Source organism: Leiobunum rupestre, chromosome 2 (genome assembly GCF_980474605.1).
Source record: "Leiobunum rupestre chromosome 2, qqLeiRupe1.1.hap1, whole genome shotgun sequence".
Lineage (NCBI taxonomy): Eukaryota > Metazoa > Arthropoda > Arachnida > Opiliones > Sclerosomatidae > Leiobunum > Leiobunum rupestre.
The window spans coordinates 49,005,855-49,150,033 of record NC_143385.1 but is presented as its reverse complement, the minus strand read 5'-3'; the positions used below and the strand labels follow the sequence as shown (position 1 = coordinate 49,150,033).

Below are 144,179 nucleotides of genomic sequence, written 5' to 3'. Positions count from 1 at the left end.
TAAAAAAGAACGTAGGTAATAATAGAGCCGACACTTGCTTTAACTTTTTGTCGGAAATAGGACTTTTTACTTAAAGTCAGGTTGGGGGTTGCTCAATGGACGTAAGGTCGACGTGCACGGCTTGTCACCCCTTTCAATAATAAATACATTGGTTTGAAACGGTTTCAATCGATTTGAGTAAAAACCGTTTCCAAAACGATTGAAATGTGATTTGTTCACACAAAAGGTTTGCAAATATATAGAGTAGTAATGATGCGAGGAGATAATTATTAATGGTTACATTTTCAATCTGACTGCGTCCAGATGGCGTTAGATGTGCGGAAGATTAATGAAGCTTCTGGAGTAGGGAAAATGTTTTAAGTAAAAAGCAATTGCGATGAAATAAATATTACCTTTAAGTATAATTCTAATGAATTAACTGAGTTTAGTGCTCTTGATTGAAAAATATTCTTGCCAATTGTAACAGGACATGGGAGGTTTTTCAAAGTTCGAAAATTATGCAAGAGACCGCAGGATAAAATTATATTCCAATACTCCATCGACACGTCAGCCCTCACAGTAAATAAAAAAGCATTACAGTAAATATAATTCATATTGACGTATTTTTAAACCCCAGCCCTTGTGGGTTAGGACACTAAGCCAACGTGCAAAGATATCACCCAAATATACATAGCAATGTGTACTATTGATGTCGCCAAAGTTCATTCGGTAGTACGCATGCATCTGCAAATAAAAATATTTGTATTTCCAAATTAATAAGGTTATCATAATTAACAAAGAGTGTTGTTCCAATGTCTTTTCAATTTTCTGATTTTGTCCCGGAAAGCCGCGTGTGTTGATGAGCGTTACTGAACGTAGCCCAGTTTCGTGGTTACTAGACAAAACATGTTGAGAAGAGCCTTAGCTTAAAAAAATAACGCCAATTAAAACCTTATGTTTCACGATTGTAACGTACATATTGCATACCGGTTTCTCCAAAGATTCTCAATTCCATGCTACCTTGGATAAAAATGTATACTTCTTTCGCTAAGCCTATCGCTTCAATTCCCAAGACAGCAGTAATAACTACCATTGCAGCTCGGCAATTTTTTTTTTTAGTCGATTGTGACGTGTGGGACAATTCAGTCCTCTCGTCCATTTGACTAATCAGGGCGAGATATGTGTAACGGCCACGCCAACTGGGGGTACGTGGGGACAGGGGTGGGGACACCCGTGGCGGAAGTATTCCGACCACCCGTTGGGGGATTGGTGGTCTTCCTCAAACGGCCATCCATAAACTCTGCCTCCCAGACGCTTGGGATTACACTACATGAAATCAATTAAATACACTATACACACTATGAATTGACAGCTCTCAGTAAATTGCTTTAAAGAAATCATCGCTCATTGTTTCGCTAATTTCTGTAGGCAAATACAATAATTATTGATATGCTTTTATTCGAATTATTGGAGAATTTTCTAAAGTATCTACCATTTTAACTTAAATCAGAACCCTGTTTAAACTTAAACGAAATTGATAATTTTTATAGATACAGCTACGCAAAGGACTTAATCGGCTTAGAAATCTAAAATGTCCTTCTTTATATATACATGTATATTTTAAAAATTGACGTAGTTGTTTAAAATAACATTTATTCGATATTTTCGTTTTCTTACACACAATCAAAATGGGAATTCCCTTATATTAGTTTCCCATTCGGCTCTGCTTTAGGCTAGTCTTCCACCATTAGGGTAAAAACGATAAGATTAATTTTCAGTTTATAGGAATATATCGGCTACCTTAAATGTTTTAACATTATCACTCATAAGTACGCCATTGTTAGGGTTAACTAAACATGAAACAAACTGTACATTATAGTTTATGTATCAGCCGTTAGAGTACGCTATCTTTCGGGCAGTTCGGCACTTTAATTTATCACTAGACTTAATTTAAAGATATGCTAATAATATTAACAGTTTATTATTTCATACTTCATAATTAAAATTATTTAAAAAAAATGTCATTTAAGCTTGATTTCATATTTTTAAATTTTCCACTTCGTATTCCTAAGCAGAATAGTAGGGTGTGCTTATTAATTTCGTTAAAATTAACTAAAAAAGCACTGACAATATATAATTTCATAAAAAAACAATTTTGTTTTATAAAATACCACATGGTTTGGTTTTCGTTTTGTGAGGTTAAAATTAGCATTGGTTATCACAAGAGTTGATATCACTGAAAGTAACAGAACTTAGATAAAGGTAAATTCCATGCGTTTTTAAGAAATCTCCAGAAGTGGCAAACTCCGGGAGATTTTGCCAAAATATTGTTTTGTTTTCTGGTATTTTCTCTCTTTTTAATGGCAATTCCTCTTGGTTGAGATTTCCTATTTGGTAATCTAGTCAGATAACAATTTTGGGGTAAGAAGTTTATTGCAACGGCTTCGTTATCAAACGACGTTGTTATAAATACATAAGTATTTCCTCGTATAAAAGAAGCTTGTACGACGTCAAGTAACTTGATGTTTATTTTTCTTGAAGTTTTTTTGTTCTTCCATTCACGAAAGTTTTCTATTTTTTGTTCTTCCATTCACGAAAGTTTTCTATTTTTTGTTCTTCCATTCACGAAAGTTTTCTATTTTTTGTTCTTCCATTCACGAAAGTTTTCTATTTTTTGTTCTTCCATTCACGAAAGTTTTCTATTTTTTGTTCTTCCATTCACGAAAGTTTTCTATTTTTTGTTCTTCCATTCACGAAAGTTTTCTATTTTTTGTTCTTCCATTCACGAAAGTTTTCTTTTTTTTGTTCTTCCATTCACGAAAGTTTTCTATTTTTTGTTCTTCCATTCACGAAAGTTTTCTATTTTTTGTTCTTCCATTCACGAAAGTTTTCTTTTTTTTGTTCTTCCATTCACGAAAGTTTTCTATTTTTTGTTCTTCCATTCACGAAAGTTTTCTATTTTTTGTTCTTCCATTCACGAAAGTTTTCTATTTTTTGTTCTTCCATTCACGAAAGTTTTCTATTTTTTGTTCTTCCATTCACGAAAGTTTTCTATTTTTTGTTCTTCCATTCACGAAAGTTTTCTTTTTTTTGTTCTTCCATTCACGAAAGTTTTCTATTTTTTGTTCTTTGGCAATAATGTTTTGGCGAGAAGAGCGAATTATGTCCAATAACTGTTCGTAGTCATAAACATTTTTGGTTTTTTTAATGGCCGTCTCAATGTTTCCATATACGCCATCGGCTGACATGTGTGTATGTCCCTTTGTGAGGAAACAAAGTGTGTCTTCTTTAAGGTAAAGCAGCTCTCCGCCATTTACCATCTGAACTAGTGATGTAAATAAGCAAAAATTCTAATTTTGGGCAGAACAGTTGTCGCAATAGAATTTAAACCTCGCTTTTTCTGGTTGCGACTCTACTATCCGAGCTATAGCAGATGTAATGGCATCAGCTTTTCGATCTTCAATGGCTTCGTGCCACATTATGCAATAAGGTGTTTTATTGCCACTTTTTACCTCTCCGAGGGGTTATACAATCATCGTGTCTGTGTGTGTGTGTGTGTGTGTGTGTGTATGTGTGTGTGTGTGTGTGTGTCTGTCTGTCTGTCTGTCTGTTGGCTGCGAACGCGTTACCGGGGCAAAGTTCAAAACGCGTTACCGGGGCAAAGTCCAATACGCGTTGCCGGTGAAATCGTGTTTAAAGGTTGGCAAAACCACCGTCTGACGGTGAGCGTTAACGCGTAAAGTTGCGATTGCGTAGGGTGCGGTTCGGTTGTTTTTTCGTTAACGCTCACCGTCGCGACGGTTTCAGCTCAGTTGTAATGGGAATTTTGTTGCAATGTTTATGTGTAGTGTAGGAATGGTAAGTTTGTTTGTTACGGTGGTTGTGTGTGTTGAATTTGTATTATGGCGGTTGTGAGTGTTGAATTTGCATACGCGTCTTTTCTCTCCATCTTCTTCTTATTGACTTTTGGGACGGACCGCCTTTTCAAAAAGCCTTATTTTGGTTAAAATTGTACCTTTGAGTGCTTATTACAGAGCTTCTGTTCAACCAAATTTATTGAAATTTTAAATTTACGTTCAACTTAAGTCTACACATTCAATGAAAAAAAGTAATTTACCGAAAGAGGGGAAAGTTCGACCCTCTGGTGGCAGTTACAAGAATATAAGTTATATATTCGTATATAGAGCTAATGAATCTGATCAAAAATATATACACATTTAATATCTTTTATTCATATTTAACTGTCCCAAAAAAGTCGATTTCGAAACACTTTGCACTAATTGCAAACCGCAATATGTGGGGCGCGTAATTTTTGGTAGCGGGGTCTTGCGTACGCGCTCGACCCTATAATGACAATTAACTAAAATTAATATTGTACAAATCGTCAAATAACCCTCTAGTACGGGTAAAAGAGGCCCCAAAAGGGCCCTCCAGCTGCAAAATTTGTTTCAGTTTGCAATGTGGCCTAAGAATTATATTTTGGAGTCTACTATGAGGATCCGATGAGTCCACAGTGATGAGGGGTGGACAACACAGTTTTTGGGCCGTGTTTAGTGTTGTTCCCTAAGGTACATTTCACCCTGAGTCAAATGCGACCAACCACATGCCCGTAGGATGAACCGCTTACGAGTTATGGCCGAATTTGTACTGAATCATGTGCCTTTTTTCTCTAATATGAAAACAAAATCCCCAAATGTAAAATTTAGCAATCCGGTCAAAACATTCAACCCAATCCGGGGTTTCTTAAAAAGAGTCACGTGATCTTCTACGTATAAGACGACAGCGCTGTCTCATTTCTAGAAAGTTCGAAGCAGCCATTAGGCCGAGAACAGAGATTCCATTTTCTCGTGCGTGAATTTTGACCCCCGCAAAATTGAGTGACAGTGTCGACTGTTTTTGAATAGAATATATACAATCATAGAGAAAGAAGGAAGGGGAGAGATGGTGAAGGCGAATTCAATGTATTTCCCCTTTTCAAGAAGCGGCTCTTCGCGTCATATGGCTACCATGGTTACTGACGGAATCTTGTACAATAACGCGCATCGTTGTGCGCAACTACGACATAGTAATGAGAGAGCTTTCTCGGTTCGTTTGCGTTTTTTGGCAAAGGCTTACCAAAGTTCGGTAGAATCGGTAAAAATTTAATATAGAACTAAAAGTAAGTTATAATTTTATATGGCATAATTTACATTTCTTGACTAGTAGATATCTAGTGTTGCTATTGCAATTTTTATAGCAGCACTTTTGGTGGTAAACCATTTTCATTAAAAACTCACTACCTATAAGCACGTGGCAGAACCACAGCTGTCACTTTCACCTTGGATTAACAATAGTAGTGCCTACCTGGATATATGACTTGGAAAAATCCTGACAAGTAAATGACTTTTGCGACAGCAGCGCCGCTTTGGCGAAGTTAACGGATAATTTCCGAAATTCCCGTAACACGAAGCCTTTTACAAGGCAGAACCCGTAACAAACACTTAGGAAAGCTATTTTGGATTTTTCGGTTTTGAATTTTTGAGTTCACTAAATTATTGGTTTAAAATTACTATAAATTAAATTAAATATTATTTTTTTATTTGTAATAAAAGATCTGCTCCTTCGTGTTTTACATATATTTAAAACCTCGAGATTTTAATGAAGTGTTTGCAAAGCATGAAAAATATAGCAGATCCTTTGATTTTAATTGTATTTAGTAGTTACTAAAGAATAAAAGTCACTAGCTGACTTGGACCTGGGGTAGTTAAACTTTAAAAATGTGTATTTTAAATTTTGTTTGTAAACGCTTTCTTTGAAAAAGTTTAGTATTATAGTTTAAATTTATTAAAATAAAAATTATACCTTTGGTTTAGTATTTTCCTATTCTAAAATGAACAGTGATTTCAATTACTATTTTTGACAAATATGCAAACTATTTGGTTATTTCAAAACCAAAAACGTCGAATTATTTGGTATTCGAAATACTATTTGGTATTTGATCAGTTAACTGGCTTAAAATTTTGCTCTAAAAATATTCGACCAAATTATTTGACGTTATAAATATTCGATTTGGTATTTGACGTGCCTTGAAAAAAATATTTGATATTCGATTCGATCCCCAAAAAATGGTATTTGCACACCGCTGGTTGTTGAACGAACTAACCGAAGTCTAGGTCAAATTTGAGCGATAAGTTTCTACAACTAAAATTTAAAAATTGTTAAAGCACTAACAATTTTCTAAAATGAAGTCAATTTATTTAATTAACATCTGTTTTGGTAGATGGCGATAGCGTTCCCACCACGGGAATATTGTACGTTAACGGTCGTTAGCTCTCCGCGGCGCCAGTAATATTGGCATCTTACATTTTCTTCTAACTATTATCAGAAGTATATAATATTTCTCTTATAATAGAAGTACCCATCTACCTATAATATTGCTATTGTTATTCTCATGAATCATGTACCTTCGTAGGCTCCCGACGATTTTTCATTAGGAAAATGATTCCTATAGGCTTCGAAGTTAGGAAATATAACGCCATCTGCCTTAATATCCGTCAACTAAATATATTAAGAAATAGCAGACGACTTTTGGATTTCAATGTTCTTGAATCTTTCGGTGGTTGTACAGAGATAATTTTGAACGAGCAATAAAAATAATAATAATAATAATCAGCTAGGCTAATACCCAAGGCACCACCTTAGGCCTAATTAAGTCATGAAGCGACTTTTGAAGCCTTTAATTCAGGCGGCCGGGTTACAATGCGTAGGAGGGGGGTAGCAAAGCCTTCCTGCCACGCGAGCCAACTGCTTCCTACACTAACTATTACCGTTAACCTCAACAAATTTTTAGGGAAGGGGAAACCGAAGAGCTCAGGGGAAACCGAAGAGCTCGGGGGAAACCCCTCTAACCAGTGGGGAGAGAGCTTGTAAACTCAACGCAGAAAGAGTGGTTCCGAGTTTTCACCAGATGCCAAAAGGTGGAATCGAACTCAGCTCCTCTTGCTTCGAGGCGAAAGTGCTAACCACTCAGCCACCCCACCTTCAGACAGCTTTAACATTAAATTTAAAACTCTGTCGGTAGGCGGCGATACTTATGACCAAAATTTAAACTACGCACGAAGTCTTTATATTAACTACGGTTTTTATAAAAAATGTTCGTTGTTCTAAGTCGTCATATTAGTTCCTGGGTTTAATGATATAAAAAGTATATAAACTAACTCTTAAACAGAAGTATCTTCCGTTATTGCTTATGTTAATACGTCATTGCACTGATTTTCTAAATATATTACAACATAAGCCTATCATAAGATTCTCATAAGTAAAGGTCTAGCAAAGATGTTTATGGCATTCTCCAAGCGTGAAGAAAATCAACGTACGACGATAGGGCAGTAGCGACATCTTCCTTTTCAAAATATCTACACTTAAAATATTCTCTTAATTGGTAGAGCAGCCACGCTCTGGTTGATAAAAGCCAAAAAAAAACGCGTCTAAATCTTAAATTTCAAAAATAAATACCTTCATAAACACACAACTCTTATTTCTAATAGCCAGTTGTAGGTTCTGATGAATCATTTTAAGTGTTAATTTTAAGTTTTAAAGCGATAAGGGCTCGCGGCGGCGATTTCTCCCACGTGGTTTTAAGTTTAAAAACGTTCGCGCACGGCTTGTGCTCATTCATTATGCATTTCGCGAAATTTATTTCTAAGGCTTGAGTGTAGTTCAGTTACTATATGCGTTCATATTAAGTGAAGAATAAAAGAACGTCTCCGACGATGAAGGGCTAAGCCCGACGAAACCGGTCAGACGGTATTTAATTGCTTTTATTATTAAATAAAAAAAGTTTTATATATGCAAATATAACGACGTTCTTTTATTCTTCACTTAAAATTTATTTATATAAAGCATACTACATTATTATCTTCTGATACTACGTTATGAACTTCTAATACTAAATTATTATCTTCTGATACTACATTATGAACTCCTGCTACGGCATTATTAACATCTTGTACTACATTATGAACTTTTGATCCTACACAATGAACATTATGATCATTAGAAGTAACTTACGGCACTTGTACATCAACTAATGAAGATTAAAAATTGCAAAAACCACTTCTTGTACAATAAAAAGTTTATTAAATCTTAAAAATTTTTATTGTACAAGAAGTGGTTTTTGCCATTTTTAATCTTCATTACATTATGATCTTCTGATATTATAAAATGGTATTTTTAAATTAAAGGGCCACAGAATAGTTTGAAAATTCGTGCCGAATTTCTAGTAGCTCCACCCCTTCCATCACGTGACTCAGACGTACCTTCCCTCTTTCCAAAACACGCGATTCTGTAGCCCCACCCTCAATATTTTATCGATTCTGTGGCCCTTTAACAATGGTAATCCTAGATACAATTTTTAGAAAATAATAGGTAATAGCTCTTTGGTTTCTATAAAGTTACGTCAGTTATAGCTAAATTTCTAGTTAGACCAGTATTATGCTAGGCCTATACCTTAACAAATATTCCATTTCGTAACGGCCAGTTTCTTTTAGATGGCGCCAGGTGTTCCGTGCGGGACTAAGAATTAAACTTTTAACACGTGGTTATTGTTTTTCCAGCAACGGACAAAAAGATCATCTATAATAATTAAAATTATAATCTAATAATTGAAATAAAGTAAAAAGAAGGTAAAGGCTTCCCAGAAAATTTAGTACTGAAGCTCAGTTTAATGTAAAAACGGTGGAGGATTCCTTTTTCGAATTTCTTACAAACGTCACGTATCTCGTTTTGCTGGACTTTGGCTTTCAGTTAGCGTTCTATAAAATCGGCCCAAGACCGGCCAAACTTTTCATACAGACTATAGAGCTAGTGCAGCAGGACTAACAACTTTTGTTATTCTTTGGTTTATGAGAATTCGGCTTTATCCTGCCTTAACAAAAGTGACATAATTACTAAAATATTCATATTATTATGTCACTTTTGGTCTTTATATGAATATTTTAGAGACGTACCTTTTAGGAGTTGTAGGAGGGACCCTAGGTGTTGAAGTATGTTTGGGGTTAAGAATATTTTCTTGATCTAAGTTTCTTTTTAAACCCGTGGATTTGGGACTAGCATTTTGCTTATTTGCCATCAAACATTTATTACAAAAATCATTTAAAATAAGAAAAACGGCGCGGAAAGCCGGAAGTTAGTGAAGCCTAGGCTAGCAACTACGCTACTCCTAAAAATCGACTGTTCTCAATTTCTTACGGGTTTGCCAGATAAATATTTTTCTCTCACACGAAAAACCCGCCAAACCTTCACCTCCTCCGAACTCAAAAGGGGGAAAGCACACCACACCGTTTTTAGTAGAACGCTGTATTTATTTTACCGTCACATAAAAAAAAGTTGAGCAGGCGTAGCCACTTCGTAATATTCATTAGCGGTAAACAAAATAGCATTGTATGTAATATTATTTGAACACAATCTTGAGAATAGTTTAAGTAGTACAAATCGGCCTTTTTGCCCTCTGGTAGTTGAAAGTATTTTATCATTTAAAATATTTAAAAATTCGCATACGAAACTAGAGTTAAGTGTTGGTCAGCTATAAATCGTGCAACTTCCTAACATAAATTACTTACTTGGCGCAACTACAGTCTCGATCTAATAGGAGACGGGTTGGGAGAAGGTCTTACCATTGCAGTTGGGTTGGATTGACTCTTACCACTAATTGCAAATAGCAACATGTGGGGCGCGAAATTTTTGGTAGCGGGGTCTTGCGTACGCGCTCGACCCTTTAATAACGATTAACCAAAATTCATATTTTACAAATCGTCAAATAACACTCTAGTACGGGTGAAAGAGGCCCAAAAAGAGCCCTCCAGTTGCAAAATTATAATGAGAAAATTAAACTCGGATGCCCTACGCGACCTTTGTTTTTCCCGATATTTTAGGTATTAAAGTGTTATTTCGAAATATCAGATGACTTAACTCTACAGTGTAGTACATATTAAAGGACCCCTTGATAAAATATACAATAACGTTTTTACTCCGCTTTGGCTTAGTCGAATTTTGACAATTTTTAAATCAACGTTTTAAGATAAATACTTGAAATAAATGGTATATTTCATTATATAGGTCGTAACGTAAAATCTGTTCACAGCACATTTCCAATTTAATTATTTCATAAAAAACTATAAAAAAAGTATTTTAAGTCAACTTTGGCCTTTGCACTTGATACTTACGGCGCCGAATGTATGATATTTTTAGATTATTTATTACATTATAATATGATGTTTCAAAGCTTGCAGGTTTACTCATTTAATACCGCGCAATGCTGAGAGAGTCCTTACCCCATCTGGTGGCAGAAAAAGTTAGACATTGAAATAGTTCCGAAGGATTCTTATAGTTCTGAAATAGTAGCGAAGGAATCTACTAGTTCTGAAATGGTTCTGAAGGAATCTTCTAGTTCTGAAATGGTTCTGAAGGAATCTTCTAGTTCTGAAATAGTACCAAAGGATTCTTCTAGTCCTGAAACGGTTCTGAAGGATTCTTCCAGTTCTGAAAACTACGCAACTTGAAAACAAATTATCAAGTGCCTTTAAAGGGGTGTCGCAAAGGTCTTCCGCTTTCACACGATATCAATTAATTATAATAAATTAGTGTGCTACATTTATTGACTTAAGTGATAACTTTTCAAAACCTAAATTATTCGAAATTTAGTCTTTGCTGAATTGGGCAAAATTTCCATAATTTCATTTCATAAACAACCTTTTTTCTAACTGGTAAATTCGAATTTACATCCTAATCTAACTATACCACGAATACAACTATTCATTGCAGTTATTGTGGTATTCCAGATCAGAGCGCACTGCCCTCGGTAATACCCGCTTTTACTTCTACTTAAGCCGATTAGGCTAGTAGGATGCGCCATCTATGGCCAGTCCGTCTAAATACATTATTATCCGCCTTATCTCGCGATTCTCAATGGCACGCTTCGGTACATCACAGAGCGCTGACCTGCGTAGAGGTATACGCCCCTTTTTCTCGGACTTCGCTAATGGACGCCGCCATTAGGAATTACGTCTACTTTGCCAGCGCATTTTCACCCGGAATGGCTGCCCCCATTGACACCCAAAATGATGGCTATGAAAATAGTGTTCTATCCGAAAGGAAGAATACTTCGGATCAAAGTCACCCGCTCGCTTTTCCACGAGATAGGTGCAGCCTCAGCGGGATATGATGGTCAATTCCATTTTTTCGGGCGGCAACGCTGGGGCTAAATCCCCTCGAAAGCCAAGGTCGCCCAGAAAGATAAAAGAACTTTTCGCTATCGCTTGCTAAAATATCGTATCTCAAAGATTTCGGAAAATTCTACTTATATTTTGCATATAATATGTTTAAAATACTCCCGCGTTTGAAAGGGTTGTGTTGTTTCTCAAGAGGGTCGGAAATTTCTGTATTTCAAATGTTTGAGTTGTAAGTCAAAGAGTCCGAAATTTCTACGTTTTAAAGGTTTGAGTTGTATGTAAGTTGCTCAAAGTGTTTGGACCGATCTGTACTTTAAATGATTGAGTTTCAACTCAAAGGGTTTCGAACAGATCTGTACTTCAAAGGTTTGAGTTGCAACTCAAAGGGTTTCGAACAGATCTGTACTTCAAAGGTTTGAGTTGCAACTCAAAGGGTTTCGAACAGATCTGTACTTCAAAGGTTTGAGTTGCAACTCAAAGGGTTTCGAACAGATCTGTACTTCAAAGGTTTGAGTCGCAACTCAAAGGGTTTCGAACAGAAAATAATATTAAGAACAGTAGATTCATTTAAACCAAGGAATACCTCGGCGTGTGGTTCCATACCAGAGTGACTGAGAAAAATCATATCACCTCGACCTTTGGGTTACCGTCCCAACGCCACTACCATTGAACTACCCGGCCCTACCGAGGCCACGAATAATCAGGCCTCGGACACCCAATAGAGTAATATCGCTCTGTAGCTTTGGGCTATGGCCGCCATTTTGAGGGCAGTTTTTTTATCTATAGCAGGGTCGGATTAACCAATAGGCCGACTAGGCCTGAGCCTAGGGCACCAAGCCTACAAGGGGTACCAAGAAGTTTCGAAAAATTAAATTTAAATTTACTTTTCAGAAAATAAAATTATTCTGGAGAAATTTTTGTATATCCGTCCACATTTTTCAATACCATGTAAAGCAATATAATTTATTAAAGTCTACATTGAAATTGTATTTTCCATCCATTTGCCAATTACAAATTGCGGGAGCGCCTCGCTCGCTCGCCACGGAAAGGGGCAACAAAATTAGCTTGGGCCTAGGGCCCCACAAGGTCTTAATCCGGCCCTGATCTATAGGAAAAAGCATGGGTGACGTCGAAATCGTCACGTCGATATTACTCTATTCTGGTTCACATTATTGAAGGGATACATTTCACCCGTTGTTGACTGTGCCGTAGCATTTTACGACAACTAATTTATAATTATAATTATTAAATATTATATTATAATTATAAGATGTTGTAATATGCTTTTTCCCTAGAATTTCAATTTCCAAACCGGTTTTCGATATTTTTAGCACTGATTTCTAGATATAAGATATTCTAGATATAAGTGGCGTCGCTAGAGGGGGCGGTCCTCCCCGGGTGCCACCCATTTGGGTGTGATTTGGGGGTGACACCCGACCGTGAAAAAAATCAAAACTTATACAAACTAGAGAGTCGCACAACATTATATCCGCACCGGGTGTCACCAATGCTAGCTACGCCACTGATAAGATCTAATTTTGCAATTTAAAAGTGGATATTTTAGCGTATACTTAGGATTTACAACGAAATTTAAGCTAAAAATTGAGCCTTTCTATAATGTCTAGCTCATTGTAGTTCTAAATTCCGATATCTTTTGCTAATAGCATTTTACTTCTAGTCCCTCTTGAAAATCTGGAATTAATGCTCATTTAATTTAATAAAACAATTTTTGAAATCGTTGATTTTATATTTGACTCACAAGGAGACTACCCGAGGTGTTACACACCGATTTTGTTCAAACTCGGGGAATTGGTAACTTGAAAAATCCTAAAGGGATTTTATTCAATGGGCAACGGTTTTGCCATGGTAGCGAAAAATGTTTTTGACAACATAAAATGGAAATTTTCCCATTGAAAATAACATGGGATTTTGACCGATTCCAAGGGTCCCCCCTGTGAAACATTTTACAAAATTGAAAAAAAAAATGAAAATACCAAAATTATTAAAAAAAATGATAAAAATTGACGAAAAAAACCAAATTGGTCACATTTTGATCAATTTTTTTAATTTTTTTGACAGGGAAATCGGTCAAAATCCCATGTAATTTTATGTTGTCAAAAACATTTTTCGTTGCGATAGCAAAACCGTTGCCCATTGAATAAAATCCTTTTAGGATTTTTCAAGGTACATGAAGGTCTACCTACTCTACCAATCACCCGAGTTTGAACAAAATCGGTGTGTAACACCTCGGGTCGTCTCCTTGTTAGTTTGGCACCACGATTTTCTGAAACCCATAAAATTACCTTTACCTTTAAATTCCTCAAAACTGTCATTTTTGGAGATGCGACATTTCGGAGCCAGGTGTCTCGTTTTGGTGATTATGTTCCGCGTGCGCGTCCTCTAATGGAATCCGAGGAAGAATTATACGAAGCCAAGGATGGAAACCAGCTTTTTCTCTGATTACGCTCTTTTACGGACTGCGCGCTTTTGAAAGCGATATTGGGCGTAGGTAGACTCGCGATGGAATAAAAACGAGGAAACAAGTGGTCGCGCCTAATTGACCACTGCCCACGTAACTGACTGGACACGGCATTAACTCAGTTCAAACCACGTGAACATTTCGTTAATCAATTGACTAAAATGATCTTATACTTCTCAGAACGGAAATGCCCTAAAAATCTGTCTCTAGCGCCATCTGGAATACGCAAAAGGGGGGATTAAAGTTTCAATAATGGGAATATTTTTTTTTTAATATTATAATTTATAATAATAATAATAATACATAATAATAATAAATTTTGCACGACCATATGAAAATGTAAGCACTAGAGGGCGATAGTCAATTTCCCGATCTTGAGAAGTATAACTGAAATTTTAGTATATAGTTCTTAACTTCTTAGTCCAATGCGTTCTGGATAAAACCAAATTGTTAATACAACCTTGGATAAGGCAAGGTGGTTCTGGAGAGGGAAGTGGGATATCTTTAGCACAGGCGGTACGTACGGAAGCCCGGAACAGGAGGAGTGCAGGGTTCCTGCCCAGGAGTAGTCTTTTCAGACCAACGTACGATCTTAAAGACATCTAGTGGTTAAGGTTAAATAAGATAAAAATAACATTGGTAGTTTGAAATTCCTCTAGATGATGGCAGCAGTAGACGAGGTCTGACCAAAATAAAATTATACTTCCCAAGCTGTGTTTCACAAATTTGCCCCTCCAGATTCAGTGGCGTAACGAGGATATTTGGTGCCCCCCCCCCCCCCGTTGCCTCTGGAAAACTACATTATTTCCTTTTATTTAAAAAAGTGTACTTTTCAAGTTGCAAGAAAAATGAGTTTAATAGATAATCCAACAAATCCATTTTACATGTAATACTTTGGGCACCTATTTGGCACCCCCTTCTATTCCATAGCTTTCTTCTTCTTCCATGACTAAAGTTACTGGGCAGAATTCTCCGGAACTATTTCAGAACTAGAAGAACCCTTCGATACTATTTCAGAACTAGAAGAATCCCTCAGAATCATTTCAGAACTAGAGCAATCCGTCAGAACCATTTAAGAACTAGAAGAATCCTTCAGAACCATTTCAGAACTAGAAAATTCTCTGGAACTATTTCAGAACTAGAAGAGCACTCAAAATTAGAAAAATTTCTGAGAATAATTTTCTGACGCATTGGGTAATTAAGGTACGAGATTTAAACTTGTTAAATTTAATACAACGGTAGTTCAATCGATTTTTGGTCCCGCCAGGCGGCGCTATTATCTACGCGTTGCTCGTTATAGAAAATTAACGAACTGAATGAGGAAGAATGTATCCTCCGCCGAAGACTACGGACCAGAATCTCGGCGTGCCTATTACTTTCCCATCATTGCAAAATATTATCTGTTAATCCTTTAATCCGACAATGTAATCCCCGCCGCCAAGAGGATTAATCCCTTCAAATCGCCCGGTATCCATTTTCCTGCCGCGTAGGGCATCGTTGCGTCATTCTTAGATTTTCTTTGCTATTTAATATGCGATGATTAATTTTAGCCAAGATTTTCGGGAGTACTTTCACGATTAACTTTCGTTAATGTTATAAGTTAAGCCTTGCGTATTAAAATAGACATTAACCGGGCTTACCACGCGCGAACTCTTGGTTTTAAAATCTCGTGGTACACTTTAAAACCTTGAAAAAGTTAGAGTTGATCTTCCTCATTCTATATTTTTTATAGATAAAATTGTATTAAAATTATTATTTTTATTTTATAGATTTTTTCCGCGCGAGAAAGCGCCAGACAATTCGTGCAAAAAGTAAAAACAAATCAGGACTGAAAGGGAGGAGCTACCTGAAATTCGCCCCGAATTTTTCAAACGATATTGTGGACCTTGAACTTCTTTATTATACCTGTATAATACAACCTAATTTTTACTAATTTTACTATATGCTATATTTTAACAGCCATTTGACTAAGAACTAAGTTATCTGTGGCAGGACGCGCTAGCTCACCTTATATCAACAAAATATTAATGTGTTTGGGACCAGTTTTGTTATCAGTGTCGCCATCTGTCTATCGTCGGAGAAGGAAAAAAACATGTTTCGTATTCCGTTCAAAAGATGGCGCGAGCTCTAGACCTAAAATGAAGAGCGTAACACTGAAGGTATAAAGCAATTATCGGCTCTATCATTGTCACCTGTATTAAGGAAAGGCCCCTGTAAAAGACCGTGACGTCATGTAAACAGTAAGATGTATTGATTTCTTACACATATATTAAAATGATACTAATCGTAAATATCAACTATTTTCGGGGGGGGGCATTGTAACTTGCTAGGGTCCTATTCTGGATAGAAGCTTTCTACGCTAGACTCGGTGGCGGCATAACGGGGTAAAACCTTAATCCTGATAGACAGGTAGATAAAAGCATTGGCAGGGGCGTATTAACCATTAGGCAAAGTAGGCACGTGCCTAGGGCGCCATTTTTCTAGGGGCGCAAAAACTCTGATAAAGCCCCCACGGTCCATGCTTGGAGTAGAGAAGACTGGAGGGGAAAAGACGGTGGGAAGTCTGTAAGCTCAACGTTACCCAGAATCCTTTGCTTCGCGGTAGGGGCGCCTTAGTGTCGCCCTCAATCGGGTTTTTATTGAAATAAAATTGTAAAATATTCGCCATGCTTTAGTTTTGAAGCTTGGAGTAGTTTAGATGATTTTTTTATTTCCGATGGTATTAGTTCTTTTTATTATGTCCTCTTTTAGTTTAAAGTTTGAATATCAACATCAGAAATACATGTATTTCTGTCAACATGATCACACTTATAGCAAATTTTCAAAAATTATTCAAAAAAATGAAGGTAAATTTTGTTCTATTATCTAATATTATAACTATAAATCAAGGCCTAACAAGTGGTTTTTCTCTTTTACAAATAAAATTATTAATAGCTGACAAGGCTGAGAAAAAGTCAACTGCTACAAAAAGGAAATCATCCAACACAACAGTCCCCATTGCTAAAAAATATTTAAAGGGAGCTTTTTTTCGGGAGCACATGGATTATTTATTGACTACCAGCGCAAAACAAATGGAATCTATAGGATCTGAGTATTTAGGAGAATCATTCAAAGTAAGTGTACAGTTTTAAACTTTGAAGTGTATTTTGTATATTAAAATTTCTTTCTTTATAGGAGTGCATTAGGGAAATTATTTTGGAACCCCAGAAAGTACGCTTCACGGAGGAAGTGTTTGACCATCTTGATGTATTCAAAGAAGCTTCGGAACAATCAAGCTTCATCTCGTGTATACATAAGTTAATGACTAATGAAAAATATACGGATGCGATGGAAAAAGTATTCATTTCTCTTGAGAAATTTGCAACGTTAAACAATGAAGAGAAGTATCAGTTTGTGCAATGTTTTAATAGGCGATTCTTAAATGAAGCCTTAGTTAAGAGAGTACAGATTGAATGTTCAACAGTTACGAAAATGAATCAAAGTGTTAATTGCCCCTACCCATTAATGTCAATCCAACAGTCTTTAAAAAAAGAGGATAATGTTATTCATCACATTGGTGGATACATTGTTCACGAGTTAATCTTGATGTATGGATATGAATGCCGTACCCTAGTGAAGAATTCAGTAAACTTAGCCAGTGAAGAAAGTGAAGAATATGCAAGATGGACAGAAGAACTAAGTAATGGGGCCTTGATAATTTTGAAACCAAAGGCATTTGCATTTATAAAAAAGATGTACGCGCTTTCAAAACCATATTTTTAAAAAGGGAACTTGACCATAAAAAACAGGGTACAATCAGCTAAAAACAATTTGGAAACTAACGAAGATTTGCTGAAGATTTGGTCAGATATTTGGGGTAACAGTGAAGATGATATAATTTGCAATGCTCCCTTTAGAAAAGCTTGCCAGATTTTGTTAAATTGTATGGGCAAAGGTTACTCTGGTAAAATGCAAACTGAAATTCAAGTCCTAAAGAGGGAAACTTTAAAATCAAACAGTTTACGAAAACAAATGAAAAGTCAGAAGTCATGCACAAAATGTAAAGAAAATAAATGTGAGCCAAAAGTTAAAGTTCCTAGGAAGGCTAGAAAAAGTAAACTTAACAAATTTCTATGTTGAAATATAAAAGGTTCCTGTTTTAATATTTTAATTAATGTGTCAAAACATTTTAGTCATGTTAAACGTTCCTATTTTTTTTAAGCAAATATTTTGATATTTTTAAAGCGCAAAGGTGATAAAAAATAAAAACCAATTCAATGTTCTTATTTAGCTTGGTTATTCACTACAATTTTCTAATAAAATTCGTCGTAGCCTTTTCACTTTCTTAGGTTTTGTTGAAATAATATTGCTTCTTTCCGCATCCGGAAAACATTTTTTCATGCTCTTTATGTTAGGAATACTTAGTTGAAAACTCATCATATTAGGGTTGTCATTGCTTCCGGTTGCTGCTCGGTGCTTGCCAAAGTATCTTTCCAAAGGGTCTTGGTTGAAATGTTCTGTTAGAACAAACGAAGCTCCATTTTTAAGTAGAAACTGCGTAGCTTCGATGATGGAATTCACAGTTATTTTTAGTCCTTCCCGTGTGTCTCTACTGAATAGCATTTTACTTTTGTCAAAGTCTTTAGGGACTTGCATCTTTTCTACTTCATATTCCCACTCCTCAAAATCTTACCATTGACGGCTCTGTTTCAACCGGATTTTTGGAATAATTTCTACAAGATTTGTTTACTCGAAGTTCAAATAGGGCTTCTCTAACAATGTTTTGGTGTAAATCCTCTGAGCTATCAGGAATCGGGTAAGGATTTTCTTTAGAAGGTCCCCGGTTGTCAACAAAATGCAGGCTGCATACGTAGTGGTGTTTTTTTAAAGTAGAAACACTGATTGTTTCTCGATTAATTGCAGTAATCCATTTACAACATTTTTCCAAAGTTTCATGGTTTTTACCAGGTTTTGGAACTGGGTGGAATGTTATATTTACATGGTATCTTGAACCACTTTTGCAATTTTTATAACAGCAGTACTTTTTCATTATGAACAATTCTAACTATGTCAATGGTTAAACTATATAGTACCGTTTTTAAAACATAATTTTGACGGTTACAAATTTGCTATTCTAACCTCTAAGTTCAAACCTTTAACGGTTTGTTCGGCCTTGGTTCTATAAAATCAACATCAAATATTCACAACACCCTTGGAAATAGCTCTCTTTTTCGCCGCAAGAGTAAGGTAAAACGTAGGCCCCTACCAAAAACGCAGTGCATGCTGGGAGGGCTTAGGCCGAATTGATGGGGGAAGAGACTCAATGCTACAGATATGGAAATTTCCCCTCCAGTCTTCTCTACTCCAAGGTCCATGTACTTGGCTTGCCCCTACTCAAAATAACGCCGAAAAGGTTTGGGGAAACTAAAATATATTTATTTATTTATTAAAAACCGATACGCCCCTCCTAAGCTGACCAATGCCATGGGGCGCCAAATTTCTCTGTGCCTAAAGGCGCCGAAAGGTTTAATCCGCCCCTGAGCATTGGTCAGCGTCGCCGAGGGTCAGCGAGAGAGGGGAAAACCAGGGTAGGACCAAGCTTTCTTGTATGGAAGCGTTGCTTTTTATAAGCAGTTGGAAAGTGAAATTCGTGGCTACCACTAGGGTAACAATTTAGGCTCCATGAAAAGGAGAGCGTTAGAAACATAGTCAAATAAAATAATAGTAGTGAAATTTCCGTCTCCTAATTTAAGAAAAATAAATTAAGTACTAACAGTCTTATAATTAGTCTATACCACAAGTTCCAGAAATGCGTAAACAAAACGCAAGACCTCACTAGGAGACTCAACATCGACGATAGCGACATCTGTTGAAAAAAGAGCTACTTGACGTCAAGCCGACACTTGCTTAAAGCCACAGTCCCTAGATCTTTCTCGCGTTAATCGATTTTTGGAAAGTACAGTTAGTGCCTCTACATATTTCGTAATTATGGATTTCTGAAAGGATCGTCATTTCACTGGTGGAATTAGTAGGTGCGCACCAAGAGGCCCCGACAATGAGTTAAATATTTCGTCTGCTACGAGGAGATGGGATCAGGGTTGGACATAAGGATATTTTTTTAGTAGTCAGCCTGACTAGTGAGCCTACTATCTAAATTTATTTTAGTAGTCACTGACTAGTGGGTGTAAAAATGGGGGTATAAAAACAATAAGGACAGCCAACATCTTGCTTTACCCGTCAGAATTAAAATAGTAGTTGAATATCTCTGGAGTTACATGATGAATTTTTTTTTAAATGGGAGTGATGAATGGTGAATTTATTATACGCCATATTCGCCATTATTTATGAATTTTTAGGTACATTTTTTCACTAGTCAAATTGATTTCGATTAATTTTAGTAGTCAGAGCATTTAATTTAGTAGTCAAATGCCGTGACTAGTGCCTTATGCCCAACCCTGGATGAGATAGGTTTACTAAAAGCGGTGAAAAATCCTCGGAAAAATCCCACTCAATTCTTCGGGAACTCAGTTGTCTGGACCATCTGCTTTGATGATTCGCTATAAGGTGGAGCTAGAATGAAAATAATAGACTCAAGGACCACAATACAATAGCAAGAATGTGTTTACTTAAAGATTCAAGAAAGTATTTATTGATAATTAGGGATAATGACTTCGTTGAGACCATTTTCCCCGTCACGCTCTAACAATAAGCTCCACCCCTTAAAAGTCAATCAAATCATCCCGGTATCTCATTGGTTCCCAAAAACTGACGTCTTCCGACGCGATTGAAGCAAGCGCCGGTGACGTTTTGCCTTTCCCCCTCTCGTTCCGGGGTTAAATTAGACCATGATTCCCGTGATTCACCTCAACATAGACTAAAGTTAATAAAAACCAAATATGGACTATTATGCGGTTAAATTACGCGTAAAGGTAGAAAAATCCATATTAAAAAGGGGCCATAAAACGCTAAACCCTAACAAGTTTATAGAAATGACAAAACTTACGAAATACTCCAGACCTACCAACAGGTCTTCGAGAATAAAATTAAAACTCGAAACTCGAACCAAATAGATCTTTGTTTTTTCCTCGATGATCATCGGTCTAATTTGCCCCCGTTACGTGTGCCATTTTATTCGGCATGTCAATCGCGTGCGTTGCAATAGCGTTGGAAGCCGTCAGTTGCAAAGAACCAATGAGATACCGAGTCGACTTGATTGATATTTAAAGCAACTGTCGGCTCTATCGTTGCCACCTGTATTATGGAAAGCCCCTGTTATTAGAGATGGCAATGAATCTATCCGATTATTCGGAAAAAAGCGACGTTAATGGAGAGCGTGGTGCCATCTATTATTGGCCAAGGAAGTTAAATACAACATAGCCAAATGATAAAGTCGCCAGAGAGAGATTGTAGAGTATTATATATACACTATTTTGAGCACTTTAACCTAAATTATATATCCCATGTAAAAATATTGCTTATAATTGCTGTAATGTATGTTATTGACCAATTTACAAAATATCCAATCAACGCGATGGGTAGCTATAATTATCGCATTTTGGGTCAAAATGTGGCTTAAGCATCTTGTTTTAATGTCGACGATAGCGACATCTGTTGAAAAAAGAGCTACTTGACGTCGAGCCGACACTTGCTTTAAGGGGAGGATCATATTAGCAGACTGCGAGTTAACTTGGGAGAAAATCCTCTCATCCAAGTTATTCTTCCTAATAGCATAAGTAACATAATATATCGGTGAAGGATAGTCTGTGGTGGAGTGATTGCGAAATAGGAAGTTTCCGAACAGGAAACTCGTCCCTTCCTACTCTTTCCGTTGGCAAAATAGTTGGTTAGTTTGATCGCGTTTAGGTTTTAAATTCGAAAATAACTAACTTCTGAAATGGAGCCAGTGTTTATAATAGTTATTATTATCTTTCGAGTGAATAATTCATCATTATTTTCCACAAGTAAGCGTTATTTATACTTTTGAAAGCATTTCAATTTTCAATAGGCCTTGGCTGGTCCGTCGAAAAGGCTGCCGGCGGACCGTCGCCGATTTTCCGGGATTCATCCAAATACTAGGAGCAGTTCGCGGAGAGTTATTAGCCCGTCAGTACGTAATGGTTTACGTCTGAGTCACGTGATGGAAGGGGTGGAGCTACTAGAAATTTGGCATACATTTTCCAACTATTCTGTGGCCCTTTAATTAAAAATTGCATTTTATAATATCAGAAGATCATAATGTAATATTACAAGTTCGTAATGTAGTATTACAAGTTCATAATGTAGTATTACAAGTTCGTAATGTAGTATTACAAGTTTATAATGTAGTATCAAAAGTTCATAATGTAGCATCAGCCTATCATAAAAAATGCATTGGGTGAATAGGAAGTGTCATACTTATGTTTATTATGGTTCTTATGCTAATAGTAAACACGAATTTATTCATTTAAACCGAGAATATGTGTAGTGATTCCCGGAAGTAAAACCACGCCCCTAAGCCTTTAATCCTTTCTCCTGTCAGAGATTATCACGAAAACAGATAATATAGTTGCAGTCAAATATTGGTAGGATCGCGGGTTGCCTCACATATTCTCTGTTAAGCTGTATACGTTCTTGGTATAAATATTCGAGATCTCGGCGTAGGACTCAAATCCACGAATGTATTAAAAAGCCATATTGCTTTTCTGAGGGTATGATTATACTTGAGCAGTTTATTTTCATTTAATCTTGACTAAAGTCAGGTTGATAAGCATTTCTTCTCACCAACAACTTGACGGTTTTTCAAACCTGAACTAAGAACTTATTGTCTCGCTCTACTTAGAATATTTGTAAGAATCATTCATCTTGAATTAAACGATTTTAAAGAAATAAAAATTTCAGCTCGTAAATGATTTTTTGGGTAAAAACCAATTCCATTTATTTTAATTCGCGATATTTCATCGATATATATATTATAACAAAAACAATTTATTATTTATTTATTGCAGTAATCTGCAACAAAAAATAAAATAATAATAATAATAAATTTAAAAATTTTAATGTTAAATGTGTAGGGAAGAAAATAAATATAAATATGGATACCTTTGTGGGTCAAAAAGTGTGTCCACATATTTTGTGTTAAAAATTGGAGGAGCAGTGGACTGTGATTTTAAAGGCTGAATGACGTCATTCTGTTGTTCACGGGAATATTTATTAATACTTTCAATGAATTAATATTAACATATTAATCAACAATAAAAATAATGTATGTCCCTTTAAGGCTGCACCTATAACGAGCTCTAAACTGTTTTTTTCAGTTCGAAGAACTGTTTTTGTTATAATATATACCCATTTACGAGAAGTGGTGCTTTATAAGAGTTGCAAAAATATTGAAGTTAAAAAACATTACCAAGAAGTTTATGATTTGTTCTCTCCAAATAACAACAGCCATTTTCCTGACTGTGTGTCAGAATTTATAGCCCGGTGTACCTAGTAACAAAGACCATACCACCGGAGGCCTATCATCATAGTGCCCTACGCCAGCGTCCCCAAGCCCGGACAGGTGACAAATCCAGCATGGGTAGCAGAACCCCACAACTGATTGTCTCACCTTTGACGCAAGCCACTCAACCCAGCAGAAGGTGCAGCAATGGGTGGACCAATCCCCACTTCGCACACAGCAGTGGGATTTAGAATGGATGCTATAGCAACTCCAGCCGACACCCTACCTATGAAGGTAAGGAGCCAAACCCTTTGGAAAGAGCTCCTAAAGGGGAACGACGAGCACACAGCAGCCCAAGTAACCCGGCACAGCTGGCACCGGAGATCCCGGTGGGCCCCAAAAGGTCGGGAAACAGGACCGCCGTGCCCGCATATGGAGGCTCGCCGCCCCACAGCAGGCTACCCAATCCGCTGAGGCGGCCAGTTTGCCTGGACCCTCTCCGTTAGCCTGAACCGAAGTTCAGTATCCAGCCCAAACCTGACCGAAGTCGGAGGTGGAGATAGGACCATTTGATCAGAGCTAACATCTCCCAGTGCGCCACCGCCCTTATGGGTTACCAGAGCCGGACCCCGACTCCCCGGTAAAGCCACCAGTTATTGCACACTCTAACCCGTTTCCTGGCTGACAGTCTGAAACCCAAACCATCCCAACAAGTTTTAAAAAATAAAAAATTAATTCTGAAACCATTCAGTAGATGGCGCATTAACCGCCAAACCTAAATTTTTTTCGTGCATTGTCAAGCATAGCTGAACACCAAGACTTGGTCTCTGGCTCAGTCTCACCAAACTTTTTGTTTGGCCTTAGTCTCGTCTCGGTCTCACAATAATTTCCCCAAATACACGAGAGCTCGTCTCGAGCTCATACGTTTTTCTCCTAAATACAAGAGCTCGTCTCCAGCTCATTAATATTTTTACCTCTCCGAGGGGACTTTATACCCTAGGAGGGGTTATACAACCACCGTGTCTGTCTGTCTGTCTGTGGATCTGTCTGTCATTCCTGCGAACGCGTTCGCATCTTCGGGGCAAAGGGTAATCGCTGCGTACGCAGTTTCTTAGAATTAGGGAAAAGGTTTTTCCAAAAGGGCCCGTTTTTTGTTGTCATTGGGTGTAGTATAAATATTTTTACCTCTCCGAGGGGACAAAGTCCCCTAGGAGGGGTTATACAACGACCGTGTCTGTCTGTGGGTGGGTCTGTGGGTGTGTCTGTCTGTCAGGACTGCGAACGCGTTCGCATTTTCGGTGCAAAGTGTAATCACTGCGTACGCAGTTTCTCAAAGGGTTGGCAAAACCACCGTGTGACGGTGAGCGTTAACGGATGCATTTGCGGTTTGGTTTGGATGGTGTTTTTTCGCTCACCGTCGTGACGGTTTGGTGTATTACGTTTTTGTAATGTTTATGCGTAGGTTGTGAGTGTTGAATTTGTTGTGTTTGTGTTCTGATGGATGTGCATGTTGAGTCTGTTGTGTTTATATGGGCGTTTTCTCTCCAACTTCTTCTTAATGACTTTGGGACGGACCGAGTGCTGAGTGTAATGCTACCTCTCAACGTCCAATGGCAGGGTTTCCACCAGTTGTACACGGTATTCGTCTTAGTATCAATTTGCGATCGCATCGGGCGGGATTTGAACCCGAGACCTCCTGATTGACAGGCGGACGTTCTACCACAGAACCACCGACACTTGTTACGCCTTATTGAAAATTAGACCTTCAGCTTTATCGGAAGCGTATTTAATAGAGTACGAAATTTTGGTTTAATTGAAATAGAATTGAAATTGAAATTATTGCATCGAAGAAATTCTAATTTAGCGTTTCTCTATTGATTAAAAACAAATGCGCCACCCAGGTTTCGAACCCAGACCATTCGGCTTGGCAGTCGAGCGCTCTACCACAGAACCACCGATAGCTGCTTAGATTCACTGAAATTAAGACAGGCATCGTAAGCATAATAGGTAATAAAGTCTTTTTTTATTAATGAATTTATGAAGGCCTAATCTGGTATTTTTTAAAGGTTAAATCTTGTTTTAGCGCAGTCAGCCGAGATTAGAGGGTTAAAGGGTAGACCCTGTGGGTGGTCCACTTTCTTAACGACCTATATATAGTTTTGTTAATTCAAAGGAGATAATTTAACGTTAATTGCTTTAAAAGCTGGCGGTTAGTCAAGTGGCTCTCTGTGCTTTGTTGATGGTAAGGTTTTTGCTTCTTGTAAATACATTTGGTGTGGATATTTGGATATCTACGATTTCTAACGCAGTCAATGATTTCTTGGGTGTGCGAGTCATTATATGATATTGGAAATTGGACGGCATTGGTCTTTTTCATGTGGTATGCGTCACAACGTCAACAGGAAGTGAACGAGTCGTCCACTACCAGATATCTACGGTATCTTCATCAAGGGCGAGTGTTGAAATGAAATGAGCGTTAAAGATGCGGCAAGTATTTCGTAAGCGAGTAATTCCAAAAAGCCTCTGTAGATATTTCATTAAAATTTGCTTCGTATTATATTTAACTGATAAACTTGTTCTGTAAAAGGGTTTAATTCAATTGTGCATTGTTATAGTACGTCTAACTTACTGTTGTAACTACTTAACTTATGATATTCTGAATAAATTAAAATTGGTCGTTTCGTCTCAATTATTTTAATTATAATTAAAATTTTATACCGGGCGGGATAGAAATGGGTTAATATTTTTAACAAATAACTCTAAATTGCGGAGATATATCTTTAAGGGTTATCTCGAGAAATTAATACCACTAGGGACAATTCTTCTGAGGAGAGGTATATTTTGGCTTGCCAACTTGTTCAATTTGCGTTAGTACCGGGCTCGATTCGAACCCGAGCTCTCCTGCACGTCAGGTGAGCATTCTACCACAGAACCACGGATACATTGTTCCCCACGCTGAAAATTAGAAACTCTTCCGAGGAGAGGTATATTTTGGCTTGCCAACTTGTTTTGAAACACGAGAGCTCGTCTCGGGCTGGGCTCATATATTTTTCTGTTACTAACAAGGGCTCGTGTCAGTCTCATAAGAATTTGCATAACTCATTCTAATCTTATAATAACTTTTAAAGTCTTAATATTTTTTCATATAGATAAATAAACAATTCCATTAAAAATATAAGAACAATAAGTACGAAAATTAGCAAATATTATAACGTAGCTGATATTCAGTTATTACATCACCTTTTTTAAATCGGATGTTTTTCTTTCCTATCCCCTATCAACTATCAACTCAATCAAGAATCCATACCTCTACTCGGAATGCTTATCCTTCCGTACCGCGTATGGTAAGATCACTCTGACGGTTTTAGCACCGCCTACGAGAGAAAAAATCTCTTCTGCGCGCGCTCCCCTCTCACATAGTTGTTTGTTAAGTTAACATAGTGACGTCATAAAAACCGTCCGCCGGGTCATTGCCTTTCCCTCTAGGAGTAGGAGCAAGGGACGCAGCACAGCACGATACAAAAGTCAAACGAAACAGCCGACGACTAGTGACTACGGTTACATGGGGCTCTGAACGTCGACGTTCCAAAAGGGGATCGGTTACATGATCGTCGTTTCAAAAAATACGGATTTTTCCCTCCGAAACAGGGTATTTTGGCGCTCCTTAAAAATATGCTTTACTTGCGTTTTATTAGTATATCATTTTAGGTAAGTTTCTATTACTATTCAATTATAAAATAATACATTTTTAAATATAAATATATCAAGTATTTCATATAATAATAATATATAAAATGACATCTTTCATACGTTGATTAATTTATTATATATATATTAATTATAAATTATGTTCATTATATTTTCAGTATAATTTAAAAAGTTTCATGATTATAAATTGCAATTTGTAGTTAGTAAATTGTTTCGAAATATTTAAAATTATTTATAAATTAATAGGAAATAAAATTAAGGATATAAATTAATAGGAAATAAAATTAAATATATAAATTAATAGGAAATAAAATTAAGTATATAAATTAATATGAAATAAAATTAAGTATATAAATTAATAGGAAATAAAATTAAGTATATAAAATAATATTTATATAATTATTATATAAATATAAAAATAAATATAAATATAAATAGAAAATAATATAAAAAAACTCAAATTAAAACTAATTTATTTCAGAACAGTCGGATATGCGGTAGGAAAACCCCTACTGGCCAAGGAAACGACGTCGTAAAGAGGTTACATGCAGCGCGTTAAATCGACGGTTCGAGGTAGTTTTCGTTAAGTCGACGTATCTCTCCGAACGTCGACGTTCGTGCGGTTAAGGCTGGTTTTCACTAGGACCAAAACGGCACGACGGCGAGCTTCGACGCGTAAAAATTGTATTAAGCCTAATGGAGATTTTTTGCGTCGACGTTCACCGCTGCGGCGTTTTGGCCCAAGTGAAAACCCGCCTTAACATGAGAAAAATAAACGTCGACGTTTCCTTACGTCGACGCTCCGAGCTCCATTTAACCGTAGTCAGTGTGGGTTAACTCACGTTATCCGAAATAGCCAATTACGTAAATTCCGTGTTAACCCAGTAGGTGAGAGCTCTATTCAAGGGCGACACGGCCAACTGCGATCAAGTGCTGTTCACGCTTTAGCCATAGCGCAAACAGCACGTAATCAAAGTTGATCGTATCGGTGAGAAAGAAAGCGTTACGGTTACGGCCGTTTTGCTCTGCGCCACAGCGCTCCCCAGTGGCCAAAGGAAACATAATCGAGCAAAAACGGACACAAACGTCTCTTAAAAATTATAAGGTCTCATATCGGGCTCGTTACAAAAATATGGTCTCAGCTCGGGCTCGTAGTAATACACTATACTATATAGGACTCAGCTCAGGCTCAAAGAAATTTACTATATTTTAATGGTCTCATCTCAAGCTCACAAAAATACGCTCGTATCATTCTCATAATAAAGCCTGGGCTCAGTCTCAAATCGAGCTCGGGCTCTTAGTGTGAGACGAGCCCGTTCAGCTATGTTGTCAAGTCAAGGTCAAAACTAAGAAGATACAAAACACACACTAAAAATCTAAGGAAATACAATACTACTCTCAAATGTGTTTTAAAGAAATAAATAAAATCTTTAAGAATAATACCAACGTAAAAAAAATTAATTCCGAAACCCCAAGTAGAGGGCGCATTAACCGTCAATTTTCGAAATTGTACTGCACCGTGTCGATGTCCAAGCAGCCTTGGAAATAACGGTGGTCAGGTGGTCAAAGACCAGTTAATTAATTGCTCAGACCAGTTTATATATTCAAAATTTTGGGGGTCACTGGTCACCGTGTCCAGTTTATTAATTCGAAATAATAACAAAAAAACAGAAGGTGGCCAGTTTAATAATTCCAAATAATAGGAGATGACCTATTAATTTAAGGTTTATATCAATTTTGATTTCCCTATTCACTGCATTTCTATGTACAGCGACTCCGCTTACTAGCGCCTCGGCCGCACGTCGAGGTTTTATGCATAGTCCCTTCGCTCGCATCCCTCGAACGAGTCGAACTGTCTAACCCCCCTCTGGCCTCAAACCTCTAGTCTCGCTTTCCCCCGAGTACGGTAGGCCACCTGGCTACGCGGTAACCGACCAGGGACTCTGGAGTAACGGGGCCTAAAGAAAAAGAGATAATACGGTAAATAACCAGGGTCTTCTAGGAAATGGTAGTAGTCTTAGGTGAGATAGTACTATATTGTACTATTCTTGTGGTACTCATAAAATAAAGTTCACTATTTTGAATATGTGTAAAGTTATTGTTACAAACATAATCTAACTTCTAAACATGTAGTATAGGTTTTTTTAGGCTTATAAATGACATTAGGACATTTTATATAAGACCAGTTTAATCATTCATAAGCTAGGGGTCACTGGTCATAAGGACCAGTTTAATAATTCATATGCTAGGGGGTCACTGGTCATAAGGACCAGTTTAATTAAAAACCTTATTTCCAAGGCTGTGTCCAAGGCTCGTAAAAGAAAAGCAAGTCGAGGTCAAAAAGACTCAAAACTATATGAAAATCTAAAAAAATACATACTTTAAAATGTGTTTTAAAGAAATATATAAAATTTAAAGGTTAGTACTATCGCAAAAAAGTAAAACAAACTTACTAAAATTTGTTTCATAAAGGTAGGATTCGAATTTACAAGTCACAATCTCTGGATTATCACCTACGTCAAGGGTGCCTACCTTTTAAACCCGTGCCCGAAGAGACGGAGAGTAATCTGAAGCCGCGTTCACACTTACCCCATAAATCGCTTCGTTTAGATAACTAGTTTTCGAAACCAGCGTGAGAAATCGCTTCGTGTTGTTTCGGGAAGCAACTTGTCCAACTTCCAAGTCCGCTCGCTTAGAATCACCATGGACTAATTAACAACAGGGACGGTCCGGCCCGGGAAAAAAGTAAAAAGAACAAGCATCGACGCACTCTAGCGGTACTCGCGGGCATAACAGGAAATGCTTGTATAGGCTGGTGATTCAAAATAACCGGGGGGGGGGGGGGATAGGGAAAGAAGCTTCCTTGGAATGGTTGGGCCTTGGAATGGTTGGGCCTTGGAATTTAAAAGTTGAACCACGAGATTACCACGCGGTGCTAATATATTAAGTCTTTTAAATTAATCGTCGTAAAAATTTAGAATGTCGAGATTTTCCGATCGTACATATAGTAAAATATTCTGCTTACCGTTCTAAAAGCAATTCCCAAATTTGTTACGGTAATTATTATTATCATAATATAATATTATTATTCATAAATATAAATGATTGTACCAAGGCTTAATAGTTGTTTACCTTTTTTTGATGATGAATAATTTCCGAGATAATTTCGAATCTATCTTAGAATCGGAGGTGGAAAAAATATCATTTAACTATACCGATTAAAATAAAATAATAACTATAATTATAGTTATTTAACGTGATAACATGGATGGTTATGAGAGACGTTTGGGGTTTCCTTTGTAAACAACAATCTGAAAATTCAAATCACAACCGCTAAAACCGTTAAAAATCTGTTTCCTGTTTATGAAGTTTGAATCACCAGGATAAAAAATATTTGCCTGGCAACGCTGCTGAACGCGTTAACACTTTTTTTGGGGTCTTTATAGGGAAATGTTATAGAACTGGGCCGTCCCTGTTGTTAATTAGTCCATGGAATCACTTTCAAAACAACAAGGCGGGGAAGTCAAATTGGTCGTATTTTCCAAAATAATGGGAATAAAATTCTAAATAATGTCCAATAATATTACTGTATGTATAGTAAACATGATTAACTAATTGTTTTGGGATACATTTTAATATTTTCAAAATTCTAGTCATAATTTGAAATGGCGTTAAGCCTTGGCTATAAGCAGGAATTCATACCTCTAACTAAGTTAGAGGTATGAATTACTGCTATAAGCGAACCGGGCTGAATAGATTTCGCACGTGTGAACCAAGAATTATCGTCGGCGGTCAAAACAGGCATTCAAACAGACCTAAACTGGGTTTTAGGCTCTAGTGTGAACGTGGCTTAAGTAACGCGGCCGTTAGCCGGCTACCAAGCGGCTCCCGCTCTCTTCGTAATTTTCGATGTTTCAAATACTTCATTTTTAACTAATTAATTAGTAAAATGTGGTTATCGGCCCTAGTGGTCCGAAATGCAAGGAATCTAAATCTTGTCTCAAAATTAAAATCCGGCGAGTGGTTGATTTTATAACCACGCACAAAAAATAACGGGTGACTTTTTTCGATGTTTTAAATACTTCATTTCATTTTTTGACGGTGTTAACTAATTAATTAGTAAAATGTGGACATCGACCCTAGTGCTCCGAAATGCAAGGAATCTGGTCTCAAAATAAAAATCCGGTGAGTGGTTGATTTTATAATCGCGCACAAAAAATAACGGGTGACTTTAAAGTTTCAATTCGCGGACCCGTCCCGATCGTGTCTACGTTAAGTTGACGTGACGCGGATTCCCTCGTTTCGGGCAGTGCTGAACAGCATCCTATACAATTCAGCGGGTTTTTAAGGCGGAGGGAAAAGTGAGCTTTAAATATACTATAATAATAGTTTCAGATTCCAAATATTTTGAAATCATCAGGCTCGAGATTATTTGAAATGATCCTTTTCCAAATTTTTTGAAATCATCAGGCTCGAGATTTTTTGAAATGATCGGAATCCAAATATTTTTAAATCATCAGGCTAAAGATTTTTTGAAATGCTCGGAATCCAAATATTTTTAAATCATCAGGCTAAAGATTTTTTGAAATGCTCTGGATCTCAATATATTTTTAAATCATCAGGCTAAAGATTTTTTGAAATGCTCTGGATCTCAATATATTTTTAAATCATCAGGCTAAAGATTTTTTGAAATGCTCTGGATCTCAATATATTTTTAAATCATCAGGCTAAAGATTTTTTGAAATGCTCTGGATCTCAATATATTTTTAAATCATCAGGCTAAAGATTTTTTGAAATGCTCTGGATCTCAATATATTTTTAAATCATCAGGCTAAAGATTTTTTGAAATGCTCTGGATCTCAATATATTTTTAAATCATCAGGCTAAAGATTTTTTGAAATGCTCTGGATCTCAATATATTTTTAAATCATCAGGCTAAAGATTTTTTGAAATGCTCTGGATCTCAATATATTTTTAAATCATCAGGCTAAAGATTTTTTGAAATGCTCTGGATCTCAATATATTTTTAAATCATCAGGCTAAAGATTTTTTGAAATGCTCTGGATCTCAATATATTTTTAAATCATCAGGCTAAAGATTTTTTTTGAAATGCTCGGAATCCAAATATTTTTAAATCATCAGGCTAAAGATTTTTTGAAATGCTCTGGATCTCAATATATTTTTAAATCATCAGGCTAAAGATTTTTTGAAATGCTCTGGATCTCAATATATTTTTAAATCATCAGGCTAAAGATTTTTTGAAATGCTCTGGATCTCAATATATTTTTAAATCATCAGGCTAAAGATTTTTTGAAATGCTCTGGATCTCAATATATTTTTAAATCATCAGGCTAAAGATTTTTTGAAATGCTCTGGATCTCAATATATTTTTAAATCATCAGGCTAAAGATTTTTTGAAATGCTCTGGATCTCAATATATTTTTAAATCATCAGGCTAAAGATTTTTTGAAATGCTCTGGATCTCAATATATTTTTAAATCATCAGGCTAAAGATTTTTTTTGAAATGCTCGGAATCCAAATATTTTTAAATCATCAGGCTAAAGATTTTTTGAAATGCTCTGGATCTCAATATATTTTTAAATCATCAGGCTAAAGATTTTTTGAAATGCTCTGGATCTCAATATATTTTTAAATCATCAGGCTAAAGATTTTTTGAAATGCTCTGGATCTCAATATATTTTTAAATCATCAGGCTAAAGATTTTTTGAAATGCTCTGGATCTCAATATATTTTTAAATCATCAGGCTAAAGATTTTTTGAAATGCTCTGGATCTCAATATATTTTTAAATCATCAGGCTAAAGATTTTTTGAAATGCTCTGGATCTCAATATATTTTTAAATCATCAGGCTAAAGATTTTTTTTGAAATGCTCGGAATCCAAATATTTTTAAATCATCAGGCTAAAGATTTTTTGAAATGCTCTGGATCTCAATATATTTTTAAATCATCAGGCTAAAGATTTTTTGAAATGCTCTGGATCTCAATATATTTTTAAATCATCAGGCTAAAGATTTTTTGAAATGCTCTGGATCTCAATATATTTTTAAATCATCAGGCTAAAGATTTTTTGAAATGCTCTGGATCTCAATATATTTTTAAATCATCAGGCTAAAGATTTTTTGAAATGCTCTGGATCTCAATATATTTTTAAATCATCAGGCTAAAGATTTTTTTTGAAATGCTCGGAATCCAAATATTTTTAAATCATCAGGCTAAAGATTTTTTGAAATGCTCTGGATCTCAATATATTTTTAAATCATCAGGCTAAAGATTTTTTGAAATGCTCTGGATCTCAATATATTTTTAAATCATCAGGCTAAAGATTTTTTGAAATGCTCTGGATCTCAATATATTTTTAAATCATCAGGCTAAAGATTTTTTGAAATGCTCTGGATCTCAATATATTTTTAAATCATCAGGCTAAAGATTTTTTGAAATGCTCTGGATCTCAATATATTTTTAAATCATCAGGCTAAAGATTTTTTTTGAAATGCTCGGAATCCAAATATTTTTAAATCATCAGGCTCGAGATTTTTTTAAATTATCGGATTCCAAATATTTGAAAATCATCAGACTCAAAATATTTTGAAATGATCGGATTCTAAATATTTGGAAACCAAAAGGCTTGAGATTTTTTAAATTATTGGATTCCAGCTAGGGCTGTGCGAGTAGTGGTTTTAGGCAATCGAGTATCAAATATTTTTTCATCGAGTATTCGAGTCGATTTATATTGAAGTCGAGTCGAGTAATCGAGTACTTGATTAAGTGGAAACTTTCTCATATTCGAGTCGAGTAATCACGAAAACCTTGAGTAATATTTTTAACGAGTCCCGTTATCGAGTACTTGATTAGGAGCGGGTTTTTTTCAAGTAATTATGAAATTAAATTTAAATAAAGTATAAAGTATTTTTCAATGCTGAAAAATATTCCTTTAATTTAAATGAACCACTTTGTAGGTACCGTTTTTTGTCCCCCAAAAAGTGGTAAAACAATCCCTTTGAAGCAACGAGAATAGAAAAAACTAATACTCGACGAGTTTAGAGAGCAGCTTATTCGAGTAATCGGGTATCCGAATATGCAATTTTTTGGTACTCGGTAATCGACGAGTATTCTCCAATTACTTATTCGGAGTCGAGTTCGAGTACTCGACCTCAAAAAAGGCCGAGTACTCGATGATGTTCGAGTACTCGCACAGCCCTAATTCCAGCTATTTTTAAATCATCAGGCTCGAGTTTTTTTGAAATTATCGGATTCTAAAGAGCAAGCGTTAATATTTGGAGGAATACAATACATACAGTAGACGCGGCTAGGTGGGCTCTATGAGTGACTCCAAAACCTCATCCCTGATTTATTCCTCTAATTCTTCGGCGTAGCCTCGAGGACCTGCAAGGTTAAACAATTGATTCTGGGATTAACGACACTTTCAATCTGTAAAACGTCATTAATATTTAATAAAAAGAACAGTTCAATGGCGAAAATAAATTTGTTGAAATATTACAAATAGTTTTACGTTTTCCCGCTGGGTGTCGCTGCTAAAATATCGAAACGCTGAAGGCTATGCGAAGGGTATTATTTCAAGGTTGCCTATGTAAAACAAACAAATTAATTCGACGAATGATTTCCATATTCAACGGACCCCAGGAGTCTCGCAAAATCCCCGAATACACGCGAGATAACGGATAATTTTGGCAGTAGAGTTCAAAGGCTAACTACCATAAGTTGAGCTTTCAGGTAATGGTGACGGGGAAAACGTTTCAATATAAATAAAACACTCCAAAAATCGAATAAGCAAGTAATATTTTGGTAAAATAATTACCAATTATTGAGAAGGAAACCACATTTCCACTGATATCGATATTTACATTTTATTTTTACTATTTGTGAACTAAACGCACGTACGCAAGCGTTAGTAACTTGATATTTATTGTAAAAGTCTCTATCTTAGTGTAAAAATGGGCTAACTGAAAAATGTTAGTTTTGAGAAAATTTTACTTCAGATTTCTTATTGTTCTCGGAAATCGTGCATTTCCTGATTTTTTATCATTACGAGGTCAAAAGCCAAAGTTTAAATCGCAGTCACAGTGTGAAATTGAAATTAAAAACAATTGATTACATTTCAATCATTTTTTAGGTTCTTTAAAAATTGAAATTTTCTTATTTTAAAATATTTTTTATAAGATTGATTTTTTACAACAAATTTCAAATACTTTTGAGGTTCTTTAAAATTAAAATTTTCTTATTTTATAACATTGATTGTTTACAACAAATTTCAAACACTTTTGAGGTTCTTTAAAATTAAAATTTTCTTATTTTATAACATTGATTGTTTACAACAAATTTCAAACACTTTTGAGGTTCTTTAAAATTAAAATTTTCTTATTTTATAACATTGATTTTTTACAACAAATTTCAAACACTTTTGAGGTTCTTTAAAATTAAAATTTTCTTATTTTATAACATTGATTTTTTACAACAAATTTCAAACACTTTTGAGGTTCTTTAAAAATTAAAATTTTCTTACTTTATAACATTGATTTTTTACAACAAATTTCAAACACTTTTGATGTTCTTTAAAGTTGAAATTTTCTTATTTAAAAATATTGATTTTTATAACAAATTTCAAACACTTTTGAGGTTCTTTAAAAATTAAAATTTTCTTATTTTAAAATATTTATTGTTTTATAAAAATGCAAAAAATTTATTTATTTCCCGCAGAAAAATACCATAACAATTTCAAATCGTTACCTAGGTACGGCCAGCTTCGATCACGCTAAAAATCGAAGTTGGACGTACATTTATAGCGGCTGGTACAGCCAACTTCGATTACGCGCGAAATCGAAGTTGGCCGTACCCAGGTAGCACCCCGGTTCTATTTGTTTTAGGACTACACCACTGCAAAAAAAAGGTTCAGTTCATGTGTATTATGTTACTTATGGTTTGACGAATGACAAAAATGATCATTTTCGTACTTGAAATTTGCTTAAAATCGCAGTTACTATGTTTGAGCGCGAGCAAGTGTCGAAACGGAAAACCTCTTTGAGGCTACCGCGAATATTCGGTTTTCGCTGATTGAAATCATTGAATATTCATGGCATCAAGGACGGGGAATTTAATTTATCCCTATCCCTGAAGAATAAAAACCCTCTTTATCATCTTCCGTTATACAAATAAACGAACTATGTATATACCGTAATAAGATTGTGCCTCCAGTTTCTTGATAAGGACCCTTTTATTAAACACTTCAAAATTGAATTAGAATTTTGGGTGTTAAAAATCGAAGTAGAATTTTGTGTTATTAAGATTAAGTGAGGGAAATTACGAATTTTTTAAAATTCTGAATTGTTTCATAAACTTTTTTCGCCGCTTGCGCGCTGGTTATTTTTAGAGAAGACGGTGCATTAACACCTTCTAAGGGTTGGTTGGTTTTCACAAGGGTCGAAACGACACGACGGTGAACGTCGACGCAAAAATTAGGCCTAACGGGGATTTATTTCGTCGACGCCAAAAAAGGTATTAGGCCTAACGAGGATTTATTTCGTCGACACCCAAAAAATAAAAGGCCTAACGGGGATTTATTTCGTCGACGCCAAAAAAACTTATTAGACCTAACGGGGATTTATTGCGTCGACGCCAAAAAATAAAAGGCCTAACGAGGATTTATTTCATCGACACCCAAAAAATAAAAAGCCTAACGGGGATTTATTGCGTCGACGCCAAAAAAAATAAAAGGCCTAACGGGGATTTATTGCGTCGACACAAAAAAAATTAGGCCTAACGCCGATTTATTGTGTGAGGCCCAAAATAGTATTAATTCTAACGGGCATTTATTGCGTCGACGCCAAAAAAAGTATTAGGCATAAATAGGATTTATTGCGTCGACGCCAATAAAAAATTATTAGGCCGAACGGGGATTTATTGTTCGACACAAAAAAAGTGTTAGGCCTAACGCCGATTTATTGTGTGAGGCCCAAAATAGTATTAATTCTAACGGGCATTTATTGCGTCGACGCCAAAAAAAGTATTAGGCATAAATAGGATTTATTGCGTCGACGCCAATAAAAAATTATTAGGCCGAACGGGGATTTATTGTTCGACACAAAAAAAGTGTTAGGCCTAACGCCGATTTATTGTGTGAGGCCCAAAATAGTATTAATTCTAACGGGCATTTATTGCGTCGACGCCAAAAAAAGTATTAGGCATAAATAGGATTTATTGCGTCGACGCCAATAAAAAATTATTAGGCCGAACGGGAATTTATTGTTCAACGCCAAAAGTATTAGTCCTAACGAGGATTTATTGCGTCGACACCAAAAACAAATTATTAAGCCTAAAAAAAATATCGCCATGTAGTTCACACACACACCGCAAGGCAGTTTGACGCTGTATGTAATTTCCAGGTACCGATAACAAGGTATATTTATCCGATTTATTCGCCAGTTCATTCTCGCTCGATACAAAGGACTATTGAAATTTAAAACGCTTCTTAAAGAAAAAATAAAGCCTAATTATTTATTTATTTAAATACTGAAAAATTATTGAATCTCATTATAAAATTGACCATTATAAATACTGGAGGCACGAATTTTGGAAATTTGGGATCAAAACTCCTTTTCAGCCAATAAAACCCTGTATTTAGGAACTTAAATGGTGAAATTTTACATTTATATTTTGCAAATGTTTTTTTCATAATATTTTATCGAATTAATTATATTTAAAAATTAAAGTAACTTTCATTTTCAATATCGCCAAAGAAAAATGTGCATCTGTAAACGGACAACCGGTTTTTGGTTGTCAAAAAAAGACGTTAATTCGTCTTCAAACGTCCTTCAAAAATAATATTCGCATTCTGAAAATCTTTACTTAAAATTGTTAGTGTAGTCGTTTCTGAAGATAATAATTAAAGGAATATTGGCGTTTTTTATTTTCCGCAATTTTCCTCCGAGTCGCGTGAAAGGATCTCTCGTAGTACTTCGACGCACTTCATATATTGGTCTTGATAAGAAGCAAGCGTAGAGTCGTCCGCGTGGCCTAATGGATAAGGCGTCTGACTTCGAATCAGAAGATTGCAGGTTCGAGTCCTGTCGCGGACGCTACTACGATATTTTTGAGTTACACCTTAATTTTCCAGAAGTGAACTTGTCATGATAACCAGTATAAACAAAATTAAAAAGTAGTTTCAAAAGATCTTGTGAAAGAATATTTTAGCTTTTTCGTTTAACGCTAAAGAATTTTAGATTTTATTTTTTAAATAGATTGCTAAACATTTTTTTGTTTAAAATTTTAAATTGAGAAGATTTTTCAAAAGATGCAATTATGAGCGCAGTAAGAATGTTGACATTTTAATAAATTTTAAATTGAAAACATTTTTTTAAAGATGTTATAAGTAAATTGTGGTTATTAAAAAAATAAGAATATTTTTAAATGAAATTCAATAAATTGAGCCAATTTTGTTCACTCTCTCAGCTACTGTCTTGACAACCAAGTTATTTTATGCAGTTGACCATGAATATATCTAGCTATGAATATCTAACCCTACGATATAGCCCTTCTATCATGTCGATTTGATTTGGGTGGAAACTTTCGAGACCAGTGACGCGTTTTCAGCCAATCAGGAGACTGAAAGAAATGACGGCATGCTCCACACTCGGTCGGAGCAGATGTGATTGATCGCGTGACTAGATAAGCCCAACCCAAATTTTAGCGGGAGGTTAGAGAGACTATTGCTATTGTATATTCATAGCTAGATATATTCATGGTTGACTGGTGTTAATAATGTTATAAAACTTTTCGTAAAGTCAACGGACAAAATAATTCGCCCCCCGGCCAAAAGAGGGGTGTTAACTGGGCCTCTATTATTTCAGACGTTATTTCACCAAAAATTTTGACGAAAAGATAAGTCCAATAGATTTTTAAAAAAAAATTAAAAAACAAAAATTTTAAATTACAAAATAAAAACGACATTTTGAATGACAAATTGAAAACGACATTTTGAATGACAAATTGAAAACGAAATTTTGAAATGACAAATTGAAAACGAAATTTTTAAATGACAAATTTAAAACGACAATTTCGGAATGACAAATTGAAAACGGTAATATTGAAATGACAATTTGAGAACCATATTTTTTAAATGAAAAATTGAAAACGAAATAAAGAAATTTTAAATTAATAAAATAAAAACCAAGTTTTAAGTTAATAAAATAAAATCGAAATTTGGAAATAACCAAATTATAACGAAATATTTCAGGGATAAAATTAAAAAGAAATTCTGAAATGACGAAATTTTATAGAAATGTTGAAACGACCAAATTACAACGAAACTTTCGAAAAAAAATTAAACGAAATTCTGAATTAACCAAAAAAATTTTAGAATTTTTCCTTTATAAATCGCATATTTTGGGAACTCGCGGGGCCCCATGGTCCAAAATGTAGGTTCCCCTTTGAAATATAAGCGGGTGACGTCAAATGAAACAGTAATCCATAATTAGCACGTGAACCGCTTATTATAAGACTTTTCTTAGTGACATTGAAGTTTTATTAATTTTTTTTCGGCGCTTGAGGTAAATGTTAGTCGCGTAGTTACTTACCTAACAGCGTTGATAACTGCGGGAATAACGTTTAGCCTACCTCGCCTAGGTAACGTAGCTCTCCGCCCTTCGTACGCGCTACCAAATAACCCGACACAGGAGCCGTAGTCATTCCGGTTTTGGAAAGTTATTTCGTGACAGGAATAAAATCTTAAATTTTTTCGTCTTAACGAGGGGTGAGACACAACTCAACTTCATTTTAATTTCTCTTCTTCTCAGGACACGCTCCGATCGCGGCGCGCTGGATACCAAGTAGAATTGGCAATTTCAGATTACTAATTAAGGAGACTGACATTCAGGTAAGACAATTTTATCATTTAAGAGATTTAGATCGCTTAGACTGTCATTCTGTTGAAAAAAGTATTAACTAAATCGAAAAATCGTCTTCTAGCACACGCTATATCTTGATTTTAACGTAACTAACGAGAATCACCCTTATTTTCTGTGATACTTGGTGGCCGAAATATGACATTCACCAAAAATATGAAAGATTATATTCCCTTTAAGTAGACCATTATGTAATGTAGCTTGAAAATTTCCAAAGGGAAAAGTTACAATTAAAATTACCAAAAAAAAAACGTTCAATGCCTGAATTCTTTTGCAATTTTCAATTACACTTTAACACCGAATTCGAAATAGCACTTTTTTGTGGGTTAGTGTCGAGTTAATCTTAGATTTATATGTCAAGGGTAATAAGTAAAGAAATTAATTGAGCAATTTGAAAGATTACCGAAATGATGATTTAGCAGAAGTAAATGAACCGAAGTTATCAGACTGCTATACTCCCCATGTTGGAGGCGTTTTCTTTATCTAGTTATATTTTGACCTCGAATTTAAAATTTTGCGCGCTCCTAGGCCAAAAAAAAAAGGTTTTTGTTTTTATGAAACCATTATTTATACATAGAAATAGCTATACCCACAATTCCCAAGTGCAATTTATCGCGTCAAAAGATGGGGATTGAAATTAGCTTTTATTTAACTCGATTTTATCATCATTTTCATAAGGAAAACGCCCTCCGATTCTTAGCGCTATTTCGATAACTTCGGTTCATTTACTTCTGGTTATAGCCAATGGCAAAGTCAAACACTTAGAGCAGGATTATTTAAAGTAACTGGTTTCAAAATGTACAAAAATAACGTTTAAATAATCACAGCGTAAGTAACATATTAGCATAAATATGATGCGGTATATTCTACCAACTCAAATTTGTTTGGGGGGGAACGTTGTCGGTGTGATAAAATTGGAGGCAGGGAGTGAATTTGCAAAGCTACCAAGCCTCCCCCTTTCGCCTGTAGGGGGGAAGACAAAATATAGAGATAATTTACTGATTTCTATTTATCGCCATTTGGGGTGTGCCAAATATTTTGTGAGACCAAATAATTCGATCGAATACCAAATCGAATATTCGATTCGTGAATCGAATAGCGCTTGGAAAAGTTCGCGAATATTCGTTTTTCCTGATCAAATAGTCGAATATTCGAAAAGGGAGTGGAAAAGTATTTGGTATTTTCAAATAGTTTGTAACTGTTCGAATAGCCGCGGGTCTATTTCTAATTTGTTGAGTTTCAAGGCCATCAAAGGAGAGCGCAATGAAAATTGCGAAATAGTCCTTATTTCTGACACCTCTTTAGGCCACGGCGGAAAAGACCTTGCGCGTCCATACTCTGTGTATTAAAACTTTATAGCGAAAGGCAGAAGCTGTGTAATTGTTTATTCTAGCCTTAGGTCAACGCCAAGAGCTGGGCTCGAGCTGATGGATGGCCTCGGGTTCACCTTGGTCTCACCAATTATTGGCCGGATCTCGGGCTCGAGCTCGCAATCTAAATTTCCCCGCCGATGTGAGGTCTCGAGCTCAGTAGATATAAAACCTACAAACCGTCTCGCGCTCGGACTCACTGTAGTTATAAATGTACGGGCAGTCTCGGGCTCGCGCTCACTATATTTACAAATCGACGGGTGGTCTCGGGATCGGGCTCGCAACAATTACACTTCGACATGTGATCTCGGGCTCAGGCTGTACTTACAAATAAAATTGTAGCCTCGACCTCGGTCTCACTATGTTTTAAAACTACAAAAGGCTCAAGCTCGGGCTCGATGTTTCGTCGCACAATTTTTTTTATCAAATAGCCCAAAGACAGTCGGAGGCGGTCAGGCAGCCCTGTGCCCGGGAATCCAGACGGCGCTAGGCCGCGATAGCTGTTTTTTTTTTGCCAAAATAAATTTTGAACGTCGGCTTAGGGCTAAACAATATCGGACTCAATCGTAAACGTGAATTGAGCTCAGGCTCGGACTCAATCGTAAACGTGAATTGAGCTCAGGCTCAATTCAGATCATAGGTCAACGGGCTCGGACTCAGGTATTTTAAATAAATATTGTGAGCCTGAGACGAGACCGACAAGTTTTCACGTTAAAGCCGAGCCCAAGCTGAGGCATTGTGGAACGAATATTGTCACTAGTGAGCCCGAGCTTTAGCCCTTGTTAAAATACAAATTACTTCGAGCTCGAGCTTGAAACCATTTCATGATTCACATTACTTGGAGCTCGAGCCAGAGCCCGTATTAAAAATTAACGTTTTAAAAGCTCAACCTTGAGCTCGACATAATACTTGAGACCGAGCTCGAGTTTGATTTTGGTAGTTTTCATATCTGAGGTTAGCCCAAGCCCGAGACCGATTTGAAGACTGTTTTCGTATCTGAGGATGAGCTCGACCTCCTTCAAATTCGTGATATTGTTTAGCCCTAAGCCCACGTTCAGAGGTGGGCGATGGTCTTTTAGTATTAAATCTATAGAAAGTGTCATACTTATAGCGATTGTCATATGTTACTTATGATAATGGTAAATAACGTTGTGGAATAAAATCCCAAAGAAGTGGTAAAAATAGTAAATTTAATAATTGATCAGAAATTTGAATCTATATTTATAAGTTTTTCAATAATATCTACTATTTACCCTTACGACAAACACCATTATAACCATTGGTATGAACAATATTAGAAAAACGTAGTATTTTTCCAATGTTCACTGACACTCTTACAGAGCTGCAACCGGGACTTTCACATGAACTGAGCAGTATATTATCGTCTTTGATTGTAGTTTATTTGTACTTGCAAATATTTAGGAAGCTCTGGGGTGAAATAAATACAAATCAGTTCCATGATAATTTTTCATAATTCTCATAATTAATGGTTTTTCAACAAACGACAAATCACAAGTTCATAACTCGGCTAAGGACTGATAATAATGCAAAAATTGTTAGTGGTCTTTAGAGCTTTCGACAATAACGATATCTTTAGTCAAAAAATGACCATTATAAATAAAGTAATATAAAACCCTGGAAAATTGTAAAAAGTGCTTCTCTAAGCACGTTATTTTTCAGGAAATAAAAAGACAATTGAATTGAATTGAATTGAAGTTATTTTCGAATTAAGGACCTCGTAGTTATTTCAGCCAGAGCCGCGCTTACGATTTGCTATTTATAAAGAATGTATTGTTTTATACCAATAAAGTATTTATTTATACTAAGGGATACACTATTACCGTTAACCTTAACAAGTTTTATGGAAGGGGAAACCGAAAAGTTATGTTACTAATGATAATTATGTTAGTCAAACTTCGAACTATTCACTGTCAATAGCGTTCAATTTTGTAATAACATTTTCGAAAAATGTTAATTTAAAAAATATTTCAAATTGCAGATAAATTACTGATTGAAATAAAGAAACAGAATGTCAGGAGCATTTCTACTGTTTTTCCTACTATGCATAGCAGCGTCAATAAGAGGAGTTCCGCTACCGACGACACCCCCGGAAGTGACAACCTCGTTGGGGGTCGTCCGGGGATACTGGCAACTAAGCGCCACTGGCAAAGTGGTCCGGAAGTTCTTGGGAATCCCTTACGCCGCGCCGCCACTGGGAGCCAGAAGGTTCAAGCCTCCGGAACCCGCCGAACCCTGGAGCGGAACCTTCAACGCCACTCAGTACAGCAAGTCCTGCATTCAGAAGAAAGTGCCCATCTACGGGAAACATCCTTACCTGAAAACATTCATCGGCAAAGCGCAGGAGCACGTCGGCGAGGACTGTCTCACCATCAACATTCACGCGCCCCAGGTTAGTTCCCTGGGAACACTGACATTGCACTGGGTTGCTTTGGGTCTGCTCTGGTGTTTTGGGTTTTTATTTAAGTATAAGTCGTTGGCTTGGTTTAATAAAGTCGTAACTCTAACTTAGTCGTAACTCTACCGAGGACATTTTCTAATGTAAAAACGGACGATCTTTCCCCTAATTTAGTTAAAAATTAAATATCATTTATAGTTCTGGGGATATTACAATTTCAAAAATGTCGTATCTTGGTTACGATATTATTTATCCAGAAAAATGTTTAAAATTAATTTAGTAACTTCCAAGTTACGATATTATTGATCTCAACAACTGGGTTTAAAAAAGTAGTAACTTCAAGTTACGATATTATTAATCTAAACAACTGGATTTCAAAAAGTAGTAACTTCAAGTTACGATATTATTGATCTCAACAACTGGATTTTAAAAAGTAGTAACTTCAAGTTACGATATTATTAATCTAAACAACTGAATTTCAAAAAGTAGTAACTTCAAGTTACGATATTATTGATCTCAACAAATGGATTTAAAAAAGTAGTAAAATATGACTTTGGGTATTAAAAAAATTAAAAAAGAAAATATTTAAAAATTGGATCATCGAATTTTTACGCCATAGTTTGGAACTACCCGCCAAATATTCAATAATTTATTAAGTAGGATCAGAGCCAAATAGCTCAATTTTTATTTGATTCCTCGCATGTTACGAATTGGTGAAAAGTTAGTTACTTGGAATACCTTTACATAATCAAAAACAATAAATCTTTTAATTATTCCGATACAAAGTATTATTTTCTGTAATAAATCAAAATCCTTTGCTAAAAAATTTATAATGAAAGAACAAGATTTTTTCATATCACTGAAGTTTCAATTCGAAACAGGGTTTTGGGTTAAGGTAAATATGCTTATTCGGAGAATAGCTTTTTTGCGTAAGTGAAATTAATGATTGGGCAAATTTCATAGTCGAGCAATTCTAATACAAGCTTCTTCGCCAATAGCAAAGCCATCGTACGACCAATATAAAATTAAACAATACATATTTTGCATATGTTAAATCGTTTACGCGTCAATAATTTTTAACATAGATAAAATGAATTTTACCGGTGATTTTAGGGTGCGGAGTACCTTTGGTTACAATGAGCAACGGGAGATGTCGCCACTGCTCTAATTTTATGGCTTATGGAGAAACTCCATTGTTCTACTAAACGGGACACGAGACTACATGACCAAACGCTTTATTAAAAACGTTTAAAAACGGGGAACTCTCGAACCGTAATTCCTTTTTAAGCCTCGGTTAAATGGAATTTAAATGGAATTTTTTGAATCTTTTATTAGTGTAAAATTACTTATATCAGAAGTATATAAGAAATCTCTTACGAGAGAAGTGTTCATCTACCTATCTTGTTAATGTTATTCGTTTGAAACATGTAACTTCGCCGGCTCGCCCTGATTTTTCGAATCAAATTTGGGAAGAAAAATTAGTGCGTGGGCGAAGACCGTCATGTATTGATATTCTAATACTATTTCATCTGGAAAATATGCTTTATTAAAGGGAATATAACCCGCAAAGCAATCTTTATGGAAGACCCCTTTAATTTTTCAAGTTTCCCTGTACAGTGGCGCCAAACATTTTTAAAGCCAAAGGCAAGAGCGGCCAGAGCTTCAAACGTTGGTGTTCCACACCAAATACCTGAGGTTATATTCCCTTTAATAGGTAAATATCCCTACGCTGGGAAATTTTAAATTTTTCATCTTCAAGTCGGTAAATTGTTGAACTGTGACGTGGTGTACACATCCGTGGTTTGGCGGGAAATTCGCGCCAATTAGTTTAAGTGGCAGCTCACACCAATGATTATTAGGACACCCTCGTATGATTAAATTATGATTAGATTAGATTAAATTTGTATCTGTAGCTCTAGCTGTACATTGATTAAGAATTATTAAATCGTGATTAAATTTTTAATGTTGATTATTAGGACACCCTGTAACCTAGGACAAAGATAATTTAAACTTCGTACCCTAGATTCGAATACTGAGAGCTTTCCCATTCACGGTTTTGTTACGAAGCGTTTACCCTCTTCCGGCACGTGACCTCAGAAAAATCGGCTCCATCGGTTGCGGTAAGGCGCCATATTTAGGCCTAGATTTGTTTTATTTAAAACAAGAGTATTTATAGAAACACGCTTAATTGTAAATCATATATTTCCAATAAAAACTTACTTTAACAAATGGTAATTCAGGTGCTTGAATATCTTCTTTCGGTAATGATGCCAATCTTGAAGAATTTCTAAAATTTCAGGCAAATATTCCTTAAGAATGTCGATGTTAAACACGAACCCTATTAAAATGGTAAATGAAATTGAATGAACTATTAAGTTTAGTCAAATTATGCTTGAATCGCTTGTAAGATTATATTACTCACCTTTAGTAAGTCTAGGTTTTTTCTTTCGATTTGAAACTTTTTTAGTGCTATAATTGTGGTCCACCATGTTTTAAAACTTCGAGTTGAACGCAAAACGCGTCAAATTACGCACCGCAACTTCCAAAAAAAAATTAGTTTCTATCCCTAGATGGCAGTAGTGCGCCACCATTGGAGCGAATTTTTTCTTAGTTCCGGCGGGAAGTGGGTAAACGCTATCGGCAACGCGCGAGAGAGTGATTTCGAATCTAGGGTACGAAGTTTAAATTATCTTTGCCTTGGAGCAACAAACACACAAGGAGAACGCAACCCGTCAAAAGTCGTGCATTTTCTTGCGTACATTTTTCATTGGTTAGACGCTTTCGCGCCTGCTGCCGTCGGAAGGGGAAAATTCGGCAATTGTCTTCCCCCCGCCCGTAAAACGTTCAGCGTAAAGGTTCGTCCAATGAAATTTGTACACAAATTTGCGTTAGCATTGTTCGTCCTGGTCGAAGTAAATGATAAATTTTATATGATATAAAGGTAAAATTTTATCTTTTTTAAACTCATATATATAACTTTTACCGCCTAAAATGTGGTCTTATTTTCGGCACCGCTTCAAAACCAAGAGACAAGGACTAAATAAAACCTAGCTTTCCATTCTACGCTCTCAGTTATCAGACTGCTATACTCCCCATGTTGGAGGCGTTTTCTTTATCTAGTTATATTTTGACCTCGAATTTAAAATTTTGCGCGCTCCTAGGCCAAAAAAAAGGTTTTTGTTTTTATGAAACCATTATTTACACCTAGAAATAGCTATACCCACAATTCCCAAGTACAATTTACCGCGTCAAAAGACGGGGATGGAAATTAGCTTTTTTTACTCGATTTTATCATCATTTTCATAAGGAAAACTCCCTCCGATTCTTAGCGCTATTTCGATAACTTCGGTTCATTTACTTCTGCTTCTGGTATATACATAATTTGTAATTCGGTTCATTTACTTCTGCTTCTGGTATATACATAATTTGTAAAAGACTCATAGGGGGCTATTTTCCATTAAATTCGATCTTTATCCGTAAAGTTTAATTTTACAGTTCTGAGCGTTATTACTCACAACACGGTGAAATTCAAATATCTATGAGAAAACGAAAATAAAAATGATCTACCAATTTGTTCCACGTCAAACTTAATGACTGTATGGTAATAAAACCAATATTTGGTTAAAATAAGCGTAAAATGATAAGCATAATGTAAACTTATCGTTTTGAAACATATCGGTTCATCATGGAAGAAGATCCCATGGGTTCCTTAATAGCTTTCGTGCGTAGCTTAGTTTGGTTCACAAGTATCGCCGCCTACCGACCGAGATTAAAATTGAATGTATGAAAGCTGTCTGCTCGTTCAAAATTCTTTCTGCGCAACAGTTGAAAGTATCAACTGGAAAACATTGAAATTCAAAAGTCGTCTACTATTTCTTAACATATTTAGTTGACGAATATTAAAGCAGATGGCGATATATTTCCTAAGCCTATACAGGACGCGTTGGAATTATTCGTCCAAGGTTGAACGTTCATTGATTTATATGGATTCTGGAACGTGACGTCTGGTACATAGACAAAATACATACATAGACTGGAAGGCTCTATGGGTGTTATGGTTGAAAAGACTAATGAAAGTCCTACTTCTGCAAGAACAACTGAAAATAATGATGAAAACACTGCACAAAACATCCCATCAGCGACTTTGGTAACAAATCCTAAAAAGCCTCGAGTAAGCGGATTAGTTGAAGTGGATTCAATTAAAGTTTCAAATGAATTTGGAACTGTTTCAGATTTAAACGGGCTTTCTTATGTGGTTGGAAGTGTAATGCGCAAAGTTAGGGACCAGCACAATTGTGAAAAAGAGTTATGCAAATTTATAACCCAGGCAGAAAGCTTAGAAGAACATACTCAAGTTTTCACGCATTTAAAAGCATTTTCAACTAAGAAAGGAGATTTTGGCGGGCTGATTTCACCCACTAAATTAGTTTTAGATTTTATGACTGATATAGAAAAGTTATTCTTGAAAGAATTTTTCCCTATTATGCATAAAAACCAAGTGCTCGCTAGATTGTTAAATCATGCCAAAAACATTAACAATACGCAAATATGCGATGGTTTTAAAAAAAAACTCGTTAGAAATTATTTACGGATACGAATTTACTATGCAGTAAAATATATGAACGAAAAAATGGCAGAAGAGAAAGAAAAGAAGAGAAATAAGAAGAAAAATGATTTTAGTAGTAAAATTAAGAAGGACAACACATTTTTAAAACTAATGAAACTTCAACATAAAAGTTGCTAGCTTTGTATAACATTATTTATACCTACCAATAAACCTTTTTAGAACATGTGATTTTTGAAATTACTTAATGATTGAAATTAGTTTTAGTATTAAATAATTTTAGAATTTTTTTCATCGGAAAACTTGACTGACACACTAAGAAAACCCTTTTCTTGTTAGCCCTCCTTAATTGGTTCCGAAATTATATAGTACTTAGTGGTCAGCTTGTTCATTTCACGCCTCGAAAACAAGACGTCGCGTACGAAAACTGTTAACAACCTTCATTGATAGCCTTCCAGTCTATGTATGTATTTTGTCTATGGTCTGGTATTTACCGCTTACGATTTGTGCATGCGAATATCCAAATGAAATCGACTCACGCAGACACAGCAGCAGACTGTAAGCGACAACCGTCTGGTATCACTCAGACTTGGTATTAGCGGCAGTCCAGCAGTCCAAAACCCCTAAGAAAAGTCGCGGGACCAGGGCCATCTTTACCTTTCAGGTGCCCGTGGGCTAATAATATCAGACACTCTTTTTGATATCACCGCGTCTTAATTGAATACTTTACAATTCAATTAAAAAAAAATAAAGGGCTGGACGGCGCCCCTTCAGAGCGCGGCGCCCTAGGGCTTAGCCCTTCCTACCCCAATGGTAGAGATGGGCCTGGTTTTGAAGCACACTGCAAATCTGGATTTTATGTTACCCCTATGCCTCCCCCTGTTATGAGTGATGGATCCCTTTAAGCTTACGCCTACTCTCCGAGTGAATAGTGATTTTCGAGTAATGAGGTATGGCCATCACATTCAAAGAATTAGGTCCATCAATAAAAACATTCAATCCTACCGAGTCAATACATTTGTGGCTTAATGACAAAGAGCGTCGACCTCATTGTAAAAAACAACTTAAGGGGAAAGGTCACAACTCTAACTTGTTAGTCTTAAATCAGAAAGCTGCATGCAACGACCATTAGTGTAATAGAAATTCAACTAATTGTGACGAAATGAAGACCTTTTTAAAGATCACGATTATTTTTAAATAAGAATAATCTGTAAATTTGAAGTTGAGAAAGTTAAATAAAAGTGCGCAACTCATTGACACGTATCTTAATTACATAACAAAGTATTCAAAAAGATTTCATTTTCGTGCGATAACAAATGTGGTTCCCAAAGCATAAGGTAATAGGTTCAAAAAACGCGCCACTTATATAGGAAAAAAACGAATGGGAAGGTGTCCGCTCGAGGGGGGGCGAAGAAGCACGGGATTCCAAAAAAAAACCCAACCCAGGGGCTAGGGAGTCCCGCACTCCTTAAAAAATATATTTCAATAGAGGGGTCACTATTACCTCTCTGCTATTACCAAGTCTGGTATTACTAGCTAGGAGGATTCAAGTAAACCTGGAGTGGTCGTCTCCCGTTTTAGGCGGGGCAGTAAAAAATTCACGGACATAACAAGTATCGCCATCTATCGTAGAACCTTTACACTTTTAATCGGCTTTTTGTCTGCTAGTTTTTCTATTCGCGTATTTCTAGTCCCGTGTTTTTAGTAGGAATAGTGAATAAATTTTAATATTCGAAAACTAGCAGACGAATTTTTTAAAAACATGAAGAAAAGGTGGCGCTAAACTCGTATGTCCGCGATTCTGGCTCGCGCTGCGTTGCCGTAGAGAGAGGGGAGCTCGTACTTTTCTATTCCAGGGTACCAAGCTTTCATATTCCTAGTTACTAGGATGCCGGTCGATCCAAAAGTTTTGTTTTACGATGCACAGGCGCCATCTAGCGAACGTTATTGAAGTTTTCCGTCAAAAGCACGCATTCAAATATTTATCAATGTACAGCAGTGGCGATTTAGTTTTCAAACGTATTCTCCACAAAGGGAATGTAACCTATAACGCATTCCTTACTGAAGACCTTTTCAATTTTATGTATTACCTCCGTAAAAACCACTAAGCAGCTCCGAAATGGTCCAAGCCCGTAGAAGGGAGCGGACAATACTGGAACCCTTTAGTCAGTGTGTCAGGATTACAATAGGTTAAATCAAAAACGCTTAGAAGTAAATAAGAACTATGTACGATAACCTTTTATGTCCCCTACTGCCATGATCTTATACTTGTCAGAATGGAAACGCCCTACTAAACTGTCTGTAACTAATGAAAATTGTACACAAGAAAATGCACGACTTTTGACGGGTTGCATTCTCCTTGACCCTTGTGCAGGGTGCTGTGTTTGTTGCTCCTATATAGCTGTAACTCCGTCTGGAAAATTCAAAAGTTGGATATTTATACCCGCTCTAATTGAAGATTAAAAAATGTTAGGATAATTTTGTAATTTACATTCGCTGACTGAAGTATTATAATTTAAAATTATAAAAATAATAATCATAAATGATTATTTATAGAATTCATTTTACACGTCTCAAGAGGGCACCAGTCAATTCCATGAGTTTGAGCCAGCATTTAATATTTCCATAGCTCTTAGCAAAGAGGATCTATACCTACGTACACTCTTACTTGTTCGTCACTTCTATCCGTTGTTAGTTTCATGGGCGATACAGTATCGTTTTCTTTCAGGGAGCTCAGTCAGTCAAGACGATGTAGTGTTCAAATATGTATGATATAACACATTTTAAATATATCACATTTTGAATATAGGCCAGTGATACCATAGAGATATAAATGAGACTAGAACCCCTACGCTATCCGGTAATCTCAAGAAAAACGGGCAAGCTAGAAGGCTGCCATGAGAGTGGAATCGCTACTAATCCACGTAGGAGTGCGCCATCTATTATAAAAAACTGAAACTTTAAATATTTTTAAATAGATGGCGTGCTCCCACAAAGAATACTGGCGATTCCACTCTCATGGCAGCCTTCTAACTCGTACATCTCACCACAATCTAATCGCGCTTCTAGTTTCATTTCTATTTCTATGCGTGATACGCCTGTACTAGATACTGGCGCCATCTAGTCTGTAATATAGAAAAAAGCGTATATTGAAAGGGCAGTGAAAAAGACGCGATTTTGAGAAACACCACAACATATTTTGGAAGCTCCAATTTAGATAGTAAAGCATAGTTTAAAATATAAAAATAAAATTCATTGTCATTTAAGACCTATTTTCAAATTTCCTGATTTGTGGCAACCATGTTTATGCATACATTTGTTCTTATCGCAGGACAGGAGCAAGAAATATCCGGTGCTATTTTGGATCTACGGAGGTGGTTTCGCCCGAGGCAGCACCAACAACGAAGCCTTCGAAGGCACCCAGTTGGCGGCCGAACAAGACGTCGTTGTCATCACCTTCAACTACCGCGTTGGCGTTCTCGGGTTCCTCTACTTGGGCCACAATGACGCTCCAGGAAACGTGGGGCTCATGGACCAGGCCATGGCCATGAAGTGGACCCAACAAAACATTCAGCACTTTGGAGGGGACCCCGATCAAGTGACCATCTTCGGTCAGAGCGCCGGAGCCTCCAGTGTTGGTAAGTTGGTCATTTTCGCGATACACTTTACTCTATAATGAAAAAGAAGTCGGGATAAACCCTCTCGAGGAAAGCAAGAAAAACCTTGGAAGATAAAAAGTAATTTTATCCTCCAAGGAGAAACGATAGTATTTGACCTTAAATCGAACCTTACAGATCGGCAACGGTCGAATATAAATGTTTGAAGTGCTCCGATATTGATTGATTTTAAAATCAAAATATTTGTACATACGACCACACGTTTCGGGGGGGGGGGGGGGTGCCCACTGTGTGTCTATTTTTCTCAAATATAACTTTTCTAAGTTACCACATAGTGGTTTTGAGGGTGCGAGTTTTTATTTAAATCAATTTTGAATAAAGCCATTTTCAATGTCCAATTCGCCTCGTGTATATAAGCTATATTTATTACAAGCTTTTCAGTACATTTTCGAGATGAACATTTCGTTAAAAATTATGTTCATTTATTTACATTAAAAAAAATTAAATTATAATTATGTAATTGAATAATTAATATAATTAAACGAATGAAATGTTTATTTCCTAGTTGAGGTAAATAACTCGGTTTCTGGATACAAACCGATACAAGCCTAGGAATTTCAATCTGGGTTTAATGAGTCCGTGAAACGAAGCCTTTTTAAAGTTTTTATATTGGCCAGTAAACCAAAACAAATTATTTTTTTTCAAAAATTGAGGACAAAATTGGAAGTGGCTCTACATTACTATACTTAATATAATCCTTAAAAAATCATAACTTTAACACCCGAGTTATAAGTATACTTAATAACTTCGAATACGCGTTTTTGAAACATTGCTAAATTCGCGGGCTTGGAAAACTAAATAGTGCCATCTACGTATATTTTATAAAATACACAAATTACGTTTATAATTCATATAAAATATTTAGAAGTTAATTAACTACTAACTATCATTTTTTTTATTATATTTTTTAACAATTATTTTTTTATGGGAAAATTTCCAACTACCGTCTATTGAAATGGGACTTTTAAGGCCCCTCAGATGGCTGGGAGCTTTGGCAAGTTCTTGTAATCCCGCGTCTGGGAAGCCGAGTTATTTGGATTGCGATGGTTATTAAAACCCTGAAGCCTGATACTGTAGACATTTCCACGTCCGCGCCGAAGGCGACCCGCTGCCAAGATAGGTCCCATCTGACCTCGCGACGAGGAAGGACTTTGGCGGTCGTTGCGGACGTTGGGATCAGCGAGTCTCGAGGACAGTGTGGAAGCGTTTGATCCGTTGTAGACAATAACTTTTTATCTACATTTTAGTGGTAATAACAAGACGTACGACGGTCAGAATACACACAATCCTTCTAATGTGTTAAGTTTGTTTAAGCTATTCCCAGCAACCTGCAACGCCGGTATCCAGGCCCCTCTTTCCCACTGGGCACTCTGGGCACGTGCCCAGGGCCCCACGATCAATAGGGGCCCCCTAGTTCCTGCCAGATCATCAAACGATAACCGATATTTATTTCGAACAAATCAAACAATAATGACTGACTACAATACCTACACTGTACTTGCTTATTAGCTTTTGCTTATCTACTTTCTTTGTCTATTCTAACAAAATAGTGCTCTATCAAGGTAATAAGGGCCCCATTATCCTAATGTGCCCAGGGCCTCCAATAGGTTGAAGACGGCCCTGCCGGTATCACAACCAATATACTTATTTGGACTTAAACTTATTTGTTACTTCTAATCATACTTTGAAAACATCGAAGATTCTTTTCACTTCTGATCACACGTATTTGTTACTAATAGTCAGCCATTGAGTGTCACACTTATTTCTTCTTGTCATTCCCCGAAGGCTAGGTCGATCAGTGTCATACTTAATTGTTACTTCTGGTCATACGTTGAAAGCGCCGCGCACTCTGAACGGCCTTGAAAAACGCCAGAGGGAAACGGGCGCGTAGACCTCTATAAACACGCGGATTTACAATGTTGGAAATTGCCGGGCTCCGTATTCGCTGCCCAAAAAACCTAACTTAGAATTAAGGTGACGTCATTCCCGTTTTTGGGAGTTTAGAGAACCCCCTAATGTCTTCTACAGTAGCGGCGCTAAAGGTGGGCTGAAGAGGGCTTTAGCCCCCCTGCATTTCTGAGTGGGGCCACGTATTTATAATTAACAGGCCACATATTTAAATTTATCAATTTTCTTTATCTCCAGAAATTTGTTTTATTGCCAAGAAACGTTTTTCTGAAAAAAAAAAGCTTTCAAAATCAATTCGTTTACTCAAGAAGACCATAAACAGATAGATTCGGCAGGAAGGGAGCAGAAATTGGGATAAAGTGGAATTGATAATAGAAACAAAAGAAAGCGGTTTAAGGGAATTTAGGGAAATACCCCGGGCATGCACGTGTCCCCTCAAGGTCGGATACAAGGTCAGTAAGGGGTCCAGTAAACGCAACAATAAAACGACCTTGCTCTTCTCGCTTCCTGGAAAATTTATAAGGGGTCACTAAAGTTGTAAGGGCCACAAAATTCTTAGGGGCCACAAAATAAGTAGCCCACCTGTGAAAAAACCTTAGCGCCGCTACTGGTCTTCTACTGTTCTACAGTAATGATCTAAAACAAATTTCGGGGCCAAATTAAGATACACTGAATGGTTTTTAATTTTACAATTATAATTGAAATAAATAAGAGATTGATATTCAAATTAATTTATGATAAATACAAAGCATTTAAATTGCACTGTATTGAAAAAGTGACCTCTATATTCACCATTACAAATTAAAAATATATTTTTCAAAATAAAATAAACTAAGTGTTATACTTAAAATAAAAGTATCTCATTGTTGATATTTTAAATATAAGTTACTGAAGTCAGGAGAACTAACATATAAAAAAATTGAAAAAATCGAAGGTTACGTCATTTTCGATTTTTGGGGGTCAAATGAACCCCCCTAATACCTTAATCTCTTCTACAATAATAGTCCGATTTAAATTTTATTGCTAGATTCGGATTTCTTGTCGAATTTTTGATGTAGTGACTCATTGTTATTAGTATTGGGTAATTTCACTGCGAGTTATGGTCAAATATTTGAATTTTTGGGGCCGTGAAGAATTCGTTGTGTGTAAATTTCAATAAATCATATTACGCCCAATTTTACAGCTAGAGGGCTTAAATTTTGGGAATTGTCATTATTTCAAGCTACATTCACACAAACAAATCGGTGAGGTAGTGCCTCCCAACCTCTCGATTGCACATGGAATGACCCTGAAGCGGATTTTGAAAACACGCAGAATTTCTCGAGCACTTCTAACTTTAATTTATGCAGAATAACTTCGTATACGCGTTTTTGAAACATCGCTAAATTCGCGGGCTTGGGAAACTAACAAGGAGACATCCCGAAGTGTAACCCACCGATTCTGTTCAAACTCGGGGGATTGATAGACCTTCATGTATCATGAAAAATCCTAAAGGGAATTTATTCAATGGGCAACCGTTTTGCCATGGCAACGATAAATGTTTTTGACAACACAAAATATTAAATTTTCCCATTGAAAATAACATGGGATTTTGACCTCAAATTGATCAAAAGTTGTTCAATTTTGATGTTTTTTTTGTCAATTTTTATCTATTTTTTCTGTTTTTGGCATTTTTAAAATTTTTAAATTTGTTAAAATTTTTCACATGTCAGAATCCCATGTTATTTTCAATGGGAAAATTTCTATTTGCTGTTGTCAAAAACATTTATCGTTGCCATGGCAAAACGGTTGCCCATTGAATAAATTCCCTTTAGGATTTTTCAATTATGGAGAAGGGCCCCTGAGATTTTCCACCCCCCTGCTCCCCCTCTGCACGGCATTGGGCGAATTAGCCTTGGATTTAATAAATATTGTGCAAACTCACTATGTCATAAAGTTGTATTCCGTTAAATTTGGGAGAGAGGGCGTGAAGACCACTTCCGGTCGTTTGCCACCTTCCGGTACAATCTGAATAATGAACTACGTCCCTCGCAGGTTACCATCTTATCCTACCCGAGAGTCAGAACCTGTTCCAACGGGCCATATTGCAGAGCGGTTCGCCCACGTCGATGTTCGCCATCGAGAGACGAGAGGTCATTTTGGATCGCGCCAAAGAGTTACTGAGGGACCTTGGATGTCCGCATTACCTGGACACTTACGACAACAAGACGGCCGCCGTCGAATGTCTTCGAGGCAAGGACGCATTCGACATCCTCGACAACGAGATGGCCTTCGGTTACGATTTCGTCTACGTCTTTCGGCCCGTCGTGGACGGCTCTTACATCAAGGACCATCCCGCCCAACTATTTTCCGATCCCAAGAACGTCAAGAAATGCGACATAATGATTGGTATGTTTGTCAAGATCAGACGTGCAGTGGCACCCTTTAAAGTTTCAATCCTAGAAGTGGTAAACCTACCTTCTTCGACTTTATTTAAGACTTGGTCCATAAAATTATTTTACGTGAAAGGAACCATTTTATAATTATTATTATACATATAGACTTCGTTTCGCAACTAAAACTTTCTGCCCCGCCAATTTGCACAAACCATAACTGTCAGCATTGCTTTCATGGTTGTTTTTAAGTATAAAGGCGCAAGAACACAAACTAGAAGGTTGATATTTTGCACCACCCTCTTACGCAATTTAACCCGGCCACTTGTTTTTTGGCAAATAAAAGTCGCTGGATGACTTGGGCTTATAGGGGGCCCTGGGTATTAGCCTAGCTTATTACAATTATTAATACCAGCCTAAATAGTTTTTCATCGATATTATTGGCAGGCAACGTCAGAGACGAAGGTACCATATTTCTGGCTGCTCTGTTTCCACTGGAGTACCAATTTAGCGACAACATCAAACCTCGGAAGTCTTCTACGATATCCGGGTTAAAGGAAGACTTTGGATTCGAAAAGATAACAATCGACATCATTATGGGGCTGTACTTTCACGACCCCAAACATAGCGTCGTCTACGACACGTCCAGGTTCATCAATGACGCACTCTTTCTCTGCCCGATGCAGGACGTAGAGCTGGGTGTCAACGCGGTCGGTGGCGCCGTCTACAAGTACTACTTCCTGCACAGGAGTAAGCACGTGCAAATACCTAAGTGGATGGGTGTCCATCACGGAATTGACATACTCTACGTATTCGGATATCCGTTGTTGCCTGAACATAATTTCACTCCAGAAGAAAGGCAGTTCTCCAAGGACATCATGCGGATGTGGGGCAATTTCGCTCGTACGGGGTAAGAACGAAAAACTGCCGACTATGTATGCTTTTTTGCCATTCACACCCAAACAACTTAAGAAAATTGCTAGATCTGAGGTGCCCATTGCGGGGGGAAATCTTATATACCCACTAACGTGCATTTGAGGGCAGGGTGCCAAGGTCCCCTTCATAACCATATGCAGTGGTGGATTAACTACCACCCGGACCCCTAGCAGGGTTGTTGATTTTTTTGATTTTTTAAAAAAAATCAAAAACATCGTTTTTTTTTTATTTTAATCAGATTTTTTTGATTTTAATCGATTTTTTTATTTTTTTATTAATTTTTAGGTTTTTTTCACTTATTAAAAGCAATATATAAGCAAGAATGTATTTATTTATTCTCAGGGAGAATGAATATGTCGAGATTATTTTTGGCGTTTCTCCAATTCCACCCGTTGGGCCCCCCGGTATGCTCCTCCGCTTTAATAAAATCAAATAATACTGCAATCTCATTGGTTCTTAAAAATTACGTTTTTCGACGCGATTAACGCTGCTGCGAGGACGCAAAAAATAAGACCGCCTCCTTTTTCCCTTCCCCCCTTAGCGTGACGGGGTTAGGGCCTCAACGTGTCCGTCGATAGTCTCGACATATTCATTCTCCCTGAGTATAAATAAATACATTCTTGATATAAGCTTATTGATATAATTATTATTTTTGTATAAATAATATTCAATATTAGACAGTTTTATCATGTCAAAAAATATTTATTCCAAGAAATAAGTATATTTGTATCACAGGAGTAACCTTGAAGTAAAACTAAACAGTGTGGGAAATAAGGCACTATCACGGGCCAATCTCCAGTTTAAAAATTAAATGCCTGGGGTGTTAGTGGCCCTGGTGAAAACTTAATTAATTCAAAGTTTTTCCCTTCAAGATTTATAGTTCTTTATTTAAAATTTTGAAATACCCATAATAACTAACCTATTAAGCCTATACCCTAGCACATATTGTCAAGAGTAGATAATTTGACCATAAATTATGAAAGCCTGATTTTGAAGGTTAAAAATGGTAAATGGCCAGTGGCCAGTTTTTTAATTAAACTACCTAGGCTCTACTGGCCACAGGTCCAGTTTAAAAGAATTCCTTATTTCTCAGCCTCCGAGAGTCCATTATTTTCAAAACACCAAAAATGAGGTGGGGAAGGGATCGTCGTGGTAGTGACAGGTAATAGTGTCATATAATGACAAAACAGGTCTAAAATATAATAATTCAATAGTAAATCTCTCATTTATTTAAATCAACTTGATTTTAATCAAACAACCCTGAGGTCCCCTAGGCTTGAGCCTCACTACTGCCCCTGGCCTTAATTGTTCCTTCTACATCACTTATAGGGCCCTTAAGCTTGAGCCTCACTAGTGCCCTTGGTCTTGTTCCTTTTACCTCACCTAGGGCCCTTAAGCTTGAACCTCACTAATGCCCTTAGTATCGTACCTTCTACATCAAACAAAGCCTATATGCTTGAGTCTTAATAGTGCCCCTGGTCTTGCCGCTTCTACATCGCTTAGGGCCCCTAGGCTGAGCCCGCACTATAGTGTCCTTGGTCTTGTTCCTTCTACCTCACTTAAGGTCCTTGAGCTTGAGCCTGACTCGGGCCCTTGGTCTTGTTCCTTCTACCTCACCTAGGGCTCATAGGATTGAGCCTTAAAAGTAGCCCTGGTCTTGCTCCTTCTACCTCACCTAGGGCCGCTACGTTTAAGCCTACTCAGTTTATTGGTTAACCCGCCCAGTGGCGTAGCTAGGGGGGGGGGTGGGTGGCCTCGGCATTTATTGAGCCGTGATGCGGTGTACACATCCGCGATTTGGCGTAAAATTATCATCCAAAGGGTTCATGTTTCATTTTAATAGCCTAAAAGTTATTACCATATGTATTATAATCACTCATAAGTATATGAGAATCCTTTACGGTAAAAAGGATCCTTGGTATAACATTTCCATAGAAAACAAATTCAATGAGACCTTGTTCCACACGGAACAAATAAAAGAGACCCAAAATTGCAAAAATTCTTATAATCCTTGCGCTATTGCAAAGGTTACCATGGAAACGAAATCAAGTGATCACGAGGCAAAGAGCTTAACTAGAGAGTAAAAGCAGATGGCAAATATGAAACTTTAGAGGGGAGCTAAAATAACGGAGGGAGACAAATTGCGATTGAATATGAAAGAGCTGGTCAGCCATATTGGGCGCGTTAAAGTTAGGAACGCGTGAGGAATTCTGCGCGTTTTCCAAAATCCGCTTCACTAACTTCCATCAGTAAAGTCGATGACGCGTTTTTTGTCATGGAGTTCGGTGACGTAATTTACGTCATATCCCGTGAACAAGGTTTCATTCTATGATGAGATAATGCTCTAACTGTCTAACATAATTTTGTCGTTTTCACTAGGAATCCAAACTTGAACAGTGACGGAAGTAACTCCACGATGACGTGGCCGAGGTTTACCCAGAAAGAAGAGGAATACATGGTGCTGGCGCCAAACTCCACTTCGGTCGGGAAACACCTCAGGTCCAAATACTGCACGTTCTGGAATAACATCATACCAAACCTCATCAAAATTCAAAAAACCAAGCAAAGGGGTTACATAGAAATTTATCGAACTGGAGACCGGTGATACTCTATAATCATAAGTAATGTTATTAATCATGATTGCGAGACTTGGAATGTCTAAGGAAGATTTTTACGGCCGTGATGAAGCTCGTAGAAACGGGCGTGTCTTAAAGCGGGGAATCTCGTGGGACAACTCACGAGAAAAACTCTCGCGCCTCGCTACCCTAATTCGACCGTTTCGACGAAAACTCGTCATTAAGCCTAGTCATGGTTATTTTATTATTAGCTTACCTGATTATCTCTTTTATAACCATACAAATACCTGAAATTAGGTATCACTACACTTCTTTCTCGAAGAACATTATAATAACTTCAAAATATTAAGTACGATAACAAATTGACGGATTTTGAAATGACGTTTTAGCGCGCGACACTACAGGTACATGTCTTGGGCATACAGCCTTCTTTGCGTGCTTTTTTGACCATAACATGTAGAGGTATTTTCACGCGCAAAATGAATTTTAAAAGCCGTCAATTGAGGTTTTTAAATCCATTGTTTTATAAGCCTTTTTGCGCGGGAAGATCACCTATTTGTTACCATGACGACGCCTTCTTTTCGCGTCAAACCTCGAGCCAATGAATTTGAAATGTCGTGTTACACTTGACGTAGTTAAGCCCCGCCTTTTTGTCGACGCGCTTTCGTATCACCGTCCCAATGGAACCTTAGACATTCCAAGTGGATACATCTATAGTTTCCTGATGTTACATAAGTGCCAATGCATATAATAACGTTTCTTGTGGATTTAAATGATTAAATCCCAGTTGTGTTTATATTTTTGCAATAAAAATATTTGTATTTAAATAAGTTTTTGTTGATTTAAATGATCAATTAAAGCGTGTTCCATTTACCGCACTGAGATCGGTCGAAACCAATCTTTCGATTTCGACAGATTAACGGATTAACAATTCATGTTCCATTTCTCTGCCGATCGGAGTGAGATAAATAACGTCAGCGACGGACTAGGATCGAACCTCGATCTAATAACGAAGCCTCTCCCATTAATGTAAATGAATATTCATGGTAGAAATTAATACATTGATGATGTAATTTCACGTAAAAAGCAATCAAAATTCCACGAAAAAGACGAGTCCGTACTCCATAGTGTGTTTCTGAACGCAGCCCTTAAACTTCAATGTGTATGGTGGATCATCGAAATTAACACTTCTGCCACTAGGTTTTAGAGAAGATAGGGATGATTGGAGCTAGTCGTAGCGCGAGTTAGCAGGCTATATTTTGATTTAGTTCATACTCCTTTTAATAGACAAGTTTTTTAAAAGTGTTTTATAATCTGTCTCTGACGTCATAGATCAACTAGAGTAAAACCGCAAATGGAACATTCCAAGAACATATTCCCACGCTTTGTTGTTTTTCGTCTGCTAGTAATTTGAAATTTCACGTCCCGGTCTGCCATTTTGCCAAATAATCTAAAAGGAACACGCGAAAATTTGCTCCGATCTCTATCTTTTGAGCCTGAGAGTGGTAAATGGAACACGCGAAACTTGATCGGAGCAGATCCGAACACGCAAATGGAACATAAAATGTTGATCAGAGCACTCGAGAGCAGTCAAATGGAAAACACTAATAGTGTTTCTCATTTTCAGTTGGTCAAGGAGGTGGTGGTGTTATAGTCTACATTTGTGATGGACTTATTTTCCACGAAACGGGCCCGGTTGACTGTTTTGACGAATCCATTTGAATCGAATTAAAGCCCGACAATTGCGACACTTGGCTTTTATTATCCTGTGTCTACCACTCCCCTACTACCTCTGATGCCAACAACTCTAAACTAATCTCCAACATTTCCGAAATTGTACGCACATGGAACTGGTTTTCCTTGGCGACTATAATCTTCCGCTAATTGACTGGCCCACCCATACTCTTCGACCTAAAGCTACTGCCGTTCACGAACTATTTTTCAACGCTTTCCACCATCAATTTCTTCGGCAACATGTTACCATCCCAATTCGTTTCTCGCAATCACACAATATTAGCTCAAACATTTTAGATCTGGTTCTAACACAAGCTAATGTACAGCCGTCAATCACTGAGTTCCCGCCTCTTGGCCGTAGCGACCATATCATCCTACAAATTATATACCCAACTTCCTCGAGCAAAACCGCTGTTCAGCCTTCGTTAAATTTTGAGCATGACTTCGATTATTATCGTGCTGATTTAGTCTCCCTTAATGCTCGGTTTGCCAAGGAAGATTGGTCTCGTATCCTAGATCTTCCTATGGAGGAAGCTTGGCAGTTCTTTAAGGATATTCTTCTCAAATGTGTGGCCGCTGTAGTGCCACTTTATAGCTCCAACAAAGCCAAAATCCGCCACCCTTGGGTCCCCCTTCCAACCAAAAGAGCCATTTGGAAAAAGGAACGCCTCTGGAAACGGCTCCAGCACGCAATTCGCTCTCATAACACTGTCTCGTTCAATCATCTCCAACCAGCCTACAAGGATCTAGTGAAGCTTGACAAAGTCTTGATCTCTCGAGCTAAAGCCTAGTCTCACCAACGGCAGGTCAATAGTATCAAAAAGACCCCCAGAGCCTTCTATCACTTTGTCAAGAAACAAATTCGTGTACCACCTTCGCGTTTAAATATTAAACTTGCCAACGGTGAGAAAACTGACTTAGATCTTCAGATGGCCAACTGCCTTAATAACACACTCACTAGGAACTTTAATTTTAACCAGTACGATCTGCTGAACCTCCCAAAATCTGACGCCTTACCCATGCCTAACTACAATCCATCTTTTCGTGACATCCGCCAAGCTCTCAAATCTCTCGACACCAAAAGTGCCTCGGGTCTTGACGGGATTCCCAATAGACTATTAAAAAACTGTGCTAACTCACTTTATCGACCGCTTAGCTACCTATTTACAGTCTCTCTTCAAACTAGTGAACTCCCTAAGGACTAGTGCACGGCTCCTATCACCCCTATCTATAAAGGAAAATTGAAAAAATGTGACGCCTCAAACTATCGGCCAATTAGCCTTACCTCTTCTATTTGCAAAGTTCTGGAAAAATGTATTAGATCTGCGTTACTTTCCCATGCCAATCCCTTTCTCAGTGAATTTCAACATGGATTTCTACACGGCAAATCAGTCGAATCGAATCTGCTATCTACTATGGCTATTTGGCTGGATGCCTTTGATAATAACCAACGTGTCGATGTGATTTACCTTGATATAGCTAAAGCTTTTGATTCAGTCCCCCATCATCGTCTCCTGGTTAAACTCGAGTCCACTTTTAACATCAGGAACAATGTTCTCACGTGGCTGAAGAATTATCTTCTCTACCGCTCTCAACGGGTGCGTGTTGTTCGTCTTGTACATTAACGACATCCCCCACAACATCAAATCTGACCTCCGATTACTCGCTGATGACCTCAAAATGTTCAGTGTGATAAAATCTTTCGCTGACATCATCACCCTTCAATCTGACCTTCGAACTCTTGAATTCTGGGCCAGGGCCGTAACCAGGGGGGGGGGGGGCGGGCGGGCCGTGCCCACCCTGAAACGTATGGTTCTATGTACAATTTTTTATTTTTTTTATTTGTTTCCATTGCATGCCCCCCCCCCCCTGAAATCAAATCCTGGTTACGGTGCTGCTCTGGTCTCAAACCAATGGACTCATTTTCCATGACTCGAATCAGTTGCGCTCTCTATCCAACGAGAGAAATGTGATTCGAGAATTCCCTCCCCATATTACCTCATTAACCGTAATATTAAAAGAGTTAATGAGTGTCGCGAGCTGTGTGTTCATGTTTCCAATAACCTCTCTTTTCGCACACACATTACTAAGGTTTGTGGTCGTGCTTCTGGCCTCCTAGCCATCATTAAAGCTAATTTTTCGGGAATCAGCCCTGCTATGCTTAGTCGCCTTTTTGACTGTTACGTCCGCCCCCTCTTGGAATTTTCTAGTCAAATTTGGAGCCCCTATCGGTCTCAGGATGTTCAGTTAATCGAAAATGTTAATGCTTGTGCTTCCCGTGTTCCCTATTCCCTTCTTCGTAAATTACCTCGTGCTGAACGATTGGCTAAACTTAATGGGGTCCACCTTCAATCTCGTAGACTTTAGCTAGACTTAACATCGCTCTTTAAAATTTTATGTGATCCATACCCACCATATTTTACTTTTTCGAATGGTAATACTGGCACTCGTGGTCTCTCCCGTAAACTTTTTCTTAGGACCTTCAACAAGGAAGCCCTTAAAAAATTCATTTTTTCGCAGAGTTATTCCTCATTGGAATGCTCTTCCCGAGGAAATTGTTTCCTTGAGGGCTATTCATCTTTTTAAAGCTAAACCTTAAATTCGCTTAAAACTTAAAACTTAAAGGGGCTCCAAAGTTCGGTGGCAAAATGTGTGTAAAGTCAGTAAAATGCGAAATTTACGGTTCACTCTGCCAAGGGGTTGGGGGGGGGGGGGGTTGGATGAAAAGCATGCTCAATTTTCTTTTCTTTTGCCACCGAACTTTGGAGCCCCTTTACTGTGCTCTCAAGTCTCCTATAGCCTTGTGTAATTGACTTCTGTTTATTTGGTTTTTGTATATATCTATTTTCCCACGACTTCCCAGTTTGGACTCTTAGAGCTGTTAAGGCTATGTCTAGCCCTAGCTCTTCACGACCAAGGAGAAAAAAAAATTGGGGTTTTTATCTAGGAGGATTCAAGTGTACCATGGACACTGTATCTCTAACCGGACGGGAAAAGCTGTAGCTTCCACCATACAAAATCACCTGCCGCCGCCACCGTCTCTCTGTAAAGGGGGGGGGGGGAGGTTCAAGAATTATGAAAGTTTCGGGCTGTCAAGGCCCTATAATTCGTCACGTGGTCGACAAAACGTTTCGTTTGAAATGGGGGTTTACATTCTTTCGATCGGTGCCTACGTTATTATAAAGGCCTGTGCAGGCTGCTCAGGGACCCTATTCTGTAAGCACTTCTCGATCGAGATCTCTCGATCTCGAATCGCTCTCACGAGATGTCGAACAACGCTATTCTATAAAATATTTGTCAAAAAATGCTACTCGAAGTCGATCTCGTCGTGTCCGAAGCTTACGAGATCGCTTTCGACAGAGGTTTCAACCAATCATCGAGCTAGTAGTTCTTTTTAACCACCTCCCCCTCCCTTCTCTCGTGTTGCCAAAAAAGCTACCACTACTCAAACCGTCTTTCTTAGGGAAAAAAGCAATGGCGCTTGCTATAGCTCGGCTTGTATTGTTAAATACGAGGGGCTGATCACTCCCCGTAATCGGTGTACAGAGCCGTACCTTTGACTGTACTAATGGGATTACGCGTAATCTTTGAAGTCCCTGCCTTTGGCAGTTGTAATCTAAGCGTAATCCGGTGTACAGATTTTCTAAGAGTGGTTAGCCCCTCGGTTAAATATAGCCTTAGAAATCGATAATAGGCGTAATTTTCAAAGATAAAGAGTTATAAGAGACCAAACAATAAATCCTTTGGACTTAGAGCTCGGTGTTTGGATAAGAAATAATAACTTTATTCATTTTTATCCACAAACGAAAATTATCCGAAAAAACCCGATTATTTTACATGTTAAATTGCTATATAGCCGTGGATAATATCCATGGATAAACAGTTAATCGTAATTTTTATGGTTAATCAAAACTTTAGCGGTTAATTTAGCTGTTTCGCCGAGCTCTATTTGGACTTTAAATATATACTGCAGTATTACAATGAAAATAAATATCCTTTCTCTAAACTATAAAACATGTGCGTTTGTAATCAGCTGTTTTTGTGAGGGTGTATTCTTATTGGTCGGAAAATAGAGAGCCTATGCGCGATTACAACCGGAAATATGTAGAACCCACGTGGTCTACTCGCTTGTCGAGAGTCGAGATGTATCACTTCGAAGTCGATTTCGATGAAGTATAGAATAGCGTTTATCGAGGAATTACTTCTCGATCGAAGTGATCGCCTTCGAGATCGACTTCGAGTCGACATCGAGAGTGAGATCGAGATAAATTAGAGAATAGCCTCCCAGCTAGGGGGTGACAGGAGCTTGCGACTTATGCGTGAAAGACCAATAGGAGGCGTACTTAGTTGTCTTTTACTTTTCAAATATTTCGAGAGAGTTTCCGAAAGTTTGAATCGTTTGGCGGGCTAATTTTGCTAATATCCTGTCTAATACCATTTTATTAATTTTATTTTCACTGTTTTATCCTCAAATTTACAATAGGCCTTGGCAAAAATTTTATCAGTTAAAATAACCTAGTTTTATAAATAACAGTATTTTCTAATAAATTTATTATAATTAATCAATTTATTAGAAAATAAAATATTCTCTAATTTATTTTAGTAATGAAAGATTTTGAAAATATCTTACTTAAAACTCTCGGCAAACATTTCACCGCCGCGGAAAAACCGCCTTCCTCCTTATATGACACCGGTACGTAGTCTAGATTATCTTTGATGACACCGACTCGACAATGATTATACACGGGAACTCCGGAAATTCAAGAGCGCCTCTATCGGGAAATACCGGCGAACTAAAACTTCCAAAAATAAAAATGAGATCAGGGGGCCTATTCGGTAAATATTCGAAATCCAATTTTCGATCGAAGATGTACTACATTTCGAACTTCGAGATCTCGACGAATGGTATTCGGTAAAGATTTCGAATAAGCATAAATCAATACAAATTGTCGAAGTCGATCTCGACATGGTATATGAATTCCCATTCGATTTCTTACAGAATCGCCCCCCTGACGCTTGCACAGGCCTTTATAATAACGTAGGCACCGTTTCGAATGACCTTGACGGCCTTGCGAATCGAGTACGGCCGACTATTTCAGCTAATAAGAAGTAGGACGCAAACGGACAGTGAGGGGGTACGTCTTTTAGTCTGCTTTTCCCGTCCGGTTAGAGATACAGTGTCCATGAGTGTACACTTTAATCTTCCTAGATTTTATCACAGATATTTTCTTTTGGATTATAATTTCCTAGCATCTAGCATTGGGGCTGGAATATAATTTTTTTAGGAACTTTTTCGGTTTTAAATTTAACAGTTCAGCTTTTAAATCTGAATAAAAATCATCTACTTTAAAATGGCAGGAAAAAATTCTTGCATTTTCAACTAAATATGTTAAGAAATAGAAGAAGACTTTTGAATTTCAACGGTCATCGCCGTCATCGGTTGAAACCATAGATATAAGAAATGTATATAAAGGTCTAGATAAATTTCGGGGCGTCTAAGCCTAATATAAAATACGGAATTGACATCTAGCAGACACCGAGGAAGGCACGTGACCAAGAGCGCGAGGTCTCTTAGCATTTTAGTACTAAGTGCTTGACCTTTCCGCAAGCCGTAGTCTTTCGACACCATCTGTTGGTGACTTTTAGTATAATTTTTAAGTGGGAGACAATGGCTCTCGCGACGATAGCACGAGCTTTCTTATCGATAGATAGCGCCTTATAAGGATAGCCTGCAGAAATTACGCGTTTCTGCTAGCTGTCACCTCCGTATTCACTCCCTTTGAAATATTTTATCTAGACCTTTATATACGTTTCCTATATCTATGGTTGAAACTTTCGGCTGTTATGCAAAGATAATTTTGAACGAGCAGACAGCTTTCAATTACTCAATTTAAAACCCAGTCGTTAGGCAGCGATACTTGTGAGTTTGTGACCAAAATTTACTACGAATGAATCCTATAAGTCAGAAGGGGATGTTTTTTTTTGTGATTTGTTATCAGAATAAAATAAGAAAACAATAGACAATTCAATAAAATGTTACCGAGAAGCAGTGTTGCCGCTAGGTATTTTCTGAATATAGAATACGGAAAATCAGTGTTGCCAATGTTTGACGAGCAAAAATCCCACAATCCAGTTCCAAAATTTCCAGCCCTACACGTTTTTAGCCCCGCCCCCTCCCAAAACTCAGCGGAAAACATGCCAAATATTTTCAAGTTTCGTAGGCCAGCGGGGGAAAAATAAAAATTACTAATAATTTTTATAAAAAAAATCTATAGGAAATGTTTTGTTAAGTCATTTTACCATCTTCTTTGATTGAAATGTACACTTAAATGAGCAGTATTTTTAAAATTGCAAGAGATTTAATATTATGGTTATTGTGATTATAGAAGTCTGATATTTTCGGTCTATGAATTTCTGGAAATAGTGCTTTTTCAAAAATTCAGGCCAAAAATCCCACCAAATTAATGATTTTCGCTTAAATTCCCTTTATCCCACCAAGAATTTATTTATTTATTCTCAGGGAGAATGAATATGTCGAGATTATTTTTGGCGTTTCTCCAATTCCACCCGTTGGGCCCCCCGGTATGCTCCTCCGCTTTAATAAAATCAAATAATACTGCAATCTCATTGGTTCTTGATTTATCCCACACATTGGCAACACTGCGGAAAATTAACGTACTTTTTGTACTTTTGCTATAAAAAACAGGAAGCCACCTATTTCTGTATATTTTTAATGCCAACAAGTTTTAATAGATGGCGCTTAACTTTATTTTTCTCAGAAATGTTACAATTTTAAATTGAAATGTGGTACGACCAAATTTTGATAACTTTGAACATGTTAATCTCAAAAGCCTAATTTTTTATATTATTGTAAATCTAACCTAGTCAGGAGTTTCTTAATGGTCATTTTTCTCATAATTTTACGGTTTTGAAAGACCTCGAAGGAAAATTTCCCAAAATTCTGAAAGGTACTAAAATTCAGACTTGTAAATAGTGTATATTATAAATCTTATAATTTTAAAATTTATCTGAAAGCGTTAACCATCCAAGAGTTTCTCGGCTAGCAGCTAACAAATGCGATGAATAAATGTGTTTTTATTATTTTTTAGTTTTTTTTATTTATAAAGTTTTATTTTACCATACGTCAATGGGTTTATTTAAAAGTGAAATTTTATCAAACATCAGTGGGATATCCGATGCAAAATTGTAATTACCGCCAAATACAATGTGACCTATAATTTGGTCTGTAAATCTCATAGAAATCTCATAGGTAACTAGAATGCTGCCGTGTAACTGGCAAATGGCCCAAACGCCGTGGCAGACTACGCCAGATCTCAGCCAATCAGAGCTCTAAGAGCGGTTCTGCCAAGAATTTAATGTCACCGGAGAGAATGACGTCCCCTATCTCCCGCTATAGTAACGGAACCAAGGAGGATAATAATCCTCCTTGGCGGAACCACTCTACGGCCTCTCATTGGCTGAAGGTTCAAGGCGAACTGGCGTCAAGCTCGGCCGTAGGCGGCAGCATTCTAGTTACCTATGAGATTTCTATGGTAAATCTATAATTTTAATTTTTAGTACTTGGCTATCTGGCAACGCTGGTTACGACTTAAGGTAACGATTTTAGATTGTTTTTATTATCTGTGCCAACTCGACTGTCACGACATAGATGGCAGTAGTGAGCTGAATTCTGAATTTTCCTAACAGCTGATTTTCAAGTTGTTTATCATGTTTTTGATTAATATGTATCGTAAGGCAACAACCTATGGTTGTTTGTTATGCCGGTGCTAGTGTTTTTTTTTAATTTTAATATTTTTAAATTAAATAATAGTTACAATTTAGTAAAATGAGACAAATGAAACTTGTCGTTCACCAAAAAAGTTTTAACGGTTAGTTGGTAACTTGAATCATAATGTTTACTTCAGACTCATTTTTGAGATAACTTTTTTCCCACTTTTTTTGGCAGAGGAAAGTCTTATAATCAATCAGAAAGATTTCCCATCAGTCAACGTTGGAGACATCTTTGAGATTCACTCGCCTGATGATGATTTCAAATTTAGGTATGTATAGAGTGGTCCTCCGGCCTGTTGCCAGGATGGTGGGGGAAGCACCTGCACATTTCAAGGAAAAAAATCGGAGAAATTAGATTGTGATTTATTTCACAGTTAGCCAATTTGTAGATGAATTGACAAGATCAAAATTTGAACTAGCTTTTTCAGTTTTGTAGTTTCATCAACCCGCTTCCCTCCTTGAATTCCTAATTCTCAACACAGTAATGAGTATCCCTCGAGTGGTTTATTATCCCAGCATGGTCTCATTTAAATTTTAAGGGTGGTGGATTTCCTATGATATCAGGTTTACAGGTTTACAGGTTTATTTATTGCCGTATATAATACACTCCATTATAACAGAGCGGCTCCTTGTGGAGCTCAGCAAAGAAATTTTTAAATACAGAATCCAAACCTAACATATACTATTTACTAGATGAAAGAAACTACAGTTTAAATTAAGAACTATACCACCGAACGTGAAAACCAATGTATTCACGATATAGGAATAAAATGCCTTGAATAAAAAAAGAAAATTAAAAGTTAACAATGTTAAGAAAACAAACTGAGAAAGTGAACACTGAGAAAACTGCACCTCTGAAGGAAACTGGGAGAAGATTGGGGGAAACCAATAAATTGAGAAATCGAGAAACTGAGGGGGATACAATCAATAAACGTTGGCATTTAAAGGTTTTCTCTACACCACGCGATTTTCTGCGTCTGCCAAGAACTGAGAATATGAATAATCATACTATGATCCCATGCCTCATTACTTAAACGCTATCACTATGGCTATTACGTGTAGAAAAATTGTGGCCATTATTAAAGTTACATTATTTTGTCTTCCTGGGAATGCCTGTGTTTTATGAAAGTGCCATCTTTTGGGTGTAGGTTTGGCAAAGTCCAGTACAAATTATAAAAAATAAATTTAAGAAAACCAGGTGTTCTATAATGTATATATTCTATAATTATGACGTGGTCCTATAAAATCCTATAATTCCGTACTTAATCCCATATATTTTTGCACATTTGTTGAAAATCATTTAAAACTCCTCCTTTTGACTTTTTTATGACACCTTTTTAATATAATATAGAAAACTCAATATTGATATTTTAACTGTAAAAAACCCACATAAATTGAAAATGTTAGTCTTCAGTGGTTTTGTGTTTCTGGGGAAACACTTCTCTAGCTGGTGTTGTCAGAAATATATTTTTATATTGATTTAACGTGATTTAGTTAAACTTATTGTACTGTTAAAGTTGAAAGCAGCGCGGGCGCATTTAAAAAACGTACTCGCGCTGAAATATTAGCTCGCGGAATAAAATGATACTTTAGCTCGTTACATTTGAATTTGACTATTTTTTAAGAAAGTCGCTTACCAAGAACGTAGCGACTCCTCGCGTCAGTTAGGCTACCACTCAAAAATACGGTTTAATTGAATATAAAATTAGTTCCTTGGGCTAGCGGTGCCATTTTCAATCGTAAACTAGATTTATGTCAAACCTATGGAGAGCAGTTTTAATTTAAAAAATCGGTACACTAGTAAAATATTTAAAGTTAATATTAAAAAGAAATTCTAATATAAATCTTCAATCATTGACTAGTTAGGTTTAATATCTTAATTATTGTAGAATTAGGGAGTGTCTTAAGAACGTCTTATTTTTAGAGTTATTGCTGACTTCCCCCTTAACAATATATTGCTGATTACTGAAAATCTTAAAGAGAAAATTTAATAATTTTCATGTGTTTAACCAAATTCAGCCTGGAATTTATTATAGTTCCCCCAAATATCATAATTTATATGTTCTGAAAAGCAGAGATTGTTTGGTTTTCATTATACAGATGTCTTTTTGCTTTTGGTATATTCCGCAATATTTTACTTGAACAGATTCTTGAGCTTTTCGAGGTATTGATTTTATTGGCTTATCTCAAAGTATGTCATTGAAGTCAAAAGGGAAATAAAATAGAAATAGTTCTTATAAAAACTACCTTAATTCTTTTGAATCAGAAAATGGAATTATACTGCTAATAAAGTCAGTAGCGCGTAGCCAGGATTTATGTTTGGGGTGCGGGCGCACTGGAAGAAAATAAATAACCAAAACAAATAGGGATGCACCGATATTCGATTTGTGATAGAAAATATGTATCACTCAAGTGATACATATTTTCTTTAATTTTAATTAAAATGAAAGAAACATATTCGGAGATGCTCTTGCAAACCTTTTTCATGAAAAATTAGAATAAAATGGTATGACAGTGTACTGAACCGTCTTTTACAATGATTTTATCATATACACTACTATTATGATAGATAACTTTGTTAATATGGCCAATATTACCGCCGATATTATTGGCCGGCCGATATATCAGCTGTAACCATATTGGTGCATCCCTAAAAACAATTGAGCATACAACCATATTTTTCAACCCCCCGTGCCCCCTCCCATCTTTAAAATAAATGATCCCTTTAAAATAATTTATTATAAAAAATTGAACTTTTTGATATGCCACTGACTGAAAATTTTAATTACATTCACATTTTCAAGTAATTAAAACCTCAATTTTGGCCTTTGCCACCATTGCTAGCCATTTACTTGTCATAATGGTTTTTGTCATTATATGTTAAATATATCTTTTCTCTAATCAGTATTTGTTTTCAGCCGCTTGTTACTTCAAGTCACTGGTTTCCATGAAGATTTTCAACAAAAAGGTTTGAAATAAATTTGTTGTAAATTAGCACTATTTATTGGTAAGTTCTTTTAAATAGTGAAATACCTAGTTTCTTTTTAATGCTCCGTTAGAGCCGGCAATAAGTATAGAGCAGTCCATTGCTGGAATTTTCCAGCTACGACCCTATGCTGAAGTGTTTGTAAATATTGTCGACATTAAGGTATTGTTATCGTGATGAGGAAACTGTAAAGGTGGACTGATATTGTGGTGGTTGGGATCTTAAGTATATTTTATAATAGCCAATATTAAAAATTATTCTAAATTATTGAGTATGCAATTATTTTTCTTTGGATTTTAAAGAGCAACAGAAATGTAGAATATAAATTTGTTTACATGAACAATATCAGCCCACAATTTTGCGAAATTTTCAAATATATAAAGTATAATTTCTGGTGTACATGTAGGATGTTGTACTTGATTCAGTGGAAGTTACTTTTAAAGATCAGTATTTGGCCAGAAGTGATATGTGGAGGTTGAAAAATTCAATGGTCAGTTCATTTTCAAATTCATAATTGTCACCAAAAATATTATTGGCATACTTTCATTACGGGCAGTATTATAGTTTAAATCTAAAATATTAATGATTCTAGAATAACACTTGCGTCTTCTTGAACAAAAAAATTGAATTTAATGGCATAAGGTATTCTGTTTGAAAGTTTTCTTATACACGACATGGTTTATTAAAAAAAACCTAAAACGTTGCCCTTTAAAGATGTCAGATTTACGAAATGTGGGCTCAAGGAGAAAGGGTAGCATGTGGTGCCATATCTGATGACACAAAATTAGTTTTTCGTTCTGCTAGCAGCATGGTTTACCTTTTTATCCAAATGAGTGCAGAAATGTGGGATTTTGATATCAATGGAGACTTGTATTTCGAAAAAGCTGTCAATGGATTTCTGTCTGACCTTTTTGCAAAGTGGAAGGTCTGATTTTTTTGGTATATTGCTACGGTTCTAGGACTTAGAAAATACTTATGGATTTTTCCATATTTATATTACAGAAACTGAATTGTAACCATGATGTAACAATTGTGTTGTTTTCACGAACATTTTACGAAGCCACAAATATCGAAGAATTTCCATTACATGCCAGAGAATGCTTACAGAAAGACTACAAAGGTCGTTTTTACGAGGATTTTTATAGGTATCGTGTCCAATTATTTTTGCATTTTAAGATTGAAATTCATAAATGTAGTAACCTTTCACATAACGAATGACTTAGAGTTGTAGAACAAAATGAAAGATATGAGGATTGGAATTCAACTCTGATCTTACTGAAGCGCTTATTTAATGAATATCAAAAGCTCACTTTAGAACACCACAAAAAACCGAACTGCAAACTACCTCATGCTTTTAATTCAACGTCATCACAAGGAAATTTTTTAGAAGTTCTGAATATGTCACTTAATGGTAATATTATGTTTCAGTTGTTGTGTGGGGGTGGATTCCTTCAAGCAGTAGGTATCTAATTCATTAATTTACTGTTAAAATGAGTTTCATTAACTTACTCAAATTGTCAAAATCGGTGGTAGATTCTAAATCCCATGCAAATAATAATAGAAAAATATCTAGCACCAGGTAAAAAAAATATGGTAAATAGCATCCTTGAACATTAAATCCACCCTCTGTTCTGTTTCATTTGACATGCTTGTCTTAAAATAATTCATATTTTTCTTAACTGATTATCTAAATATTTGAAATTTAACAAATAATTATAAATATCTTATGGAATGGCATTTTTTTACCAATCATTTCTCATTATAATATCTTAAAAATTATCATATTACTTGGAATGATCATTTGCTCATTTTGTGTCTGAACTATGTGGGTTGTTTTGGCAAAATTTTGTGATGGCGTAGCTTTAACCTTTGATTGGTTTTTAAAAGATTATAGAGTATGTCTAGCAAATCCTTTGTGACAACAAATAAGAGCCTATGTAGTCTCGGAAAGTGGTTTTAAGAAACTGCAATTTGTTTTCTTTGAGAAGTCCTTGGATAATTTACAAAGTGAAAAACTACCTAACTTTTGGAAAAGCTATTTCACGAATTTAGATGTTTGTAAAAATTGATTGGAAGTATGTAAGCCAATGATTTGAGCCAAGTCTAAAAACTATCATTGTCCAAGACTGATCAGATACCAAAGAACAATGAAGGGCCCATATCCCTTACAAAAAAATAAGTTGGCTAAAAACCACTTAGGACAACTTGTTTTTCAACTTGGATTTCAGTTTGTATTTGGGACAAATGCCTACTTAAAAATTACTTAAATCCTCTTTATTAATCAACTTATTTCCAACTAAACCAGAATCAACATTTGCATTTAACTACTTAAAAGCAACTTAAAAATATGTAATTTCCTGACTACTAAAAACCAACTAATTATAAACTTAGCAAAAGCAGTATTTTCCTACCAACTGAATAACAACTTATTACCCCTTTAATAGTAACTTGAAATATGCTAACAACTTGAGCCTACTTAATACCAACTCAATATCAACTAATAATGTGTATACAAACTAAATACAAACTGAAATCCAACTTATTTTTTGGTAAGGGATCCCTCTTGCTTTGGCTGTAAACCCACTGTATAGGCCCTGCCAACAAAGTTCCACCACAATTGCATATAAACTATAGCGTATAATCACATCAAGTAGCATTACGCCAAGTACTCTCAGAAAAATTTACCAGCTAACTACTTATTTCTACATTACACAGTTTTTGAAAAGCATAATTTGGATCGCAGCTTTGACCGCACTGGTCAACTCTCTGTGGTGATATCTCCTGGAGTTGGGGTTTTTGATGTAGATAGAGAATTAACGAATATAACCAAACAACGAATTATAGATAATGGCAAGTTAAAATTATTACTTGGCACTCTATTGAAGTTAATTGTTTAATATTGAAATCAAATTTATAGGTATTGGCAGTGATTTGGTGTGCTTGGGCGAGCAGCCTTTACATGCAGTTCCTTTGTTTAAAGTACATCTTTCAATTAATGCAATATAAGTTGATTTCTTTTACCATTTGATAAATATATCTTTTATTTCATCCAGTTTCATAATAAATACCACAATATATCACCCTTGAATGACGCTGACGACTATAATATGCCTCATTGGATCAATTTAAGGTATGTTTTCAAATATTTTCAATTATTTTTGAGACTAGGAATATCTTAGTTTCTACTAGTTACTATTTACTCTTCTCTTTGGTAGTGCCAGGAAAATTATTGTACAAATTTATTACCTTGTGAAAAAAAAACATACTTTTCTTACAGTACCATTTTGATGCTTTGCCAAAATAATTATTTACTTTTCTTACTATATTATTTTGGTACATTGTCAGATAATTATATATCATTCTTATACCTCATTCCCAGAAAAAGTATATTTCGATACCCATTTTATCATATTTCCTGAAATACCATTTTGGTACCAAGACTGAAATTTCATGTATTGGGTTTCAAATCTCTCTTTATGGCCAGATTAACAACCATTTTACGTTGAGGGGGAAAAATTCGTTTTGATTTTTAGTTTTGGTCCCTAATTTCAAAATAAGTACTTTCAGAAATGAATTTAATGTTTATAATAGTTAATATCCCTTACCAAAAAATAAGTTGGCTAAAAACCACTTAGGACAACTTGTATATCAACTTGGTTTTCAGTTTGTATTTGGGACAAATGCCTACTTAAAAATAACTTAAATCCTCTTTATTAATCAACTTATTTCCAACTAAACCAGAATCAACATTTACATTTAACTACTTAAAAGCAACTTAAATCCTACTAGGGAAACATCTAAAAACCAACTTAAAAATATTGTAATTTATTGACTGCTAAAAACAAACTATAAACTTAGCAAAAGCAGTATTTTCCTACCAACTGAATAACAACTTATTACCCCTTTAATAGTAACTTGAAATATGCTGACAACTTGAGCCTACTTAATACCAACTCAATATCAACTAATAATGTGTATACAAACTAAATACAAACTGAAATCAAACTTATTTTTTGGTAAGGGATTTAACATAATTACTCATAAGCATGCCTCTGTATAATATTTCCATAGAAAAAATTTCCATGAGAACTTATTTCACACGAAAAATACAAATAGTGGACCATAAATGGAAAATTCTAATATTTCTTCTCGCTATTGAAAAGATTTCCATGGAAACAAAATTTCTTGAACACCAGGCATGAGCTAAAACATAATTGTCAGTTCTAGAAGCATACCAGTAATTGAAATTCAACTTTACTAAATTCCATTTTCCAACTATAAACGGATGACACAGGGGAATGGCTCCAATTTGAAAAATGTGTGCAAATTTTGAATTTCCTCACTAAAACTAGTTTGTCATGAAAATTCTGATGCCTTAGAACTAGTAGTTTTTGATTTATTAGCCCTTAAGGTTGATCATCATTCCCTTATTGATGACCTTCTTGTGCTTTGGTATAAAATTTATCAGGTTCCTATTGGTCACATAGCGGGTTTAAGCCATTTTCACATGGGGAACACTTTTCTAATTGGAACCAAGTTTCTATTTTTAATGGTTTTCAAGATTAATGACCTTGATTTTTGGGTATCGAGCCAAGCTTCGAGTATGAAAAATTATCACTTTTCGAGTATTGAGCCATGCTTTAAAATTTTATCGAGCTTTCGCCCTTACCAAAAAATAAGTTGGCTAAAAACCACTTAGGACAACTTGTATATCAACTTGGTTTTTAGTTTGTATTTGGGACAAATGCCTACTTAAAAATAACTTAAATCTTCTTTATTAATCAACTTATTTCCAACTAAACCAGAATCAACATTTACATGTAACTACTTAAAAGCAACTTAAATCCTACTAGGGAAACATCTAAAATTCAACTTAAAAATATTATGTAATTTCCTGACTACTAAAAACCAACTATTATAAACTTAGCAAAAGCAGTATTTTTCTACCAACTGAATAACAACTTATTACCCCTTTAATAGTAGCTTGAAATATGCTGACAACTTGAGCCTACTTAATACCAACTCAATATCAACTAATAATGTGTATACAAACTAAATACAAACCGAAATCCAACTTATTTTTTGGTAAGGGCGAGCTTTTAGGCTTGGCTCAAAAAGTGGTTTCGAGTACTCGAATAATTAGGCTTAGCTCTATCACTAGGTTCTACTATTTTTAGTTAACATCTTGTATATTATATTATGTAATAATAATAATAATGTTTGGCATTATTTCGCTGAAGTAAACTTTATTTTCGCTTTTGAAAGCATTTCAATTTTGATTAGGCCTCAACCCAAAATAACCTTGCGAAGGAGCTTTCTGCCCTTCAATACATGGCAGTTACACCCAGTGCCAAGTTCGTTTGTGGTGTATATGAGCCAACTTTATAATCTGGTTGAGATTTTTTACATGACACTGACATTTGTAGCCAAAATAAATAAATCATTTTAATACCCAACGTGCTTAAAAGCATTATGGTATATATACCATTTTCTACGACTTTTGAAGTTTTTGAATTTACTGAAATATGGTTAATAAAGTATTTTATTTTAAAAACACAACTAATGCATAGTAACCATGGTACTACCATCGTCAATTAAGAGTTTCTCGTAAATACAATTATTTCATTTTTATTATTTCTTCACTATGACAAAAATCAGTCATACTATTCAACTCTAAAAATATATAATTTTGAGACCTGATCTCCAGAAACATCTAACCATTTTATTAGCTAATTGCCTGAAAAATTACTATTACTGTATTATTTTGTTAAATAAATAATTCACATAAATCTTAAGAATTTCTTTTTACATAATTGACAATTTTATTAAGTTAAAATTGTTTCCTTGAATTTGTAGCTTTTATTCTTCAACGAAGCACATTTCTTATTCAAATTTTGTACCAAGAATTAAGCTACCAACTCCTCTTGTAAGTTTATTTTTTAATTAACATTTTTGATCTGTTATGTACTAGTTACTAAAAAACAATTTATAAAATTGAACAGCCGAAAGCAGACAGAATGAAACTTATTGATGGTAGTAAGTGAGTTTTGATAAGATTTTTATAGTATGGTGTTTTTTGTGTGATCAGTAACTATAGTAAAAAATTTAAGTATGGGCTGCTTACACGGGTTTCTTACATATGTAAAACTTTTCACATTGTAGTTAAAGCTGAAAAGCGGTCTAGGCATATTAGTCAGCCATTTGGTCAGTCTTTACCTGTGGTTTTCAACTACAATGAATACGATGCTCAGATTTTCAAATTACCAGCTCATTCTTCCCAAGGAAAAAGGTTGAAACAAAATAAATTAGTATACACATAGCTCATGAATAATATTGTTTGAATCCACTCATAAACAGCTTAACTAACAGCCTTCAAAGACCTGATAATCGGCGAAAAATGACTGCCCCTGGTGTCCAAACTCGTGCAAAATCAGCAACTGTTTCTGTACAAAACATATCGTCCCGATTGAGGAAAAGTTCCATTGAGGAAAACAATTCTACTTCGTTTCATGTTCGATCAGATCCCTTACCCTCTTCAAACTCATCCCCTTCATCAACCCTCGCAACTGTTTATTATCAGCCAAATTCAAATGCCCCAGCCGCAAGATCCCCTGCCATTTCTATTCCTATAAAAAATAGTGGAATTGCTGGAAGCATCAGCAGCCAAAGACATATTGTAGTGACAAATGCTGGTTTAAACATAGAAGGCAATGAAAGTAATAGTTTGAGGCCTCAGCACAATGTAGCCAGAAGTGATTCCCGTAGCGTCCCTCAAAGAGATCGGGTTCATAAGGACCAACTGGATCAGTCTTTCGATGATGCAAAATTTTCCAGCTCAATGGCACACCGACCAGTTGTAGGAAGTGCACCGACATCATATGAACATCCATTAATGCCTAAACAAACATCAAATCCTAAAAGACCAAGAGCTTTAGTCAATCCTTTTGATCCGTCCCATGTTACTATCAAGTTAACATCTAATAGAAGAAGGTGGACTCATGTTTTTCCATTAGGTAGGTTTTTTCCAATGTCTTAGGGGTTTTTTTTCTTATTATTTTTTAATTGTGTTGTTTTGAATATTATTCATGACACTTGCATATAATGGTAATTATTGGTAAATGGTAAATATGTGAAGTAATGAAAATTATTAAAAACAGCTAGGGAAAATTTATAGTTATATTCTTGCTACATATCCTTATGGAACAAAATTCTTAAATGTCTACACTCGATCCCAGCTACCCCCTTCCTCCCATTCCGCTAGTGATAGGAATTTCAACTTCTTCAAAAATGTGTATAGTAACTACGAAGTGAAAATATTTTAATTTTAGGACCAACTGGAATTTTCATGCAACAGCATCATTATCAAGCAGTACCGCAGAACACAGCAGCCACAATGCTGCCAGTTTCTTTAGACGGCACAGTTCACGACTCCCTCAATCCATCTTTGACTGTTTCCCTCACTAAACTTCAGCATCAAAACTCCGAACCAAATGTACATCCCCAACGCAGGTCGAGCCCTGAACCAAAACCTTTAATCTCCAGATTCCATGTTGAGGGTAAGTAAGATTTTATAATTCAGTTTGGTTTTGCATCAGCCTCTTGTTTTTCTATGTCCATCTCAAAATTTTGTCACATAAAATTGGAATAGCAAAATATAACACTGATAAAATATGTATGTCATGTCATTTTGTCTGAAAATATTGGTTACTGTTCTTATAATACGTAGATTTTTGTTGTAACATTTGTCTTTACAATTGTAAAGCTATTACTCAGAAAATTGACATAATTTCTTAATTTGGTTTTAATAATGTATTTTTGTATATTTTGATAATAACTCAACATTTTAAATTCCTCACAGCATTTTTTTCAATTTTTAAATTGATGCAACAGATATCTCTGTTACGTGTATTATGTTTTTACAAACATTCAGTATATGGTTTTAGTTGTTGAGGAAAAAAAAGCAAGTAGTACACCACTGTCTCGTAGTGTAGGTGGAATTCATCCTTCACCAAGTTCAGCCAGTTTAGCAACATCTGATGGAATTGGTTAGTTCTAAAAGAAATGTTTCAGGGCCAGACTCTGTACCACCTAAATGTGAAGTTTGCTTGTGGGTTAGGGTGCCAAGTGTAGGGTGGCTGTGTTCTGAACTAGGGCGCCAAAACCACTTCTTGGGGCTTAATTGAGCACAGGAGTGATCACCCATTTTAGCATATGGGCCAGTCTGACCCTGAAATATTTTAAAAGTTGCATTATCAACCTGATTTCTTATATGCATTTGGGCTAATATTTAAAGCAAGTGTCAGAAGTGCCCAACCAAGAGCTACATCATCCCTTCCATCTGGAGACCCTCAAACCGACAAAAGTTTAACATGGCTTTGGGGTGCTACTGGCGAACAGGAATGGACACCAGCTCTGACAACAGGTATTTTTCCCCTAGCTACATGTATATTATGAATATTAAAGACCGAGAACAGAGCGGATATCCACCCCTCTCTTCCTGTACTTAATTTTTTGACGAGTGACAGCTGATTGACAACTCTGACAACTTAATTGATAGCTCTGACAGATTGAGTGATAATCATTATCGATATTCTATTTAAAAACAGTCCGAGGCATCAGTCAAGCTTCCCACACTGTCACTCCTCAAGAAATTGACAAGTTCAGTTTTGCGATTGTCAAAATTCACACACGAGAAAGTAGAATCTCGGTTCTCAGCCTTTAAGTGTTACAATGGGGTTGGTACTCAAATGATTTACAAAAACTCCCACAATGTACAGAAATGTTTAAATTCTGCTTAAAAATCTTTAAATTTAAACACCATTTAGAATAGGTGGATACTCTTCTTTTTTCTGGTATTTCGGAGTAGGGTTAGAAGAGTAACCATATAACATCATTTTACTCCGATTCTGTGTCAGTTAAATTACGTAAAAATGTTTTCCCAAAATGGCCATCTGTGGCCATTTTTCCAGATAAATTATGTTTTTATCAGTAGACTAGCTTTACTCCTGCCTTTGAGGAGGAATAAAAGTGTACAATACTGTAACCTTGATGAATAGTTCATGCTGTAGAGCAATAAGTATCCACCTAATAGAAAATAATGTTACTCCTAAAATTAACTAAAAAATATTTGGAACACCTCAGAGTATTCTGTTTTGTTTCTTAACCTTAAAACTATAGTTTTAAAAATTAATCTGAGACTTTATTTTTAAAATTTCCAAAGAAATAATTAATAATAAATTCTGTTAACCTAGTGGTTTGCTTATATTAACAGCAATTAATGGAGAAGTACTGACCATAATATATCCTATAATAACCATATAAAATCTGCACACAGGTGTAGATTGGAAATCACTGGCTGTACCAGCTTGTTTACCAATAACGACGGACTACTTCCCAGATAAAAGAAGTCTTCAATCATTTTATGGAATATCAGACTACAATTTGCTACCAGAGGATATTGGCATAGATTTAACACAGTTAAGGTTCAGATTTTTTTTGTATTAATTTTTGGAAAGTGCAAATCTACAATTTCTATCTTTTGCGCCTTCTGGTATGGATCTAAATTTCTATACTTGCAACTTTAACATTCTATTTTCAATCATTTCCAATCTATTAAATCTACGTAAATTTTAAATTTAACACATAATTTCATTTCATAAAAACATTTTCACCGATTAAAAAATAAACATGGTTCAGACGTTCATTTAATAATATTTAAGGGGATCAAAAGTTCAGTGGCACAGGGGGGGGGGGTGAAACTTCATGGAGAGAGGGGAAAGTATAGTAATTTTTTTATTTTCTATTCCCGATTTTTGGGGGGGAGGGTTTTGGGGAGCCGGGTATTACTACGTGCCTTCATTCCCTCCCGGTTTCATCACGCCCAATTTTCCCCCTGGAGTTTCCACCCGCCCTGTGCCACTGAAGTTTGGAGCCCCTTTAAGTTTGTTTACAGTCACTGAAGAGTAAATTTTTTTGCGCAGCCGTTGTTTTAGAGAAGATGACACTTGGCATCAGTTGACACCTGCGACATCACAAGTCTATCAAGAGTTAATATACCAAAGGCTTCAGCAAAGTTTCCAAATTATTTTGCTACCAAAACAACATCCAGATTACCCTCACCCCCCTGCGCAGTTTATGTCAGCTCGGAAAACCAAGAATGGAATAGAGCTGAAGGTATAAACACCTCAATTCGCAAAGAAAACTATAACGTCTAGCGATATTGTAATCATATTATTACTCCATTAAAAGGAAGAACATCTTATGAGCATTGGCCGTATATTCCATAAACTTACTTTGGATGGCTCAACCATTACTGTTACTCAATACAGACCCAGGCTAGTCAGCGTTACTATTGTAACTTTTTCACAACCAAAGACAAGGAAAACATTTATTGGCATTATTATATATATTTAAATGTTCCTTGCGTCCTATCTCAGCATTATAATTACACAAAATGTCTTCATATGGTAACTATTTTTTAGACATCCATTTCCAACAATAAACATTCATTACTGCTATCGCTTTCGAGCACCCGATAATGATACATATGGAGTGTCATGGGTTGATTTCACAGCTGAGAAAATTGAAACTTACAAATGGAATTCTCTTGACCATTATATCTGCCAAAGAGGTTTAGGAGAATATCAGCTTGAAGAAGTAAATAAAAATCTTTTGTGGTGACATTTGACTGTCATCAAAACTGACTATAAGCTTTAATTTTTAGAACATGAAATATTGGCGTGTTCGTCTACTGCTACTCCCAGGGAGCAGTGCGGCTACCCGAAAAATTTTAAATGGAAATGATGACTGTGATATTTATCAAAATCAAGATGATGACGATAAGCTACTACTTCAAAAGGAAGGATTCATGAAATTTCTGGAAATGATCAATAAAATACGCAGGCCAGTTAGAAAACCAAAAGTTAGTTTATATCAATGAATGCACAAGTGTTTTAATCTTTGCACTTTTCTGCTTTGCTTTTTCTTTTACTGCTTGCCTTTGAGTGGGATTTTGATTGGTAATTGTTTCCTTTCCTTATGTGCAACAAATTGCATGCTTTAAATGAAGTTGAAACTTCTGATAACATTGATTTTTGTTTTGCTCATAGGTTCCATTGTTTAGGAGCCATCAATATCGGCGGTCCAGTTTAGGTCAAACGACCTTTCCTCATTCATTTGGTAATTATTTTCAGAATCAAGCTATCAGTACCGTTGCCACTAATGCCACATTTCGAGAAAGGGTAGGTAGCGCAGGTGCCAGATTAAAAAGTATGAAAGCACTGGATAGAGTGAGAACAGACATGGCTTCTAATAGTGGCAGAGTGTCACCAGCATCAGAGGTTTGTCGTTTTAAAATGAGATTAGTATATATTGAGGCATACATATATTTACTTTTCAATCCAAATTTTGAAATGGTTTACTAGTTGAGCAGCTCCACCAATTCAGTTGATGCAACTCCAGAAGCAGATGGTGATGATTTGTGAGTTTTTCATACTTTTAAAATAAGTAACATAATAACAATGAGTATGGCAAATGATCACCAAACTGATTTTTAGAGTTATTGCAGTTATTGCACAATCAAGGTTTAGTTCAACACAGAGCCCCCTGGTGTCTAAATATGCCCAAAGTAAAATATACAATTAACATGGATGGCAATATACTACTCAGTTTGGTTACAAGTTGAAGTCAGGGCTGGTTAACAATGTCAGTGTTGAAAAAAGGTTTGGTAAGAAAATTATCATAAAAACAATAGGAAGTGTCATACTTATTGTTATTTTGATTGTTATCCTTTTAACTATATAATACTGGATACAGTTGCTAAAATTCACAAAACATTCTCCAACAATTTTTAATTTCTAAAAAATTATAACTTTGCTAAAAATTGAAGAAAGTGCAAAGCTCCACAAATTTCCCTGTACTAGTTTTCTGATATCGGCAAATTTCCAAGGATAGCCAGAATTTCTATGCATTATGGAATATGTACTAATCCCGCAATTTCGGCAAAACAAATTAGAAATCAAAGAAAACTCAACTAAAACAAAACGAAAATAAATAATATACTCTAAAAAATGTCTGAGCCCTTGCATGCGTCCTATAAAACCAATGTTAATTATGCAATAAATACCATATTATAATCTACGAATATATCTGAAGAACTATCCTTTTGTTGGTGTATTTGACCTAATACAGTATCAGCACTCCCATTGAAGTAAAAAAATTGTCCCTGCTGTCGCCCTTATCGGATGTTATTGAAGCAATTAAACATCCAAGGTTAATATTTAATTTTCTGAAAAAACATAATTTCCAATTTGTAAAAAACTATTAATACAAATTAGTGAAGGATTAACATTCATTAAACAAACTGGTCTACCATCCATGACCTTCATAACTGCTGAAGCTGTTTCTTGGATTCGTGAACATGTTGAGGGAGTAGGGACCATCCTACAAGCAATTGATTTGTTACAAGTTAGTATTTTCACAGAAATTCTTCTTAAGTAGACATTTAATTGAAAGAATTAAGGAATTAACACCTAACAAGTAGTTGGTAATTTCCTAAGTTTTTTTTTCCAATTTTAGAAAATGGAAGATGATGGCTGGATAAGTCATGCTTCAGGATGTAAACTACCAATTATTAATGGCTTTTATTTGTTCTGCGTTGTTTCTAAAGATTCTCCCAATAAAGGTAATTTGACAGTAGGTGTACCTACTGCATTATGTTAGTGTATTTAACCAAAGTACCTTAATGCATTTAGTTGACCAAGAAGAAATAAATGATTCAGATGAAGAAATGGAAATGTTTCAAAAGGAATGGATGGAAGTTGAAATTCCACCTACAAGGGATCCGAGCTCTCGAATAGGCTTAAAGAAAACTGCTGTTTTAATTGAGAATTGGGAAAATAACTTAGAAAAGCAACACTTTGAAGCCAAAGAAATTAATAAAAGTAATCAGTGGTCATTTAGTCTAGAAAACTGGAAATGAATGTAACCAAGAATGTTCATATTAGCTTTGTACTTGAAGAAAGTAAACTTGGACCTACACTTTAGTGGTCGACAGCAAGTAGGTGACAGAGTTGAGTGGGGACATTGTCGTTACCACAGCCATTTCACTCCTGACACTGCCTATGAGATTGTTTTGGAGTGGATGGTTGCAACTGGAAATGTCATAGCTGAAGTGGTACGTACAATCTTACACATAAAAATATTTTTTTTTACAGCTTGTTGGAGCCTCTTAACAAGTTAACGCCATAGTCTGAACATTTTCATCTTTTTAAATTGTTTTTAATGTTTTCTGAATTGGGGCTTTTGGCACTCTCATTTCAACTTGGATACTATTTATCTTTGTTTTCCTACTTAAACAAAAACAAAGGTTACTAGTTGGTCACGAAAAGTGACTGGGATGAACTTGCATTTAGTGCCAATTCCAAGTGATCCATTTGCATTGCCTTTCTCATCCAAGTCTGACCCTCTGAGAGGTCCAATCTTTGTTGCTTTAAATCTAAATTCTTTACCAGAACCGGCTTCAGAGCTTTTACAAGGTGTGCATGTACAGTAATTAAACTATTTTAGGGTTTTTTTCAATTAACAATGAAGAATGTTTTTATTTCATCACAGATGAAGGATTGTCAATATTTCAAGAAAGAATTCTAAAGAGGTATGGTTTCCTTATGCATCAGGAATGCAGTCGCTTGAATGAAAGACAACAACAATATGTCCATACCAGTGGAAGTATTTTCATCGTCATGCTACCGAATAGACCTCTATCACGAGATGAAGAAAATATAGCTAATTTAAATTCCAAAAAGAGAAAAGTAAGTATTACTGCATGTGAAGTGTTTTCATTTTTGCTTTAGAAGCTATAGTTGCTTATAATTAACATTTTATTTTATTAAACCTTTAGTTTTGCTTTTTGTTAGTATAAGGAAGATATATTTTTATTTTTGGGTTTTTGAAATGATAGATGCTATAAACACCTTTAATTCCTTGAATTTAATGGGACACGCTGGCGTTTGAATTTAACTAGTTTCATGCGCTTGTTTCCAGAATATGATTGGTCATATCTGCTACCACGTGGTAAATCTGGCCCAAATTTTTTCAAACGGCAGTGTGGCCCTTTAATGCATTAAAGTACATGTACCAAATATTTCCCTTTAATGTTACTGTTTCGTTAGCACAAGAGATTGTGATGTGATTTGCGCATGGCTACAATAGATATTACTATTTCATCAGTACTGTGGTAGATCTAACTGTCAAATATTACTTTAGACTTTAACAGAATCGCTACCCTTGGGCAGCCCGAATGAGGAATACATTACTCGACATTACTTAAAATTGAAAAAAAGCGAGATTTTGACTTCCAACCCCGAGACAAGGGTATAATTCTATTCCTATACATAACCCAAAGCTACAAAGCTCTGATATAAACTCTGCCATTTTCTCACGACTCAAGTTTAACAAAAGAAACTTTAAGTATTAGGAATCAGTGACACAGTAGGAAAATGCCATGCGATGGCTGACTTAGAAGATAGTCAAGATATCATTCTCATTATGTTTAACCCATATGGAAAGTCTTGTTTTTTTTGGTTTGATAATCCAATTATTTCAAATTACTTGGGATTCAAGAAATATTATCAAACTATCCATACCACGCAGCGGCTCAAGTAGCTTAAGGCATATCTCTTTATTTACACAGACATTTAAAAATACATGTTTCAATTTGAATTTTAATTAAACCTAGTCATCGCCGCTCTATTGAATGCATTTTTTTGTTTCCAAGTATAGTATACCATTAGGAATGATCAAATTACTTATATTAGAACATACACAAATTATAACATACCTGCGAAATATTCTTGGATGGCATAGTAACCATTGGAGTTTCATTTCAGCTTTTACTTTGGGTTATAATCCCTTTCAATGTATATATGTGGCATATGCCAAATTTTATATGCAAGTATGCACCTAAATAGTATTTTGAAATTCTTACCAAAGAATTAAGAGATTTCACTTTAAGAGTACTTTGTTTGAATAGTGTTATTTTTTTAGTAAATTTCCTGTGTCAAATACTACTGGGTTGCATACTTGTGTGAATCAAATAAGGTTCTCAAATCGGAATACTGTGATTTTAGTAATTCTAATCAATTCAGCCTTAGTAATATTCGCTTAGAACAATAAGGAAAAGGACCATACATTATTTAGTAATATTTTTCATTTTTTTGTGCTAAATGATAAACATTATTACACGCAAGACGTAGATGTATTCTACAATATGAAAAGAGCATAATTAACCAGATTTTATTATGTTTTTCTACAATTTAATTGAAATAACTGATTTTGTTCCATTTTGAGAACCTTGGAATGAAATCGTTCCAGATACATATTCTAAAATTAAATTTACAATGTAACATAGGTTGGGTTTTTGCTGTCTTGGAATTACATGATAACGAAACGATGGAAAACTGCAGCTACAGGCGATGAAAACTTTATGCGGAAAGTTCTCCATGATCTCAGGGCCTTTTGTGCTAATGAAAATGACAGACTAAAAAATTTCTGGAATTTTCAACTGTCAGACAATCTATACGTGGAAGATAACGATATTTTTGGTAAAGATGTGTAAAAATTAAGAAATATTTTTCAAACACGTACAGAATTTAATGTATAGTGACTTATCAAAATTTTACAAAATCTATAAAAAGTGTATAGTGATGTATAATAAAAATTTATATTATAATTGTACTTTATTGTAATAAATTGACTAGTATTATCATTTGTTCTTGAAATATGCACTGTACTTATGAGATCAATATTCAATTGCTCTTTTAAACAATATTAGTTGCTAAATAGTTGACTTTGGTTCACCCACCAGTGTGCTCCCATAGAAAATAATTTAATAGGAGTTGTGCAACACCGAAGTGTGTGAGAAACAATACAATAACTTTTTTGATTAGCCATTACAGTATCCAGATGGATATTTTTTATATATATTATATTAGAAGTTTATAACATATTTACTGCGAGAGAACCATCATAAAAAAACTTATACCTTTGCAGGCTACAGGCAGTCTTCAGTTTGAATGGATTTACTGCCAAACCATATAAGTATACACCAAAATGCACAAAATTTACTGACCCTCATACACCGCCTAACACTGAATAATTAAACTACCAACTGATATTTTCTTATTTATTAATATTTTTCGCTTTGTATTAGTCTTAGAAAGTCACTATATATGATGTATTTTGGGCTATTGCAGCCTGTGAAGGTTCATGTTACAAGGATGGTACATTAAAAGTATCCTTCGATCCATACTTAGATGGATACTTCCCTTGTAAGAGATTTATTACATTTCTGATTATACAAGTAGATGGGGGAAAAATACACCCAAAACAATACCCTTAATACTGACCAATCTGCAAATTTAACATTATATCACAGTATAATTAAAAATCAGTATACCATCTCTAAAAACTGTTCATAGTTAACACTTCTAACAGTCTTATCACATTGCATTGGTCAATACCATCTCTAGAAACTGTTCATAATGAAGATCAATAACTCCAGCCTTATTAGTATCAAATAATTGAAATGATTCAGTAAGTGATTTAAGCATTACTCTTGTTTGTATAAAATCATCAAAGTATAGTACTTGTTCTCCACCCTTCTCATCATAATTAACTCCAAAACGATCTACAACAGCATCACAAAATTCTGAAGACAAACGATACCCAAATTTCTCAAGTGCTTTGAAGATTTGCGAGGCATTTAAGCATCCTCGTTTCTCTGTATCTAATTCATCAAAAATATTTTTCCATTCAACCAAGCTGTTCCATAACAAGGTCATTTGGTAGGCGTCTAATGTGCCAATCTTATCAACATCCATCATATCGAGCATCATTTTGCATGTTTCCTCCTTAAATGGAGACCATTTTCCTTTTAGTAACAAACGCTGAACTTCACTAGCCGTAATTCTCCCATCTTTATCTTTGTCAGAGTGGAAAAACCATTCCCACAGGTCTGCTGGAATTCCAGGAGGTACTGGAGGTACCATCATTATTAAATCTGGTCTAGGACCCCGATTAATTGGTAATCGTGGTGGTGGTACTCGTGGCATTAGTCCCCGAGGACCAGGGTAAGGATGTCCTCTTAGGAGTAGCCCTCTTGGAGGAGGACCACGAGGGTAGGTTGTCAGAGGTGCTTCAGGTGCTGTGTTCCCTTGAATTGGTGGTGTTGGAATGACCAATGTATGGCTTCCCGATATTGGTAAAGGAGTTCCACCAAGTGAAGATGATGGTGGAATGCTTTGATTAGGTGGGATTGGTTTTGGTGGTTTGACTATAGTGACGTTAGACGTAGCTGGAGGGCAGGCTGTGTTTCCTAGTTCTTCTTGAGAAAGCAGAGGTGGTGGTAAAGGTGGTTTATTTAAATAAATCCGAGATTGCTCTGAGCTACATGTAGATGGCATGTCTGGTTTTGTTTCAAGATGGGGAGATGACAATTTTTGTGTTGAATTCATGGTTTCTGCTACAGATTGGTCCCGTATTGGTGGACTTGTTGCCATACTGTTTATTTATATTATTTATCCTGATTTCCTGAATATTTAAGGGTACTAACCTTAACAGCTGTGAATATCACCAGTCGACGATCTTGGTTAAAAAAGGCGAATGAACTAAGGTATATTATGTCAGGGAAAGATTTATTTGCGCGATAATATTTTAAAAATCTTGTAATAGATTATTGGTTAATTTTATAAAACGAAATTTTTTACCAGTAACAACCCGCAAACAGAAAAGTCAAGCTAAACCAATGAGCCAAACCATGGCCAAACATGCAAATTTCGGAAAACACGTGTCATTTCGTTTCCGTGATGGCGGCCGATTTTGACTGTGAGTTTAAATTGTTGCCAATTATTTCGGTCGTTTAAATTAATTTTGTTTATGTTTTATTTGCTAAACATATAGAAATATAATGGATAACGACTTAAAGAATGAAAATATTACCGCAAAAACATCCAATGAGTACAATAATGACTTAAATGTTGATGTAAATACTGAAAAACCAAGGCTTATGGAAGAAGTAACTTCTAAAACTAGTTCTAGTTCAAAAACACAGTCCCAATGTTCAAACTTCGATGTTGTTAACAAAACTGAAAATACTTGTGAACAGATTGCAAATAATTGTGCTACAACTAGTGAGGGACAAACAAGTGATCCGTATTTTTATACTAAACGTGATGGTAATTTCACATCAGAGATTTTTAAGATTGAAATCTTGAATTTGCCTCCTCGTATTGGCTATGGTGTAAGTATGCATTCTTACAATTAAGTTTTGCAAACAGTAATTCTAATTTTAATTACAGCAACTCAAAGCTTTCTTCCATAAACTTGAATTAAATCAACATAAAATTAAAACTGTGCATAAGAATAATGGAAACATCAACTTTGCCTTTGCAACGTTTAGGTAAAATTTATTTAAGTTCACGGAGTTTAGACAAAAATCTGTTATGGTATACTATTGGTGAAAGCTATGTCAGATTTAAGTGCAAATAGATAAGTTATTATTTGTGTTACGTAACTTATGTACGTAGGGTATATTTACAAGCCTATGCCAATAAGGATGCTTGAATAAAAATTTAAAATAAGAAAAATTAAAAATATTAGAATGGATTTTTATTTATTTTCTTTGGATACTTCAGACGATACTGAACATTTCTGTGTCAAAATTATTTTGTGGAAATGAAAATTGGCCTGCTTAATTGTTGTAGGTGAACATGTGGACCCCAGTTTCAGGATACGTTCCTCTCTGAAAATTTTAGTAAAGCACCTATCTCCGAACACACGACAAGTTTATAAACGTTTTGTGAATTAGGGGGGGGGGGGGTTGCAGTGCCGCCCCAACCCCATTCTTGCTAATCTAGCATCGTGACCTATAGGACATATTACCGAAGAGAAATAGAACATATTTCGTCCCCACCCAATAAAAAATCGCTATATTTCGTGTATCCTACACAAACCGAAAATGGGGTTAATTTTAAAAAAATAATATCTCAGCGTGTTTTCATTTCAGCAAAATAATTTTGCCACAGAAATGTTCAGTATCATCTAAAGTATCCAAGAAAAAAAATGCTATTATTAATTAATTTGTTTATAGGGGAAAAAAAAGATTTGTTATCAGGTAGAATCCGCTTTTTGTTTTTTGGTAAAAAATATAGGGTATAACTATTTTTTTTTATGGTAGCCTATCATTAATCATACTTAGAGTGGTTATTGAGTCATTTGATCAATTTACCATTAAAAAACTTTTTATGGTCAGTTGAAAAATATTAACTGCCCAATTTGCAAGTCTCTGACCCCTTTAGAATTTAACTAGTTGACCATCTCTACAGTTGGAATTGTCATTGACAAAGAGAAATATGACTGTGTTGTTGGTCGAAAACCTTGAAAGTTGTGCTAAAGCTATGTCTATAACCCTACACGTTTTCTCTACTCTTTTTCTAATGTTCATTTAGAGGTAAACGCAAGCGCTTGTGTACATAGTGCCAAGAAATTATTGGCAGTACAATATCCTGCAACAGAATTTATACGCCATTGCTTCCAGTTTTTTCCACCTCCTTAGATAGATAGATGATATCGCATTTCCTATCATTCTGCCAAAACACAAGATGTAAATTCTGAAGAAAATGTTGTGAGACCATTTAAAATTAATGACATTACATATTGGGGACCAAGATTGGTCATTACACCACCACTATGGGTCATATCTGTATGATCAATATCTTTTACCGATAAAGTTTGAAAATTTTTTTTTGTTTTAGGTCCGAAGAAGATCGTGAAAATGCCCTTAAAGTTTTGAATGATTACCAATTTAAGGGAGCCAAGTTGGTTGCGAAGGTAAGATTTTATTTCTCTTCAAGCCAACTGAACCGAATTGGCCCTCCTCACTCCAATTAGGTTCCTCTAACGTGACTGATTTAAGAGATAAATTATTTTATAAATAATTGTATTCAGCCTTACAAAGCTATTTCAGTTTGAAATTGAACAGGTTAAATTATGTACTTCTAACTGTAATTGCCATATAAAGACTACTAAGGTATGAGGTCAGAACTGTAGCTCTAAATTTGGCTGCCTTTAACCTATTTCTCTCCACTATTTGCTTTTAAACAAGTGAAAAATTATTTTTCAACTTAACGCACATATTCTTGCAGAAAGCAAACCCATCAGCTGATCCCTTGGTTAAAAAACGAAAAGAAGGGTCATCAGAAGATGCTAATTTGAAACGCCATAAAGGTGAAGATACAGTTGATGACGCGAATGATAGAAACCTTCCAGTATCAGAACGAGTGCTGAAAGCTGTTGTCCCTTGGCATAAAACTGAATATTCAGCTCAAGTAGAATTAAAAAGAAAAGAAATGGGAAAAGTTCTGGTGAAAATGGGTCGGCACATTGAGAAAATTAACCACAAAATTTTAGATTGGTTATATGAGCAAAGGTAAGTCCAATTTATAACCTTTTTTGTGGTAAACACTCGTACCAGATTTTGTTAATTTCACTGATTTTTTTCTACAAATAAAATTCGTTAAAATTACGTACACTCTAGAGAAAAATGATTTTAGAAATCTTGAAATGGACTTAACAATTCCAAAATCTCAGCACAAAATAGTTCCTAAATTTCAAAATCAGCCTTAAAAACCATGAATCAACACTAAAATCGTGCTCTGAAAGCTCAAAATCAGATTCTGATTTCTGAAATCGCTTTGAGATCCAAAATCCCCAATACAAATTTTGCAAATAATTTTAATTTTTTGTTACCTTTAATCACAAGAATTCTATTATAATCATATGTTAAAATGTATAATTAAATTTTAAAATTATTTCTCATGGATTAAATTTATTATTTAAAGTGAAAAGCCTAGTATGCTAAATAGATCAAGTGAGTGTTGTGTTCTTTATAATGTTAGTAATAACAACTCCTTCTAATTATAATTAAATAGTTCTTTATTCGTACTCGTTACAATGTGGTTGCTCTTAAGTCCCAACTTCTTTTCCCATCCGCTCGGACTGCAGGCCGTGGCTCTGTTCCCTGATTCTGAGGGCCAGTTTCGGGGGCAAATATGGCAACCGTATATCACAGTACGCAACAGTGAAAAGCACGTTGTTAAACAAAATTAATGAGGCATTTAAAAGGGCTTATAATGTAAATTATAAATTTATTTTAACATCCATCCCTTCCAAGGAAATGTTACTCCATCAGGGGTATTTACACGGAGAAGAGTTCCTCTGAAACTGCTTTTACGTCTCATTATTAATTTAGCTAAAGATATAAAATTAGCATTATTTTGGAAGTCTGAAATTGGGACACTTGTATAATTATGTTACATAAATTTTTACCTCAAATTTAGCACCGTAGTAAGTTATAAGATGTGAATATCAATCGGTTTAATTAAAAACAAATATATTTGAGAAAAACTTAAATTTAAAAATTGGAAATCCAAAATAACACAAAAATTAAAAAAATATTAAGTTACAAATAAATTAAAAGTTTCAAACTTTGATAATCTCATAGAAAAAAATGTTTAAAAATAAATAATATTATCAGCTAAGAAAATTGTAAAATGTATCAATAATTAAAAAGTTCTAAATTAATAATTTATATTTGGTAGAAAAGAAAACCATTTCATGTGCTGTAAATTGTTGGATGTTATACCATCACCTGTAACAAAGAGGTATCGCAACAAATGTGAATTTAATATTGGAAGACATTTAGAAACAGGCGAGATAGCTGTTGGGTTTAGGATAAGTAGTTACAAAGAAGGCTCCAAAAGTGTTGCTGAGCCTGACGGCTGTCCCAACATCCCCGAAGTTATGATTAAAGTTGCCAAGGTGCTTCTTTTGTTTTGTTCTTGCAAATAGTTCCTTTGTCATAAACAATTTTTTGGTTTTTAGATCTTTCAAAAGTATATAATCAACTCTGGTAAAGATATCTACAACCCTGAAACTTACGAGGGTTATTGGAGGCAATTAACTGTTCGTTGCAATTTGGAAAATGATTTAATGATTGTTATTGTGATGCATCCTCAGTCTCTTTCACTGGTAATTTAGAATTTGAGGTTTTTTATAGATGACATGATACAAGTTTGTAGAACGTACTTTTCATGTATAAGAATGATGATTTAGAATTTCAGGTGGGTTACCAAATTGTCACTCGCAAAAATTTTGCTTTAGAAATTAATAATTAATGGTGGCAGAAGTGACTTAACTTGATGTTATTAGTTTTCTCTGAAAAATTCAGTAATAATTTATATTGTTTTAGAACTCTGAATCACTTATGATATCAGTTTCAGGAATGTACATTATAATTTCTTTTTACTGGTTTTTAGGCTCAGAAAATAAATGCATTGCTCATGAATTTAAAACCCTAGACTCCGAAACTTCTATCATGTTTTTTTTTACAACAGAAGATTTAAATAAAATTTACTTTACATTTATCACCATAGGAAGAGTTAAATTTAGAAAAAGAGAAAATAAAGGAATATTTTGAAAATGGTGACGGAAAAGACTGCAATGTTAAGTCTTTATTTTTCCATGCATTTGCCAAATTGAAATCTAACGAAGTACCAATTTTTGAACATCTCAGTGGCCAAGAGGTGTTTATAGCAAATTAATCAACTTTATTTTAGAAAATTATTACTTATTGCATAAAATATTTCTTTTTTAGTATATTGTTGAAAAACTGTTTGATTTAAATTTCCGTATAAGCCCAAGTGCATTTTTTCAAGTAAATACTCTAGCAGCTGAATTGTTGTATCAAGCAGTGGGGGATTTGGCGGGAGTTACTTCAGAGAGTATAGTGCTTGATTTGTGCTGTGGAACTGGCACTATTGGATTGACATTAGCCAAAGTTAGAGGTTTTTTAGTGTTGGCCGATATTGTAATTTAACCAATTCCTATACCGATTTTGAGAATTTACCAATAACATTTACATAAAATCATTACCGATACCATATGTAACATAATCACTCATAAGTATGCCATAAAAGCATTTTCGTTAATGAAACCTTGTTCACGGGATGTGACGTAAATTACGTCACTTACAACTCCGTGACGAAATATGCGTCATCAACTTTACTGATGGGAAACTGAAGTTAGTGAGAATTCCTCGCGCGTTTCTGGCTTTGCCCATGTCAAGTTTAGCTCGTGCCTCGCGATCACATGATTTCATTTCCATGGTAACCTTTTCAATAGCGCAAGGATTATAAGCATTTTTGCACTTTTGGGTCCGCTCATTGTATGTTCCGCATGAAACAAGGTCTCATTGAATTTTTTTCAATTGAAATGTTATACAGAGGCATACTTATGAGTAATTATGTTACATATGCCGATACCAATACCTAACCGATTATTACCAATACTCATGTCTTGGCTTTCTTTTGAGGAGCCATTACATAGTGTGGGGTCAACATATTAAATAATCGCGGACCTGTAGTAGCAAAGATTAGCGGCGCCATCTGCTTTGTTTTTGAGAAAATTGGTTTTAAAATATATGGGGAAATTGGTAACTAAGACGTGAACTGATTAATTGGGAAAATTGCAATATTGATAACTGATACCGATACCATATCGGTTTTGGTCCATCACTAGTTTTTTATATAACAATGAAACAGCTTGGTTATTACTGAAATTTATTTTTTATGCAACCATATAGAAAGCCAAAAAAGTAATTGGTGTTGAGTTATGTCGATCAGCCGTTCTTGATGCTAAGGCTAATGCTGAATTAAATGGTAGATGATCCTAAATTCTTTTTTGAAGTATCAAAATAATGAAGGATTTTCCCTACAGGTATAACAAATATAGAGTTTGTAAATTCAAAAGTTGAAGAATCTATCTATCGCGTGCTTCACACTCTGGATAATGAGAGTGATGTTGTTTGTATTCTCGATCCACCAAGGGCTGGTTTACGTACGTTCTTCTTGTAAAGTATATATAAAAGGCATAAATTTTGAAAATATTTATTTTTCAAACCTATTGTATATAGATAACAAAGTTATAAAGGCAATAAGAGGAAATCCTAAAATAAACAGACTTTTGTACATTTCGTGTGATGCAAATTTAGCAATGCAGAACTTTAAAGAGTAAGTTATTTTCATATATTCACAGCCAGGCGATCTTTTTAGTTTCTCAAAGGAAAGGCAACAAACAAGTTTTTTGTCATTAGAAAGAAGTAGACTTCAACTTGCTTGATGGGGATAATCTAGCCCGTATAAGTGATCATAACATTTTAGCAGTTACAGTTAGAAAGAAACATTACAATTAATTTATTATTATTTTCCATGGTCTTGCTTATGGCAAAAATTTGTATATTAAGCATGCAATCAGTCCAATTTAGTTACTAGGTCGAGATTTGTAAAGGCTATCAACTAAGAGGTCTATATAACTTTATTATACCTGCAACAACGAATGCACACATTAAAGTCCTGTTCTAGAGCTTGTCTCTTGTATATACTACGTAAAGAGTTATTATTGCAGGCTTAGCCCAACTTTTATTTGATAATTATAATAATATACACATCCATTCATCATAGGTTCTCATGTGATTAAATTTAAATATTTGCGCCACTGCTACATGTGTAATATGGGAAACTATCTATGGGGTTTTATTTGACAATACTACTTACTTTAACAAAATAGCAAAATTTTTAATACACTTTTGTGTTTTTTAACCATGTAGTTTAACAAGACCAGTGTCAAACAACTATCAAGGGTCATATTTTCTACCAGTCAAGGCAGTACCAGTTGATCTATTTCCTGATACACCACATTGTGAATTGGTGCTATTATTTGAAAGGAGTCAAAGTGGAAAATAAAATTGTAAAATATGCAAACCAAAAGGTTGAATAAAGATCACATTAGAATTTTCTTATAAAGAAATACTTTATTCCTAAGAACATGCCATAATCCTTGCCCAATATTTTCAAGAAAAAACCTTTAAATATTGATCCTTTAAGACTCTCAATCCTAAGAAAGTAATGTCTAGATGTACCAGAAATGAAAATTTGTATTTACCGTTACTAGCTACAATAAACACTAGCTTTATTTAGTATAACCTTAATAGTTGTAAACACCTTTGGGAGATAGTGCAATCATAAGTTTATTTCTGTTCCTAATCTTCCACTTGTTGATAATTTGTTTTTAATTAAGTTACCTTTTTGGGTATGACATCTCTTCTACATCACTTTGTGTTTAATTATTTTGACCAGCAGATGCTTATGAACATAGTTAGACTTATGATTCATATTATAAGTAATTTTAACACCGATTACAGGGAGTGGTACATGCATAAATGAGCCAAGTACTTAACACTGACTAATTACATGAGAGGAAGTTACCTTGGAGAATGAGAGCAAAATAATGAACTCTGGCTGTCAAGCCATACTGTTAATATGCAAGTTCCTTACCAATCAACAGAGGAAAGGAATGGAAGGCTCTTGTCCACAGAACCCCGCCTAAGCGCCCTCCTTGGTGTTGATTGCATTTAGGTCTCAAATGCAAAAATAACATCCTTCACAAATGAAGGGGAGGTTTATAGTAGACAATTTGATTTTCCTATTCAATAACTTATCACTATTGTGCGTAAGTAAACATTATTTTTACTGTTGAAAGGGATTTCAATTTTGAACAAGCCTTGGCTTGTTCCTACAAATAGGCTACCTATGGCGATTACTCAGGCACAATTACGTGACACTTCCAAAAACTAGTAACAGAGTTCAGTCCTTAACCATTAGCAAAACAGACATTCATTAAGAATATTGTTTTTTTAAGAACAAGGTGTGTCGGACTTTGCTTATTATGGTTCACTGATTATTCATGATGATGCATTTTTATTTCTCTTTCATACACAAAATAGTAAGTCATAAATTTTGGGAAATCATATACTAGATTCCTAAAAAATACTTGGTAATTCATACTTTTTTATCTTGAAAAATATTTATATTTTTTTATTATAACTTCACAATTAAGTTTTTTTATTTTCTCGCAAAATAACTTTATCAATGTTACTGGTAAACATTTTCAATGATTATTTAGTTAAAATAAAATGAAACAATCGAAGCACATCTAGAAACGTAAATATACACAGTAACTGAAGAATTTGTAGGAAATATATTTACAATCAATTAGCATCAATGTAAAGGGGTATATTTACATAGCGTTAAAAATCAATCATTTCAATTATGACATAAGTGTATCGTGTCGTATACAAGAAAGTTACAAAGTCAGAATTTTGCCCAATTATTTATTTTTAAGGAGTTAATGGGTTTTGTGATAGCATCCATGATTTTTGGTGTGTCTTAAGTTTTGTGTGATGGGGCAAATTTCTACTTAGAAACTTCTTTCAAGTTTTAGGGTATGATTATCACAAGAATATTGAATACCATGGGAGAAAAACTACAAAATTTCACGGGAGTGTTCTATATCAGGTTAGTTGACTGTTAGAATGTCAATGTGAATGTAAGAAACATGTTTCTAGTAAATATTTTCAGTTTTAAAATGCATATTTTGTAATGTGCAGATCTATGGCCACATTTTTTTTCTCAATTACTTTAGTGCAATTAATATTTCTATAAAATAGTGTTTCTTCTGTGTTAATGTTTTTTCTGTGTCACTAGCTCTAGCGATTATAATGATAAAATGTGGGGAGATTTTGAAGCCCTTGTGTGTTGAGAAACTAAAATTAAACTTGCGCTCATGACACAGGGAAAAATATTTTATACTAAAACATTTTCATTTTATGGAAACACCTATTAAATATGATGTACCTAATCTCTTAAACCTAATTCAGCCAAAAGTATATAAGACCTCTTATTCCTATATAATAAATTTAGGAAATTACTATAATAAAGATGTTCCTGTAAACTATATTTTGTTCTAAACATATTTTGAAATATTAGAAGCAATTAACATTAGCAGCGTCTGGAGACCGATACATCTCTAAAATAAAAATATTATATACTTCTGATTTACATTATTTTATGGTCATATTTCAAAACGCAAACATTTACAAATGGTTTCATTCCCTAACCTAATATGAGCACCCACCGCAGAATACATATGTAGTACCAGTATTACCGCATATTAACATTTTTAAGTATAAAACTAAAGCACTATTAATACTCAAAAATGTATGAGCAAGAATTTCAAATGGGCAGTGCGGTAACTGAAGATTCTATTAATATTATTTGTCAATTTTAATACAAAATAGATATGTTATAATTATTGAGTAAACATCTAAATATATTGGTGCTTCGATTCAAAATACTGGGCTTCATTGACCAAATTTTTTTTCTTGTTACTTTATTATTAATTTGAAATTTTATTGAGTTATCTAATGCTATTATGGCACTTTTTGCCATTAAATATTTTTATAATAATGACATAAAAAAATATTTACTCATAACCAGTAACTAGTTATTTAGTTAGGAATTTGGAGATAGCTTACATTCATGAATTTTTGTTTTTAAAGCTAGAACTGCCCATTTAAATTTTTTAAGCTCGACTTATTTTACATAAGGCATTTGAACATACCCTTGTTTATTTGTAACACTACAACAACAGAAATATATCAACATACCATCATATCCATATAGTTTAAAAACATTTAAAATAAGACCTTCATTTAACCTCATGAAAGCTATCATCAAAAAGCCAGTTTCAATAGTCAGCGTCAATATATAATACCATTTGTGTAGCAAAATTGACGAAACGTACATTTTTACATAAATTACAAGCACCTGTCAGAAGTAACAAAGTTTGTATTTTACTTATACTAAAATACTGTTCCATTATTGAAACTAACTTATTGAGATATTAGTACCATTTGAAGAAGTTTAGATTCTAGCAAGGATTGTAAAGTGATTCAAGGTTTGACAAATAATATCAGTTTTAATGATGTAATGCATAGAAGTAATTTTAAGTAAAATGTAAATTGTATATTCTACTATTGGGTTTGAAATGGTAAAATTAACCCAATATTTTCAAAAGAAAATTCATTGAATATTCATTGAACAAAATGTTTACAATAAAGGATATTTAGTTTTAATTAAATTGAAATGACCGCACTTAATTATAGCCAACCTTGAATCTAGCATTAGTAACGGTTGGAATTTCATTATTTATAATTAAGTTAAAACTTGCTCTGGGTTTAAATTATTGCACCTAATTTTAAGATAGAATTATAACAAGAAAATACTGAAACATGCAAAGACAATAAAATATTTTGTTACATTTAAAAACCAAGATAAAAATAAAATTTAATTATGCAGATACATCTCCATGTTCAGCTTAAAATTATGCCTAATATTTTTGACAAAAATATTTTTTGATTAAATTTAAATTGCCCCCTTATAATTTTGCACTATTTTTTTCTCATAAGCTAAGTACTAAAGCAGCAAAGGCACTACTTTACATTACTTATTTTAAAATGACTTACCTTTCATAATCGATTATATTTTTATCTTTGAATAAGGCGAAAAAATTCCAGATTATTATTTTTTTAGGGAATTTGATTTGGAAGATAGAGTTTCTTCTATAATGTGCTTTATGGTAAACTTTGGAAAATTGGGATGGGTTTTGGGTTAAAAAGTATTTTCACTCAAAGAAAGTTACAACTTGCTTAGCTGCTTTGGCGATGTCATAGGCACACTGTATCACTTGCTGAGTAACGAAACGGTAATCAATAGGCCCTTGTTGCGACAGAAGGCTACGGCACTCTAATTGCAAACGAATCGCGCAGCCCGTTAGTTGCTTTAAAGCTGCGTGGATGTTTTCTTCGTGAGGTGTCTGTTTAATAAATGTATGTACTATTTTGATAAATCAATAGTTAATATTAGCAGAAGATTAAAATAAACGGCCTTAAGTAGTATCTAATTTGAGGCTGTGGACACTTTCCAAAATCCCCTACAAAATTTGGGTATCCTAAATTTTCGCTCCTTAAAAAATGATCCCGGATTGAAGAATCCTATTGAGCCTATCCAAAGGATTTTCATACAGCTAAACAAGCATTCCTACACTAACTATTGCTTTTAACTTCTGAAAATGTTTTTCAGAAGTAACTATAGAACCAAACAAATCAACAAAATCTTAACAAATCATACCTGAGGGAAAATACTGGCCATTTCTACAACCGCTCGGTAGATTTTCTCGGAACAAGGTATAAAACTGAACCAAAAATAAAATCAAAAGAAAAAAAATGAAATAAAAATGAAATTATAAAAACCTACAATTGATTAGTGATATACGTACTGAAGAAATACCAATCATAGTAAAAAGAATAAAATAAAATTCTTAAAATTGCAATTGTGTACACGCGGGGTTTGGTTTTTTTTAAATTAATTATTGCATACTTGAAGAATGTACAAAAAAGTCAATCCTGGGAGTGATGCACTAAACGTACAATTGTATTCTCAAACAGCTTTTTTACTCCATAAAATGAAATTACTACTGTACATAGAACTAATAAATAAAGCAAAGAAATAGGTTTGGTTGAGTTTACCATTCATTCTTTCCTTCTTGAGCTGAAATAAGGAGTTCCTGAATCTTTTTGGTTATCTGCTCAGTTTTCCTAACAACTTCATCTTGGGTAGGCAAACCATCAGCAGAACCTCTTGGATGCTGTTGCGTCACTTGAGTGTGATTTGGCCTACCCGGAATTATAGGTGGAACTTCCGTTGGCGGGCTCATGGAATTACTACGACTGTGATGACAGGAACTGTCCAAATAAATTTGTGTGAGGTTCGTTACTCTTGATGTTAGAGCTGCTAGTTTCGGTTCCGAGTTAGCCAGTAAAACTGACCTATTATGACTAAGGTGACTGGAAGCGTTATCATAGTCCCCGCTGTTGCGGGACGAAAGACTAGAGTGGGTATGACCCTGAAATAAAAAAAATTACGTGTTTTACCAGAAGAAAATGCTATTTCTAATGTCCAACTACCAACTAATGAGAGTTGCTGTTACAGTCTCAACAAAAAATAAACCTAAGTCGCATTTGGCCCACCCCCTTCTTTACAATCTACAATGGGGTCCTTAGCACTCGCATTTGGACACCAAATATTTATCTAGCACATTTTTTCTTTAGATAAAATATTTCAAAATGTTGATGGTTTTGTTTAGTCATTTATCAATAACAAATAAAATACTTTATTACATTTCACAGTCTATAGGAATGATCAAATACTGTAATAAAAAAGATATTTTTGACAACCTATAAACCTAAGAATGAATTACTTAGGTTCCAATGTAAATTTTTTCATTTTAATGACCCCTCCCCTATCCAAACCATCTTTATTTGTGAACAGTTCAAGAATTTATTAGAAACACTTGGCAAAAGTTTACCATTATTTATGGTAAATGTAGAAAAAAATGGCTAAATGGAGAAATTTTGTCCCTATGGCATTATTAAAAATAAACAAAAAAATCTTACGATGCCACTGTCATCCCTTGGTAACGAGTAACTATAAGGTGGACAACAACTGCCCTCTCTGTTATAGTTGGGCCCACCCCAAGTGTGACTCATTTGAGGGTGTCTTTCCCTTGCTTCATACATTGACTGCGGTCGCTGATGGCTAGACCCCCTAGGCGATGATCTTCCAGCGCAAGTTAGTAGGTTTTCACTAACATAGGGATTACTCGTAACAGGAACTGTAGGTGAATGGTGAGTTCTCTCAGGAACCATAGGTTCATATCCATTGGACAATGAGCCCATATGTGAATTTGCACGAATTGAAGACTCGCTAGAACCGACAAACGAACGTAACCGCGTGTTTTCTTGCATAAGCGTGTGTACCTAAAGGGATAACATATCAAATAAAATTTATAAATTAGTTAATTCAGTGGACATTTACTAGCATACCGTGCTCTGAAGAATTGATATTTCTTGCTTCATATCTTTGTTATTCCTAAGCAGCATATTAATTTTAGCCTCAGAACTAGCCAGCTGTTTCTTAACATCCATATACTCATTTATTGTTATGGGTGCATCCGAAGATGCCAAACTCTTTAAAAAGCAGAAAGGAATATTAATAATTTTTAAAAAGTGTCAAATGCATTAAGCTGTTTTGATAAGACAAATTTACTTTGGTTATGATTAATGACTTAGTGTGGGAAAACAAATCAAAAAGTTAAGTGTTAAGAATATTTAATTCCTAGGCCTGTGTGAGCCTTGATTTTTGGGTTTCGAGCAGAGCTTCGAATATGAAAAATTTCACTTTACAAGTATCGAGCTGATCTTTAAAATTTTATTGAGCTTTTAGGTTTAGCTTAAAAGGGGGGTTTCAAGTACTCAAATAATTAGGCTTAGCTGTATTTCATCAGAACTTGTAGAACTTGTACTTTCATCATATGAGGAATCAATTAAACTAGAATCTTAACTTTCATCACTAGGTTCTACTATTTCTTCATTAAAAGAATATTTACTGCCAGACCTTTTTTACGTTTATTTGAAGCCATATTTGTGAAGTCTAAATTAATAGCTGGCCATACAAGGGATTACAACAAGAAAATAAGTGGACAGATGAACCGCCAAACAACTGACAATAAAGAGCTAACTCACCCTACGTTATGTAACTTATGGTTTTGTTTAGTTTTCTACATTTAAAATCAGTGACCAATCAGAGATCTTAAGGTGGGCCCAAAGGAAATTTTTTTTTCTACAAACTGTAAGATCTCTAGAGCAGGTGGTAGTCGCAACCGACAAGGCTGAAACTAAAGCACAATTTTAGCTACATAAACATAGGAAATTAAAATGCATGTGCAATGAACTAATAAATTTGGGTTTCATGATGCTTGAAACACCTTTATATAATCTCCTTTATTGTTATATTGAAACACCCATTCATTATTTACTACGATAAATAATAAATAAATAAATAATCAGCTAGGCTAATACCCAAGGCACCACCTTAGGCCTAAGTCATCATGCGACTTTTGAAGCCCTTAATTCAGGTGGCCGGGTTACAATGCGTAGGAGGGTGGTGGCAAGCCCTGCATGCCACGAGATCGAGCCAACAGCTCCCTACACTAACTATTACCGTTAACCTAGACAAGTTTTTATGGAAGGGGAAACCGAAGAACTCGGGGGAAAACCCCTTAAACCAGTGGGGAGAGAACTTGCAAACTCAACGCAGAAGGAGTTGTTCCGAGTTTTTCACCTAGTGCCACAAGCTGGGATCGAACCCGGCTCCTCTTGCTGCGAGGCGAAAGTGCTTTTCTATAAATAGCTTTCAAAGGCAGAAAATATTTTTACTACTATAATTTTCAACCTGTTGAGTATTAAATTTAAATCCAATATGATGAAAAGAGATAATCAAAAATTATCAAAACAACTTTCATGTGCATTATATATTGAAATTAAAAAAATTGGTGCATTGCAAAGAGTTACGACAGTATGAAGCAACAAAAACTACCTTTTCACTCTTCTCTTTCAGCCCATTCATGAGCATATGACTTATTGCACTCGAAATAGAGTTTTTAGGGGCTACTGCACCACAATGGCAGCAAGGTCTTTGAAGCAAGTCAATTTTGCTTAAAGCTGTTGAATCATGCATTTGCACTTGAGGTTTATTATTGCAGATAACTAGATCTGTCACTTTGTCAGCCATGCAACTTATTTTAACATCATTCTAAAATGAAAATAATCAAAACAAACTAAAAAATAACACCATGCATTGACTACATAGCCAAGGCCTATAAAACGTAACCAAAGCATATCTTAAACTGTAAACTTACAGATGACCTAGAATTTACTCTTTGTAAAGAGCTACCACCGGAATTCCTTTTATAGTCAGCATTTTCATCATCGGATGCCACACTATCATAAACTGGTTCGTCATCTGATAAATTACCTTTATCACTATTACGTTGCTTTCCATTTTGAGCTGTTTCCACTAAAAATATATGTGTGACAGTTAAATAATTTTTTCTGATTAAACTTCAACTTCAATGTTGTTATTAACAACATACTTTTTGAAGAAGGACTAATGACTGGAAGACCATGATGTCTACGCTTTGCTTCATTTAAGATGTCAATAATCAACGTAGCAAACTCCCTTGCATTGAACCTGGCAAGCTTTTGACGACCCTATAACAATGAAAGTTTGTTAACAGCATGGTTATCTTTATGGCAAATGATTTAACATACTTGATTTCTTGTCGTAGAAAATTCAGGGTTGACGGGTAAAAAAGGAACTGTTTGGCGATCCATCACTAAGGCGCTGTGGTTTTGAGTTGACAACCAAACTGATATGACACATCATGATAAATACATTGAAATTGGGTCGAAATGTATCAAAGAATAGAAAAATACAAACTGGCATCGTTTTCTCTCCTATCAACTTCATCATAAACATCCATTACTAGCTCTTCAAACAAATTATTTGGTAACTGTTCAAATAATTTATCAGTTTTATTTTTCAAATCAATGTTCTCATTTTAAAACCGTATATGATAACTTATTGTGGCAGCCAAACAAAAATGGAAAAATCATTTTCTGGGCATCACAGTAAACTTACCGCTTGTAATTTTTTCTTTGCTATTTTGGCTAGTTCTGAGAGGTCCAAACTGAAACCGAATAGTTGGTTACAAAACTAAACCTTTTATCAAATTCAGTGTTATTTAAATTAGCCAACCTGTCAGCCATTTCGGGTATGATGAAATGCTGCCCTATTTTATGATCTTAACAAAATTCCCGAATAAAACATATTTAGTATAATTTCATGTATACATATTTTAATTGTTATTTTACCTGGCTTTCTACCACACAAATAAAACGTTAATCTATCAGTAACTTCATACTGACAATCAATCAATCGCTCTGCTATTTCATTATGTCCTGCTTTCCTGGAAATGGCAAGTCAATATGAAATAAAGATATAGCTTTCGAAGGGCAAATAGTACACAAAATTGTACCTAGCAGAATCAGCTGGTGTTTTCCCTTCAGAATCAACCATAGCTGGATCAGCTCCATACACGTAGAGTAATTCAACTTGCAATGGCTGTCCAAATGACGCAGCAACATGCATTGGACTATTACCTTTATCCTAAAATGTAATTTTACATTGCAGTTTCAAAAAAAGAACCTTATTAAAAACCTTAAAATATACCGGATGGTGATAATTAGGATCAGCTCCGTATGATATTAATCTCAAACTGGTCTCTACATTTGGCGTTCGTACGCTGGAGTATAATTGCTAAAATGATTAAGGCTGGAAATTAGAACTCAATAAGTATACTTGATCATAGAGTAACAACCTGACTCAAATCTTCTTCCGTCTGTTCTTCCTTGTTGGGTCGATGGACGAAAAGGAAATTTTGATGTTTGGCTTTAATATAATCAGCTTTTGTAGGGCTATATTTACAAAGATATTAAATGCCCTATCATTCTACAATTATTTAATGCAAAATCATACTGTAAAGGGTCTTTCTGAGTGGGCTTTTTCTTGGAGCTCTTACTACCATGGTTCGGATCTAGCAAAGTATGTTCCCATATTGAATTGGCACCACTGTTGTAAAGTGTATGAACCATCTGAAATTTAACAAATTTCCTAAAATTGTGAAATTGACATAACATATCAAGGTGGCTATAAAAGCAATATGACATACATTAAGTTGGAATGGTGCCCAAGCACCTTTATGCAACGATTTGATTTGAGATCTATGTCTACCCAAACTTCTATGAACACTACAACATTCATCGCAAAGTAGTATTCCTTTGTTTATAGATGCCCATGTTGGATCTATAGTTAAAATTAACAAATAATAACATTTTCAATCACATTTTTATAAATTAAAAAATTCAAGAATTGTAAATCAATATTATCTGACCAACTTTTAACATAAAATAGATTCTATTGGATAGGTGCAAGTTTATTAACCTTGTTTGGAAACATATGGCAATAGTGATTTAACCACCAATAAAAGATATATTTATATATTTTTAAATAAAAAATTTTAATTACCATACGAAGGTTTCAAGCGAGATTTTTTACAGATAACGTATCAAACTAAAGTGTCACATACAAGTGTTTTCAAATACTTACTATTAATGTTTATTTCATTAATATTAATTAAATTAAACAAAACAGTAGGCCAAGGTTTACCTTGATTTCCACAATCAGCACATATTTCTATGTTGTTTCTCAGTTTTACTCTAGCCATTGAATCCTATTTCTCTAAATCACTTAGGATTTTAAGTGAAATTCCACGAATTTCCGAAGATGTTCGCACAAAATATTCATTTAAACCTTAAATATTTAATTTCATTGTTCAAATCGATTTTAATATTACCGGAAAAATGCCATATTCCGCCTAACATTGTAATAAAACATGAATGAATCATAAAGAGATAAATGTAAAATAGTATAGTTGTTTACAGCTTTGCTAACTTCCGTATTACATTGGTATTACGCTACAGATTTCTTTTTTGAATTCTGCTATATTGTGAACTTAGTATGTAACTGACTATATATTTTGTTTGTTGCTTTCTTATTTTTATTTGGTCTAGTCATTCTATATTCGCTTATTTATTCTTTTTCGTATAATAATTCGACCAATTTCCAGCTTACTCCTTATAGAGAATGGTCTACTCTATATCTCAACTTCTCAAACAGGGTTTCCACACGTTCAAGTTGAAAAATGCCCCAACCGCTGAAAAAATATTCCATTTTTGTAGCCCTGAAAAATAATCTTCTTAATTTAGATCATTTGACTATCTGTTCTTGATCCAGAACACCCCTTTTTCTCTAATAATAAAAAACAACAACATCACTCAGGCAACCAAAAATCCCTCATAGTGAAGTCTTGATCTATAGATACTGTCTTGTGCCTGGAACTTCATTAAACTACGCGAAAAGTAAATCTAAACTTACAAAGAAAATATTTAAGCGGTACTTTTCCCGATAAAATATTCTAGGAGGCCTAGTTTTTTTGTCTTCCTTTTTTCGTGTAATTTAAAGTTATTGTTATTGTTCTTGTCTGTACAAAATTTTATACTGTTCCGCTTAGTTTTCATATTATCCCCTTTGTTTGTTTTTTTATCTATATCTCTGTCTTGTGTTGGTAATCTTGTTTTGTATTATTTTGTTTTATGTTAATATTGTTTTTGAATGCTTGGTGTACGTAATATAAGTGCGTACTCAGGAGCCCAATAAGTGTATTTCACTTTCTCTATCCTGACAATAAAGTATACATTATCGTTTTCTAAATGAGTTCTTGTGATGGTGAAAATGGGCCCCACTAGTGAAGAGAAATGTTACACGAAATTGATTAGATAAATAGACGAGAATGTAAAGTTAATACCTATTCTATTTTTTCTGTACTCTTTCTTCGGATTTGGTTATTTTTTTAATGACGAACCATTTTATTGCATTTTTAATACTCTTAATAGTAAACTCGATTTTTTTGGTTTATTATTTTTAGAATTTAATTGTAGTAAAATTTATTAAAATATCTTTGACATTTGCGTCCGCAAGATGGCTTTTGGCCCAATCCTCCATGATTTTTCATGGAAGAGGGAAAATGCATAGAGTAAATTTAATGATTTTAATTAACTATAACTTAATTTTATTTTCGTTTAATGTGTGAATAACATAAATACAAGATGAATTCTGTCGAGTACGACTTGGATACTTCTGGTGGTTTAATGCCCGTGAGTAATTAACGTAAAATTTGTGCAAAAAAATTGGATCGTTAGGCTTAGCTATGGCTTCTAGGGAGTTAAAAATGGCTCTCTCTTTAGGCCTAAAATGGAAGCTTGGTTTAGGCTTAGCAACAATTCGCGCGGCAAAATAGATTTAGAGCTTCAAACCATTTACTACTCAGTTAGTCAGTTGTTTCGCTGATAAATTTGATATTAATGAGTGCTGAAATTTTCTAAAGCAAATCCAAGCGCTCATTGCTCCTCCAGCCAGCGAGGAAACAGGAAAAAAGAAGAAAGAACCACGGTATCGGAGACCTGGACGATCTGTCAATCATGATTGCTGCGACAGCTGCAAAGAAGGAGGCGATCTAATATGTTGTGACAGATGCCCTGCTGCATTTCATTTGCAATGCCAGTAATTACCATTTAAATATGCTGGAAATCATTGTTTTCTAACTTCTTTTCATAATTAAAACCTGAAATCTGATATAATTTAGTGACCCTCCTCTGGCTGAAGATGATTTACCTACCGGAGAATGGATATGTCATCGCTGTAAAGTTCTACCTGAGGCTTTTTTAGCGGAGAGCCAGGCAATGGATGAATCAAAAGATACAAAACCAGAAAAACCTGAAACAAGGTCTTCTAGCAAAATGGAGAAAGATACAGAAACAGAGGCCAGTGCACCATCAACATCGAGAAAAAGAGTGCGATTTGAAGATATCTTCCCAACGGGGTTTGATGATGAAGAACCCCAAACACCATTGCAAATATTAATAAGTGCTGCTGCGTGCATGAATCCAAAGCAGTTTAAACTTCCAAATGAAATGTCATGTACAGTACAATTACCTGGTTGGTATAAGTTTTCTATTAATGATAAACTGTTTGATCAAATGCCTTAAACAGTTGAATATAATAAGTTTATTAGAAAATTGAATGTTGAATCTCAGTTATAATTTTAACTATATTTTAATTTTAAGTAAATTTTCTTGCCAGCGCTTTTCTAGTTTCAACCATATTTTTAAGTTTTATTAGTTAGATTAGTTATCTTTGATTTTAAACTGAATAAAAGTATGTTTCTTATAGGTTCTATCAAAAAGCCACGCCCAAAAGAAAACAATATCAAAAATCATAAAAAACCTGCTCATGAACTAGACAATGGTCTGGTACCTCTACCAGCTAAATTATGTTTTCAGTGCCGAAAGTGAGAACATTTTTCTGATAAATTCTCAATTTTAAAAACGTCTAAATTGTGATTTATATCTATATTTTTAGAAGTTGCCGGAAAGCTCCATTGGTACAGTGTGATTATTGTCCTCTTCTGTTCCATTTAGATTGCTTAGATCCACCATTAACTTCTTTACCACAAACCAGGTGGATGTGTCCAAATCATCCAGAACATATTTTGGTAATTTTGTTTTTTTTTTTAAATTTTCAATAGTTAAGTTTTAAAATGATAATCCCTTTTTATAGGAAGAGAAGCTTTTAACATCAGTGAGTTTAACGGAGCGAGTAAAACTATGGGACCATTTTGGAGGTCACATATCGCAAGATGCAGTGAAAGTCCAGTTTTTCAATAAAGTTCATCGGCTTAATCCGCCATTTCGAGTAAAAAGGAAAATCAGTGGGAAACCAACTGTAAAGGTCAATTAATGTTTTGTTTGGCAAATAAATTGTTATTAAGATCAATTTTATTTAGACCATTTTTTTTAGGTTCCGGAAGCAATCAAAGCTCATTACGCAAACCCACCGCCGTTATTGCCCAGATTAAGAGAGTCTACTCCAATGTATATAACGGAATGCCAGTCTTCAGCCAATGCAGCAACTCCGGAGGAACAAGACCATGTATGGTTTTTAATTTGCATAGTTTTGGAGTTAAACTTGCCATTTACGTATTTGTAAACTTCCAGTGGTTATCTAGTGTTGTGTCGTTACAAACGAGTCTTGCCAAATATTTGGCGCAACAGCAATTGAAAAATGAAAGGACTAGTGATTCTGAAACTGTTAAGTCTTATTTAGAGGATAAAAGCGCCTTGACAGAGTTCAAATTGGTGAATGGCTTGCCGAACGATTGTAAAACAGAAATTGTAACGGTAAATGGACCAAGTGCGGAACTTTCCGAAAGTGATATTGTGTGTTTAAGTGACTCACGTGAGCAGCTTGACGCGAAGGATCTGAAATCAAAACCAGAGCCTACTACAGTTACTGCTCATGTCAAAAATAAGATTGCAACGACATCTTCATCTGTATCCGGTTTAAGTAGTTGTAGTACCCCTTTAAAACTCTCTAGTGGAATGGTGACCCATGTGGTACGAGGGCCTGGTTCAACTTCTGTTCAAAGAACTATAACCAGTACAAATGGCACAGTTGTAACGAGCAGTTTGGCAACATCAATTTTACTTCCCAGGCCACAGTCTACGGTCTCCTTAACGTCAACTCCACAGAAATCCTCCTTGGCAAATTCCAAAATCTCCCAAAACCCTGGTGAGTTACTCTTGGTATCATGGGTCTTTTTTAAGCATTTATTGTTGAATATGGTGATAATGTGTCTATTAATATTAAATGATTGTGTCATCTTTGTACCATTCTAGTTAAAATTTCCTCGCCAGTAGCTCAAAAAGGAAACGTCAATAATTTAAATCTGACTCCTGCCATATTAAACCTAAATGTCAGCTTACAAAATTGTATAGAAGGCAACGGAGGTAATATTTCCTTTTTTAAATAAAGGTAGATGGTTTTTACAATGTTTCTATGTTTTAGAATTAGAGTTAAGCAAATTAGATGAACAGTTGGTTAACATACTTGCGTGGCAACGACTTCAACAATTAGTAAGCCCACCCAAGTCTACGCCTCCCAAAATTAATGGCATTGTACCTGGTAATGTCTAACCTCATTCATGACACCTAATATTACGCAATGTGTTTTATTTCGGTGTCTGTTTTTGTTTTTTTATGTTGCTGTAGAATGTAACGATGTGAAATCTAGAGCAGTTTTATGTCCTTTAAATGGAAAGGGTAATCCTGTACCCATGCCTTATCGTACTCTCACTGTTGGCACAGGTAATTTCAAAACTTTTTGGGTTTGGAAATCTGTATTTAAATTATAATTATTTTGACAGGCGCGGACATGGATCTCTGTCTTGCAAATTATGGCCAGTGTAATTTTGTATCACCAAAGCATGCTTCAATTTTTTACGATGAAGTATGTATTGATGTTTTAAAATTTCAATGGTTTAGACATTTTTATAACAATTTTTTTTATAGATCACAAAACACTTTGAACTTCTGAACTACAGTGAACATGGTACAACAGTTGATAACGTGTTATTTTCCTGTGATTTTTCTGAAAAAAATGTTACTGCGGTGCCTACAAATTCTGTCGTTGCGGCAGTCAGAAAGATATCTGGAAAGAAAACAAAATTTCGACCCGATTCCCCAAGCCCAGATTTACCAACAATGACAGCCAAAGCTGGAGAGGTACAAGATGTTTGAATTTTTTCTTAAAATGGTGTATTATTGGGTGCCTATAAATAGATTTGCTTGTAATGTTCATTTCCAGTCAACTGTACCATGTAACTGTAAATCAAGTAGTTCTACCTTGATTGGAGGGAGCGGGGCTGGTTGGGAAGGTACAGCACTTCTACATCATGGGAGCTACATCAAATTTGGTTGCCTGCAATTCATATTCAGTGTTACAGACTACTCGGTGAAATTGCACGAGGAATTCTCAAAATTGCATTGAAGGTTTTTAAAAATCGCCCCATTTAAATAAATTCACATCATCGAACTTTTTATCAAACAAGAGTGACGAAAGCAGATACGCATTTTTTTATAATCATTTGTTATTGAAATTTTTTGCAAATGTTATTGAACTGATTGTAAAATAGAAATACCTTATCCCTCACAGTAAGTTAAAAGTTGTTAAAAAAAGGTGTTTTGTTTTGATAACAAAAATTGAGGGACACTAATGTAAATAAGAAATATCTTTACTGGATCGTTAATCGCTTAGTGTGGTTTTTGTATTTTTTTTAGGTATCCCATACTAATCAACTTGTATAAAAAGAGTTATTTTAAAGTAATTATTTTTTCAATAGTGCCTAGGGTTTTATAAATAGATCACTTTTACATTAATTTATAGATTTAAGTGTGCTCCGAAAGGTGACTAAAGCAGGCCATATGTAGTATTTACGCGCATTGGTTGTTGTTTAAACTTCCAGGATTTTGATAGAAATGGGAAACTTTTTATCAATGGTAGGAAAATATACCAAATTAACACTTAAAAAGTTATTGTTGAAAAATTAGTCTTTAATATATTTAACGTATGAAATTTCGCTGCCTATTTCGTTAATGATTCAAATTATATGTTAATTTACATAAAGGTTTTGTAAAGGCAGGTTCTCTCATTTCATAGATATAATTGCCTAATAAAATTTATTGAGTTGTTTTAAAGCAGTGCCATAATGTACAATTTAAAGAGTAAAATTTGAGGTATATTTTTTAGGTTATACCAAATGATATTGGTATGCTTTAATGTTAAAGTGGTCTATTTAGGATTGAGGTTTTCTTTACTAAGGTGTGTTTACACTAAGATTGTTACACATAACTCTTTTTCATGCGAGATAATTTTCAGTTGAGATATTTTCAAATTGTCTTTTCACTACATAGTTTGAAAGATGTGTTATTTCATAGAAATAATACCAGTTCACAGATGTTAAGATTTAAATTGTACCATTTACCTTTTTTGGTCTGATGTAATGATTAAGTAATACTATAAGTTAATAACGATCTATCGCATAAGTGTGTCAGTTTCATATCTTTCACCTGGTAAAATTTTATCTGTAAGCCATTTCTAGAATGACCACACATTTATGTGGGACTATTAGTTGTAATACACAATCTTGGTCTCTTGTCAAAGTTAATTTGTTCAGGAAGCCATGCTGAAGTGTAGGACTAGTAATTGGTTTTTAAGTTGCATATTTTATTGCTAGAGGTGCTTATGTTCTACATAACTTTATGCATAGCTATCAGTAATTACTTCAACTACATGACACACTTATGTAACACAATTACACATAGCTATCAGTAATTACTAACTGACAACTCCAATTTTATATTAAAAGTTCTAAAATGGTTTTTATATAGTGAACAACAACTGCATTTCATAAAACAAATGGCGTTTTTGATACAAATATCTGCGATTGTGAACAGGTTTTTTTTCTATGAATATGGTCAAAAGATATTTCAAATGAAGTTTAATTTGCCTGAAGTATTTATTCACTAAAAAAATAATACAATCACACCCCTGGCCACCCATTTTTGTTTCAATTTATCATTTTACCTCAAATTTTTGTGGCTTTATTCACAATGTAAATAAAAAGGGTTTGTTTAAATGTTTTTAACAGTTAGCCCAAGTTTTTATATATAAAATAAAAAATATATTTTGGGCCATTATTATTGACAAAACTTGTATATGCTAGCTAATAGAGAAAAATTGTAAATATTCCATGTACATGTATTTCGTTATATATGCTATGTTTTTATTCATTCACTGCAGAGAATCACTTTTTTTGGATCTTCATTGATATCCAAAAAATTTTAAACATGTCAAAAAGTTTTATTATTTGTAGCTATATAAATGTCCATTTTATGATAATTTGACCTCATCATTTGTTTTTAGTTATAGCCTTGGTACAGTATTACCTATTTGTATTGGGAATACCCAAGCATAAAAAATTAATTTGAAACTATCAAACAAAAAAACACCAACTCCACAGATAAAAAGCATAAAAATATTTGTCCCACTTAGCTTAAGAAATTGCTTCTGGCTTTAAAACTTAAGCCTTAATATAGTGAATAGTTAAATTAATTTGAAGAAAAAACTTGAAATGCACAGTTGACCGATTTCAAATTACGTTTTTGAATGCGAAACTACCGTTACATTATGAGGTATAGCAGGCTTATTTACCTGCTTTTATACCCTAACATGGAGACGTACTTTCACATGCAAAATTAATTTTAAAAGATTCACCAATATAAGATACAACAAATTTGGTAAAATTAAGAGTAAAGATTTTTATTATAGGGTGGTATAATAAACGTGACATAAAAAATATTTAAGAACTATAGCAACATGCTGCATAAAAAATATAAATTAAAACAAAAAACAATATATTTTTGTTAGAATCAATGATTAACGTGATCTACTTTATCAGATATTTTGCATCAAGCTTCAGTGATATTAACTTTTCGAGGTTTGGAAGCAGTTTGAGGCTTCTTGCGAACCGGTGTAGTGACAGAAACAGGTCTTGTGCTTGATGGGTTCTTTTTTTGCTGCGTTTGAGGTTTATATGATGCTATTGTCTGTAGCATTGTGAATATAGCTGAAGGAGATATGTCCAGCCGTAACAAATCAACTAAAAGACTAGATTTTAAATAATATTAGACAACAATAAATTTTGACTTAGAAGGAACACTGTAATATATACCTAAATACATCAGGATCAACTATAACGCCACAAGAATTCGCAAAGTCCAATAATTCAATGTCTTCTTGTTTAGCAAATTTTCCATTTGGTATTTGGATTTTCAAAGAAGTTGAACTAGCACCGGGCATAGCAAATCTTAACTAATTACCTAAAACCCTAAATAAAACTGCACAAAATAAAAATTATTTATTTCAAAAAACTTTGGCCCTTGCCATTTGCTAGAATGATGATGACGTAATAAACTACTTGCATTGGGATATTTTTCAGAAAAGCCTAAAAAGTTTTGGCAATTTAGTTTCAATATTATATGGCAATCTTGCTAAGAATAAAAATTCTGGAAACGTCTTTTGAAAATTTCAGGCTTATAAGTATAAATTTTTCAGAATGAACACAAATACGCCCTAAGCGGAAAATTATTGCAGCCTTGAAAAGTACAGGGAAAAATATGCGTGTTCGAAGGAAATATTGAAGTTTTTCGTCAAGTTTTGCGTTTTTACTTTTTGGTAAGATAATTTGCTTTAGGTTTTCCACTAAGTTCTAATTTCTTCAATAAGCTGATATTTTAAAGTGAAATAGGTTTACTATGCTATAATTAATGTATCATTCCATCTGTGTACGTATCACATTTCGATCGTAAGCCTTGTCTTCATTTACGGCATAATTTGTTTAATTTAAGTTGGATTAAGGAAACTATTACGTACCAAAACCAACGCCTCGTCAATCGCTAAAGATTTATAGTCTCTTCAATTGTTCAAATATTTGTTTTCACGTCGCAGATGTCCTTGTATTTAATTTGGTCATTATTCGGTACTGTTACAATTGATAGTGACACAGCATTTCAAAGTCTATTCCGTTCTTGAAATTCTATTTATAACTGCTCGGTAGTGCATCAATTATATAAAGTAAATGATTGAATTCCTCGATACGATAAATTATGTGTGGAAAACTTAAACATTTTATTAGGAAGAAACGTGTGCCTGTAATATTATAAGAATCAAATTAGTGCGTGTGGAATTAAAGAGTTAAAAGTGTATTATCTTTAACAGCTTCATAGGAAACGTGGCATCATTGAGGAAGCCATTCCTAATAACAGTGCCAATATGGCCAATGTAAAGTTTCAAGCCCAAGAACCTGAAATGAAAGGATGGCTATTAAAATGGACAAACTATATCAAGGGTTATCAAAAGCGTTGGTTTGTTCTATGCAATGGCCTGCTTTCTTACTACCGGTATGTTTGGCTTTCCTTACTCTAGTGTTTGTCCTAAATTAACGCATGTTCTCGAATAGATACCAGGCTGAAATGAGCCACACGTGTAGGGGCACTATCAGCTTAGTTAGTGCTGTTATACATACTGAAGATTCATGTCATTTTGTAATATCAAATGGGGGCACGCAAACGTTTCATTTAAAAGCCACAAGTGAAATAGAAAGGCAGCGCTGGGTTACCGCTTTAGAATTGGCCAAAGGAAGGGCCATAAGAACTATGGAACAAGGTGCTTTACAATTTAAATCTTGTTTTGACTGCTCTGATAAATTACCTTCGCAGTTCCCAAGAATGTTACAGTGTTTACTCTGCAATTTTGTTAAATTTGCAGTTGGTAAACAAAAATATCATCTAAAGATATTATTCTAAGGTTTATAATCAGGTTAATAATACATAAAGCATGTAAAATTTTAGATTGCATATTGCTTAGAGGGAAGATAAATTTTTACGAATCGCTTGCGTTCCAACAATATTTCTAATTAATGAAATTAATAGTATTGTATTAGCGACGGCTGACAAAGGACCACAGTCTGAAAGCTACTTGTAAATATTAAGTTTTAAATAGACTTATCGTATTTTTAATCTATGAAGTAGCAGTATCTTTTATTATAGGGAGCTAACAGTTCTACGTCTCACGACGTCATCCATGCTTTTTCCTATTGAAAAAAAATTCTACCCAACATGGCGGCCAAAGCCAAAGCTACGGAGTGTTAGTTCCCTATGGATTTTAAATCTATATTCACCATGGAACAGAATTTTAAAATTTATGAGAATAGCACATAGTAAAATTATTAGAATAACAAATAAAAACTATTGAACCTTTCGCTAGTAAACAACATGAGAGCTGTAATGCCATTTTGGTAATAATGAAATTCTCATTTGAATTAGATTTAATCATATTAAAAGTCTCAAAGAGTTAATTTTTTTAAAGTTATTATTCGCTTCCTAATTTTATTCCACTGATAGAACACCGTAAGCTACCAATAGAAATTTGTGCATTTGGGGTTTCCGGTGGTAAACTTGTTTCTGATCAAAAGTACGAGAAATATTGTGAATAGGAAAGAAAAGTGTATGATTGATCCCATTATCTTCGTAAATCTCTCCACGCTCTTTATATTACACTAAATAAGCAAATAATTTCTGCATAATGGCAAGGACAACTTTCAGCACAAATATTTGGCTAACAAGACTACAATTATCCTTATTCCTTTACCATATGCTGAAAACCCCTTTATGATTATGGCCCATACCATATATTATATATTTTCAGTTTTTATTTAAAGAAATCTCTCATCAGTGCAAAGTAGATGCCTTGGGGCTTTCAAAAGTCAATTGCTTTTTTTACACTTAATTTAGGGGTATTGTATTAATTTTAACACTGTCAATGTCATGGTCGAGCTATTAAAAAATTAAGTCCAAGTTAAATACTATTTGCAGATAGAAAACTAAAATGTAATTAACCAGTTTTTCAAGGTTACTTGAATTATCTGCAGGTGCTTGTTAGACTATTTTCAATTTTATTAATGTTTCCTTAATATGACCTATATAATACACTTACGTGTATATGTATTCTAGGGTAGTTGTACTCATTTATTATATATATTTATTGAGAGTGAAAATATTTGACAGGACTGGCGTACGTTAGTAGAGATTTTTTTGCATCCTTCCTTAAGATTAGAACATACGTTTAATTTTTGTTGTAATCATTTGTGTATCGTGTTTTGCTGGCTAATGTTATCACAATCATAAGTCCTGATTATTATTATTATTATTAACCATGGAAATTTGTTTCGGGTTAATACATCAGTCTTTTTATTTGGAACAAACTACATATGTATTATTAAGCTTTCCCTTTACAACTATTCTGCAAGTTTTCCATTCTGTAATTTTTATCTCTGCGAGTGATATGTGGTTTTTCGCAAGGTAGGTTATTGATGTATTTTATATTCCCAGTGTATTTTTGGGTTTTGTAAAAATTAATTTACTTCGCCAAATGTTCATAGGTTTTTCAATCACATAATGAATGTTTATAGTTTTAGTCATTTGGCCAAATTACGCTTTTAGAGGCCCTTTTTTAATTGATTGCCATGACGAACTAGTCAGCGCAACGCCCTATGAATTTAAGAGTTTTTCCCTGCGAATCGTACCCCCTTGGGAATACCACTGTAGGTAATCAAACTTTTTTTTTTTATTTGGCATGTATTTTAAGGTTTAAAAATGGAATTTTAGTTATGATGATATTTCTGTGGATTTTTAATTTCAAAATTAGTACACGCAATTATGAGCTTTGGAACTTGCTTTATAGTTGATTTTTGATATTTTATAAATTAATTTTCTTAGTTTTTGAAGAATGTTCGTAGATGCAACATAGATTAACCAATTTTTCAGAGGGGATGATATATTTAACTACTTATTGCTAAGTTTTTAAAGTAATACATTTTAGAGTTACTCAAATGTTATTCAGTTGTTATTTTTTTTACACACGAATATATGGTGGCATATCATTTAGTACAAAGATTGAACGCAGCTTAAAAAATATACTTTAATTCTTACAATTAAAAAAAAAAACTCACCTCAGTTGGTTAATAAGTCCAATATTCTGTACACATTGTGAAGCATTATCCAGTAGATTGAAAGAGTTAGGCATTACCCTTATTTCTTTACACATCAGTGTCAATAGAAAAAGCATTAAACGTTCTTTTGCTTGGTCGCCTTTAAATAAAAAGTGAATGCTCGACTAGACAATTTTTTTTGTACATGTACTGTAAGTGTTCTCGAAATTTTTATGGTTCAGTAAGTAAATGACGTCTTTGGTTTTTAAATTAGGTAGGCAAAAGACACTTAAATTGTTATATTCTACAAGTTAGCTTGGCGGAAAGTCAGTCAGTGAATGGAAAACTGTAAATGTTTTATTCGCTTGGTATGAGTAATACAGATTTTCCTTGTAGGTGTACGTCTAGTTGTGAGGAGTTGTAGATTTTTATGCCATGTGGCAATTCTGTTGACTAGTTATTTGCCTTCAATATGCCTTAGCCTCTAACTGAATGTCAATTTTTTCTAATGCAGCTTAATTGTTGTTGCAAAAGTAAGATATATTTCAAAATATTTTTATACTATATTTAATGCTCAAATAATTTCAAACAAAAATTGTGAATTATGGTAAAAATAGTATATTCCCATTTTATCAAAATTTACTGCTACTCAAAACAATGATAAACTTAAAGAATCCTTAGTGCGCTGTTTCTTATGAAATCAACTTAATTTTAGCTTACTTTGTCTCTTTAAATTGTAATTTTTTGAGGATTATAATAGTTGTATATTTCAATTGGACGGCTTTCCCATATTTTTGAATATTTTACTATGATAACTGCATTATCAATATAATTTCAAGAGGTTGATGGCAATATGTTTTGTAACTTTAGAGGTATGTTTTTCCAACCAATTATTTTAATTACTTCTGATGGGAAAGACATTTCTTAAAATTTCTTTGAATATCTCTAAATTTCAGTGCAAATCAGTTCCAAAATCTCAAAATAAGAATGAAAATAACGTTAGTATTGTTTTTTATTAACAGATACAATTTAGTAGTTAAAGCTTATACTCTTTTATTAGAGTACACAAAGTAACATTATTAATATAAAGGTCTCGTGTTTTATTCCGACAGTATTAAATATATAATTTATATAAATGAAAATGTCATTGAAATCTAGTACTGGCTTTACTTTCGTAATTTATAAAAGGTAAATTGTCATTGTGACAAATCAAAAATTTTATCCACTGCAATATCGTAGTGTTTTGTCAGAGCAGTCAGCTTAAGGTTGCGGAGAATTTCCAAATCTAATTTTCTTTTGACTCTTAAGACGACGATGAAGAACTAGAAATGATACCAAATTCGCGATCTGAGAAAAACGAACTAGAGTCAGTATTGAGAGTTCTAAGTTCCAAACTCGAAGATCTTGTGACTTGCAACGATCTCATTGTAAAGCACGGAGCCGCTCTTCAAAGGTCGCTTACGGAACTCGAACAGTTAGAATCTGGCAATGATGCTGCTTCTCGTATCAAAGCTGTAAATGAAAGGGCTACATTATTTCGAATTACTTCAAATGCTATGATCAATGTAAAAACTCATTTTAATATTATTACACGATGGAATATATGGAATATTTGATAATTTAGGTTGGATAGTATTATTTCAAAGGAGCATTCTATTTTATTGTGCGTAAAATTTGTACTGCTAATTTGATACTCATGTTAAATATTTTAAAATCCTACAATATGCAAATATAACAACTAGTAAAATTTTCTTGTCTTAGGGGGAAAAACTTATGAAGTTCTAGCTTATAAAATTTGCACCAATCTTTTAATGTTAAAAAAAATCTTTGATTTATCCTCATGACCCCTAATTATAGGTATATCAAAGAGCTTGGACTGCAATCAAATTTTAACACAGTTAATATTGACACCTTGAGGCTACGTAAGCGAGTTGACCATCAGTATCAATAAGTAGCTTCAAGTTTCATTTACTTGCGGCCTTCAAATCAATTTTAAGGGGCCACAGAAGTGCCTACTTAAGTCGGGCCCCAAGTCATTCCCTTTATGATATGTGAAGTTTGTTAATCTCTAAAAGAGGGTCTACTTTGAAATCCGGGCATTGCCATTGACTTGAGGTGGGAATTATTTAGTTACCTTCAAGGCATTTGATGTGTCTTCCCTTTACACTACTCATCACTTCTCATACTGTAAGCTATTGGTAGAAGTTGAGTGTATTTTGCATATTTGAGGTGAAACTTTTGGTTCCTTACCTAAAGTAGGAATAATTATTGCGATAAATTCACTTGACCATGAAATTACAATGCCCTCAAATATTTGAACCATTTTTTACGTTACACAGTGTGTCCCAAATCAAAGTAAGCTTTTCATTTGTGCAATTTTTTTGTTTTAGTAATAAGGCAGTAAATACATGTAGGCTAAATTTCTTGGGATTCACAAAAAAAGTCATGGATATTAAGAACAAATTATTTAAAGCAATGTATAAATTATTTTTAAAAAATCTGAATAAATCACAGTCCTAAAATATTTGTAGATTGTTTTTAGAGTACTTTGGGATAAATTTGCCTGCATTTCTGTAACTTTTCGATAAGTACTTTACCAATTCGAAATTGGGAAAGAAATATAAATAAAAAAATTGTGTGGTGATTTATATAATCATTTATAATAATTACTATTATTTATGGCATAGTAATTTAATATATTTCATTTCTGTATTGCATTTTTTTTTGTAAATCATTCTGACAAGAAATCTAATTTTGCCATCGCTGAAAACTATTTGTAGCTATGCTAATTATGATACATAAATTCCATAAATTAAAGCCTTTTATTTTTGGTGCATCTGGTACTACCAAAAATGGTTCTAATATTTTAAATTTGTACAGTATTTTTTTTTAAACTTTCATACTGTTACATCACATGTCCCAAGTAAACAATTTTGGCGTATAAGTCAGTTGAAATTAAAATCGCGGTTTGAGTATTATGGAGTATCTACAAATGAAGTTTTTAACCAAGTTTAGTTTTTTAATAGTAGCCTTAGTTCCATATATTCCATTGTTAATTACCATACTTGTTGCTGTGTAATAATAAAAAATTGTATTTATTGAAGGCCTGCAAAGAATACTTGCAGTTGGCTCATACTCAGGGTCACAAATGGCAACGCATGTTGCAACACGAGCATGAGCAACGTTTACGATTAGAGGAAATGGTCGAACAGTTAGCAAAACAACATTCACATTTAGAGCAGGTAGCAAAACAGGCTGCCAAAGCAGCTTCAACAGGAATGGTCTCATCTGGAGGTCATTCTGACGAAGACGAATTCTACGATGCTGAGGAAGATGCGACTGCAGATTTCATTGTCACTATTCCTGGAAAAGGCCATAGGTGATAATGTTTCCATACCTTTTTTTAAATGTTGTCATGTAGCATTCATTTTGAAATATGGCAATAGCTCTTTCTATAAACAATATATACGCATACATGTATAAAAAGTGTTATTTTTTGGAGCGTGCGCTTCCTAATATATCCGTGTAGAGGGTCTCGTGTGTTTTCGCTAACTTTCACTGCACGATGAATCTAACGTAATCACGTGACGTCTCGTATTTTATATAAAGAGCTATTGTACTTGTAATACTGCTATTTACTCCTGCTTATACTTAATGACTGTGCCTAAAAATTATAGATGATAAATGAGTCTTAAATTTTTATGTATAGGCTTCTCTATAATTAGAAATTTGGTATATTAACTCGCTTAATATTCAAAGAATAATTGGGTACAGCATTACTTATAGTTCTCTGCGATCATATTAGTATTATTTAGTACAATACGTTCATTTTGTTAAAGCGACTGACTAAAAAGTTAGAGATAGCTAGTTGTTGTTCATTGTACTTAAAGCTGCTCATAAAGAATGATTTCCCTTGGCTATTTGCCAGAGTAGACACTTAAAAATAACAAAATGCAGTTAAAGGTAGATGTGTAACTTATTATGGATGTTGACAGGTTTTTTACCGGAGGTTACAAAGTGTATGTACCTCGTGATTTTACAAATTCCATATAAAAGTTTGGATTTTGGATAATATGCATTTGTATGCTTTGTATTTGGTAGTGACTAAAGATATAAAACTATGCGTATTTAAGTGTGTACTTTTGGAGTTTCTTTGGCTGGCTACAGGCTGAACAGATTTTATTTCCTATAGACGGACTTCCAGTGGCTTCAGCTTACAAAGCGAGGGCCAGGGTTATGACAATGATGCCTCTACTGATTCTGATTCGGATCCTACTCAGCATGTTGAAGAGGCCGGTGTTATACAGAGAAAGAAACGAGGAAAAGTAGTAAGTTCTTTACCCATTTTATTGAGTGATCGGTTCATATATGTTAAGTTATTGGGGGTTTTGAATTAACCTTCTAATTATTTTTAAAAAATCTTAAACTTATTAACTAACATTTCAACTATTTCTAAATCCATTTTTTTATGAGAAAGACTTTGGTTAAATGGATGCATGGTGTTTGTTTTATTTTATTAAATAGGTTATAACCTAAAATCTGTTCAAAGCACATTTCCAATTTAGACCTTTAATTTTTTTATAAAAATTATTTAAACTGTTAGATTTAAGTCACACTTTAGCTATCATTCTCAATATCGACAGATTGTTTTTAAATGATGTTTCAACACTTCTAAACACAAAACCACAAAAAAAAACCAAATTAAAAATAAGAGTTGCTATGTTTCAAAGTGTGCAGGATCTTAACTGCCTCTGGTTAGATCTTTACCCGAATCTGGTGGCTGATATCATTACTAAACATAAGGCTACATGGTTTTCACTCAAAAACACTGATAACAGACATTTTGAAAAACTGTTAAAATATTTTTAAGTTGACAATCATCGGTCTTACCAATGTGTAATCCAGCCTGTCATCTGTGTTATGGGTTGGGTACAACTTGAATGATTTATTAAATTTATTTATTAATGGTATATGCTTCCATGATTAAAAAATTGGTACCAAAAGAGGTACAGTACTTAAATTGTTAATTTGCATTATTTAACGATGCTTATCTGAATGAATTCCCATCACATATATGGAGTTATTTAATTTATTCTTATTTGACATTATTTTAGGAATATGATGAAGATGAACACAGTTCTTCCAATAATCACGATAAGGGAGCTTCTAATGATAGTGCACCAGGAACGCCAAACCTCACTCAAGATAGAGAGTGCTCTTTGGTTCCAACCGGTGATCGTAGAGTTAGACGAACTACTATTCCCGAAAAGCCCAATTATAGCCTCAATCTTTGGTCCATTATGAAGAACTGTATCGGTAAAGATCTCTCCAAAATTCCCATGCCCGTAAGAACAGCCATTACTTATTTATTTTATTTTACAATTTAAATTTAATCTAATAAATTATTTAGGTTAATTTCAATGAACCCTTGTCTACACTCCAACGACTCACTGAAGAGTATGAATATGGAGATTTACTTGACAAAGGTGCTCGATGTAAAGATTCGTGTGAGCAATTAACATACGTAGCCGCTTTTGTCATATCTGCATATGCTAGTTCCTGCAACAGAACGGGGAAACCGTTCAACCCATTACTCGGCGAAACTTATGAGTGTGATCGTATGGATGATCTGGGCTGGAGGTATATTTCAGAACAGGTATGAAAGTATTTAAAGTAGTATTTTGACTCAGTATCCAAGAAATTGTTCTACTTTTGCGTAGGTAAGCCACCACCCTCCCATGTTGGCTCAACATTGTGAAGGCCGTGATTGGGTGTGTTGGCAAGAGTTTTCCATGTCCAGCAAGTTCCGAGGAAAATATCTGCAAGTAATTCCATTAGGAATAACTCATCTAGAGTTCCCTCGTACTGGTTATCATTACACATGGCGCAAAGTGAATACAACAGTACATAACATTATTGTCGGAAAGTTATGGATCGATCATCATGGTGAAATGGAGATCACCAATCACACAACTGGTGACAAGTGCCATTTAAAGTTTATTCCCTATAGCTATTTCTCAAGGGAGACGCCCAGAAAAGTAAATTGAATTTCAATTTTAATCTGTTAAATTGAATTACTAGTGATTGGCCAAAAACAATATGATATCGGCATCAGTTACTGATATCAAAATTTTCCTGATTAATGGATTTGAGTCTAAATTACAGATTTTAATGGATTTGAGTCTAAATTACAGATTTTAATGGATTTGAGTCTAAATTACAGATTTTATAAGTACTGTACCTTATTTTCTTTAAAACAAGGCAGATGGCGCTGCTAATTCGGCTACAGCTAGCCCGTGATTATTTAAACTGTAATGGCTCCTTAAAAGATTTCGGTACTGGTAATAATTACTTACTGTATCTCCAGTATCGGTTAAATAATTAGTTCAATTAAGAAAGGGTTGGCAAGAACCAGCCAGACTGGTTTCAACCAGATTTAACCACTTTTTTTTATTATAAAAAATATTGGGAAATGAATTAGAAATATTGAAAATTTTAAATACTTTTTATTTCAAAACTGAACTACGTCTTCTTACAAAGTAATGAGGGCTAGATATAAGCAATTGTGGTATCTTAAAATTCATTTTGCACGTGAAAATACGCCACCATGTTAGGGTATAAAAGCAGGTAAATAAGCCTGCTATACTTCACAATGTAAAGGTACTGTCACGTGCTAAAACGTAATTTTGTTATTGGTCAATTTGACCATTTTTGAAGTAATAAGGGCTAGATATAAGCAATTTTAGCATTGTTTTATTAGTGGTTTTAACCGTATTTAACCACACTGGATTTTTTGATTTAAAAAAAGCCGTTTTTTTCTTTTAAACCCTGAATTAAGATATCAGCCAACACTGAATTACCATAAACTTTGATATGGAATTTCTGTAAATAACGCCACTGCCTTTGATATGATTTTTCTCTTAACAGTTTTTTTAATTAAACTGAGAATTTGATTTGCATATTTTTATTATGATTGGTTTTTGATTCCTAGTATTATTCGAGTTTTTTCCTTCAACATTTTATACCTTTGTTTAATTTAGATAACCGGTGTTGTAACGGACAGTGCTGGAAATGCTCGTTGGGTTCTTCAAGGAACATGGGATGCAAAAATCGAAACCTCTAAAGTTATTGGCAGCCATGGCTCAGTTAAAGGCAAACCTCTACTCGAAACCACTACTCCTAAAGTACTCTGGAGAAGAAATTTGCCTCCGTAAGATATTGCAAGCATACATGTAATCAGTATAATAAATTGAAAAATATATTTCCAAGAAATGAGAGTGAAAAAATGTACAATTTCACGCCATTTGCGTGTCAACTTAACGAGATTGAAGATGGTGTAGCTCCCACTGATAGTCGAAATCGCCCAGATCAAAGACTGATGGAGGAAGGGAAATGGGATGAAGCAAATGACATTAAGGTGCAGCTTGAAGAAAAACAAAGAAAGGCTCGTCGACAACGTGAACAAGATGCTGAGAAAGCGGCAGCGGAAGGTAAATATCAATTTCTTCATTTATTTTAAGTACTCACTACATTGGTGTTTAACCTTTATAAGGCTCTCCGTATGAACCTTACGAACCAGTATGGTTTAAGAAACAAAAAGATCCTGTTACTGGTAATCCTATTCATATGTACACTGGAAAGTATTGGGATAGTCGGAAGACTCATGACTGGAGTATATCTCCAGATATTTATCTTTGATGCAAGTCATAATTAAAGTTTTCTTTTTATATGTATAAAAATATCTTAAAAGCCAGGGTTTCCAATAAAGTCAAATCGGGGTTTTTATAGGTTTAGCCAAATCTATCCTCTTCCTTTCCCATTGTTTCTTAATGTAATTTTTATACCAGAACTAAGACTATGATTCTTTTAAAAATGGCTTGGTAAGCCTATGTCATGATAACCCAAGCTATATAAAAGTATTAAAATTTGTCAACCTTGGTTTAGGCTTTTGCGTAAATTATCAAATGATTTTTTACAAAAGCTAAATGATATAGACATTCTCGTTCTGGGATTAGGTATATATTTTATTTTCTTTTATAATTTGACTCTCTTAAAATTGCCTTGTGAAATCTATCAGTAATTTTGGCATATAAGGAAAATAGGTTTATCATCAGCTACAGCATTTGTTGAAATCTAGCAGGTGATAGTCTATTTACTTGGCTATAATCTTGATTTATTACGATGAAATTTTAAAAAGGTCTTTAACAAGGCATTTAGATGGAATTTATTTCTTTTTTAAAATTACTTGATGCTAAATGCGTATATGAAGTCTCCCAATACCTTGTCAAGCACCTTACCTGGCGCTAATATATTTTATTCGTGGGTAAATGGTGTTCAAACTTTGATGCCCGCGATTATTCAAAACCTATATATATATATATCATTGCCTACAAAATATACTAGGTGCTTCTAATTATAAAGAAAAAATTAATTTAAAAATTTGTAAAATATCAGAGGTAATTATATAGGATTGCGTGAAAAATGTAATTAAGGCTTTAATAATGAAAAAGTTATTTTAACAGAAAAGATTGAAACAAACTTTTCCTAAAACTAAATGTATATAATTCCTGCCACACATAGTGAATGTTTGTTTAATTATTTAATCCTAATTAAAGTCAATGTAAAAATAGTTCTTGGTCCTCTTTTTGTTTAGCACTTAATCGTACTTAAAAGTTAAAACCCATTAAAGCTATAGGTCAAAAACAGTTTGTGCGTTATGTCTTTTGTGCCTATGTTTTTGCGTAACATTCCAAAACCCAGTTCCTTTAGCTTTTATACCTTCTATTTTCATATACAAAAAAAGTTTCTTCAAAGCGTTTTAAATTTATCTTGATGCACAAAACATGGTTTTACATTTTGGCAAAGTTTCGTTCATCTGAGAGCGTTTAACAAAGTACAAATTTATTAATTATTAAACCAATACTATTTTGTGTTTATTAATTTTGTTTTATAACATTCTGATAAGTACTGCCGTGGGGAGGAGTTTTAAAATTGCCACCGCATAGTGACAAAGCTGAGAAATGTTACCGGGTGGTAGTAGAAGAGCTTAACTTTTCTCTTATCTACACTCATTAATTTGACATTGATCACTTAATTTTTTTAACATAGTACCTTTGTGAAAGATGAGTATGAATGAAATCTAAGTAGCCTTGTTTATTGCATCAGATTGGCCATTTCTTAGATCCCAAAACATAAACTAATCAAAAAATTGTGAAATAATCTAGTCTGTCTTGCTAAATTGTACAGTTTGAAGAGCAAAAAAATTGTAATAGCTTTTGTATATTGTTAGCTTCGAAAACCCTCCATTCGTTGTTGTACTGAATGAAAAGTTCTAATTAGAGCTAGCCTAATTTCTGGTTTTGGATATTTTTTGGAGAATATTGTGAAGAATTTATCTTCAAAAGCATAACCATCATGAAGCTGTTGTAATTTGTAAAGTATTTTTCTTTAAACTGCGGAAAGTTTATACATTTTTGATCTTGTAGATAAAAATAGAAAAAATAGTAGTGCCTTGTTTATACAAATAAAATGGGTAGCCGCAACATTTGTCTAATTTTAGAAATTAGTTTGCAAAATTGCCCCATTATGCCTAATAAACTTAATATAGTTAATTTCTAGTGAATGTAAGAATCTACAGTAAGGGTCTTATCTATTTCGCTTTTTTTTGCGTCACCAGTTCTATATCGCTTTGAAAGAATTCGTTCAATTGCAACAGTTTAAGATGTTGAAGAAACACTGACGAAACTAATGGAAAACCAAATTGAACTAGTTTTATTATCAACCAACTTGATAAATCCATAGATTTACGAACGCAGATTATTTGCTTTTAAAAAAAACTGGAAAGGGCAAATAACTAAAAATTATATTTTATTATATTAGCCTTTTCAGTTAACATAGACCCATGTAGGCGGTAGCAGCCAACACGATAATTGTCTAGACATAATCTAAATACACGACGGCTATAAGCTGCTGAATATTTTCCAGCAGCCTAAACAATACTATTATCATAAGTCACATAAAACTAGGTATGACAGAAAAATTTGCTGGAATGATGGTCTGTTACAGAGCGATGTGTCATAGGAAACTTGTTACTTCTTGATCCCTTCGTTGGCGAAATCAAAAGTGGATAAATAGACATAAAACATAATTTATTTATCACTGCGGCTATTTTTAACAATAGGTACTTTTGTTTTTTTTGGGTTTTGTTTATTTTTTTAGATGTATTATTTGTCAAGGATTACAATAATGCAAAAAGTTTTTACCGCAATTTATTATTTAGAAAGTTATGATAAATTTAAAATTGTTACTTGCCAGCAATTTTTACCTAGGAGGCTAGGAAAATACGACATATTTCGAGATGTTTGTACGTGTTGGATGAGGTAGGACTGATGACGAATTAGATTTAACGACAAGATATTACTAAATTTTTAAAACGTGTGCAAACCGAAAATGTGTTTACGGCTTTTTTGGTTTTGTTATTGTTTTTTGTTTATTATTTGTCAAGGAATACAGTAATGCGAAAAGTTTTAACCGCAATTTATTATTTAGAAAGATATGATAAATATAAAATTGTTGGGTTAAGTGTAGAATAGCTGCCCCCCACCCGATTTTTTTATATTTTTTTTGGATAGAGGGCAAGATGGGGATTACTTTAATTTTAATTTTTTTTGGCGAAAATGAATATTAACAAAGATATGCATTTTTAAACATTGGCCTTTTGCAGTGAATTTTCCCTAGGACGATTCTTTAAATTATTAGATTTTAATGCGTTGTGGATAACGTGGCGCTGATGACGAAAAAGAAAATGTGGAAATGCAAAACATAATAACTTACTTTTATATTTCAGTTATTTTCGCCGTATTTCAATGCATTTTAGGGGTTTTGGCGGGGATAATAGGTTAGGTTATTTATATTATTAGGTTGGATTAATATCGGGTTGACGATACTTGATGCGTCAGGCTTGGTGCTGTCCTCTAGGTTGCGTTATAGATGGCCCATAGCTTTTTTTAGTATGGGGTTGGGGAGGCGCCGCGCGCCCCCAGCGCTCGAGCGAAGTGAGTGCGCGGCGCCGTTAGGCGCCAATACTTAGAATACATTCGACGTTGTTTAAGTCAACATCACACAGATGACATATAATATGACATAGTATGGTTAAAAAAAGGCTAAAATGCGTTGAAATACGGGAAAAATTCCCAACCCTTAAAAGTTAGTACTGTTTTGCATTTCAGCCTTTTTCTTTTTCGTCATCAGTCCTACTTTATCCAAAAAGTATTACAATCTAGTAATTTAAAGAATCGTCCTCGTCATCAGTCCTACCTCATCCAACACATACAGAAATCTCGAAATATGTCGTATTTTCCGTTGTAAAAATTGCTTGAAAGTAGAAATTTTACATTGATCATATCTTTTTAAATAATAACTTGCGGTTAAAACTTTTTGCATTACTGTAATCCTTGACAAATAAAAAACCAAAAAAAAACAAAATAAAAAAACAAAAGTACCTATTGTTAAAAAATCCCATTACTGCCTGGATAACTTACTGACGATAAATACGAGAGAAAACGCGTTAGATTTGGAATTCGAAAATAGCTACTTTCAGACTCTTAGACTGTTGGCAGTCCGTAGTCCGAAAGGTGACAAGGTCGGACATACAAAGAAATCCCGTACACACTCCAAGAAATCCGAAATCTAGCCTGGATTTCTTCAAAATCCAGAAATTTGACGAGAAATCCTAAAATCCGATGAAAAATCCCGAAATGCGGGACCAAAGTTGAAAAATCCAAAATCCAACAACAAACCTTTTAAACAGATACAGATGCCTCAAAGAGAAAAAGAATTCTCGTTTTTATTTAATTCTCGAAATTTTCCCTCTTTTTACACAGCTAACGATGTAATTCGAGGGAGTCCCGTGGACACTTTCAGAGATGGGCAAAAGTAAGTTCGCTCTCCGCTCTCGGGCTCTCCCTCTAGTGCGAGAGCGCCAGATTGAAGAGTGACATTTTCGTTCCCCTCTTGCACTTACGATTGTAAGCTCTGTGCAAAGAGCGTATTTTCCCCTCTTTCGACGCTCCCTCTCTACGCCTTTAATTCAACTTGGTCTACGGATACCTATTATGGATCAGCTCAGGTATTTAAAGCAAGTGTCGGCTCGACGTCAAGTAGCTCTTTTTTCAACAGATGTCGCTATCGTCGACATTAAAACAAGATGCTTAAGCCACATTTTGACCCAAAATGCGATAATTATAGCTACCCATCGCGTTGATTGGATATTTTGTAAATTGGTCAATAACATACATTACAGCAATTATAAGCAATATTTTTACATGGGATATATAATTTAGGTTAAAGTGCTCAAAATAGTGTATATATAATACTCTACAATCTCTCTCTGGCGACTTTATCATTTGGCTATGTTGTATTTAACTTCCTTGGCCAATAATAGATGGCACCACGCTCTCCATTAACGTCGCTTTTTTCCGAATAATCGGATAGATTCATTGCCATCTCTAATAACAGGGGCTTTCCATAATACAGGTGGCAACGATAGAGCCGACAGTTGCTTTAAGGGCACGGGGTCGAAGGCTAAGTCGATGGTCATTGCCACTCACTGGTTCATTTTAAAAAGTTACATATTTCCCACCCTGAAAAGAGGCTTAATTTATTTTCCGTCTGCATGAGATTCAAACCTCGCCTTCAAAGTTACAAATTCGAGCCAACCAAATTTTAATCGATTGTAATCAGAGATGGGCGACGCTCAGTGCGAAAACCGAAAGAGCGAAAAATCGGTCGCTCTTTCGCTCTCGCTCTCACGTGAATCGCTCTGTGCGAAGAGCGTATTTTCCCCTCTTTCGACGCTCTCTCTCTACGCGCTCTCCCCCCGGAGGAAGAGCGCCAGAAAAAAGGGTGGCACTTTCGCTCCCCTCTCGCACTTGCTATTGTGGGCTCTACGCGAAGAGCGTATTTCCCCCCACTTTCGTCAAGTCGCCCTTCTAAGTGCGACCATGGACTGTAAATTTTAGAGGACGAGTAAAGCGTAGCCTTCCCCTGTAGAATTTTGGTTTCCCCGAGCATCAATCACTTCGAACTAGAGAGAGAGAGAGTCCGTCAAGGTCATTTGTACCATGCATAGAGATAGACCCCCCCCCCCGCATGTTATCTGGAAATCTGGCCGACCGAATGACACGCGCTTTAGTTTTTTTTATGACCTTGAGCGACTCCCGTCAGCCTGATCGGTGAACGGGGCGTAAAATACCTCGGGAATACCGGTCCTCTAAAATTTACAGTCCGTGGTGCGACGCTCTCGTCCCTCTCGATTACGCTCTTTTCATTTCCGTGGCGCCCTTCGAAAGGGCGCGAATTTCGAATTTCAATATTTTTTAACCCTTTAATGACTGATAAATCAGAAATTCTATTTATTATAAACGTCGAAAAATTCATAATTTGGGGAATTTTTTAAAAGCAGTTAACTTTTGTGTGATTAATTGTACGAGCTTCGTGATATGAAATATAGTCGATGAAGTCATACGCTTCGTATTGTGGTGTGCCCAATTTGTGTTTTATTTTAAGCTTATTTATTTTTATTGTAAGAGAACTTCCTTACCTATTTAATGTAAGATTTTTTAAATGTAAGCTTATTTCAGAGTTTTCGTCCATGTATAGCAAGTAAGCATATTTAAATGTTTTCGTCCTGTGTAAAAAGTAAGCTTATTTCAATGTTTTCGCCCGATATATTTTAATACTACGGTAAATATTTAAATTCATTATAACACTTCAGTGGCTAATTTAGAAATTGTGATTTTTCGACGCCTTTTACTGGTTTCTCATTAATTAATATATCTACTTTCCTGCCACACACACAAATACCCTGGTGGTAGGCCAGCGTGTTCCGCGGTTGGCCTACCACCAGGGTATTTGTGTGGCAAAGTAAGTTAGAAAGTAAATTTAAAACCTAGGCCTTTAAGTTAATGAGCTTCATTGTATCGGTTATTTATTTCCGTAAAAGCAATACACTTATTATCCGTTATCACTTTTATCTATCAATGATATTTGTTCATAACTACACTGGTAAAAGTGACAAAAGTAAGTAAAGGCGTCAGTTTGATGACGTTCAAGACATTTAACGCCAAGAGCGTATTGAAAGGTGGCTTGGGGTTTCAAAAAATTATCAGAACCGTCGCCAGCCCATTACAAATAAGAAAGGGAGAACTCGGCATTTGGGATGAGTTTTTCTATATCCAGATATTTGCGGAATCTTTAGTACTGACGCCCATATATTTCATAAGTTTATTTAAATGTTTCTCGTCCTAAGTTTTAAACGTAAGCTTATTTAAACTCATAAGGTTTCCTAGTAATAATTAACTTACGTAAGCTTATTTAAAATTTCCTCGTCCTAAGTTCTAAACGTAAGCTGATTTAAATGTTTCTTGCAAGTTTTAAACGTAAGCCTATTTAAATGTTCCTCTTTCTAAGTGGATCTATCAAAAAGGGATGTTTCAATTAAAAATAGCATTATTTAAAACGAAAACCACTGAAAAGGTTTTTTCTTATATAAAATGAGTTCAATACATTATTAAAGGCTTAGTTTCACTTTGAATCTGGAAAAAGGTGTTCAGGTGGGTTCTGACCCCTCTATTCATCTCGGACGCACGGTGACCGTCCCGCTCTCGCCAATTATCGGCTTATCCCTCCCGCGCTCTTTCGCGTTAACTGCACTACAAAATTAACTTGTCGCAAAGAATATAGCAATACGTGTACAAATAACATGATAACTTGTTAGCGTAGCCATATGCTGGGCAGGTTAAGATTTTCACTCCATATTTCGCAAGGAGTGAAATCGGAAAAAGAAAGGGCGAGTCTAGATTGTAACATTGTGCGATAATCTTATATTCTTAGTTCTAAAATAAAACATGTAAATATATATTTTATTACATAAGATATTATATATATATTATATTCATTATATGTTGATTTAGAAATTTTAAAGCTAAATTCAAATAATAAAACCCGTATAAAGAAGATTATATTTAAATACCTATTTATTTTTTATTTATATACAACAAAGGTTAGACAGAAATGTGCATACATTTTATTCACAATATAAAAAAATTACTCTGTGTTTAAATTCAAAGATATGAATTTTTTATTTCCGAACAATTGAATTTTAATTATATTTTAAAAGATACGCCTTTCGGCAAAACAATGGTTTCCAATAATCTTTGAACGAATTCGAAAGATTTATTTGCGTAGTAGTAGTTTTTGCCCTCAGACTGTAACTGTTTTCGTAATTTCCCAACGTGGTTGTTCCAGTCCAACACTGCTAACGACCGTCTCAGAAAATACGTCTCTTTTCAATACCGAATTCTTTTATCGAGATAAATTAGACACGAATTATTATATGATTCCACGTAAAAAGTGTCACGTGCGTTCGTAAAGTCACTAGGATTTTTATTTACCGTGCTCGATTTTATAAATTTTTCCAACATATCCGCGGCTCTGTTATCTTTTATGATTTTCACTTTGGGGACATAACCGCGCTCCTTACATTTAAAACCGGGGAAGCAGAGAGAATGATCGTTTTCGAAATGACGAACTACGTTCACAAGCCTCTCTCGCGGAAGCTGGGGGTTTGGATTACAGTTCGCCATGGCCCAGTACAAATGGTTCCGAATAGGTGCCCTCTTATCCGACAGTTATCACCTGCATTTCATATTTTTGAAAGTGCGGTAATTTTTTTGACCTTAATTAGTCAGAGTGTGCAATAACTGGTGGCTTTACCGGGGAGTTGGGGTCCGGCTCTTGTAACCCATAAGGGCGGTGGCGCACTGGGAGATGTTAGCTCTGGTCAAATGGTCCTATCTCCACCTACGACTTCGGTCAGGTAGGGGCTGGATACTGCGCTTCGGCTCTGGCTAACGGAGAGGAGGGTCCAGGCAAACTGGCTGCCTCGGCGGATTGGGTAGCCTGCTGTGGGGCGGCGGGCCTCCGTATGAGGGCACGGTGGTCCTGTTTCCCGGCCTTTTGGACTCACACCGGGATCTCCGGTGCCAGCTGTGCCGGGTTACTTGGACTGCAGTGTGCTCGTCGTTCCCCTTTAGGAGCTCTCTCCAAAGGGCTTGGCTCCCTGCCTCCATAGGTGGGGTGTCGGCTGGAGTTGCTATAGCATCCGCTCTCTATCTCACAGCTGTGCGCGAAGTGGCGGGCTGGTCGTCCCATTGTTGCGCCTTTTGTCGGGATGAGCGGCTTGCGTCGAGGGTGCGACCATCAGTAGTAGGGTTCTGCTACCCATGCTGGATTTGTCACCTGTCCGGGCTTGTGGACGCTGGCGTAGGGCTTTCTGATGAGACCACCGGTGTAGTAAGCTTTTGTTTGGCTTGGAGCACCGGTATATAAATTTCTGACCACATGTATGTGATTGTAACATTCCACTTGATAAAAATCTTAAATACAGACTTATATTAGCGGAATAATTTTTACCAACGACATAATAATTTTATGATTTTGGTCGCATTGAATTACCATTTCAAGGACGTGCCCCTTATATTTGTGATTTGAAATTTTTAATGGGCGATTGCATATAGAAGAATGGTGTGGTACTAATTGAAAAACCGGTTCTTCTGACCAGGCAGAAACCCTCTTGGACCTTCATAAATTATTCGTTCGCGACGTCATTTTAAGAACTGATTCTCTGGTGCAATTGGGAAACGAAAGCCGTATAAAAATGGAAGCGTCAAGTTCTTGAGTTTTTGAGTTCGGTTTAAGCTCAACAATGGGTTAAAAAACCCATCACGTCGAGACAGGGAAGCATTACTCGTACAGGTCCATGAACGAGGAAAGCGCCTTCCGGAATTGCACGCGACTTGGAATGTCCTTCAGGTGTTCCGGAAGGGAATTCCACTCCTGGACGGAGGAGGGGAGAAACGAATGTTTCCGAACGGCGAGACGGAAACCAGGGAGGCTACACGATTCCCTCGGGGGAGGCGATGCCAACCGGAAATGACCGTCGAAAGTGGAGCAAGGGCACTGTTGACCATGACCAGCCTCTTCAGACGGCGGCGCACAGTAATGGTGTTCCACTTATAGTTATGAAGAACCCTCGTCATGGAGGTACTCCACTGGAAGCCAACGCTGGCAGCGAAGCGGAGGGCTTGGCGCTGGAGAGCAACTGGGTGGTACTCAGTAGGATAGGATTTATCTCCACCCTTGGGTATTTGCGTGACGTTGGCCCGACTCCAATCACATGGAATAGCACCGGCGTCATAAGACAGCTGGAAGATGGTCGCAAGCGGAGCCGCTAATGCATCGGCGCACTGGCGCAATACAATTGACTGGATGCCATCAGGGCCAGGGACTTTACGCGGTTTGACTTTGGTCAACAGCTGGTGTATTTCTTTGACTGAGAATATGATGTCCGGCATGGGCGGCGCAAGAGGCGCCAAGAGTGGAACTACGGCTACATCATACGTCGGAAAAGTACGCCGGAAGGTAGACGCCAGGATATTGGCTTTGTCTACTGCTGTGGTGAACGTCGTTCCAGAGCTGGAGAGATCGGGAACTCCCGCTGACTTCGCCTTCTTGGATACTAGCGGGTAGTACTTTTTCCTGTGGGTTGAGATATCCTACGCTACTTTGTCAATATGATGGGTGCGCGCAGCTCGGAGTGCCAATTTGACCATAGCACGATGCCAACTGAAGGCTTGTACATTGGCAGCAGAAGGGTACTTCCGGGAGCGGTTGTACCTACGCTTTGTGATGCCCATCAGACGTCTGAGGGAAGAGCTTACCCACGGGAGATTATGTCTGGAGGATAGATGCTTAGTGGGAACATGATTCGTCACCACTTGCCTGACAGCCGAGGTGAAAGCGCTCCACGTCTCTTCAATAGAAGTGGCATCGGGGAGGTGGATATCAGAGAGCGAGCGTGTCATGCAAAGTCGGCCTTGTTGAAGTCAGGACCGATCGAGGAGGATTCCTTGATAGGGGGCGGACCCCACGAATATTGAGCAGGAGAAAATCATGGTCACTGATGTGCGGAAGATGGGCGACAGTTTCAAGAATGTGGTCATCAGAAACCAGAACGAGGTCAAGGATGTGGGCAGCAGAATCACGTACGCTGGTGGCCTCAGTGACACGCTGGCTGAAGTGAGAGGTCAGGAGATTATGTAGAAAGCTCGTTGCCACTGACGAGGAACTTGTCTGCATAACCCAGTCAATACTGGAAGACCTCCGTGCGGTAGAAGCAGTCGCGCAAGGAGGACAATGTACGGCCATTTTTGGAAAGTGTTGTACAACCTCGAAGCGTGGACCGATTCAAGATACTTAGCTATGAAAAGTAGAGAATTGACCCGGAACAATTTGAACACTGTGTTTCATTGGAGCCAAATTATGCCAAAATGTGTTTTAAATTGTGTAAGGAATAGGTATCCTAATCCGGATGGGGTTTACTATATGGCTCACAAATGGCAGTCATTTTTAACATGTTTTTATTGAATAATTGTAGTAAACCCATTGTACTAATTAAATAAAATTTAGCTGCTATTAAAATTGTGTTCCTTTCAATATCTTAATACGATATTTTATTTAATAGTCCAAAACGATTTAAATTTACATTAAATTTTTTTAAATTCCAAATTTTTAGGAAATGATCCTTATATATACGTCGATATATCAGTCAAACGGAAAACATTAAAAAATAAGAAAAATTCCAATAATAAAATATATATATTTTCATGTTTTATTTTAGAACTAAGAATATAAGATTCTCGCCCAATGTTACAATCTAGACTCGCCCTTTCTTTTTCCGATTTCACTCCTTGCGAAATATGGGGTGAAAATCTTAACCTGCCCAGCATATGCATGTTATCATGTTATTTGTACACGTATTGCTATATACTTTTCGACAAGTTAATTTTGTAGTGCAGTTAACGCGAAAGAGCGTGGGAGAGATAAGCCGATAATTGGCGAGAACGGGACGGTCACCGTGCGTCCGAGATGAATAGAGGGGTCAGAAGGGGTAGCCACATACCAGCCTGAACCCCTTTTTCCAGATTCCAAGTGAAACTAGGCCTTTAAGTACCTTTAATCAAAATGAGAGTGGCCCTGAAAATGGCCGTTTTTGCCTTTGTCCGATTACTCGGTCTTGGGTCGCTTCCCACCACAAGTTCCACAACATCCTGACACTGCCACGCATAGTGCGTTGTGGGACGTCTCCAACGTTTTCTTATACTTGGCGACTTTGTTACGTAAACGTTCTTGCAAGTTGCAACAACAGGTCCATTTAGTGATCTAAAAGATTCTCTAAATTAACTTCAAAACTCTGCAGGCCGTCTTATGTTTCAAGGATCGATTTTCGCCTCTCAGCTCTTCAAGACTGTTCATGATGAAAATCGAATAAGTAATGAAAACCTAGTCTCTCGCTTTCGCGTTTTATACCAATGAACCGATGAAATGAGGGAAGGAGTTACCGTAGCCTACGTCCTAGGGCAGATTTCGCGGGCGTTGAAGAACAAGAAAAAACAAGTTCGCCAAGAAGGCGATAATATTATTTCGTTGCCCGTGTTATAGTTAAACAGGGCTGACATAGACTTGAGCGGAGCTTTCTAAACGAAATTGATAGTTACGTGATTTTGCTCTAAGAAATGATTTACCTGGTTTTAGCATTATAGACTCTTGGAGGAAAGAAGGTGTTTCTGGAGGGGATAATACAATACCTCTAGCAGAGGCGGTGAGCACTTAAGCGCGACAAAGGGGGACAATGAAAATCCTACATAAGCTATATTTTATAGATTTCTAATCCAAAAATTAGTTGGTAAAAAAAGCGAATAGTGATCATCTTCGGGAGAAAGTATTGAAGCTGAAAATACCCACCATGTAAAATTTCCCAAACAACAGAACTCCGGTCAAAGGATTAGCAACTAATTGTTAAAGCAGTGAATTTCTTTCACTATAGTGGCGACATCTCCCGTTATCTACATGTAACACTTGGTCTAACGGAATGGCGGGGATTCAAGTGTCGTCTAAGAAGTAAAATTTAGTTTATACAAAGAAAATAATATAAGAAAGTTGTATAGTGAGACGCTAACCGTCAAACTAATTGCACAGTGTAAAAAGGAACAATCATAGCAGCATCCAAAATTCGCTAAACTTCCACTTTCAAAGTGGGAAGTTAGTTGGAAGAATCAAAATGCCTAAACAAAATTGTCAACGAAAGTTGTTTATTGTGAATGATACGTTACTAGATAAAATTTAAAATTTAAACTATTAAACAGATCATATTCTACAGAATTACAATTATAATCATCACAAAATAATACTTCAGAGCCCGGATTTGAACCCACGACTTTCCAATAGGCAAAAGGACGGATGTGTGTTATAAAAATAAAAGTTAGGTTTAAGACATGAATCAAATATTTATTTAATTAATAGTCAATTCATTTACGAAATTAATACTCCCTTTAAACTATTAAATTTATACACCATAAGAACTCTAATCAAATATTTTATTTAAATAAGGCTAAGTTTGTATTTAAATAAGGCTAAGTTTTTATTTAAATAAGGCTAAATTTTTATTTAAAGAAGGCTAAATTTTTATTTAAATAAGGCTAAATGAGAATACGCAATATATCTACCACAACAACTCTTATGAAATAATTTAATAGACGCTTCAATATAACCTCTGTCCTTCTCCTCTGTGATCACGCGCTTTCTTTCATCCAACCATAGACTAAAGGCGGACGCACACATAGCCTTCGCGAGCGAGATTTTCGCGTCGCTTCGCGTGATGTTAATGATAATGTGCTCAACATCACGCGAAACGACGCGAAGATGTCGCTCGCCAAGACTGTGTACGTCACCCTTAAGGAAGGTGGAACAGTTCCTTTGTCTATGGTCCTACGGTTTAAAGTTAGGAGCAAGTTCCTTAGTCTATGGTTCTACGGTTTAAAGTTAGGGGCCCGTGCATGTTAATTTTTTCCAGAGATCTATTTTTCTCCTAAAAGATTATATTAATCAAGCGGCGCGTGTGCGTCCGCCTTTAAGGCGTCGCTTCACGTGATTTCAATGGAATGGAAGCCATGGCGCATGGTCGCGTGGGCGAAAAGTAGCGGACGAAATCGTTCGCAAACCTTATGTGTTTCGCGAGCAAATCGCGTCGCTACGCGTGATGTTGGGCACATTATCATTAAAGGGAATATAACCTGCAAAGCAATCTTTACGGAAGACCCCTTCAATTTTTCAAATGTCCCTGTACAGTGGCGCCAAACATTTTTAAAGCCGAAGGCAAGAGCGGCCAGAGCTGCAAGCGTTGGTGTTCCACACCAAATACCTGAGGTTATTTTCCCTTTAACATCACGTGAAGCGACGCGATTTGCTCGCGGAAATTTCGAACGTGAAGTCTATGTGTGCATCCGTCTTTAATCACTGAATAGAAAAGAGATTTAAGATTATACTTAGATTGATAGTAAGCTCTATTAGGGGGTTAAATTATTTTTAGCAATAGTAAAATTAGTGGCTAAGGCAACCAAAAGTGACACTAGAACGTTTTAGTGGCGCCATCAATCGAAGAATTTTTTAAAATATTTTTCTCTCTAAAGTAATAGTTTATATATAATCTTCTCCGTTTTTGATGTGTAAAACCCCTTTTAGACGCCTAAAAGGGTTTTTATGTGTAAAACAAAACAGTTATGTCAAATGCAAGTAGATTTTCCAGGTTTAATAATAACCAAAGTCATACGCCACTGATAGTGGGGTGACTCTCCAGGCTTAATAATGGTCAAAGCCATACGCCACTGAAAGTGGGGTAACTCTCCAGGCTTAAAAGGAAACAAGGTCGAGTAGCCCCTCCAGTTAGCCTTTTCAGTTTTCATAGCGCCACGTAGCGGAAAACGCGAGAAACTAATAAAGCGCTGGAATTGATCTGATAAGCAGACGATTTTCCATTATAAAATACTAAGTTTCTGCTTAGCAGACGAAAATGCAGTAGTTTATAAGCTTCTTGATTTGGCCACTATCTGTCTCTGAAAAGGCTTATTCAGAATCTCTTCATACCAGATCATGCCTATGATATTTCGCCAGAGCTCACATATTACGAAATATGCAAATTGACTTATGATACGAAAAGTACGACTCTCTGTAGTCAGCAGTATATTTGGCACGAAATGCTGCATTCCCAAATGCCAAGTCTATTTGTGTACCATGGTCGCTCGAAAACCTCCCTTTTAAATTTGGCATAAGTTCCATGCCATACGAGGAAAATAATTTAGTTAAAGCCGTTTTGCTTTTAAGGAAATCTAGATTGAAATCGCCGACCACAACCGTTGGCAATGAATTGTCATATTTCTCGTCGAAAAGTGGGTTAAAATCTGTAAAAACAACAGTCAGGCTAGCCACGGGTGACTTGTAAATAGAAATTAAATTTAATTTCGCACTTCCCAAGGTACATTCAAGCCATATTCTTTCAAATCGCGCTCTACGATTAACACTTCCATTAGGATGCAGACCATATCTAACCAATTCGTGGGAGTTACAATTAATAACTTCTTCGGTTCCAAAAATTGTCGACCCATAAGCGATTCTAGGAGATGTATTGGGTAAACAAATTGAACTTAATTGTCGAAACCCAACCAATTTCGGCTCGTCACTAGATTTAGTTCAAGTCTCGGCGAAATCGCACCTAATTCCAAATACCGGAGATGGTTATTAATCTAATTTATAATACTGATTTTAAACGCCTTCTCTCTTAGTTCCCATATCTCTTGTGGATGGGGGGGGGGGGGGGCTGCTGTCTTAAAGTTTGACTTCATATTTATTTATTTATTTATTTGCATGTCATGTTTCCTAAAAACTCGAGAACGGTCTGCCCTAGAGGTTTAAAATTTTAACTCAATGCTCAGGGCCTGATTTCCAACTAATCGCACCTAATTCAAAATACCTGAGATGGTTATTAATCTAATTTATAAGACTGATTTTAAATGCCTCCACTCTTAGTTCCCTTATCTCTTTTTTATATTTTTCGTTATCTATTTTTTTCGGATATTCCGAGAGTTCGAGTGTAAGGGGATACCACTATGCCACGATATTCAAACCAAAAAGGGATTTAGTCTATTTAGACTTTTACAATGGAGCGACAAGCTGACGGGTCTCTATGGGCGTCCACGGAGGGGGGGGGGGGGGCGGCTGAATTAAAGCTTGTCATTTATATATTTATTTATTTATTTGCATGTCATGTTTCCTAAAACCTCGAGAACGGTCAGGTCTAGAGCTTTAAAATTTTAACTCAATGTTAAGGGCCTGATTTCCAACTAATCGCACCAAATTCAAAATACCTGAGATGGTTATTAATCTAAATTATAAGAGTGATTTTAAATGCTTCCCCCTTATTTTTTTTTATATTTTTCCTTATCTATTTTTTTCGGATCTTCCGAGAGTGTTTCGTTATCGGCCTTGACCCGCCTGCCCTCGCCCCGCAGATTGCGTACGTTAAAATACTATAAAAGCTACTCGCGGAAAGATAGTCTAACGAATCTCAACCAAAATAGCGAGCTAGAGCTGACCGCATATTTCCCGTACCCGCCTCGACCCACCTGCCCTCGCTCCGCAGTTCGCGAACACAGTTAAATACTATAAAGCTACTCGCGGATCCTTACGGAAAGATAGTCCAACAAATCTCAACCAAAATAGCGAGCTGGAGCTGTCCGCATATTTCCCGTTCCCGCCTCGACCCGCCTCGACCCGCCTGCCCTCGCTCCGCAGTTCGCGAACACAGAAAAATACTATAAAAGCTCCTTACGGAAAGATAGTTCAAGGAATCTCAACCAAAATAGCGAGCTGGAGCTGTCCGCATATTTCCCGTTCCCGCCTCGACCCGCCTGCCCTCGCTCCGCAGTTCGCGAACACAGAAAAATACTATAAAAGCTCCTTACGGAAAGATAGTTCAAGGAATCTCAACCAAAATAGCGAGCTGGAGCTGTCCGCATATTTCCCGTACCCACCTCGATCCGCCTGCCCTTGCTCCGCAGTTCGCTAATCCTTGCCAATGGGGGCGGCGGCGGCTCTCATGTCCCAATCTCGATCGCATAATTTCGGTCCCCGAACGCGTGGGGGTGGCACCGAAATAAAAACGGGACAAGTGTTCTCCCGATTTCGAGGCGCCTGGATAATCGCGACAAAAGAAAGGATTAAACGAGAGTATTTGAACAAATATTTTCCGTATGGACCTACTGTTCGCGGGCGACAATTCGTCGATTTCTGGATACGGGAAAATGAGGCATGAAAACCCCGAAAAACCGCCACGATCGGTGAATTATTTGAATAAACTTGCTCACTTAAAATTAATTTCAGACGAAAAATGGTAAAAGAAACTTGCATTGGTTGAAGACTTAAGAATTTAAATAGTGACAAAAACTGCCATTAAAAAAAAACAACCATAGCGGGACAAAAGTTTCAGAACAGTAAATCTTAGTTTCCAATTACGTGCGAAAATATTTACTTACGTTCTTACTTATATTTCATATTTTCGGGTTTGGTAACACGTTTTGGCTTAGCCATAAAAATATTTTAATTTTATTATCAAATCCATTTTAAAATGAAATGACCGCCGATTTTTACCATAATCATCTATAATTAATTCTTCTAATATTTCTGAAAGAAAAACAGGTAATCTTATTTCAATTGTGGGAGCTATTGTTATTTCAGATCTATGGAAATAGACCGTAATGTCTTTAGAAATAACTAGAGTGGGTATCATCGAACTTAAAGGGCAACGCAAGTGAGCTGGCATTTTTGTGTGCTTATGTATGTAAAGTGCGAAATTTACGGTAAACTCTGCATGGTCTCGCCAGTATCGAGTGGGGGTGGAGGGGGTTAAAAAGCACCATGCTTTTTCTTTTTCTGCCACAGAGCTTGCGTTGCCCTTTAAGCGGCCTGATGGAACTTTCACTACCACCACTGGAGAAGCTGCATCCCTCCCGAATGATTTATTTGCTAGTACTGTCAGCACCCCGGGCCCTGGTATCTTACCCGCATACGGTATGACTACAGCTGAACTCCCACCCCTCCCTGCTTCTCAAACGAGACTAACTCTATTCTCCTGTGAACCTTGGAACTTATACAGACTCCTCTCTACTTCAACAGTTACTAAGTCGCCTGGTCCGGATGACCTTCACCCTTTCTTAATAAA

General features: G+C 35.4%; 8 protein-coding genes and 2 non-coding genes across 16 annotated transcripts; 7 read left to right on the top strand and 3 right to left on the bottom strand.

Moving 5' to 3' along the window:
* The first annotated feature begins 9,570 nt into the window (after window positions 1-9,570).
* On the top strand, window positions 9,571-9,734 carry LOC149957763 (U1 spliceosomal RNA). The gene has a single exon (XR_016479549.1). It is a non-coding gene; the product is annotated as a U1 spliceosomal RNA (small nuclear RNA).
* A 28,076-nt stretch (window positions 9,735-37,810) lies between these two features.
* On the top strand, window positions 37,811-37,883 carry TRNAR-UCG (transfer RNA arginine (anticodon UCG)). Its single transcript has one exon. It is a non-coding gene; the product is annotated as a tRNA-Arg (tRNA).
* A 1,722-nt stretch (window positions 37,884-39,605) lies between these two features.
* LOC149957761 (acetylcholinesterase-like) lies at window positions 39,606-59,850 on the top strand. Its single transcript, XM_090164891.1, has 6 exons — window positions 39,606-39,679; window positions 43,077-43,487; window positions 51,389-51,695; window positions 55,677-56,030; window positions 56,462-56,924; window positions 59,330-59,850. The coding sequence occupies exons 2-6, from the start codon at window positions 43,107-43,109 to the stop codon at window positions 59,553-59,555; spliced, it is 1,731 nt and encodes a 576-aa protein (XP_090021017.1). The 5' UTR covers window positions 39,606-39,679; window positions 43,077-43,106; the 3' UTR covers window positions 59,556-59,850.
* Window positions 59,851-69,058: 9,208 nt separating this feature from the next.
* Window positions 69,059-87,779, top strand: Iml1 (GATOR complex protein Iml1). Of its 3 annotated transcripts, none has more exons than XM_090165730.1 (35): window positions 69,059-69,149; window positions 69,227-69,320; window positions 71,970-72,019; window positions 72,111-72,178; window positions 72,444-72,527; window positions 72,630-72,679; window positions 72,752-72,962; window positions 73,040-73,182; window positions 73,261-73,448; window positions 74,753-74,887; window positions 74,955-75,016; window positions 75,091-75,167; window positions 77,894-77,963; window positions 78,040-78,073; window positions 78,200-78,326; window positions 78,395-79,050; window positions 79,366-79,593; window positions 79,981-80,082; window positions 80,331-80,459; window positions 81,372-81,519; window positions 82,018-82,210; window positions 82,286-82,371; window positions 82,519-82,693; window positions 82,761-82,958; window positions 83,146-83,376; window positions 83,461-83,516; window positions 84,227-84,307; window positions 84,373-84,502; window positions 84,614-84,719; window positions 84,790-84,978; window positions 85,042-85,211; window positions 85,404-85,572; window positions 85,649-85,845; window positions 86,300-86,407; window positions 87,444-87,779. In XM_090165730.1, exons 1-35 carry the CDS (start codon window positions 69,107-69,109, stop codon window positions 87,648-87,650), a joined length of 4,995 nt encoding a protein of 1,664 aa, XP_090021856.1. In that variant the 5' UTR covers window positions 69,059-69,106; the 3' UTR covers window positions 87,651-87,779. The 3 variants fall into 3 exon arrangements, with proteins under 3 accessions (XP_090021856.1, XP_090021855.1, XP_090021857.1); XM_090165729.1 differs by having other exon boundaries at window positions 72,111-72,199; XM_090165731.1 differs by having other exon boundaries at window positions 69,099-69,149; window positions 72,089-72,199.
* LOC149957759 (uncharacterized) lies at window positions 87,677-89,815 on the bottom strand. The gene is made up of 2 exons (XM_090165733.1): window positions 88,648-89,815; window positions 87,677-88,566 (listed from the first exon to the last, which is right to left on the bottom strand). The coding sequence occupies exons 1-2, from the start codon at window positions 89,590-89,592 to the stop codon at window positions 88,534-88,536; spliced, it is 978 nt and encodes a 325-aa protein (XP_090021859.1). The 5' UTR covers window positions 89,593-89,815; the 3' UTR covers window positions 87,677-88,533.
* On the top strand, window positions 89,803-96,949 carry LOC149957758 (tRNA (uracil-5-)-methyltransferase homolog A-like). Its single transcript, XM_090165732.1, has 13 exons — window positions 89,803-89,917; window positions 89,993-90,332; window positions 90,391-90,491; window positions 91,846-91,921; window positions 92,236-92,519; window positions 93,691-93,910; window positions 93,974-94,120; window positions 94,525-94,674; window positions 94,746-94,928; window positions 95,733-95,808; window positions 95,867-95,986; window positions 96,063-96,159; window positions 96,756-96,949. Exons 2-13 carry the CDS (start codon window positions 90,000-90,002, stop codon window positions 96,889-96,891), a joined length of 1,923 nt encoding a protein of 640 aa, XP_090021858.1. The 5' UTR covers window positions 89,803-89,917; window positions 89,993-89,999; the 3' UTR covers window positions 96,892-96,949.
* Window positions 96,950-100,315: 3,366 nt separating this feature from the next.
* Window positions 100,316-107,549, bottom strand: Git (ARF GTPase-activating protein GIT1). Of its 3 annotated transcripts, XM_090165727.1 has the most exons (20): window positions 107,173-107,549; window positions 106,676-106,809; window positions 106,483-106,598; window positions 106,325-106,421; window positions 106,177-106,263; window positions 105,983-106,113; window positions 105,819-105,913; window positions 105,703-105,748; window positions 105,586-105,634; window positions 105,385-105,457; window positions 105,216-105,313; window positions 105,038-105,155; window positions 104,804-104,961; window positions 104,482-104,697; window positions 102,930-103,073; window positions 102,501-102,863; window positions 101,874-101,950; window positions 101,574-101,789; window positions 101,176-101,239; window positions 100,316-100,861 (listed from the first exon to the last, which is right to left on the bottom strand). In XM_090165727.1, the coding sequence occupies exons 1-20, from the start codon at window positions 107,228-107,230 to the stop codon at window positions 100,670-100,672; spliced, it is 2,532 nt and encodes an 843-aa protein (XP_090021853.1). In that variant the 5' UTR covers window positions 107,231-107,549; the 3' UTR covers window positions 100,316-100,669. The 3 variants fall into 3 exon arrangements, with proteins under 3 accessions (XP_090021853.1, XP_090021852.1, XP_090021854.1); XM_090165726.1 differs by having other exon boundaries at window positions 101,574-101,950; window positions 107,173-107,548; XM_090165728.1 differs by lacking the exon at window positions 104,482-104,697 and having other exon boundaries at window positions 101,574-101,950.
* A 244-nt stretch (window positions 107,550-107,793) lies between these two features.
* On the top strand, window positions 107,794-114,056 carry LOC149957756 (PHD finger protein 12). Of its 2 annotated transcripts, none has more exons than XM_090165722.1 (14): window positions 107,794-107,924; window positions 108,950-109,125; window positions 109,208-109,560; window positions 109,795-109,912; window positions 109,984-110,116; window positions 110,182-110,352; window positions 110,422-110,553; window positions 110,619-111,192; window positions 111,300-111,410; window positions 111,469-111,585; window positions 111,672-111,767; window positions 111,827-111,909; window positions 111,972-112,184; window positions 112,267-114,056. In XM_090165722.1, the coding sequence occupies exons 3-14, from the start codon at window positions 109,305-109,307 to the stop codon at window positions 112,447-112,449; spliced, it is 2,187 nt and encodes a 728-aa protein (XP_090021848.1). In that variant the 5' UTR covers window positions 107,794-107,924; window positions 108,950-109,125; window positions 109,208-109,304; the 3' UTR covers window positions 112,450-114,056. The 2 variants fall into 2 exon arrangements, with proteins under 2 accessions (XP_090021848.1, XP_090021847.1); XM_090165721.1 differs by lacking the exon at window positions 107,794-107,924 and adding an exon at window positions 108,534-108,719.
* A 698-nt stretch (window positions 114,057-114,754) lies between these two features.
* On the bottom strand, window positions 114,755-115,389 carry LOC149957755 (mitotic-spindle organizing protein 2B-like). Its single transcript, XM_090165725.1, has 2 exons — window positions 115,193-115,389; window positions 114,755-115,128 (listed from the first exon to the last, which is right to left on the bottom strand). Exons 1-2 carry the CDS (start codon window positions 115,318-115,320, stop codon window positions 114,930-114,932), a joined length of 327 nt encoding a protein of 108 aa, XP_090021851.1. The 5' UTR covers window positions 115,321-115,389; the 3' UTR covers window positions 114,755-114,929.
* A 155-nt stretch (window positions 115,390-115,544) lies between these two features.
* Osbp (oxysterol binding protein) lies at window positions 115,545-128,481 on the top strand. Of its 2 annotated transcripts, none has more exons than XM_090165724.1 (12): window positions 115,545-115,695; window positions 116,239-116,420; window positions 116,480-116,685; window positions 120,317-120,573; window positions 122,113-122,387; window positions 123,201-123,336; window positions 124,123-124,353; window positions 124,419-124,664; window positions 124,729-125,046; window positions 126,049-126,218; window positions 126,278-126,498; window positions 126,561-128,481. In XM_090165724.1, the coding sequence occupies exons 2-12, from the start codon at window positions 116,293-116,295 to the stop codon at window positions 126,704-126,706; spliced, it is 2,334 nt and encodes a 777-aa protein (XP_090021850.1). In that variant the 5' UTR covers window positions 115,545-115,695; window positions 116,239-116,292; the 3' UTR covers window positions 126,707-128,481. The 2 variants fall into 2 exon arrangements, with proteins under 2 accessions (XP_090021850.1, XP_090021849.1); XM_090165723.1 differs by lacking the exon at window positions 115,545-115,695 and adding an exon at window positions 115,894-116,171.
* The last annotated feature ends 15,698 nt before the right edge of the window (window positions 128,482-144,179 follow it).

Coding starts and splice junctions, on each gene's coding strand:
- LOC149957756 (XM_090165721.1), top strand. CDS start 108,672: ATGAATTCTGTCGAGTACGACTTGGATACTTCTGGTGGTTTAATGCCC. Junction 108,720..108,949: donor CTTCTGGTGGTTTAATGCCC/GTGAGTAATTAA, acceptor AATTTTCTAAAG/CAAATCCAAGCGCTCATTGC. Junction 110,353..110,421: donor GTGGGAAACCAACTGTAAAG/GTCAATTAATGT, acceptor CATTTTTTTTAG/GTTCCGGAAGCAATCAAAGC.
- LOC149957758 (XM_090165732.1), top strand. CDS start 90,000: ATGGATAACGACTTAAAGAATGAAAATATTACCGCAAAAACATCCAAT. Junction 92,520..93,690: donor GATTGGTTATATGAGCAAAG/GTAAGTCCAATT, acceptor TATATTTGGTAG/AAAAGAAAACCATTTCATGT. Junction 95,987..96,062: donor TCCACCAAGGGCTGGTTTAC/GTACGTTCTTCT, acceptor TATTGTATATAG/ATAACAAAGTTATAAAGGCA.
- Osbp (XM_090165723.1), top strand. CDS start 116,127: ATGTGTGGAAAACTTAAACATTTTATTAGGAAGAAACGTGTGCCT. Junction 122,388..123,200: donor ATTCCTGGAAAAGGCCATAG/GTGATAATGTTT, acceptor TATTTCCTATAG/ACGGACTTCCAGTGGCTTCA. Junction 126,219..126,277: donor TGGAGAAGAAATTTGCCTCC/GTAAGATATTGC, acceptor TATATTTCCAAG/AAATGAGAGTGAAAAAATGT.
- Iml1 (XM_090165729.1), top strand. CDS start 69,107: ATGAGACAAATGAAACTTGTCGTTCACCAAAAAAGTTTTAACG. Junction 79,051..79,365: donor GACTCATGTTTTTCCATTAG/GTAGGTTTTTTC, acceptor TTTTAATTTTAG/GACCAACTGGAATTTTCATG. Junction 85,846..86,299: donor TAAATTCCAAAAAGAGAAAA/GTAAGTATTACT, acceptor ATATTACTTTAG/ACTTTAACAGAATCGCTACC.
- LOC149957761 (XM_090164891.1), top strand. CDS start 43,107: ATGTCAGGAGCATTTCTACTGTTTTTCCTACTATGCATAGCAGCGTCA. Junction 51,696..55,676: donor CGCCGGAGCCTCCAGTGTTG/GTAAGTTGGTCA, acceptor CGTCCCTCGCAG/GTTACCATCTTATCCTACCC. Junction 56,031..56,461: donor GAAATGCGACATAATGATTG/GTATGTTTGTCA, acceptor TATTATTGGCAG/GCAACGTCAGAGACGAAGGT.
- LOC149957755 (XM_090165725.1), bottom strand. CDS start 115,320: ATGCCCGGTGCTAGTTCAACTTCTTTGAAAATCCAAATACCAAATGGA. Junction 115,129..115,192: donor GTTGATCCTGATGTATTTAG/GTATATATTACA, acceptor TTTAAAATCTAG/TCTTTTAGTTGATTTGTTAC.
- Git (XM_090165726.1), bottom strand. CDS start 107,230: ATGGCTAGAGTAAAACTGAGAAACAACATAGAAATATGTGCTGATTGT. Junction 102,864..102,929: donor TATCAATTCTTCAGAGCACG/GTATGCTAGTAA, acceptor TTATCCCTTTAG/GTACACACGCTTATGCAAGA. Junction 101,240..101,573: donor CAAGAAGGAAAGAATGAATG/GTAAACTCAACC, acceptor TTTTTGGTTCAG/TTTTATACCTTGTTCCGAGA.
- LOC149957759 (XM_090165733.1), bottom strand. CDS start 89,592: ATGGCAACAAGTCCACCAATACGGGACCAATCTGTAGCAGAAACCATG. Junction 88,567..88,647: donor ATGATTTTATACAAACAAGA/GTAATGCTTAAA, acceptor CATTATGAACAG/TTTCTAGAGATGGTATTGAC.